We start from the raw sequence: 144,179 nt of genomic DNA on the forward strand, positions 1-144,179 counted from the left end.
TGAATTAGAGTCCTTTTCCAGGACATACTTGAATCGCTGATATAAGTAATCTTCTGGTTGTAATTTTAACTTCATTACATGTGAGTTACAGTCCTAAAGTAGGGGTAGTCAAAGAAATTTGCCATGGTATCATTATATAAAATCATATCTATTTGTTAACTTACATTTAAATTTTGGAACCATCTTCCTCTTAAGGAATTTATGTCCTATCCCCAGACTCTTTCATGAAAAACCAATTTCAGAATACAAATTTTTCCTTTAATGACCATTCTGGTTTAATCCAGGTGTAATAGAGAGAACCCAATTTTTATAATTACATTATTATATGGGATAGGTTAATTTAATAAATGACATGTGAGAAATCCATTTTAGTTAAAAAGAATAACAGACCATGTGATTATCTGGCAATTTTTATATTATTTGTATTCTAGGTCTTCATATTTCTCCCATTCCCCATCCAGTCTAACAGACACTCTATTGAACCAACTAAGACTTCTTCCTTGAATTGTACAAATGAAAATTAGTTATTAACTTGTGTGTCTTCTTTAGAATGCAAGCTACATGAAAGTAGGGACCTGCATATGGCAACTTGCTTAAAACTGTTTCAGTGCTTTGCTCAAAGTTTGAAATGTAGTCATCTCTTTAACAAATATTCATTAAAGAAACAAATGTAAATATTGAATGCTCAGTAAACATATTGGGCTCTCCTGGTGTTTCAGCAGTAAAGAATCTGCCTGCAAGGCAGGAGACAGAGGAGATACAGGTTCCATAACTTGGTGGGGAAGATCCCCTGGAGGAACACATGGCATCCCACGGCGGTATTCTTGCCAGCAAAATCCCATGGACAGAGGAGCCTGGCAGGCTATAGTCCATGAGGTTGCAAAGAGCTGGATACAATGAAGGGCCTGAGCATGCACACAATATACATATTCATTTTTTCATTTTTAAATATACTCAACACAAAATTTTTCCATAACGGATGTGTGGATACTTAGTTTAATAAAAACATGTAAAAGTAACCAGTGCTAACCTCTCAAACACTCTTTTAAATTTTCCTACAGAAGGATGTACTGAGTACTTATTATTTGTTAAGAACAATGTTTATAGTAAAGACTGGGCCAAACTGGAGATATTTCTGCAATCACCATAAGCAGGTACTTGTGGATCTATAATCAGTTTTGCAGAACAGGAAGATTTCCAAAGTTTATTTTGTGACAAAGTATCTGCTACTCCCAAGTACTGACACAGTTTTTAGAATGCAGACACATGAAACTCTACCTAATAAGTATGCAAATGTGGGTGCTTATAAATCTCCTTTGTGTGAGGGCACATGGATATCTGGCATAAAATAAGATAAAACATTTATACCCACAACATTGCCAGGAAGGGAAGATTAGGTTCTTGTGTCCTAAGAGAAGGGTTTTTTAGTAGACAATGAGGTCTGAAGACAGAGAGAGAGCAAGAAAAGAGAGAAAGAAGGAGAGAGACAGAGAGAGACTGTTTTGATCTCAGTAACTAATTATTTCCTAGATCAATGGAATTTCTATTGGAATATTGATAAATAGGCAATATTCCCATTAGGTTAAAAAAAAAGATGGTAGGATGGTGAAGTGACATTCAACACGAAGAAAGAGCATTATATTTCTCATTGAAGAGCACTGAGGTTCTACTCACTTTTGAAAACACAGTGATAATGCTTTTAACAAAATAAGAAATACCTGCTCCAATTCTGTCATCTAAATCAGGGAAGAATTTTATTCTGGAAGAGCAAACTTTTGATAATGTCTGCAAATGAATACTTTTTTTTTCTTTTTGGAGGATGTGTTCAAGTGCAAATCTAGTCTAGTGATTGATAAGTAGTGATGTGGGGAATGAGTTGTTTTTTTTTTTTTTTTAAGTCGCTAAGACAAGTTTGACTATTTGTGACCCTATGCACTGTAGCCCACCCAGGGAACAGGTAAGAGCAAGAAAAACCAGTAATATATGTTGCTCTGTTGCTTTTCACTGATATTATCAAACTTAATAGCTTTTCTCTAGTGCATTTTGAAATCTAAAAAAGTACCTACATTAGAGGCAGCTTATTAATAGAAAATTAAGTGGGGAAGTTAGAGTGTAGTTCAACAAGAGAGTGAAAATGGGGACTATTTTTTCCTTGTTTACAAAGGCATGCTGTTCACATTTTTCTGATATGAAATAATAATGATACAGTTAACATTTTGACTGCTTACTCTCTACATATGATCCTTATACATTATCTATTTAATATTCATAGTAACCCTAAGAAGTTGGTTATATTATACTTGTGATTTTTTGAGTGAAAACGTTGAGAGAGAGAATGGTTAAATACTCAGTCTCTGGTCACACAGCTAATAAACATTCCTCAGATTTGAACTCTAGTCTGACTGACTCAAGAGCCTCTATTGTTGGCTTTGTTATTGCCACCACATCAGAGAAGGAGGGTAGCATAAATGTTATCCCCGGGTGTGCTGAGTGACAAGATCTCAGGGAAGTGGTGTGAAGAGGGTGAGAAAGAGCTGAGGGAGCTAAGTGAAGTGACCCAGGGAGAGATGTGCTTGGGCTCCATGTGAGATCTAAAACCTATTATTTGGTGAAAGTATTCTAATGATAGAAGCGGAGTTTACTTACATGAAATCTGGAGTCCCATTTTCCTAAAAAGAAGGTTATAAAGGGATAATTGAATGCACCATACCTTGAAGGCCCAGCCTACATGACATACGATACACCTTAACATTTCTTCCGTAACATCTTTGAAGCTGATATTTAAACCCTGCGCTAAAACCACTTAATCCATCACTATATCCATGCTACATTTTGGATGGAACTCAGAAATTATTTTAAGTCACTTAATAATTCAATTTAAAGAGAGAGAAATTAAAATTAATACTTACAAAAAAGATTCAAAAGTATTAACATACCCCTCTCCAAATACTGTTTACATTGTATTCACCCAGATATAGTGGGAAGTCCTGGGTAGTTTCTTAATATTTAAAGTGACCACTGAAATAAAAACATAAATTTAGTGCAAGTCTTTATAAATTTTTAAAGAAAATTTGGTCTTGGAGAAGTTTTTGTTACTGGAGGAGGTATCCATTATGTTGATCTAAGGACATGAAAACTATATCTAGATTTTTCTCTATGTCATGGAAAGTTCTTAGCTAACTCATGGGAATTCTCTGGCAGTCCAGTGGTTAGGATTCCATGCTTTCACTGCTGAGGACTTGGGTTCCATCACTGGTTGGGAAACTAAGTTTCCACTCACCACGGTGTGACCAAAATAATAATAATAATAGTAATAGTAATAATAAAATAGTTAACTCATGTGTACTAGAAGTAGACCCACAGTTATAACTTAAACACATGGTGATACTGTAGCACATTTATGTAAATTCAAAATCCATGAAATTCCTTAGGAGTTATCAGAAATTCATTTACCGTTTCACAAAGCCGATGCATTTGGATCACTGGTTTACCACGTGTTGTCTCTGTAGTTATCTAGTATATGTTCAATAGCTTAGAGAGTGTGAGATGAGGTGGTATATTATGGTGGCTGGAAGTGAAGACTCTGAGTTCTTACATACCTTGAAACACACATGACTTACTTCTTGTTAGCTATGTGACTCTGAGCAAGTTCTTTATTCTGTACCTTAGTTCCTCCGTATGTTGAAAGTGAATGGTTCTAGGACCTGATTATTTGGTTGTAAGGATAAAATAAAATATCAGCAGCCACACTTGATGCTGAATGTAACTAACTGCTCTGAACTTGAACGATAATCACCATTCAAGGAGTATCATGGCTAGCATTGCCAGAATAAGCAAATAAAAATAAAGGATCCCCAGTTAAGTTTGAATTTCAAATAAAAAATACACAGATAAATTTAATGTAATTCTGCCCTATGTGATGTTGGAAACAACACTAAAATATTATTTACGGTTGAAACTTTATCTGGCAATCCTAATCATAATGCTGATGATGGCATTCAATGATTTAATTTAAACAGTTTTGTTTGAATATATAAATAAAATTATGGACTGGAAATTTTAAAGTGACTAATATTCATGCATTTAAATACGTTAATTTTGCTACATAGGCTAACCTTCAATCTACGTATGAGTGTGCTAAGTTGCTTCACTTGTGTCTGACTCTTTGCGACCTTATAGACTGTAGCCCGCCAGGCTCCTCTCTCCATAGGGATTCTTCGGACAAGAATATTGGAGTGGGTTGTCATGCCTTCCTCCAGGGGATCTTCCCAACACAGGGATTAAACCTGCATCTCTTATGTATCCTGCACTGGCAAGAGGGTTCTTTACCACTATCACCATCTGGGAAGCCCAACCTTCAATTTAAATGTATTCTTATTCAACAATAGCTAGAGATCATTTAATCAACAGCTAGTATAGAAGCTACTAGGTTACTTCCACTTGTTGATAAATGATGAGACATCAAACAAGAAGAAATGACTGCACAATAGCGATCCAAATTCAAATCAGTCAAGGCTTTTACTCAGTATGGTGCAGATACAGAGAGACCATGGGCTAGAGGTCTTTGAGAAACATCCTGCAAATAATGTACCAGATATTATTGCTGCATGGGTAGGATGAGTCCACAATGCTGAAGACCAGACAGGAAGATGATGTGATAATAACCAGATAAATAAAAAATTACAACTGTGGTAAGTACACCAGAGGAGGTATCAATATGTGGTGCCATAAAAGAACAAAGGAAGAAGTTTGGATGTGCTCAGAAAAGTCAGGGAAGGCCTCTCTGGGAAGCAATAATAGGATTGAGATCTAAAGGATAAGAAGGAGTTAAGTAGGAAAGAGAGACACAAGAATATAATTTTAAGTAGAGAGAATAGCAAGCACAAAGATCCCAAAGGGGGAGGGAGCATGATGTTCGAAGAAACAAAAAGAGGACCACTGCGGTCAGAATGCTAGAGAGGAATGTGAAGAGTCTGAAAGGTAAATAGGGGCCAACCCACTTATGGCATCACAGACTCAATGGACATGAGTTTGAGTAAACTCCAGGAATTGGTGGTAGACAGGGAGGCCTGGCGTGCTGCAGTCCATGGGGTCGCAGAGTCCTACATGACTGAGCAACTGAACTGAAATTTGGGCTTCAAGTTGTTAGTATTTATCCTAAGTGCCAGGGAAATAATTTGAGTAGAGTGAAGGGATGATGAATATGTGTTTTTAAAGTTTGTTCAGGCCGCTTTGGGGAGAGTGGCTAGGAGGAGCCAGTGGGAACTCTGAATGGAATCAGTGGAAAGTTTTTCCTAAAAATTACAATTTAAGATAAGTCTTGGAGGACTTAAAATGAAGGTGAAAAATAAGGTGCAAAGGAAAAAGAAATATCTGCTGCAAATTCTGGATCCAGGAGTACACTTGTGTGATTGGAAGAGGGTCCATTCAGTGCTGGAAGAGAGTGTCCATTTAATGGAACATGGGTTACACGTATTCCCCATCCCGTCTACTCTGGGTCCTCCCAGTGCACCAGGCCCGAGCACTGGTCTCATGCATCCCACCTGGGCTGGTGGTCTGTTTCACCACAGATAATATACATGCTGTTCTTTCGAAACATCCCATCCTCACCTTCTCCCACAGAGTTCAAAAGTCTGTTCTGTACCTCTGTGTCTCTTTTTGGCTGATTCATGTCAATGTATGACAAAACCCACTGAAATGTTGTGAAGTAATTAGCCTCCAACTAATAAAAAAAATTAAAAAAAAAAAAAAAGGAACATGGGTAATGTTTGTATTGGTGGAGGTGGAGTAGGAGGAAATTCAAAACCAGTAGAAGTTACCTTGTAAATAAAGGTAAATTGTTTATAGTAACCCTATAAGTAATAAGTAGTTACTGAAAGTTTTTCGTAGAAACATAATTATGAGGAGTGCGTTGATTTATTTTAAAGTGCATACAGTATCAAGAATAAATAATTTAGGCTAGGGAATATAAACTGGAAACTATGGGACTAGCTGGGCTTCCCTGGTGACTCAGATGGTAAATAATCTGCCTGCAGTGAGGGAGACCTGGGTTCAATCCCTGGGTTGGGAAGATCCCCTGGAGAAGGGCGTGGCAATCCACTCCAGTGTTCTTGCTTGGAGAAACCCCAAGGGTAGAGGACCCTGGTGGGCTACAATCCATGGGGTCTCAAAGAGTCGGACATGACTGAGCGACTAAGCACTTAGTTACATATCTGCTGCTGCTGTTTTCTCGCTAAGTTGTGTCAACTCTGTGTGACCCCATGGACTGTAGCCCACCAGGCTCTACTGTCCATGAGATTTCCCAGGCAAGAGTATTGGAGTGGGTTGCCATTTCCTCCTGCAGGGGATCTTCCTGACCCAGGGATCGAACTCATGTCTCCTGCATTGGCAAGTGGATTCTCTGCTGCTGAGCCGCCGGGGAAGCCCCTCCACATCTCCTGTAGTAGAATCACTGTGAAGAGGAAGAAGTGTGATTTAAAGACTGGGTTTGGAGAGAATGGAAGCAGAAAGATAAAAATAAAGATGAAGGAGCAACGAAGAGGTTGGGAATTAAAGGCGGTCGTATATCAAGCCCAAGGGAGTAAAGAAAGAAATTCAAGGAAGGGAATTTCCAATGTAACCTGAGTTTAAGTAGTTAGTTTCCAAGGTTTATCAATCAGTTTTGCTATTATCGTTTATGCTGAGGCCACAAGCTCAAAGCCTTCATTTTATACAACAGCACGTGTTCATTACTTAGGCTCTGTGCGGACTGTGGAGTGACTGTGACTGTGTACCAAGCATCTTCTTCCCTAGATTCTGGCAGAAGGAGCAGCCCTGTTAAGGACCCCTGGTGCTCCTGGTAGAGGAGAAAGCGTGAGGAAGAGTCATGAATTGTTCCTTAGAACTTATACTCAGAAGCTGCATAGGTGCTTTTATTGACTAAAGAAGTCATACAGAGAATCCTGATATCAAAGGACAAAGAGTATAATCTACTTATAGGGAGGGGCAGTAAAAAAATGTTTAAATGAAATTTAACAATCATTAGCATTCTGACTCATCAGTCCACTTCTGATTACTTACCCAAGGGAAATGCAGACATAAAGCCACACAAATCTGTATGCTAATGTTTGTAGAAGCTTTATTCCTGATCATCAAGAATGGAAACAATCCTAATAGTTATCAACTAGTGAAGGAGAAATATGTGGTGCCTCCATGCAACAGAGTAATATTCAGCAATAAAAAATCAGCAGACTACTAATGATACATGTAACACCATGGATGCATGTCAAAGACATTATGCTAAGTGAAAGAAGCCAGATTTAAATGGTTACATACCATATTACTTCACATATATGACATTCTGAAAAGGATAAAACTGGAAAAAGAAAACAGACCAGTGGTTGGCAGAGACTGGTGTGGAGGAAGCCACTGACTACAAGTGGAAACAAGGAAATTTTTGGAAGGATGATGGGAGTATTCTATATTTTAACTGTGATGGTGGTTAGACTACTGTATGTTTATCAGAACTCATAAAACTATACTCCTAAAGGGAGAAATTTTATTTAATGCAAATTATGCCTCTATATTGAGTAACATGTGTTTGTTAGTAGGAAATCACTTTTACTTCCATGAGTGACTTCATACATAATTAAAAAACAAATAGATGCCTAAAAATAAGTAATTGATTAACAGAGACAAAGCAAACAAATGAGTATGCAAATGCTCATTTATCTACACTTTTTTTTAGAGGGGGACAGTAATTCACGAATTTTGATATAGTTTCCAAAAAATGAAACTTAAATACTAAATTTTACAATAAAGAAATTTAGGTTTTTAAATACCTTTTAAGGAAATAACCCTCAGCATGTAATGTATATCATAGAGTTTATGGCCTGTGAGTTTTACAAGAGAAGTGGGCCTCAGTAAATAATTATGAAATGCTTTTGAGTCATTTCAATTCCCAAAGAAATACTGCATAATCTAAATAAGGAATGCTGCATTTTAATGGACATAATATTTTAATTTGGTAGTTACACAAAACTGTGTTCTGGCAGTTTATAAATTGTATGAACATGTGCAAATTCAACTGACATGCATTATTCAAGAATGAATAATTGTCCAGAAAGATGAACAGAGAGAGAAGAATGAAATATAATTTCTTTCCCTCTCTCTCACTCTCACTTTCTTTCTCATTTCAAGATAACACAGCAAATAAAGAAAAAGAGGGAAAGATTGCTTGGTTACTTTTACTAGTGATCCAGTAGACAGTAAAAAATAAACTATAATAGTATTGGAGAAAAATAGTTCAAATTATTGTTGTTGTCCAAAATAGTCTTATATAATTTAAGTAATTCAGTCAAATAACTGGTGAATTAAGATGAATATCAGATTAATTTTTTAACTAAGTGTTTTGAAACAAAACAAAATCAAATCACATTGATTGCTTAAGGGTATTTTCAGGGAGGGAAGGAGGTTAAATTTATCAGTACTGACGTATGAGACACTTATACAACGATGTACTGAACTCTTTTTGTGAGCCCCAAGATAGCAAAGTGATGCTACAGTTCAGCATCTTTTGATTGATGTGGACCAGAGACAATAAGAGGATGCTCTCATTTCTATCTTGATTCTAGAATCCTGTGTAGAATTTTGGTGGGAAGCGTCTTGTTCTGTTTGAAATTAGAATCTAAATTAGGTTCCCTGTTGGGGCAGCATTATGACCCTTCCTGTCTAACCATTCAGCATTCCCTAGGCATCTTTAATAAGGAGCCCTACGGAACTGTTTCATGCCTAATGGTGTGTGCATTACAAAGGCACTCCTGCTTTTTGATCCCCTCACTGTCACTTCTTTAATCACAGACCCTTTGAGAACCAAAGTGGTTGATTAGGAAGATATTTAGAGTAGTCAAAAATCTACTTTCATCCAAGTACTCAGCTATCTTTAGAAAAATTGATAACATAACACAAGGTCAATTGTTTATACTCTTTTTCATATTCTTTCCCATTACAGCTTATTATAAGATTGGTGGCTCAGATGGCAAAGTGTCTGACTGCAATGTGGGAGACCCGGGTTCAGTCCCTGGGTCGGGAAGATCCCCTGGAGAGGAAAATGGCAACCCACTCCAGTACTCTTGCCTGGAAAAATTAAATGGACAGAGGAGCCTGGTGGGCTGTAGTTCATGGGGTTGTAAAGAATCGGATATGGCTGAGCAACTTCACTTTCACTTTTTCATAAGAGATTGAGTATAGTTCTCTGTGCTATGCAGTTGCTTGTCTGTTTTATATATGGTAGTTTGTTTATGTTAATCCCAAACTGCTAATTTATCCCCCTCTCCCTCTGCTGTTTATTTTGGTAACTATAAATTTGCTTTCTATATCTCTGAGTCTTTTTATTTTGTAAATAAGTTCATTTGTATCAATTTAAAATTTTACATATAAGTAATATAATATTTATCTTTCTCTGACTTACTTCACTTAGTATGATAATCTCTAGGTCCATCCATATTCTGCAATTGGAGTTACCTCATTCGTTTTTATGGCTGAGTAATATTCCATTATATAGATATTCAATATACCACATCTTCACTATCTATTTGTCTGTTAATGGACACTTAGTTGTGTGCATGGGTGCTAAGTCGCTTCAGTCATGTCCAACTCTTTGTCACCCTATGGCCTGCAGCCCAGCAGGCTCCTCTGTCCATGGGATTCTCCTGGCAAGAATACTGGAGTGGGTTGCCATGTCTTCCTCCAGGGGATTTTCCTGACCCGGGGATTGAACCCACATCTCTTATGTCTCCTTCATTGGCAGATGGGTTCTTCACAGTTAATGCCACCTGGGGAGCCCTTCTATGTCTTGGCTATTCTATATAATGCTGCTTTAGACCCTGCAGTGCATTTAAGAAAGATCACATTTAACAAAAAGTGGGCAATGTTGCATATTTAGATATCTCCACTCCTGTTTAGTATATTTTGTATATGTATGTTTCATCCTGCTCCCAATGATAGAGTCACAATTCTTCCCAATAATAAGTGATTTGTAATCCATCAGTAGGCAAATGTTCTGGGTATTGTGGGCAATCCATGTCATGGAACGGCCAAGTAATGTTCCCTGGGAAGACTAGAATGAGGTGTGCAGGTCATTACTTTCAGTCACCCCAAAGTCGGCAGTAGACAGGAAGAGATTTCCATTATGTAGAGACGAGGCAGTTGACTGAAACTGAGTTTCTTGCCCAGCACAGCTCCTGGGCGTTAGAATTGTGCTTCTCATAAGATCTTTGTTCCCACATCCTTGCCCCAAGAGTTTCTAAAAGCAGATCCATAGTAAGACCATGCTTAGAGACATTTGGCTTTTGGCTTCTTCAGGGCTCTAACTTTTCCCAACTTCCCCAAGAATTTTCACCCACACCCCTTCACTGTCTCATAAATAAATACACAATTTTTTTTTTTTTTTTTTGCCTCCTCTTCCCTTATAATAGGACTATCAGACTCTTGGAGAGGAACACAGTCATCTGTTAGAACAGACCCTTAAATCCATTAGCAATTTAAAAAATTATTTAGCCTTCCTTAAGGATAGAAAGAACTTTGTTTTAAGAAACAAAGTGTTCTTGCCTGGCTCAAATTACAACAAGGAAAAGAAGAGGCTTCATTTTGTCCTGGGAAGGAGGACCCCTTAAGGAAGAAATTGAATGGCTTCTTCTAGTGTAATGCAAAGGAAACTTGGATTTTCATATCAAAAACACAAGTTGAATGTATATATATTTTTTAAATAAAAGAAAAAAGTCTTAATTCATTCAATTTCCTTTAAAATTGCTGTTTCATTCTCCTATTTTCTTTTTCTCACCTTCTTTTCCCTCTCCTGTTCCACATTTATATAAGGTATACTCCATAAAGCAGTCCAGAAAAATTATTAGGATCCTAGGTCAAAGAGAAAAAATGAAATTAAAGAAAAGCATCTATTGATTTCCTCTTTCCTCCAAAAAGATGAAAGACTTTTAGTTTTTCAAAGGCTGCTGTAAAATATCCAAATACCCACCAAGGCACAAAGGCAGTAAAGTATAGCTGAAAGAATATTTGAATGGAAGTACACTGTTTTAATGACTTGGTCAAGTTTTTCAACTTTTTTTTATTTCTCAGCTTCTTTATCTGAAAATGAACTAACTCTGCTAAATCCTATAATTATAGAAGTCTATGAATCTTCCCCATCCCCAACTTTTTATTACCCTTAAGCATTAAAACAGTTTGATAATGTGATATATAAAATCACTCCTATTTATTGACTTTAGACAGCTAAAATGTTGTATTAAGGAGATTCAAATCTCCCCCCTTTACCTACCTAACTACACACATGCTTGCACTTGGACAGAATTCTTAAATGTCATATAATCTCATACCAGGTATTTCACAATAATGATAAAACAAGGAATAATACACAGAAACACACACACACACACACACACACACACACACACACACACACAGGGTACAGTGGTCGCCACTGGCCTCCTTTCTTCTCTTTCTCCTATCAAATCTGCTCTTTTCTTATTTGTTCCTATCAAGATGTATTTGATTATAGATCAAGATGTAAGATATTAGTATTGCAGTAGGTGCATTTAGAAAGAGAACAGAGATGGAACTCTAACCTCGATATTTCAGTTATGGACAAAGGAGAGGGCAGGAGCATCCCTCTTTGGCACCCCTGAAATCATTCAGTGATGATTCTGCTGGCAGAAAATTCAATGTCTTAAATGAGACTTTTGGACACAACAAGAAGAGAATGTGTCCAAAAGTGGCACAAGATCTAGGGAAATATAAGCTGAAAGAATATTTGTATAAAATATAGAGGAAAAACCAATCTGTCAAGATGTTCATTATGGAATTATTTGCCAAACAACAGTCATGAAAACAACAATATACCAACCATAGGAAAGTAATTTAAATCATAAGCGATTCAGGTAAGAGAATTCATGATGGTTATAAAAACCAGAGAGTAACATGAGAAATGTTTACATATATTTAAAAAGTAGTTTTAAAAATTTGATATATACCACCTAAAAAGGTACAGCAAGAATATTAATCTGCTTCATTTTGTGTACCCTTATATCCCAGGATCTATGAATCATTCCATGAAGACCTATAAGACCTTCTAGAACTAACATCAGAAAAACGTGTTCTTTTCCTCAAAGGGGACTGGAAGGCAAAAGTAGGAATTCAGGAGATACCTGGAGTAACAGGCAAGTTTGGCCTTGGAACACAAAATGAAGCAGGGCAAAGGCTAATAAAGTTTTGCTGAGAACTGACTGGTCATAGCAAACAACAACACAAGAGACACAAGAGGCAACTCTACCCATGGACATCATTAAATGGTCAAAATCGAAATAATTGATTATATTCTTTGCAGCCAAAGATGGAGAAGCTCTATACAGTCAGCAAAAACAAGACCATGAGCTGGCAGTGGCTCAGATCATGAACTCCTCATTGAAAAATTCAGACTTATATTGAAGAAAGTAGGAAAAACCACTAGAGCATTCAGGTATGACCTAAATCAAATCCCTTATGATTATACAGTGGAAGTGACAAATAGATTCAAGGGATTAGATCTGATAGACAGAGTGCCTGAAGAACTATGGACGGAGATTCATAACACTGTACAGTAGGCAGTAATCAAAACCATCTCCAAGAAAAAGAAATGCAAAAAGTCAAAATGGTTGTATGAGGAGACCTTACAAATAGCTGAGAAGAGAAGAGAAGCCAAAGGCAAAGGAGAAAAGGAAAGATATACCCATTTGAATACAGAGATCCAAAAAATAGCAAGGAGAGAAAAAAAGTCCTCCTTAGTGACCAAGCAAGGACATAGGGGAAAGCAATAGAATGGGAAAGACGGAGAAGGCAATGGCACCCCACTCCAGTGTTCTTGCCTGGAAAATTCCATGGACGGAGGAGCCTGCTAGGCTGCAGACCATGGGGTCACTAAGAGTCCGACACGACTGAGCGACTTCACTTTCACTTTTCACTTTCATGCATTGGAGAAGGAAATGGCAACCCACTCCAGTATTCTTGCCTCGAGAATCCCAAGGACAGAGGAAACTGGGTCTATGGGATCGCACAGAGTTGGACATGACTGAAGTGACTTAGCAGCAGCAGCAGCAGAGATCTCTTCAGGAAATTAGAGATACCAAGGGAATATTTCATGCAAAGATGGGCACAATAAAGGACAGAAACCATATAGACCTAACAGAAACAAAAGGTATTAAGAAGTGGTGGCAAGAATACACCAGAAAAACTATACGAAAATGATCTTCATGGCCCAGATAACCACAATGGTGTAATCGCTCACCTAGAGTCAGACATCCTGGAATGAGAAGTCAGTGGACCTTAGGAAGCATCACTATGAACAAAGCTAGTGGAGGTGATGGAATTCCAGCTGAGCTATTTCAATCTGTAAAAGATGATGCTGAGAAAGTGCTGTGCTCAATAGGCCAGCAAATTTGGAAAACCCAGCAGTGCCACAGGGCTGGAAAAGGTCAGTTTTTATTCCAATCTCAAAGAAGGGAAATGCCGAAAAATGTTCAAAATACCACACATTTGCACTCATCTCACATACTAGCAAAGTAGTGCTCAAAATTCTCCAAGCTAGTCTTCAACAGTACATGAACCGAGAAATTCCAGATGTTCAAGCTGGATTTAGAAAAGACAAAGGAACCAGAGGTTGAATTGCCAACATCCTTTGGATCATAGAAAAAAGCAAGAGAATTCCAGAAAAAAGTCTGCTTCGTTGATACACTAAAACCTTTGACTGTGTAGATGACAACAAACTGTGGAAAATCCTCAAGATTTGGGAATACCAGACCAACTGACCTGCCTCCTGAGAAATCTGTATGCAGGTCAAGAAGCAACAGTTAGAACCCAACATGGAACAATGGACTGGTTCCAAATTGGGAAAGGAGTACGTCAAGGCTGTACATTGTCACACTGTTTATTTAACGTATATGCAGAGTATATCAGGCAAAATGCCTGGCTGGATGAAGCACAAGCTGTAATCAAGCCTGCTTAGAAAATTATCAACAACCTCAGATATGCAGATGACCCCACCCTTGTGGCAGAAAGTGAAGAGGAACTAATGAGCCTCTTGATGAAAGTAAAAGAGGAGGGTGAAAAAGCTAGCTTAAAACTCAACATTCAAAATACCAAGATCATGGCATCGGGTCCCATCACTTCATGCAAACAGATGGGAAAACAATGGAAACAGTGAGGGACTTTATTTTCTTGGGCTCCCAAATCACTGCCGATGGTGACTGCAGTCATGAAATTAAAAGATGCTTGCTCCTTGGGAGAAAAGTTATGGCAAACCTAGACAGCATATTAAAAAGCAGAGACATTGCTTTATCGACCAAGGTCTGTATAGTTAAAGCTATGGTTTTTCCAGTGGTCATGTATGGATGTGAGAGTTGGACTATAAAGAAAGCTGAGCACCAGAGAATTGATGCTTTTGAACTGTGGTGTTGGAAGAGACTCTTGAGAGTCCCTTGGACTGCAAGGAGGTCACACCAATCAATCGTAAAGGAAATCAGTCCTGAATATTCATTGTAAGGATTGATGCTGAAGCTGAAGCTCCAATACTTTGCCCACTTGATGTGAAGAACTGACTCATTTGTAAAGACCCTGATGCTGGGAAACATTGAAGGCAGATAGAGAAGAGGACAACAGAGGGTGAGATGGTTGGATGGCATCACTGACTCGATGGACATGAGTTTGAGCAAGCTCCGGGATTTGGTGATGGACAGGGATGCCTGGCGTTCTGCAGTTCATGGGGTGGCAAAGAGTCAGACATGACTGAACGACTGAACTGAATTGATATCCTAGGCATCTTAAACAGTATCTGGCACATAGTAGGTGTTCAATAAATATGTGTTGCGTGATTTTATTGATGAGTCATTTAGAGTAGATATTGAATGATAATACACAAATACATGCAATGATAGATCTACATTAGGGCATGGAATTATGGTACATACTTTTTCCTGATTTTTCCTAACTTCTTGCTTTTTTACCCCACTTTGCTCTCCATATATATCCTGTTGATATGCAGTCGTGCGGATTTTTCAGTCTCCCTCCACCTCAGTATATGTCCATTTATGTTTGCAAGCTGAGCATAAAAGATAATTCAATGAAGAGGGAAATTAGGAATTTTTTAAAAGATGATCTTTCTTTGAAAAACAAAAATCAAGATATAATGTGTTATGTACTTTTTGTAGCTACAGTCCTGTCTCCAGCCAGGGACAACTACATAGCACAGAAATGACTTCTTTCTGTTTCAGTCATGAGCTAGTTTTTCCATTGTACATTTATTCCACAGTTAATAAAACAGAGCAATTCTACTTGTTTTTAATGTTCTGCCAGTGAACATACTGCTAAGAACAATAAGTATGAAATAAATTCTTGTGTTTTTTTCAGAGAGAATTAGTTTCTTACCATGAAGTTTAGCCAAGTCAGGCAAATTAAACCTAAACAATGAAGCTTCAATTAGACATGTTATAGCGCAGACTTTTGCATAGAGTTTCTGAGCAGATTGTAGTTATAGAAATCAACAGATATATAACAATACACATTAACCCCTGATTTTAGGTATATTTTAGTAGCATGCAAAGTCTGGGACAAACTGCACTATTTTCAAACTCAAAATTGCAACCTGGTACATAGCTTGATGCACATCCATTGTGGATGCTTCCTTTCTGTTTCAGTGTTATTTTTCCATCCATTCACTGTTTGCTTCTTCAGGAAATTCATTTGCTAGCTGTATAATCTTAGATGAGTTGGTGAATAATTTTGGCTTCAGTTTCCTCATAAAAGGCAGGCAGTGTTTGTCACTGTCCTATACTAGTTGCTGGGGTTGAGTTACACATGCAGCATTTTAAAAGTCCTGGCATACCTCAAAAGTGTTAGCTCCTTTTACTGTGCCCCAGGCTCTCTGCTAGGAATTGCAGGTATGGTGATGAAAAGGATGGGCTTAGTTGTGGTTCATGGCAGCTTGTATCAAAGTGGGCATCTTCATCAAAAGACAATTCTCTATGCCCCTCTAGAGTTTCTGCATGGCTTATGAGCAGAAGCACTGACAGTTTTTTTGTCCTGATTGTCTTTTCAGGGATGTTTATATGGAGAACAACCTTGGAAGATAGAGATAGTGTCTTCCCCCAGAGAAGAGAGCTGTTGGCTTGTTTTCCACCATTAAAAAAAATAATAATGCCTCTCTCTCTGGGACAAAATTTGCTTGGGCAGATTTGCTTGAAGCCAGTTCTGAAAGACTGACACTTCCTAAATTTGAGATTCCTTTACTGCAACCCATCGTATGTACACATGTCACCTAGATCCTGTCGTTCTTCCATGTAGTAACTGGGGTCTCAGGCAGTCAGGGCAAATGTTGATATTTAGATATAGCCATTAATGTGAATAATCTTTTATTTCTGATCCAGGACCTGTTTGCCTTCTCCTAGCATCCAAGTTAACTTGTTAACTTGCAAGTTGAATAAAATTTCAGATTTTTCACAATTGCTGAAAATCATTAGGTAAATTATCAGAAGTGTATAACATGTCTGAATAAACACAAAAATGTACATACACATACATTCTTGTGAGTGTAGAAAAATTGAGGATAGCTAGATGGTATAGGAATGTACAGTAGATGAAGTTAGTATTAATCTATTAATTTATTGAATTGACACTAAAAACCTTAGAAACATGAGAATTATCTAATCAAAACTACTAGCTAATGTTGGGAGTTTACGCCAGTCTTGCCTGCTTCTTTTTCTTCACTGTATAGAGTTTACGCCAGTCTTGCCTGCTACTTTTTCTTCACTGCATATAAGAATAACTGGCATATAGTATAGTATATTGGATATATTGTTAATAAATAAATATGTAACTTATGAATATATTTATTAATAAATGTGTTCTTTTTACATCTTCCCAATTTCCATAATAGGATAGGCGCTTCTGCACGGGAAATCCACTCCTTTGTTGAATGTCATTTTTGGAAGTTCTTCCTTACTATAATAGTCAAGCTTCCTTACTGTATTACATTGTGATAATATAAAAAGCATAACATAGTATTGAAAGGCATTGCATAACAAAAAGTTTATTTCTCTTCTAATACCATCATTCAATATAAATTAGGAAGCTCACCTTCCTAGAGGCTTTCTCTTTCATGAGATAAGTCAGAAATTGGGGCTATTCTGTAATGTTGTTCCAACCAGGGATAAAATGAAAATGACCATGTGACCAGTGTACTTAATTTGAACTAAACTTTCATTTCTTAAACTTAATTCATTGATTCTAGTTTCTTCCTTGGAACAAACAGAACAACAACAGCAATGAAAATGTATTCTTTTTACATGATATGACAGATATTATCATATTTATTTCCTTTGGTCTCTACTTTTTCTAGCCTCAATTTTCACAGTTTCCATAATCAGGCCTTACATGAAATCATTCTCAACTACTTTGACATTTTGATTGCTTTCCTATGGACATCTGTTAGGTTGTCCATAGCATCAAAGAATATCATTGAAAATGGAATACATCTGAATATATTCAGATTTTGTCAGAGAGATTAGAAAGGCCAGTGCCTCTAGTCTTTCCTATTATCTTGTGAGAATTATGGGATGCCAGGAGGGATAAGATTTTTCAGTATTAGCAGATGCTGACCTATCTCATTTCATTTTACCGGTCACCTCTCCTCCCTTTAGGTCACTAGACTTCAGATGGGCATTGCCTCAGGAGGAGTGGTAGCTATGGAAACTGGACAACAAATATGTCAAATTCTTAACTTCTAAACTTTGATAAAAACCATGCAAAAATACTTGACGATCAAGTTTTTCCTGACTTTGATGAGATAAGAATTCTCCAGGCTAGAAGAAATGGGGAAATGTTGTAGAAGAAGCTAGAACATTAGACACTGGTGAAGGCATAGGAGAGCAGGTTTCAGGTGCCCTGTCCACTCCCCTCCACCCTCACCGTTAAAGTCAGTTCTAGAAAAGGGAGGAGGAAAAACAGAAGTCAGTCATAAGTAAATTTGGAAAAGACAGAATACCCAGGCCTCTGCCCTCTCTCCAGCATGCTGAGAGGCAGCATCCTTTAGCTGGCTAGGTGGGGTGTCAGGCTTGAGAACCCCAGGCAACTGTGGGCTCCCGTGCATGGGCTAGTGCCAGAGAATCACCGCTGTCCTGCCCCTGCCACACCCCACCTTCAATAGCCTCATATTTCAGGCAGCAGTAGACAGGGAAGATCTGAAATGACCAGTTTAACTTGAAATCATTGAATACATCCATAAAAAGTTGAAAAAATTCTGAAGTAACTTGAGTTCACTTATACCTAAGTGAACTTATACCTAGGATTAACTTATCTACTTTTAGGAAGGCTGAGAGTTATAATAGGAAATATATCATATCTTAGAAAAATACGGCCAACTCTTTTGCCTTTCTAAGGACACAACTTAAAATATTTTAACAACTATAGATGGTTTGTTGTGAATGGACAGGTACTGGATTTGGCTTTAGGAGATCTAGGTCGAAGTCACCTTCTCTATCTATTTGGCCCCATGAGAATTTCTCTCTTAGCAACAGTTTTATCATAAAAAACATGTATGTATTATGACTTTCTCATGGGCAGAATGAGCGTATGAAATGAGGTAAGTGCCTAGAATATGATTTTATAGTGTGTAAACTGTCATGAATTTATCACCATTAGCCTATTTCTACCAGGTGGCTGTTGTCTTAAAATTAAGCTAAATTTAACATATGTGATTTGATATTACACTTTGATCTTGAATATAGAAGAACACTCCAGTTTAGTGCTTCTTGAATTTAACATGCATAGAAACCACCTGGAAGGTCTCATCACAGTACAGTTTCAGATTCAGCAGGTTTGGGCTGCAGCCTGAGGTTTTCTACGTCTAACAAGCTTCCAGATGACAATGAACCTGTTGAACCATAGACCACACTTGAAGGAGCAATGCTGAAGTTAATGACGAGGTTTTGCATAGTTCCTGAGCTGAAAGTGACAATTAATATGCAATATTGTGTCTCACACTGCCCTAGAACAGCTTTCTCTCTCCCATCTGTTCATATCGAGCTCCTCATATTTGTAGCATATCTGAAGCTGATTATGTCATGACCTGATTATCAAATGCTCTGAAATTACTTTTAGATTTTTAAAAACATTTATTATCCATAAAGAACATGGTGTACTTCCAGGGAAAGTATAAACAAATAGTTCAGTCCTTGAGAATTTATGAGATTTAATCCCACAAAGTTGGCAGCTGATATGCCATTATTTCAGTTATCCACTTTTAATAAAGAATAAAATTTATATTTGGATACTGTAAATAAAAAATAAACTGGACTAGCAGAGGTACTATTTTGGTTTAGATGGTTTGTGTGCATCCATATCCCCTCAAGATTCCAGAAAGGTGGTATACATAGAGGACAGGTTATCATTCATGTTTTTGTCCCTCTGGTGAATAATACCACTACTGTCCAGAACACAGAACATCACTGCAGACATCAGAGGTGAAAGTTATCTGTTCAAGCACAAGGAAAAGTTGTAGACTAGAGAATGTGGTTTCCTATGATAGAATGGGTAAATTTATTCAGAACTGCCAAAGTTACACATCAACTTTCTACAAAACCCTCTTTGAGACAGATTGTTTGGGTGATAATTTAACCACATGATATTTGATTTCCTTATCTATTGTGAGGATTAGATGAGTTGCTAATAGTAAATGTAAAGCATTTAAAACCTGCCAGACACATAGCAGGCACTATGTGAAGGTTAACGATGATTATTACTGGTGTTATTACTATTGCTATTATCATTGTTTCTTTTTTTCTTTTTTATTATTTTTTATTTTTTATCATTATTTCTTAATTCCCTTTTCTTGATCCAGTTTCTGTTATGATTAGATAATTTCAGGAAGTCCACCCATAGCTATACCACCAGGATGGACTTGACTGCAATCTCTCTGGATACTAATATATAAAAGATGAGCTACTATAATTTATAATAACTGCAGATGATATGTATCTCCTGAAATCTCAGTGGACTCTGTATTTTTCAGTTGTAACATAGTTGTACTATATTAAAGAGATTGCTTATATTAAAATCCTTAGAAAATGAAAAAAAAGTATTTTCAAAAGTATTACTCATCAACCAAACATTTTGATATTATTATAAAGAAAGTATGAAAATTAGGCTAAAAATAATTAAAGGTATATTTTCTGTCTAATATTCATACAAAAAGTTATCTGCATTTTTGTTCTTCCTGTTTGATATTTAAAGAGACCAAAGCAAGACCATTTATAGATCAACAATCTACAATATTCACTGATGACAGACAGAGTCATTCAATTCAAATTTATCTAAGCAGGGTCACAGTGTACCCACTTTTGGAGCTGTGGAAAGCACCAAAGAAATATCTAACTCTACCTCCTCCCTCATAGAATTTGTCTTTTGAATCTTTTCAAGATGGAGGCAATTATGATAACTGAAATGATCAGATCAAAATAAAGAATAATAAAAATAATAATACCTGTATACAATCAAGTCACCAAATATAAGGTGCAGGCAATACAAATTATAATGGTACAAAGAAAATTAATTTTCAAATGTTAAGATATACTACCTAGAAGAAGGGATGCCTATATTGCATGTGGAAGTAGGTGGGATTTTGAATATATTCCTGGCATCTATAGCCAGAAGGATAACAATGTTAAAACATCCTTTCCAGTGACCTATTTATACAATAAGAGCAAAGTGGGCTGCTGAGATGCAGCTAAATTACTCTAAGGACTTTAAATGTGTGCATACGTTTGTAGGTGTGGAATAAACACAACATACGAAAATCTGGCAGAAAACTAGCAGCCAAAAGAGGAGTAATTTTTGTTTGTTTGTTTCATAAAAGCTATTGGTCTTCAACATGGTCCAAAATGTTTGTCTTAAATACAAAGCCTCTTTTGTGCTTATTAAACATAAATTACCTATAAAAATCATGATTTGCCCTCATGTTCCAGGCTGACACCTCTTGTGTCAGTGACAGTACAGCTCATAGCGTCTCTTCCTGCCAAGCAGTTGTGGGGAGGCGTGAGGCATCGTGTTTCCTCTCTGCCTTCTCTCCTCTGAGTGACAGCAACATGGGCCTTTGGCTTCATTTATCCTAAAATATTTAAATCAAATTATAAAACTAATGTATTAAAAATGAGAAATAAATTCAAACCAGATTATGCTGGCTGCTGTGATTTATTAGTCCAATTGGTCTTTGTCTGTGGCTTGTTAGCCTGGTGGGTTAGAACACAGTGTTAATGACGCCAAGATCAAGGCTTTAGTCCCTCCTGGCCTATTTAGCTTCGTTCCATTCCAAAGACAGAACTGCACCCACACCAGGCCAAACTTCATGTGAATATATTCCACTTGTCACAAGCTGACAGAGAGAATGTAGTTAGATTAGTCCGCATCAGCCATTACTACCAGCAAAACTAGCAAAATAACAACCAACCAACTCAAGGTACACATTGAACTAATGGTCTTTCGTTAGCTTCTATGAGGACAAATGGTCCTTTCATGGTGAAGTACATACTCTTTGCTGACTTGTTACTGCAGGCTAAGAAGTGTCTTGGTATCTGTTTATCTTATCTCACTGTTCCCAACTTGGATTCCTTTATTATTAAATCTCTATTAAGTAGATAAATAAGTAGTACTATAAAATCTTACAATTCCAGCCAAAGTTACTAGAGGAAAAATAATCTCAACAAACTTTACACGGGGAGCCTGCTGTTTCAAAATTGTATTCTAGTAGTAAATGGAGGTACAAAGAGTTTCAATGAACCTCCAGTGAGTGAGAAATTGGTGAAGCAGGTGATGATACCATTTGCTGTATGTCCCTGCTGGATTCACTGGAGATAAAGTCTCATTTTTATTAAACAAACAAAACCAGAAGGATTGAAGACAGACTCATTATTAAATTAAAAGTAGATGAAACTTCATCCTTGGAGTCTTTACATGAGAGCTTCAACTTGTAACGAGCACTATGTGCTCTGACCTAAACACTTCATAAGAGAAGCAAATAAGACAGAGAAGTGGCCCTTTATTGTTGTTGAAAGTCATCAGGAAAAAAAGAAATACCATCTTGAATCAGAGTACAAATAATATCTCTGTAAGAAACCCTGCCTAAGAAATTCTTGCATGGTTGTTTTTAAATCAATCTGCAGGGAGAACATGCTGACTCTTATAAGCTTAGCCATTAAATCTCACCAGGCTGGAGAGAATAGAATAATGCAAAACACAGCACCCATGTGCCATGCACAACTCTTGCACATTCTGTGCCCTAGATTGCCCATGGATTCACAGGCCTGCCTGGTTGGCTCGGGCATTTGTAGAACTCTTAAAAGGACCCACAATTTTGTTTTTTTTAAGTATTTAGTTGTTCTGTATAGTTTGTCTGTTTCACAGTTTGCTGAGGAAGGTTTGTGACAGGGAAATAACATTTTGCAGTTCAGCATGAGTTGATCTCTCCCCTATGAGCTTTATATATATTATTTATTAATCCTCACACAACTCCGATCAATATAACTGTCTCCATTTAGACATAAGAAAACAAATTCAGACTTTTGTCTGGAGCGAAGGCTTGTGCTCTTTTCACTCTTCATGTAAGTATCCGAAGGCTCTTTGCGACACTGATTTTACTAGTCGCTCCGCAGCACAGCCAGCCCCTGCTCACTTGGTAAGGCGCTCAGCCAGCCGCTGACTTCCCTGACCACAGTCCCCTCCAAGACTTGCTGTCCTGTCCTCCTGCCTACTCTGGCCACTCTGCTGTATTCCCTTCAAGGTCTCTGTTTCCTACAACTAAGGTCACATTTCTGGTAATATCAAAGGTTATTCGATTTTCTTCTCTAGTCTCATTGAAATAAAATTGACATAAATCTGTTAAAGCTTTTAGAAAAAGGAATCCATCTACATTGCTGGTGGGAATGTAAATTAGTGCAGCCACCATGGAAAACAGTTATGAAGTTTCCTTAAAAGAACAAAAACAGAGTTACCATATGATTCTGAAGTCCCATTCCTGGGTGTATATCCAGAGGAAACTCTAATTTGAAAAGGAATATGTACTCCAATGTTCATCGCAGCACGTTTTGCAATAGCCAATATATGGAAGCTACCTAAGTATCTATTGACAGATAAACCAATAAAGGAGATGCTGTGCATATGCATAATGGAATATCACTCAGCTGTAAAAAAAAAAAAAACAAAAAGAATGAAATAATGCCATTTGCAGCAACATGAGTAGACTGAGAGATGCTCATACTGAGTGAAGTAAGTCAAACAAAGGCCATAGTTATATGATGTCACTTATACATGAAAAATAGGCTCACAGACATAGGAAAAAACTTATGGCTACCAAAGGGGAGGTGTCAATTGCTAGGACTGTGTCTGAATTTTTGCAACCCCACGGACTGTGGACTGCCAGGCTCCTCTGTCCACGGGATACTCCAGGAAAGAATACTGGAGTGGATTGCCATTTCTTCCTTGAGGGGATCTTCCTGACCCAGAGATCGAACCCTCCTCTCTCATGTCTCCTGCATTGGGAGGCTAGTTCTTTCCCACTGGTGCCGCCTGGGAATAACTGAATCACCTTGCTATACAACTGAAACTAACACAACATTGTAAATGAACGGTACTTCAATTTAAAAAATGCTTGAAAACTGTGTAAGTTTAAAGTGTAATATGTAATATGACTTATGTACATCGTGAAATGATTACCATGGTAGGTTTAGTGAACATTCATCATCTCATATAAATACATTAAAGAAATTGAAAAAAAAAGTTTTCCTTGTGATGAGAACTCTTAGGATATACTCTCTTAACAGCTTTCAGAGATAATGTCAATTATCTCTACATTGTTGCACATTACATCACTAGTACTTACTTATAACTGGAAGTTTATATTTTTTGACTACCTTTATCTAATCCCACCTAGCCCCACCCCCACCTCTGGTAACCACAGATCTGATACTGCTTTTAATAGATTATGGAAAGAACCAAATAGAAGTGAAAAATTAAATATAAAAGTACCTTTAAGAAAAAAAACAAACAAAAAACTTAATTCTACCCAAGGAGGAAATTTTGAAGCTACTTCTGTAATCCCTAGCAATTAATTATTTTAATGCACTTCAGAACTTTCAGGAGCTCCCTACCCACTTCCTTCCAAACCAGTTCTTAAAGCCAGAAACTCAAGTTCAGCAGGAAATTTTACTTAAATTGACCGATTAGACAAATAATTGATGAAGGAAATTTTTGTGAGCCTTATCAATTCTTTTATCTTTTTATCTGTTTCACAACACAAATACACGAAGTTATATATATATATATATAGACCATTTTGTTAGACTTAGTGCTCATTAATTTTTATGTAATGTATGGTATGATAAAAATTTTTTAAAAACACAGTTTGGAATCAGACTGGGGGTCAAATCCTGACTCAGGCACTCACCTGCTAGGTGATCTTTAAGATATTTAATATTTCTGACCTTTAGCTTTTTCATATATAAAATGATAACACCATCTAATTCATGGGATTTTTATGAAAATTAAATGAGTGAGAGAAAAAGAATCTTAGCATAAATGCCTGGTTCATTGCAGGTGCTCATAAAATGTGAGTTCCCTTTTTCATCATCTTCCCCAAGAAGACGCAAAAATCTTGATCCATATAAACCTCCGACATTATTCATCCTCTCATAAAGCACACGCTTTAAATCATCTAACAAGTCTATAACCTACATCTTGGGTGGTGAAACATCTACTGCTAAACAAAGCCTATCCCTATAACTGTGACAATATTGAACCCCAGACGAAATTATCCTTTCATAAAGCATACAATCATGATTTCATTAAGTATGATATAGTAGTGAATATGAATAAAACATGGGCTTCCCAGGTGGTGTTAGTAGTAAAGAACAGGACAGCAGGTATGCTTCCAGGACAGCAGAGGTATGAGACGTGGGTTCGATCCCTCAGTCAGGAAGATCCCCGGGAGGAGGGCATGCAAACCCACTCCACTACTCTTGCCTGGAGAATCCCCATGGACAGAGGAGCCTGGCAGGCTATAGTCCATAGGTTGCACAGAGTCAGACACAACTGAAGTGACTTAGCATGCATGCATGAACAAAACATATATATTTTATTCCTTCATGGATCATAGTGAGGAGACAGGAAAAAAAAGAGGGGGTTAAAAAAGCCTATATATCAAAATAGGATAAATACTAGGAAGGGGGTGTGAGCAGGCTATTATTGGAGAGAATAGTGGGGGCAGAATGCGGGTGCACTTTAAATTGAAAAATGTCTTTGAGGAAGCATGTTTAATCTAAGCTCTAGATGGTAAGTAGGCCAAGCAGGGGGGTATTTTTTCCAAGGAAAGGGTGCATGCAAAGACTTAGGGAGAAGGCTCATTGGACTGAAGCTAGTGGTTGGATGACATGTGCTACAACAAAATTGCAGAGTGGATAGGAGGAAATGGGCAGAAATGCCCAGGTTAGTTGGCAGAGGCAGAGAGAAAGAAACAGAGCAAGAGAAAGAGGGAAGAGGGAATTTATGACCAAAAAAAGCATTATATTCACCGGTGAGTTAAAACTTAGTAGAGCTAGGTGGATTAAGAGTCTGATGGGAGACATGAATCCTTTATTATAATTCTTTGAGTTGGTCTAAATTCCTACTTGGCTTCCCTGATGTCTGTAAAGAATCTGCCTGCAAAGCGGGAGACCCAGGTTCAACCCTTGGGTCGGGAAGATCCCCTGGAGGAGGAAATGGCAACCCACTCCAGTGTTCTTGCCTGGAAAATCCCATGGACAAGCTACATTCTGTGGGGTTGCAAAGAGTGGGAAATGACTGAGCGACTAACACATTCACTTTCTCTTATATATATATAGTCTCCCAATCTGAATATGATTTTACCATTTAATGATTGGTTTCTGTGTTTTTTAAAAAGGCGTGGTTCCTAAACATGGATCAATTTTTCACCTGGTGGTCAATTCAAGAAAATGCAAACTTTTCAATGCTGTAGGTTAAATTGTCTGTGTTGAACTTTCTGAGACACAGTATATGTGATTTTGTTCACTGCAGGGGTTTGAAGAAATTTTCAATAATAATTTGGGCCATGCATGGTTTCACTTGCTTTATTTATTGACTTTCAGTTCGGTTCAGTCACTCAGTCATGTCTGACTCTCTGCGACCCCATGGACTGCAGCATGCCAGATCTCCCTGTCCATCACCAACTCCCGAAGTTTACCCAGACTCATGTCCATTGAGTCAGTGATGCCATGCAACCATCTCATCCTCTGTCATCCCCTTCTCCTCCTATCTTCAATCTTTCCCAGCATCAGGGCCTTTTCAAATGAGTCAGTTCTTCTTATCAGAAGGTCAAAGTGTTGGAGTTTCAGCTTCAACATCAGTCCTTCCAATGAACACCCAGGACTGATCTCCTTTAGGATGGACTGGTTGGATCTCCTTGCAGTCCAAGGGACTCTCAAAAGTCTTTTCCAACATCACAGTTCAAAAGCATCAATTCTTCAGTGCTCATCTTTCTTTATAGTCCAACTCTCACATCACACATGACTACTGGAAAAACCATAGCCTTAACTAGATGGAACTTTGTTGGCAAAGTAATGTCTCTGCTTTTTCATATGCTATCTAGGTTGGTCATAACTTTCCTTCCAAGGAGTAACTGTCTTTTAATTTCATGGCTGCAGTCATCATCTGTAGTGATTTTGGAGCCCAAAAATGTAAAGTCAGCCACTGTTTCCACTGTTTCCCCATGCATTTGCCATGAAGTGATGGGACTGGATGCCATGATCTTGGTTTTCTGTGAATGTTTAACCACATATAAGATATATTTCCATTCCACAAGTCTTGGACTCTGGGCTAGATGCTAATTTTTGTAAGTAACTTGCATATAGAGGTGATTGGAAGATGGATGAGATCTCAGGATGAGGGGATATAGTAAGATGAGGAAAAAAAAAGCCCAGAAAGAGACTAAAAACCTCAATATTTAGAGTTTAGGTAGAGGGACATTTGGTGAAGGACATTGAGAAAGAATAGCCAAAGCATAAGAAGGCAGATTAACAAAGAGGGGCATAGTGATAGGATGTCAAGAGAAGGGGTAAATTTAAGGAGGGATTAATCCACAATGTCAAAGTCTACAAAGCATCAATCTGGATGAAGTTAAAGACATAAAGTTAGAATTGTTAACATGATCATTACTGGTGACATTAATAAATTTTGGTGGGGTGATGAGGCAGAAATATGATTGTATATGGATGGAAGAGTGAATAGAAAAGGAGAAAGTGGATTTTTGAGGGTTGGTAATGATGGATAAGATAGGAGACAGTAGTTATAAGAAGATGTGGGTCAGCATGCCAGAGGAACACAGTGAAGTTGGTGGGAAGGGAAGAGAGTACCCTGAAGGCAGGTGATCCTAAATGACAGCTGCGTACGTGGTTTAACTGTTTTACATGTGACTTTTGATCTTCGGTTTTTATGTCTATTCTACTAGTATTTATCAGCCATCACCTTTTGATCCAGACAACTAGAGTCCCTCCTTGGCCCCTGAGATTTAGAGAGCAACTCACTGGTTCCTCTCCTCTCATGCCTCTCCTTGGAGGCAACTGTAGGGCAAAGGGGACATGCGCACCGAAGTCCTCTCTTCTAGCCTCCCCTGCCTCCCATTAAACTGGTGATTTGTTTGCTACTGCTGCTGGAACAGATCACCACAAACTCAGGGACTTAGAGCAATGCAAATTTATTGTCTTATAATTCTGGGGGTCTGAAATTCAAACTGGTGTGGTTGGCAGGATTGCATTTCTTCTAGAGACCCCAGGGGAGCCTACTTCATGCCTTTTCCAGCTTTTAGAGGCTGTGTACTTCTTGGTTCATGTTTCTTTTCCATCTTCCAAGTCAAAGATGGTCTGGCGAGTCTTTCTCACTTCCTGTCAATACGACACTGACTCTTCTGCCTCCTGCCTACCCTCTTAAAAAGACCCTTGTGATTACTTACACTGGGCTCACCCAGATAACCTGGGATCATTTTTTTATCTTAAAATCTACTCATTAGTAGCCTAAATTCCACTGCAATCTTAACTCTTTTGCTGTATAAGATAATCATATCCATAGGAATTATTCTGCCTAGAACACCTATGTTTTGTACTCAAGGGTTAACAGCTTCCTGAGTAGATGAACCAAGTGTACTTCCTCAGAGCCATATTTTCTAGAGCAGGCTGCATTATCAGTGGGCTCAGCTGAGGCCAGAGGGCTGGCCGAGAATCAACTCTTTATACCCCAGGAAGAATGTTTGGATACACATGCTGAGTCATCCAACACGTGCACTGCAGATCTCATTTGTTTTTCCACTCTAAGACTCTAAGCTAAAGACAAGCCTAGTTGTCATCCTTCTAAAAGAAAAGGCAGCCCCCACTTTGCTCTATCTTACCCCAAGAGATATTGGGGAAATCCATTTCAGGTTACCCCTCCAAATGAAACTGGTTTGCGGAGTTCACCTCATTAAATTCCAGCTGGAAAATTTGGAAATATTCTGGGAAATTTGGTGGGTGGTTTCAAAAATATAGTGACTGTAAATCTCTGACTCAGAGAGTTGGAAACACTGAAGGTCATCTAAGTATTCTATAGGTTGTTTCCCAGGTGGTACAGTGGTAAAGAACGTGCCTGCCAATGCAGGAGATATAAGAGATGTGGGTTCGTTTGCTGGGTTGGGAGGAGCCTCTGGAGTAGGAAATGGCAATCTGCTCCAACATTCTTGCTTGGAAAGTTCCATAGCCAGAGGAGCCTGGTGGGCTATGTCCATGGGGTTGTCAAGAGTCACATACAGCTGAGCACACACACATACAAGTATTCTATTAGAACCACAGTGGCTGGGATATAAAACAGTAGGAGGATAAACACCAGGTAGGCTTGAGTTTCACATCACCTTACCAGAAGAGGAGTGGAGCAGACTGAAAGAAGAAAGTAAAGATAAATGAGTAATTTTTGAGGAACTTGAACTCAGAAATGCAAATCATCAAATTCCATCCCATTACTATGTTATTCCAAATAATTGTGACACCTCTGCATGACAGATATGAAAATGAGTACATCATTGGTCAGATTGAAATCTCTGGTCTGGATGACTCACTACTGTCAAATCCGGTCAGCCTACATTCCCCCCAACCCACTCCTTTTTCACAACTCGAGGTTCACCAAAAGATGATTTCATCTAAAACCTCTGCTTATATGCATAAATGAATATGCATGAACAGGTACATGTATGCACACCCACATATATATGTGTGCATGTAAATATATATGTGCATGTAAATGTATATATATATATGTGCGCGCGCATGTGTGTGTGTGTGTGCATGTGTTTGTTTGTATATATTATTGTGGGTGGTAGAAAACTGAACTAAGAGTCCAGAGACCAGGAGGCTTTGAATTTAGTTCTGCCTCCATTTCCTTTGTTGTTGTTTGGTCGCTCAGTCACGTCTGACTCTTTGTGACCCTATGGACTGTAGCACATCAGGCTTCCCTGTCCTTCACCATCTCCCAGAGCTTGCTCAAACTCATGTCCATTGAGTCAGTGATGCCATCCAGCCATCCCATCCTCTGTCCCTCTCTTCTATCTGCCTTCAGTCTTTCCCAGCATCAGGGTCTTTTCTAATGAGGAGGCTCTTCCCATCAGGTGGCCAAAGAATTGGAATTTCAGATGAGCATCAGTCCTTCTGATGAATATTCAAGATGTATTTCCTTTAGGATTGACTGGTTTGATCTCTTTGCAGTCCAAGGAACTCTCAATAGTCTTTTCCAACACCACAGTTCAGAAACATCAACTCTTCAGCATTCAGCCTTCTTTGTGGTCCAACTCTCACATCCATACATGCCTACTGGAAAAACCATAACTTTGGCCAGACGGACCTTTGTTGGCAAAGTAATGTCTCTGCTTTTTAATATGCTGTCTAGCTTTTTAATATGCTGTCTAGCTTTTTAATATGGTCATAGCTTTTCTTCCAAGAAGCAAGTGTCTTTTAATTTCATGGCTGCAGTTACCATCTGCAGTGATTTGGGAGCCCAAGGAAATAAAGTCTCTCACTGTTTCCATTGTTTCCCCATCTATTTGCCATGAAGTGAAGTGACTGGATGACAGGATCTTTTTTTGAATGTTGGGTTTTAAACCAGTTTTCTCACTCTCCTCTTTAACTTTCATCAAGAGGCTCTTTAGTTCTTCTTCACTTTCTGCCATAAGGGTGGTGTCCTCTGCATATCTGAGATTATTGATATTTCTCCCAGCAATCTTGATTCCAGTTTGTGCTTCATCTAGTCCAGCATTTTGCATGATGTACTCTGCATATAAGTTAAATAAACAGGGTGACAATATACAGTCTTGATTACTCCTTTCCCAATTTTGAACCAGTCCATTGTTCCATGTCTGGTTCTAACTGTTGCTTCTTGCCCTGCATACAGGTTTCTCAAGAGGCAGGTAAGGTGATCTGGTATTTCCATCTCTTGAAGAATTTTCCACAGTTTGTTGTAATCCACAAAAAGGCTTTAGCATAGTCAATGAAGCAGAAGTAGAAGCTTTTCTGGAATTCTCTTGCTTTAGATCACTTGTTTGCTTATCTTTGAAAGAATATGTTGTAGACTAGGTGATCTTTCTTATTATTTTGTATTCTAAAACCCTAAACTTCTACCTAGGGAAAGTCAGACATATCTCCTATCCTATGAGAACACCAACTTAGCTTTCCTTAATAGGAATTATCCTACTTCTCTCTCTGGGCATAATTTATCTTCATTTTCTCCTATCAGTGCAGGATAGGGAGGAAGAAAGACACCAAAACATATATTTTGCATTATAGAAACTTTTGCCAAATACCTCCAGACTTTTGAGTCTATGACATTAGTGTCCGAGAACTGCATCTTTGTCATACATTAAATATTTGCAACATACTAACGAGAGGCTCTATGGGGCACAAGGAAGATGCAGAAATTGGAGCATGAACATGTTTGAGCTAGTTCTGCCTTTATTTTCTAAGTCAACAAATAGAACCTGAAAACCTTCTAAATGTTAGATATACGGGATATATATGATTCAGCAGTAGTCTAGTGGAGGAGACATATCGCATACATAATTGTACAAAAATAATCAGTTATAGACATATTATCTGAAGATAAAGTTAGAAGTGTTAAGTGACTACACTTCTTCCTAGAAAGGGAGGTCTCAATTCAGATGACTGAATGGACAGTTGCAGGAGATGTTGACATAGGTAAGAGCCAAAATTTGAATGTTAAAGAGTTGGGACTGCAGACTGTCGAGAGCTCCTGGGGAAATTTTTCTAAAAAGAGGGGTAAGCATCATTACTTTGTTGGATTTGCAGTGACTGAAATGGAATAGAATAGGACAAATGGATCAGAAGAGGTTTGAACTTGGAGTCTGGAAATCAGTTAGGTGCCTCTTGCAGGATTCTGGGTGAGAGATCTCCTAGTGAACTAAGGATCATAGCAGCAGAGATAAAGAGATTAGGGGAGAGAGTCAGTAGAAAGGTATAAGTGGGGATGAAACGGGCTCCAAGCCATATGTGGAGGCTGTGATGTTAGATGAGTCCCAGATTTCCAGCTCAGTAACTGGTGATGGACAGGGAGGCCTGGCGTGCTGCTATTCATGGGGTCTCAAAGAGTCGGACACGACTGAGCGATTGAACTGAACTGAACTGAACTAGGATGGGAGTTTCAATACCTGAAATGGATATCAAAAGAGGAAGATCATGTCGGGGCTATGGGGACAATATTAGTGCTATTATGACTGAGGTCCTATAGAACATCTGTGTGGAGGCACCTGGACAGAAGCTGAAAAGATGAAATCTGGAACAGAGAAGATGGGCATGACCAGTGGTTTTCAACTTGAGAAAAAGCAGTAATAAGTATTTTAAATAAATTTGTATATGTCTTACTTACTTACTTAAATATGTCACCCTAATTATTTAACTTATAGACAGACCACATCATGAGAAAGGCCCGGCTAGATGAGTTACAAGCTAGAATCAAGATTGCCAAGAGAAATATTGCCAACAGCCACAGATATGCGGATTACACCACTCTAATGGTAGAAGGCAAAGAGTAACTAAAGGACCTGTTGATGAGGGTGAAGAAGGAGAGTGAAACTAAGTATTAAAAAAAACTAAGATCATGGCATCCAGCCCCATTATTTCGTGGCAAATTGTTGCTGTTTTTCAGTCACTCAGTCATGTCTAACTCTTTGTGACCCCCATGGACTGCACAACCCCTCAGACTTCCGTCCTTCACTGTCTCCCAGAGATTGTCCAAATTCATGTCATTGAGTCAGTGATGCCATCCAACCATCTTGTCCTCTGTCATCCCCTTCTCCTCCTGCCTTCAATCTTTCCCAGCATCAGGGTCTTTTCCAGTGAGTTGGCTCTTTGCATCAGGTGGCTGCATCAGGAGCTTCAGCTTCAGCATCAGTCCTTCCAGTGAATATTCAACATAGATTTCCTTTGGGATTGACTGGTTTGATCTCCTTGCAGGCCAAGGAACTCTCAAGAGTCTTCTCCAACAACACAGTTCAAAAGGATCAACTCTTTAGCGTTCAGCCTTCTTTATGATCCAACTCTCACATCCATATATGACTACTGCAAAGACCATAGTGTTGACTATAGGGACATTATATTTCATGGCAAATAGAAAGAGGAAAAGTGGAAACAGTGACAGATTTCCTCTTCTTGGACTCTGAAATCACCGCAGATAGTGACAGCAGCCATGATACAAGAAGATGATTGCTTGTCGGCAGGAAAGCTAAGAGAAACCTAGACAGTATGTTAAAAAGGAAAGGCATCACTTTGCTGATCAAGGTCCATATAGTCAAGACTATGGTCTTTCCAGTAGTCACATATATTGTGAAAGGTAGACCATAAAGAAGGCAGAGCACCAAAGAGCTGGTGCTTTTGAACTGTGGTGCTGGAGAAGACTCTTGAGAGTCCCTTGGACAGCAGGCAGATCACACCAGATAGTCTTAAAGGAAATCAGCCCTGAATACTCACTGGATGGACTGATGCTCAAGCTCCAATCTTTTGGTCACCTGATGTGAACAGCTGATTCACTGAGAAAGACCCTGATGCTGGAAAAGACTGAAGGCAGAAGAAGAACTTCTGAGAGGATGAGATGGTTGGCTGGTATCACCGATGTGATGGACATGAACTTGAGCAAACTCCCGGAGATGGTGAAGGACAGGGAGACCTGGCGTGCTGCAATCCATGGGGTTGCAAAGAGTCAGACATGAGTAGGTGACTGAAGAACAACAATTCATAGGAACATATCCTCTGTTACAGAGAGGACAAAGTCTAAGCGGTGATAGCCCTTAATAAACACATTTTTAATATTCAATTAGAGAATGAGCAAGTGAATAGGAGCTGCTATGAGTAGCTACCAATTCCTATCCAGTTACTACAGTTTGTATATTTGAGTGTATGAGGGAGGGCATGTGTGAGGGTGTATGTATTGATATATTTGTGTGTCTGGCTAGTTATACATAACCATACACACATTTATATTTATAATTTTATAAAAACTAATCATCTAAACAGTATGTTAGTACTATACATCTGTATTAGTCTGCTAGGGCCTCCATAACAAAACATCACAGACTGTGTGGCTTAAACATAGAAATTATTTTGTCACAGTTATGGAGGCTAAAAATTCAAAGTACCCACAGAGTTAGTTTCTGGTGAGGCTTCTCTTCCTGACTTGCTTCTCACTAGGTGTTACAAGCCTGCCAAAGCAGACAGACCCCTGGCATCTCTTCCTCTTCTTATAAACACATTGATCCTAGATTAGGACCCTGTCTTCATGACCTTTATTAACCTTAATAACCTCCTGATAGACTGTGTCTCCAAGTACAGTTTCATTGGGCATTAGGCTTCAGCATGTGAATTTTAGGAGGCCACGTCTGTCCAGAACATCAGTACATTTGACATCCAGATTAACTTCTCAAAAGCTAGTTCCTGCAAACAAAAAGAGATCGTTCTGTGTTACATATAGAGGGGTGGATATACTTGGTCAGAGACTTTCCTTATTTACAAAATACGTATAATTCTTTTCTACTAAACTTGATTATATTGAAATACAATTATATTGGAGAAGATTGTAAATCACTTGCAATTAAATCTTTAAACAACAGCTGGATGGGTTTAATCGCGTGTCACTGTTTGTTATTTTATGGAAACCAGACTGAAAAGGCCAGAAGAGGCTGACATCCCACAGGAGGTCATACCATGAAGGTGTAAACTTAAAGCGGAGATTGTAGAGAACGGGGCTTCTTGGCATGTGCGCTCTTGCAACGAAGTTAGCACTCATGGTTATATTTAATGTAGGAGCTAATCCCACTTCATTTTGCGCCTGCTTTGCTTTACCTCTTAGTACACTTGGCCTCCATTTAGCCTCGGCCTCTACGTTGGTGTTCCTGTAAAATCTCGGGGCTGGGAAGCCCTCGCCCCGGCGGCCAGGTGACAGGAGAAGGGCTGGAAGCCGCGGAGCTTTCCAAGGGCGTGGAGCCTCTCGCATACCATTCCCTCCCACCGCCACCCCACGCCGGGAGGCGGAGAGGGCTTCCAACTTCGCTCCAATCCGCGCCCGGTCCTCCCCGGGGTCCCCCTGCTGGGCGACCGGCCCGCCGCCGGCCGAGTTGGAGGAACTTCGCCGAGCTCCGCGTCAGCCCCGGAGAGGGGAGCGCTCGCGCTCCTCCCGGGCCAGCCCCCTCCGTGCGCCCCCGCCTCCCGGTCCTCGCCCAGCCGGCAGCGCCGGTGATAGGACGAGCCCCGGGCGTGCATTGTGTATATGCAAAGCAGAGCCCGGCTCCCCAGGTCTGCCCACCCCGGGCCGGCGCTCCTCAGCGGCTGGCGCGGCCGTGGGCGCCCGAAGCCCGCGCTGGCATGTCCCCGCCGCGCGGCGGGCCATCGCGTCCCCGAGTCGCTGTATAAGCGCAGGCCAGGGGACACCCGGAGGGGCTGAAGATGAGGGTGCCCGCGCATGGGCCCCCGCTGACTGCCAACGCCTCCCGAGCCGGCGCGGCGCGCGGAGCCCGCGGCCGCCGAGGACCCGCCTCGGCCGCAGTAGCAGCTGGAGCGGCGACAGAGGCGGCGGCGGCGCCCGTCGCCCCAGCGCGTAGAGCCGCGGCCGCAGCCCCGGGGCCGCCGCTGGCGCGGCTGCCATGAGCTGTGCGGAGGTGATGTATCACCCCCAGCCGTATGGAGCGCCCCAGTATCTGCCCAACCCCGTGGCAGCTGCGACCTGCCCCACAGCCTGTTACCACCCGGCGCCCCAACCTGGCCAGCAGGTGAGTCACCGGCCGGGCAGCCTGCCGGGGGCGGGGGCGAGGGGCGCGGGGAGTATCGGTCCGGGGCTCCCGCGACGACGGCCCTCTGGGATGGGTGGCGCGGAGGATGCTCCGAGAGGTGCGGGAGCGCCCTTGAGCCATCGGAAGAGCAGAGCAGAGCAGAGTTTCGGGGAGGACGAGCAGCCAGGTGGAGGGTGGGGATTCCGAGTGAGACGGTACCTGGCTGGGGGCATCAGCGAGCTGTGGTCATAGCGACCCTAGCTCTTAGGGCTCAGTTCTTTGAAGCTCTCCAAGGGCACCTGTTTTAAGAATATGTGAGTAAACTTCCTTTAAACCAAATATTTTGTTTCCTTTGAAGAGGTGGAGTGTACTAGGGTTTTCTTGATTAAGAGGATGAAATATGTCATTGGCATAGGGGAGGCTGTCTGGATAGTGAGCCCAAGGAATCTCTCTTCTGGGACTTTTCTGGTGGAACATGGGTCTAGTATGATATTCGTCAAATGTTATTAGAAGTTCTTGTAAAGTCTGTCTCCTTCCATACTGTGACTTAGGGGGCAAGGATTGATCCCCAAATCCCTCATCTATTTTTAATTCCATCAAAGCACAGAGGTGCTAGGGTTCAGTCTATTGGACAGAACCCTCTCCTTTCCCAGCCAAGAAGTAACCTTGGATCACTGGATGCTGGATCTCCTCCATGCCAAGAGTGACTGAATGTTGTTAGATAAGAAGGGTTCAGGAACTAGGGAGTTGATAGCGTTCCTTTAGAAGGGAGAATAGGGTTCTGGGGAATTTAGCACTCGGTATCCCTGGATGTTCCTTTCTGGATGCCAACAGAGTGTTAGTCAGCCTACATAAAGCACATATGTGAGCGCATGGCCAGGGGGTACCAAAATGGGGTCCTCAGACTCTGGGAGTTAGGGTGGGTTGATTTGGTGAGACTTAAAAAAATGTGATTTATATACTCTGAGGTGGAGATACCTATCAGGGATCTAGGTACATTTCTAATAATAACATCCACAGTATTTATTGATTTTTTAAAAAAATTTCTTAAAAACCCTGTGTTTTATTGTGGTCTTCAGGGTTTGGCTCTTTAATTAATCTGGTCATTTAATTTATTTCCTCTACTTCTGTCTCTTTACTAGATTTATTGTGCTACTCTTTGGAAAGAAATGATAACTTCTGTGTATAATTTAGGGACTGAAATTCAGCTGATTCTGGAAGGGTACATGCTCTAGATTCATCTGCTGAACAGTATGAGCTTAACCAGGACAACTAGGGCAAAAGAGGAAGGAGCCTTACTCTGTGGCTTCTTATTTATTTATTTTTTTAATATTCATCAGCCTCAGCATTTAAAAGCAAGATTACTTTTAGGGAGGGGAATGGGAAAGCTTTGTAATTTGTGGTCAAGGGTAATAGGTTAAAACATTTTGCTTAGGCTCTTTGTTTACATTCTTTGGTTTTAATATAAAAGATACAAGTAATGGAGAAAACCATTTAAATCCAAGTCAGGCAAGTGATGCAAAGAGACATTGGATATGTTTTGTGTGTTTTATGAACACTCTGTTCCAGATGAACCACTCTCTTCTTCTTTCCTTTCTTCCATCTCAGACACTGTAGAGGCCTTCAGTTATCAACTGTAACATAGATGAGCAATAAACTCAAACTTTACTAAGCATTCATAAAGGTATTTTTCCCCATCAAAAATAACTTTAGCAGAGTACTTTTGAATGAGATTTTATTTTCTAGGATTGTGGAAATAGTTGCATATGAATATCTAGTGGGGATTAGAATTGGAATAATTTTTTGAGCTAGAAAAATAAAGTTTGGTACCAGAAAAACTGTAAATAACTAATCATGAAATATAGTTTTTAATAAAAAATGACTCCAATGCCTTATCTAACTTTTGCAGTAGCCACGAAACTCAGTTCCTAAATTGCATCCTTTTGCTAAGACCATCAACAAATCAAAAAATGAGCTTTCTTTTTCACTTGAAATGTCTACCTTGAAGAGTATCACATATTAGTAAATAGTAATTTCTGCTACCCTTTGGGCTTCTGTAGATATTGTTTAAGTAGGTGTTAGGCTGAGTTGAGCTTAAGAACTTAGTTAAGAAGTGTGCTTGAAGTTTTCATGTTGCTTTTACTACATTGGCTTGTTTGAGATTATTTTGTTTTGTGGAGTAAAGAAACTATTTGACTATAACTGGCTAGCAAAATAAAAGACAGTAGTGCAGCTACTGTTCTTTTACTGTCAAGAGTTTATTTTGATGACCTATATTTTCTGTTGGAAAAAAGATTAAATCAGGAAATTGTTATCAAGCTGACAACATTTTTAGACTATGTGGTGCGTGGGTGAAGTGGGACTAATATTGACTTGGCCTCAACCTAGTCATCTGAGAATACATATTTTGGTTGTTTTTGCATTCCATAAGGTTTTATCATTATTATCCATGAAGATTGTTTTCTCTGTACATGGGAAGTGACCCCTAGTAGCATCTTGCCTGAGAGACAAAAATAAGAGCTACAAGCCCTACTACATTTAAAAAATTGATTTGTTGAGGACAAGAAGCAGAAAAAGTGATAGAGTGACAAAATTTAATTATCATTTAGAAAATGTTAGAAAAGATAGCATTAAAGTTTTTCTGTCACTTCTGTATATTCAATTATTGTAGCGTATCTTTGAACTGATTTTTTTGTCCTCAAAGCCATATAGCTCTGAAGTCCTTGTAAATTATTATGTCATAATGGTTTATTACACTGGATTTTAAACTTAAGCATATTTTCCTTTTAATGTGTGATTATATAGCAGAAAATTCATTTTGAAATAGTAGAACTTCATACTCCAGGCACATGTACTCTCAACTTTTCCCCTAAAAGCACAGTATGTTTGAAATTTTAAGTTTTATTTTTTTTATTTGCACATACTATACATTGTTGGTGGGTAATAGGTTAGCACCTTATGTAAATATACCTGTAGAGTCAATTTTATAGTCTTTGACGTTACTTCCTAGAAACTGCATGGGCTGTGCATAAGTTTTACAGTGTGGTTTCTAGAGCCAGGATTTGTTGAGGGCTGCTAAGCTCTCTGGTCTCCGTGCCCACCATTTCTTCCTAGCTCGAAAGCATCAGCCCCTACCATCTCCTCAGGAGACCTCCTCTATCTCCTCAGTCTCTCAGGATATGCTCCAAAGGCATGATGACACTGTAGAACATGTACAGAAAGGAATGTATTTGTATCCTAAGAGTGAGAGTAGGAGAAAAGAAAAAAAAAAAAAATCAAGATATGTGTCGGGAAAAACTAGGGAAATAATGTGAAATCATAAATTCCCTTCATACTCTGTGAATTCCTCATCTAAATGCGGGCAATCTGCGGTTGTCTAAAATCTCCCGCCCCCTCCCCCCATACTTCCATAATGTTAACATTAGGGAGATACTTAAACAGAGCTTTCAGAACTGGGTAGTTCATAGAGGAGGCAGTAAAAACAGAGGAGAATAACCCTTGTTCACTAATTGTGCATAGGGGTTTTTAACAGTCACACTTTGGGCTTCATATATGAGTATATTTAATCTCCCCTCTTCCAGGGTGACAGCTGGGTGACTGTACATGCATGCTTCCACTTAAGAGAATTAGAAGTCTTGGGAGACAGAACTCCAGTTAAAAGTTTGTAAGGGATTTTTCAAGCTCTTTCTCTGGCCTCTGCCACCTTGGTTAGGTCATAAAATCTCTCCGAGATTCTGTTTATTAGGGAAAAACCCCTGGAAAAACACACTTCAACCCCTCCTTTTCCAGATAGAGAGATGCATGTTTATAGGGCTGAAATGCCTGAGTAAAGATTTCAGAGCTAAAGGGTGACAAAATTAGGACCACTGGATCCCCTGCTGCCTAGTATAGCATCTTTCCACCATACCATGTGGTCCCCTAAGATTTTTTTTTTTTTTTTGCTATTGCACAATAGGCTTATTTTTGTCTTTAGTGCTCCAAATCAACTTTTTGATAAAGAAGATTAATATGCAGTAGATTCTTTGGCCTTGGGGCTTGAAATTCTTTCCAAGTCCTTGATAGTGTACGTTTTTAGTTTAGGCATTCTAAAGTCCTTTGCAAGCATTTGTAATATGCTAATGACTTTTGCTATCCATGTTACATCCTTTGTTGATGAAGCAGAATATCAGTTAGCAAATGAACATGTATTTGTTTGAAAATAATATTCAAGAAGTGGTATTAACAGTCAACTTTAAGTGCCTTATATATCATTGCTATTCTAACATAAGCTTAGATTCATTAAGAGGAAAGCATACAATTACATTCTAAATAGTTTCAATACACAGGCCACTTATTTAAGTGGGAGGATCTAATTTTCTTACAAGTGTAAGCAAGGACTTAAGTGGATTTGTAAGAGTCCATACAGGACTTCTTTGAGACAGAACAGCCTCTCTGATTCCATACTACACAAAATAACTTGACTGTAGAGACTGAGAAACTTCAAGTGCCTCAGAGCTTTATGCTCCCAATAACTTTCCAGCCAGAAAATTCAAAGCCAGAAGGAAAATTAAACTTTAAACTAACTAAACTGAACTGTTGTCTCTGGCAATCAACCAAAATGGAGATTACAATGCCGATAGTACGGGCAGGCTGGAAATCCATAAAATCACATGCAGTAAGGCTTCATTCACCAGAAAACCGAATGCCAGGACAAGGAAGCATTCTGTGGAAATTTAAGTTGAGGATATTTTCTCTCAATGCATGGAAGTCCTTCTTTACCTAGTGCTTCGTAGAGGCTCGCATCTCAGGGGGTGGAATGACCCTTCATGGTACCTCTTTGGGCAACTACAGAAGAGATGCTGTGCTGACCCAGTTGGACAGATATGTACATTTGTCTTGTATCTTTCTGTGCAAAGGGGATTTTCAGTAAGACGAAAAATATTATGCTCGGCTATTATACAGAGTGAAGTCAGAAAGAGAAGAACAAATATTGTATATTAAAGCATATACATGGAATCTAGAAAGATAGTACTGATGAACCCATTTGCAGGGCAACAATGGAGATGCAGACATAGAGAACAGGCTTGTGGTCACAGGGAGTGGGGAAGGAGGGGGTGGAATGAATGGAGATGGCATGGAAATGCATACACTACCATATGTAAAGCAGCCAGTGGGAATCTGCTGATGACGCAGGGAACTCAGACCCAGGCTCTGCGATGGGGTGGGAGGTGGAAGGGAGGTTCTAGGCGAGGGGACCAATGTATACCTATGGGCCGATTCACACTGATGTATGGAAGAAACCAACACAATGTGATAAAGCCATTATCCCTCAATTAAAAATAAATACGTTAAAAAACAAAAACAAAACAAAAAACTATTATACTTGGAATGCTTAAGTCAGATTCTAAAGCGAATTTGAGAAGTTAAGTGACTGCTATTCTAAAACCTGGACACCTAACTTGAGTCTGATTCTCATAGGCCCTATTTCCAGCTGGCTTTAAAAAGAAATCTCAAGACTGATAAATCTAGTAATATATAACAATTTATGGTGTTATCTCTAGGAAAAACATTTTCATTCAAGAAACAAAGCTCTCTAATACTTAAGTTTCCCGACTCTGGCAGAGACCAGTGAAGGAAACAATTTTGGTCAAAACTTTGCACTGAATTTTTCAAAAAGCACCTCTTTCAACATCTGGTTTTCTACTTTAACTATTCATTTAGGAAGACCCTAAGAATGCCTTGAACCATTAGATACAAACATTTGCTGCTAGAAGTAAGTCACAAATGCCATATTTATAGATATTTCAGTGGATATCAGATTTATGCCAGTAATTTACAAGTATGACCTGAACTAGGGTAACTGAACTATTTTTCACTTTTTTCCTACTTTAGTAAAGAAAAAAAAAAAAAAAAAGAAAGAAAGAAAGGAGAGAAAGAAGGGCCTGAAGTGAACAGGTGTCCTTTTCTCTTAAAACTGTATTATTTTAGTATGCCAAAACACTTGTCCTTAGTGGATGGGGTGAGAGGATTCGAAGGATGCCTCCTTTCCGGTTCCTGTGAAGGTAGCTAAAAGAATTACCCAAACTAATTCCTAGGAATTGAGCTAGATGATCTACGTCTGCAAAAGAATTAGTCTTCACTGATCTGTTGGGTTTTTTGGCCAGAGTCCTAAAAAATCAGAAGAGCTAGCCAATGTAAGAAACAAAATTAAGTGTGAGTTTGTCTAGAGCTCCAGCATGTTGCTTGCTAGGACACAGAATTGTACAAGACCTCTGAGATAATCAAGTCAAAATTCCTCATTTTCAGAAGAGGAAGTTCAGGGCCTGAGGTTTCAGTTCTTCACCTAGATTTATGGACTAGTTTTGGTCAAATCTCCTTAACCATCCTTGTTCTTCTTTCTACTGTGTTCCCTCCCCATCTGGGCTTCTTTAGAAGCAAGAAAAGCAATTAGTAATTTACCCAGTGTTACTTTGTCTTATTTTCTCATATAAAATTTTTTGAATATTAGCTACTTGGAGAAATTAGACAATTAGCCAGGGAGATAAACCCTCAAGTTCTCTTTATCATTTTCCTTACAACCCTCTCTCAAATGCTGTGACTATCATTTCTGTGGCTCCAAGTCTTTGCACAATAACTGACACAAAGTAGGAATTCACTGACAATTCCATGAATAATAGATAAATTTTTAAAAGTGAAATCATGCCCTAAATCTAGTAATAGGATTATACAAACATACCAGAAATTTATACATCAGAAATGTTTCATTCAAAGCAGTCAGTTTGAGAGAGAACACATACCCTCATGATGTGATCATTGCTTAAAACATTTTGGGAATGCAAATTTTGAAATTCTCTCTCAGCCTGTGGCACATTTTTTTGGACATCTTCAAAACTGGAAAATTTTCGTCCTTTAAGGGGGTGGGTTTGATTTTTTGATAATGACCAGAATCATTGAGCAGCAAGTGTGCTCAGAAAGAACCAGTGTTATTTTTGGTTTCCTTCTCCTACTGTTAAGAAAAATTAAAACAAACACACAAAGCTAGCAAACAAGTCTTGAGGTATGAATGTATCTTGTAAATTGACTCTGCTCATATTTCCAAAATAGTATTTTCAGAAAAACTTTGTTTCTGACTTGCTAAGGGGACAACACATTTCTAGGTATAGAAGGGCAGGTTCCTCTAGGTGTACATATATTTTGAAAAACAATGCTTTATTTAATAACCATATTTTTATATGTTCACATTCCTAATTTTTAAATATTATAACTAACTTTTGACTTTTCTTAGCATATGATACCATGCTGCCTGTGGGCTTCTATTTGTTTATTCAATTAAATATTATATAGAGGCTCATTTTCTTTAATCTGTTTTCTTGGCAGATGCTTTCTAGTCAGACAGGAATAAGTTCTAATCCCATCCCTGCCATTTACTAGTTAGATGCTGGTCAAATAAATCAGCTTTTGCGTATGTAAATTGAGAATAATTATTTAGACTGAATATTTGTGCACCAGTGAGAGTTACTGAAACAAAATACATCAAAGTTCTCTGAACTATCTTCCTTATCCTGATCCTCATCCTGACCTCCCTCCACCTGATTCCCCCTCCTCCAAGTAGACTAAGGGCCAAAACTTCAAGTCTCTCTGAGATAGATTTAAAAATCTGTTATTCAAATACATTCAGAAAAATATGATCAAAGAGCAATGCACTGCTTTATGGGATTTAGAGTTTTGAAGCGTTGACTAGGGGTTCGTGGTCCTTTCTTACAGGCCCTAACCATGTCTGTCAGGATGAAACAACCATTGCCTTAGAGAAGATAGTCAGTAGAAATTTTTTTTTAAGTTATTTCCAAATATTCAGTGATTCATTAAAATATTTTTGTTTCCTTAGGAAAAAGTTTCCACATATGCACAGTAATCATTTGGCACTTTGCAGGCTTAAGCCTTGGGGAGCTAGTGGTATTTGGCTCCCGACATGGACGCCTTTCTCTTGTCAGACAAATCCTTTCCCCGGCGCATTCCTGTGAGTTTGTTTCTCTTGTTTCTGATGGCAGCGTGTGAGGTGGTTTGCTATGGCTTGCGCTGCCTCGCCAGGCTTCCTTCACACTGCTGCCTTCCAGTCTTTCCGAGTTAATTTTAACTTTGGGGCTGTTAGCTCAGTCATTGTTTCATCTAACTGAGGCTTATTTTACCTGAAGAAAGCTTTAGTTATTATTCTGCCATGAGGGGTACTTTCAATAAGCCAACTTGCAGTCTTTGAAATCCCTCCTGATGACTTCTTTTTGTTAACAATTCTTAAGTGTCTAGTAAGAAAAGCATGAATACTTCTGACAGACTGGGCTATTTTTAGGGAGTGATAGTGCATTTTAAGAAAAATGTGAACCACATTGCCTTTCAGCTTTGATTCAGGATATCTAGGTTCTGATGATTTGAGATTTATTTTCAACTTTTTGAATTTTGTATATTCTTTTCAAGAACAAAGATAATGCTAGGGAAGTTTCATTCCAAGGAGCATACACCAAGTAAATACAGAATATGGCAACAGTGTACATAGTTTTTTGGGGTTTTTTTTTTTTTTTTTTTTTTTAAGGCAAAAGATTGATTTACAGTCACAGAACAGATAACAGAAGGTAGTCGGGGCTTAAGAATCAATGGGGTGGAAGATTAGGATGGTGTGAATGTCAGCATTTGAATCAACTGCTGTTTTAATTTTGTGTTCCCGTTTTCTTCCTGCTCACACTTAATGTTTAAGAAATGTGTGTAAGTTCAGTGTTGGCCTTTTAGGAAGCTATCTGGCTAATCAGATACTTTAGAATTCTTATTTTAACCAGTGATGTTGATAGTGAGGTCATAAATGTGCTTGTGTTGTAAATGTAAATATTTAATTGGTTCACTAAAATTTGTGAAAATTGATGCAACTTCATCTCAAAAAAAGTGCAAGAGGTGACAATAAATATGTTCTATGTCTTGTCCATTGGTTGATATGTCATAGGCTCCTTTTCTATTTTATTTGTTTGATAGTCTCTAGTAAATTCATTTAATTAGTAGAAGATATGCTCCAAAAAGCTAGGAGAGAGAAAAAAAAATTATTTTATAATAATCCCCCAAGTGTATTTAAATAAAGACATATAATATAGATATTTATGTAGTATTGTGTGTATTTGAAAGGGATATTTCAATATATATTTATATAAAACCATATGTATATATATAGATGTACATCATATATAGGAAATATAAAGATTATAGAGAATCAATGCATCCATTGACAGAGAACTGAATTTTAGAAAATAGACAAATAAAAGGTATTTTGATACAATGGAAGATTTTGCTTATCTTTCCCTATTTCATAGTGAAAAATGTGTAAATTTTAGATTAATTTATTTGTATTCAATCACTTAACAATTTGTCAAAAAAGAATAACATGAAATTATATAGCAGTTAGAAAATTGTGTAATCTTTAATAGACTGAAAATGTATACCTTAAATTCAACTGCCATCAATGTAAAAATTAAGATATTTTATTATCATCATTATTGATCATAATACTATGCTATATCTGGATACAAATGGAAACTACATTTGTATTTGATTTGCAGTTCTCAAGTCTTTTACATATAATTTATTTTATTTAAGTATCAATTGCTAATTGGGATAAAATAAACAATTGCCTTTCTTTGGATAATTAACATAGCCAGGGTTCTTTCATTTAAGCAATAAATGTTAAAATTAAACAAATGAAACAAATAGATGCAAAGCCTGACTCTCACAAACTGATTCTGTGCTGAACATTAACAGGGAAGAAGAAATCGATTTAACAGATAATATTGAACACTTGTGGCAGTGAAGCCACTCTGTAGTAGTTTTAATTTTTTCCCCTATATAAAAACAGTGCTTCTTTCTAACACGCCTGAGAATTCGGCAGAGTGTGTGCATTTGCTTAAAATCGTGTAACTTCGGTAAATGCACATGTGAATAGAGAAACAGTGCCATCAAGAAATTATACTATTTGTTTAACTTCACAATGGAGTTTGTAGTCAGGAGTAACTTTAGAGGTCAGTTAGTTCGATATTCTCATTTTATATATAACCTATGTTACTATGGTGTTTTTATTATTGAAGTTAAACATAAACATGTTCAAATCTGTGCAAAACAGATTGTAAGAATTTTGTAACCATTCAGTCATTACAATCACTTATTCATCAGCAAGGCATGTTCACTCACAGGGAATGAACTATCTGTTCATCATGAATTGATAACCCTACTGAAACAAACTAAATAAAAAGGAATATATATATATATATATGTATGTATTTATGTATGTATATGTAGGTACACGCACACACATGCACACACACATATACATAATAGCCCTAAATAATAACCCACAGCTTGTAATGTGCCTGAACATTTCAGAGCCTACCTCACATAAGAACAACATATTCATTGCTGGGGAAAAGGGTTCAGTTTTTTGAATGATGCATTTATAATTTGTGGCTATAGATTTTGAAGCTAGTAGTTACCATTAGAAACATTAAGAGTCTGGGTTAGGTGTTTTGATAACATTTGACAGTCTATGCTTACTGATATTCTAGAATGATCCACTTCTTATCTACTCACATTCACTTTCCGGCATGCATTTTTCTCTGAAATAAGAACAAAGGCATAACAAATGGTCAGGTTTTGTAGGTATACAGATGATAGGATGCTCATTTTGTCATTAAAATAATGAATTTTATAATATTTTAGCAATACCTTTTAATATATAATTTATAGTGAAATTGTTGATTATATTTAGCCTCCAATTAATAAAATAAATGGAAAAAAAGTGATATGTGCTCAATGGAAAATATTTGGAAATATTGGAAAGCAGGAATATGAAAATAATAACTGTAAGCTTACCACCCAGAGAAAGAATACAAAGCATAATATTTTAGTGATTTTTTTCCACACTCCATATCCTTGCCTGCCCTCCTCTGACACGCATGCACATGCATATGTACGTCTGTATATTTTTTGTATTCATTCTGGGCCTACCGCTTGTACGTTCTGTGACCTTTTGCAAGTTACTTCACTTCTCTGTGCCTCAGTTTCTTCACCTTTAAAATATGAAGAGCAATAATAGCAATGTTTGTTATAGGATTGTAAAGATTAAATGGGGTAATAAATATGAGTATCAGTCATAATATAAACTATTTCTATAACTATGATTATGTATTTTGAAAATATTTTAAAATTATCAAGCGTTTTTCATTTTGATTTGAAAGCCATAGTAGCCATTGCTAGTACTTGTATTATTTTCAGTAAGTCATCATAATACCTTTTTTCCCTCCTTTTATGATAATGGTGGTAAGTGGAACATCTAAAAAATATGTTCCATGCAAAATGGATCTTCACACAGGCTTATTTTGTCATTTTAGTTTGATTTTTGAGAAATGAGTTGAGCACATCTGCCAAATCCTTTATAAGATGCTACATTCCTGTTTTTATTTTAGTGTATTTCCTTTATGAAAAGCTCTTTTCTTCTTCACCCCTCCCCCAGGCAGTGAGGCCTCCTTCTCTATTCCTCCCCATCCTCATAATGTTGCTGTACATTAAATCTTTAAAATAGAAAATGGGAACAAAAGTGGAAGGGATCTGTCACTTTCTTTTTTAAAAATTCCTTCTCCTTTTGGTATACCTAGGTTAAGAAAAACAACAACAACAACTACCTTTCACAGTCTGAGAATATACCATGGGGTAAAGGACACCTTTTTCCCACCAAATCTGAAATAACAGTCTTTTCTTTCAGGGTGGGAAGCAGAAAGCGGGTTTGGGGAGAGGGGTGGGGGAGATGGAGTAAAGCAAATGAAGAAGAATCAGTTTGCAAACATATGTTAATATTTTGATTCTTTTTTTTAAAAGTGAACAGTTAACTAGTTAATGCTTTCTTTTTTTACAAACTGTCTTTGATACCGTGTTTTGTTTATTCCATCCCAGAAGAAGTTAGCGGTATACAGCAAGATGCAGGACTCTCTGGAAGTCACCCTTCCCAGCAAACAAGAGGAGGAGGAGGAGGAGGAGGAGGATGAGGAGGAGGAGGAGAAAGACCAGCCTGCCGAGATGGAGTACCTTAACTCTCGCTGTGTCCTTTTCACTTATTTCCAGGGAGACATTGGGTCAGTAGTGGATGAACACTTCTCAAGAGCTTTGGGCCAAGCCAGCACCCTTCATCCAGAATCTGCCATTTCAAAAAGCAAGATGGGGCTAACCCCCTTATGGCGAGGTAAGAATTCCAGAGCAGATGCTGTCCAGGCCACTGGCTGTGTTTCGCAACCGTCTGTACCAGGTTCCAGCTGGAGACCTGCCCCTGGAGGACGGATATCCACTCACTTTTTAATTTTTAAGGACAGCAAGGAATTTCTTTCAGACAAACAGCTGGATCAGTTTTGTCACATGTGGAATGCAGGGTTGGAAAGGATGCAGTCACACCCCTTAAATTCCTCATGGAAAGTAGTGATGCAACCGGCCTGAGTTTATAGTGGCAGGACTGAGCTGCGAAGCACCATTCCTTAAGCCCCGATGGCCCAATTTGGATCTCTAAATAATGGGCGTGCCTGGATCAGCATTTAAAAATTAGCCCTTGCTCATTCCACTAGGTGCTATGTGGTGACATAGCAGAGATCTGAGTCTGCCCCAGGAATACAGACTTTGAAAGCCTTCTGTGTTTGCTTGATGGCTTACTCTGTCCCACTCTGTTGTGATGTTAACTCTTTGCAGTGTACAACCCAGATATCAGTGACTGTATCTGCCTGGTTTCTGCGATTTTTTTTTTTTTTTAACCTCTGTAAAGCAAAGCAGTAGATTGGGCTTCTTCTCCTTTATTTCCCTCTCCATAGAGGTCACAGAAGTGTGTTCAAATCTGATTTCTGACTCACAGAAAATGATCAGGTGACAACTTAATTGGGATAATTACAACATTAGAGAAAAAACAATCCATCATTCCAATGATCGTTTTAGAGAAATGCATTATGAACATTTCTTCTGAACTCACCTGGTTCCAAGAAGAATCTATCTAGTGAAATGGTCCTCAAAGTGTGGTTTCCAGGACTGGGAACATGAGCATCCTAAGGGAACTTGATAGATATGCAAATTCTTGGGCTAAGCCCCAGACCCACTGAATCAGAAACTCAGAGGTAGAGTAACCTGTGTTTTAACCAGCCTTCCCAGGGATTCAGGTGCAGGCTCAGGTTTGATAGTTGTAGATCTAGTGATGTGAAAATCACAGATTGCCGCCTCCTAACTCAGACCTTTGGATCAGATAGAGGGTCCAGAAGGAGGCTCTGGGAGTTCCTGTAGCAAGTGCCCCAGGCGATCCTGTGATGAGGAAAGGCTGGACACCTGTGTTAGGGGCAGGTGAGAGGTGATGAGTGGCCGCTTCCTTCGCAGCATCATTAGAAGGGTTTTTTAAAACTGTGGAGGGTGAAATTAGGAAAAGTTCAGTGACCTAGCTGGCTTTAACAAGTGCTTGATATATCAATAATAAATCCTATCATGACAGCCAGTCCTGGGAGAGTGAGTGAAACTATCAGTCACTCAGTTGTGTCCAACTCTATGCAACCCCGTGGACTATAGTCTGCCAGGTTCCTCTGTCCATGGAATTCTCCAGGCAAGAATACTGGATTGGGATGCCATTCCCCTCTCCAGGGGAAAATGCAATGCCTAATTCTTTTAGCATACTGACATATGCAGCCCAGTGACCGCTGAACTTGGAATATAGGAATGAAAGTTCCAAATTACAAATAGATGTTAAGCGTGATTGTCTCAAGCTTCATAACCAGAATAGTTTTAAGTGAAGTGTTGTGTAAATGTAACAACTCTACAATTCAGTGTTTTCCCATAATCTGCATGACTTAATGGAGAGGACCTTTAGAAAGATGTCAAATTTTAGCATCAAAAGGGTGGATAATGGTAGTGTTTTAGTATTATTAGAATTTTCTTGGCATTATCTTGAATTTGGTCTACAAATCTATCTCCTGTTTCATTCATTGACATTGACTTATGCAGCAGATATTTATTAAAGTACTGCTATGTTCTAGGTAGTGGAAATATATCAGTGGACAGGAGAGTCTAAGCTTGTACACTCATGAAGCTTTCTCAGAAGAGACAGTAAATATATCAGTATATTGAGATGCAAGGTATTGTTTTACCTTATTTTATTTAGGGTGACAATAGATGGTCTAAGGTTTTTATTTCAGTACACACCCAAAGGAAATAAGAGTGCTTCTCATCACACAAATATCTAGAGGAAGATTACTGAAGACAGATGAAACAGCCAGTGCAAAGGACCTGAGGAAGGATTGAACTTGAATGTTCAATGAGAAGCCAAAATGCTGGTGTAAGTGAAGTGAAAGAAAAAGGTGTAGGTAGAGACCAGAATTTTTAGAGCTTTGTAAGTTAGTTTATCAGAGTAGCACAGGCAAATGCAGCATGCTGTTCAATCTTCATCTCTTCCTCTTCAGCTAAGACTACATGTGTCCTATTTAGTTATCTCACATCATTTCCCCAATACTCAGGATAATGCATTTCTATATGAAAAATATGGAATATAAATTGAATGAGCAATTGATTAAATTAAATGAACCAAATCCATGCCATGAACCCAGGATAAGAAAACAAAAAAAGTCCTTAATACAGAATTTATAATAATAGGTTGTATGAAATCTTTGGGTACACTTTTACCTATAAAATAAGGGACTTGAATTAAGGGATTGTTGAAATCTTTTCTCCATGAAGTTGTGATTTCAAATGTATTATTTACTATCCAATTGTAAATAAATCTTTGCCATAGTTGTGAATTGGTGTTTTTAGTTAAGTGTACATAAGTTGAATAAGATTCATAGGAAATCCACAACACAAAATTAAGGATTTAGTAACTATGTTATAGAAAAGTGTAATAGGGGTTCCCATGTCTAGTGAAGAGAGTTGCTTAAAATATATTAACTGCCAAAGCAACACCAGTTTGCATAATGCTGTCTTTGGTTGGATTATGTTTGCTTGGAATTCAAGATTGGACCTTATTATTGCCTAGTGGCAATGCTATCCTCGATGCTCGAAGTATCTCTGAGAGTAACTTCAGCTATAATATGTATTTATTAATACGCATCTCCTAGTGTTGTTGTAAAGATTTTTTGATTATATATATGAATAATTTAGCATAGGGTTGATGCAATGCATTAACTGAAGGTCAGATGACTTTTCTCTCTTAAGTAAGTTTTCACTCATTTGGCACACAGAAAACCAACCTTGTATCTTTATTCAGAAACATTGTTTTCTGGAAGTTTGTATTCCAGACAAAAAGCACAGTGTCTTGAACATACTAGATACTGAAGGCTATTGACAATTTTGATGGCCATGGCAGTAATATTTTATGAGGAGCTGGTGACCAGCTGTATTAAATTAAAGGGTCTAATTTATGGCACGAGGTTTTTTACAGTTCTGCACAAGTGCTGCAGTGCTTCAAAGGAATTTAAAATTGAATTATGTTTGATTGCAGAATATATTTCCACAGAGAATCTTCAGGGAAATGATAGAGTGTCAGCTAATGATGGAATCGTGGTCATACTTTGAGCTTGTATCTTGATGGACTTAGGAAAGTCCTCTTTAGGTGTTTTGTGGCTTTTCCTGTCAAAAAATTGACAGGAAATATTTCTTCTTTATTAGGCACAACATCACATGAACCACCTCGTCTCCCACTATATCTTCTAATGGGTTATATAGGGATTCTCAGTTAGGAAAACCTAATGGATCAGATTGTCTCATCCCATCCAAGTAGAAACATCAGCTTCAAATATGTCTATTCACTGATTTCAGTGCTTAAGTTTTATTACAGAACGTGTGTATGTGTGTGTTTGTGTGTGCTGGAAAAGGCAGTAGTTAAGACATAGCCAAATAGATCACTGACTTAAAACCTATGATGGATGGTAAACTTGATTTTTTTTTCTTTTTATAGTTGCAAAACAAATATATTCTGCATAATTGATCTACACAGTGTCTTCTTGGAGCAACATTCTCATAGGAAAGATCTCTCAAAATGAGCGTTAAACTTAGCAAAAAGGAAGAAGGGGAAAGGAGGGCCTGTCTCTTGGGTCAGGTGACAGAGGGAAGGAGAGAGCTGCGCGGCCTCTCCAGGAGGCCCTTGGCAGTGATCACTGTGGGGAAGTTGAAAATAAACACTTTGGAGAAAACTGAGGCATGGTTTATCTCAGATACCTGCCTTCAAGGATTATGGGCATCTGATAGCACCCCATGAAATTCTCATTTTACAGTCACAAGGACTATTTGGAGCAACTCTAGAACAAAAGAAGTGGAGGGCCATCTTTGTACGTAATGGTAATGCTCAGTTACTGAGTGATAGGTAACCCTGGAACATGTATCATTTCACCTCTGACCCCCAAATTTATTTTTATAGAAAGTAGAACACGAGGAAGAGAGTTGTAGGCTGAGGATGGAGGAACATTGTTTTCGCTAAGGTTAATTTAACATGTAAATATTATCTTTTAGCATGGATGTTTTCAGTCGGTATTAATTCTAAGAATATGTTTTCTGGAAATTTTTAAGATCTTAAGAACCCATTTTTCATTGTAATATAGTCTTCATGTTTGGTGGCTCAGACAATAAAGAATCTGCCTGCAATGCCAGAGACCTGGGTTCGATCCCTCGCTTGCGTAGATCCCCTGGAGAAGGGAATGGCTCCTCACTCCAGTAATCTTGCCTGGAGAATTCTATGGACAAAGGAGTCTGGCAGTCCCCATCCATGGGGTCACAAAGAGCCAGACGTGACTGAGGGGCTAATACTTTACCTTCATTTTTTTTCAAAATTAATAAAATATTTTTAAGAATTACATGTTTAATTTTCTCTTGCATACAATGTTTACCTTTAGATCTTTTTCAGAGAAACTGAATGTTAATGTAAAATGTATCCCAGCTACTGTTAAATTGAAAAGAACCTCTTGATGTACCATGTTAAGCTCTTTTATGTCTCTAAGCCATATTTCTGCTAAAAATCACACCAGTGAGATTACTGGCTTTGCACTGGGTGGGTTGTATTAGACAGTTTTTTTCCCTTTTTGTTGTTGTTTAGAAATAGGGTATGTATGTTTGTAATATTTTTTAATCCCAAATGCAAACTGAACCAACGAATATCTAGACATTTTGTACGTGTTAGACTCAGTGTGAACGTCATCCAAATATCGTGTCATTGAGCCCAAAGTCACCATAGGGTGTTAATATCACATAGCTCTGAATTGCTGGAAAGTAATATTGCGTGGAAATACTGTGTGCAGTTTTTCATAAGCTTTTTCATCCAAAAAAATGTGGCTGTGATTAAATACTTGTAAGCAAAGAGTCATGTAATGAAAAAAATTTACATATATATGAAATAAGCATACTGATTCCCAGGCATGAAACAAAGAATATCATCTGTTTCTTTGTATCAAGAATTTCTTTTTTAACAATCAAGATACCAGATAGTGATTTTGAAATGTAGACTTGCTCATAAACATATTTTCTGTTCAATATCTTTTCATTTATTTGTAGAATGCAACATTGTTTTCTCAAAACACTGCGTTGATCTCTGCAAACTTTATGTTAATCTCAGGAGACACACTGACTGGGAAAATACTAAGTTACCTCTAATTTGATTTTTCCCTGGCACATTTTAAAGCTTTGCTCAGCCTTTATGGGGTGCGTTTTTTAGAACAGATTTCTACTTTCAATGATAACATGTTCACTAATCACAATATAATATGTAATAAATAGGATAATATTTTTGTAAGGAATTTTTTCATTATTCATATTTCCTCATGCATATCCAAAATGTGTAAACATCTGCAAAATAAAATTAGGTCCATGGACATGAAGGAAAAGAAACAAAAGGAAAGCATCCAGGAAAATGACATATACTCTCTGTACTTTTGACATTTTAATGGGAGATATTAATAAGGAGAACTCTATCTCTGGCACACACCTGTGGCTTGAGTTCAGCTGTTTTTATAATGGGATTCTGGTCCCCCAAGAGATAAAACTTATGAGCAGAATGAAGGGTTTGGTACCAAAGATTGGATCTCTGAGAGCAAAGGAGCAGATCGGTGGTGGCAAAGCTGCACTATGTAATATAAGCAGCCTCTATAAACTCTTTTATGAGTTTTAAACTTTAAATGTTGACAGCTTTCACTGTGAGTATGATAGAAATATTCTACAAATGTCCGTCATTTATAGGCTTCCTGGGTGGCGCTAGTAGTAAAGAACCTGCCTGCCAATGCAAGAGACACAAGAGACATGGGTTCAATCCCTGGGTCAGGAAGATCCCCTGGAGGAGGGCATGGCAACCTACTCTGGATATTCTTGCCTGGAGAATTCCATGGATAGAGAAGCCTGGCAGGCTACAGTCCATGGGGTCGCAAACAGTCGGAAATGACTGAAGCGACTTAGCACTGCCATCATCTAAGGCAAATTGAATTTTCTTCCTACACCTTACACAATTTTCCTTCTTGTCATTAGCAGCCAGGTTTCATATGTCAGAGGAGGACAATGCTTAAGTAGATCACATTTGCCCAGTGCCAGTAGGCTTGACTTTAAGTGCTATTTTCTAACAGATTATCATTGTGACAAAACTAAGTCATTCAAGTAAAACTTTGCCAGGTCTGCTGGAAAGTTTGAAGACTAGTTTGCTTTTCATCCTTTGCCTCTACAAGGTCATCATTAAGGTTTTCTCAAGGGTTTGAGATCCAGGGAGATGATGGGCAGAGGCTAGGGGGAGACTGAATTGAGACATTGAAAATCTGTCTGTCAGTGGATGGGACGGATGATAGCTCTGCCGTGAGGCTGATGGGGAGAAAGAGGAAAAGCTTACAATGTAGTGACTTAGCCTTTAGTGACGCTAAAGAAAGAAAATATTTGAAACAACACAGTGATATCCTAATTATGTTCATCAAAGTACATATATGGAGGTTGAGTCAAGTTACTTAAAATTTCCCTGAGGTTAAAAAAAAAAAAAAACTATGTCCTGAAAGTTTTATGAAGTAAGAACATGGACATGTCAGATTTCTGAATACTTTTATTTCACAATACTTCTTGGGATATCCTTCATTCCATGGAGATATCTAGCAAGGTTCTTTTATGTGGAACCCAGTATAAAAAATACGATTGTACTGTACATGCATAACTAATATACTAACAAGTTTATCTTTATAGATAGAAATAATCCATAGGACATTTCCCAGAATGGTTAGAAGCATGGGGCCAGAAGATATTTGGAATTAAATAAGCTCAAGTGCCTATTTGATTGGAAGACACTAAACCACAGACAAGCCAATAGATCACTTGGGGTCCTAAAATAAGAGAGGATGATTGCTGGATGCCAGCTCTCAACCTGGGCTCTCCAGACTCCCAGGCCAGTGTTTGCTCAGTTACCTATGAGCTAGAACAGGCTATGGCTGGAATAGCTATCTCTCTAAACACAGATCTGACCATAACCCTTCCTAGGAACTATACTACATAAAAATTAATTTAAAAAGTAAAAATAAAACTTTTTAAGCTCACTGGACCCCTCAGAATAGTACCCACATTTAGTGCATGGCTTGTAAGGCTATGAAAAGCCAACCTAGACAGCATATTAAAAAGCAGAGACATTACTTTGCCAACAATGGTCCATCTAGTCAAAGCTATGATATTTCCAGTAGTCGTGTATGGATGTGAGAGTTGGACTATAAAGGAAACTGAGCACTGAAGAATTGATGCTTTTGAACTGTGCTGTTGGAGAAGACTCTTGAGAGTCCCTTGGACTGCAAGGAGATCCAACCAGTCCATCCTAAAGGAAATCAGTCCTGAATATTCATTGAAAGGACTGATGCTGAAGCTGAAGCTCCAATACTTTGGCCATCTGATGCGAAGAACTGACTGACTGGAAAAGACCCTGATGCTGGGAAAGATTGAAGGCAGAAGATGAAGAAGAGGACAGAGGATGAGATGGCTGGATGGCATCACCAACTCAACGGACAGGAGTTTGAGTAAACTCTGGGAGTTGGTGATGGACAGGAAGGCCTGGCATGCTGGACTCCATGGGGTCACAAAGAGTCGGACACGACTGAGCGACTGAACTGAACTGTAAGGCCATACCTATGTGGGTCCTTCTTGGACCATAGTATGTTTGCCACCATCTGCCCACTGAGTCCTTTTTTGATCCCTCAAATGCTGCTTTGTGCAAGTACGTGTACTTTTGGCCTTTCTCCATATACTTTTTCATTAGCCTAAAATACCCTTCCCTAACTCTTCATATGGCTAGCCCTCCTGACCCTTTTGATTTTGCTATTACTTTCTAGACCAGCTTCAATGCCCTGTCTGTGTATTTCCCCTCCTGAGAGCACAATCTAAGTTACATTGCTCATGTCTGTTTACTTCTCTGTTCCCTGCCAGATGTGGCTGAAGAGGACATCTGTCCAATCATCTCTAGTCGCCCCATGTTTCACACATAGTAGGCCATCTTTAAATATGTCATGAACATTGAGTGGAGAAATTGAAGCAAAGCTGGGAATTGTTCTCGCTCTTGCTTATTTACCTCCAAGTGCTATTCTTTGATATCATTACCCCCTTCTCAATATCTCCTCCAATCCATAACCCACCTGAATCTCCTCCACCCATGATTTCCACAGAATTTTCACCAAATTCTGGGTTTTCAGGTTATAGTTACAAGTGTGCTGACCTGTGGCACAGTTGCAACGAGTGACAGCTATTCCTTGCCTCAACTTCCACATCTCTAAAGGCGGATAACAGTAACTACCTCATAAGTTTGGAGTGTGTATCCAATGAGATCAATCCATGAAAAGCTCCTGGCCTTGTATCTGGTACTGGGTCACTGACATTAAATGTGAGCTATTATTATTTTCAGTCCAGAAACTCCCAGACCTCTACAGAAAACTAAGCTGGGAACACATCCTTCTTAATGTAAAGTGAGTGTTGGCAAGCATCCTTAAGTATGATCTTACTTCCATTTGTTAGTTTTGGCATTAAAATGGTTAGTTTGAGTGAAAATTGTATTTGCCTTTAAAACAAGTTGGTAAACATTTGCAATCTACCTGAATCATGTCTATGACATAAGCTTTTCCTTTTTTTTTTAACCTGTGACGTATGTACCCGTGACCTCTGCTCAGACCTAACGGCATTAGGACACACAGGAGAAAGCTTAAGTTTTCCAGTCCTAGACTTGTCCACCTCAGCCTAGACAGTGACCTCCTAAACTAAGCCAGCAACGCTAGGGACTCGTTCATCATCTGGGCCACCGTGCATTGGCTTGGCGTGAAACCTCAGTATCTGGTATCATTCACCTCTGTGTCAGGGAGGAAAAAGAGTGCATACTCATTAGCTTGCTTGAAATACTGGACAAGTAGAGGCAAGTCCATCCCAGAACTGAATCTTATGTAAATAATGCTATTTTTCTGTCTTCTCAGACAGCTCAGCTCTGTCAAGCCAGCGGACTAGTTTCCCGACTTCCTTTTGGACCAGCTCTTACCAGCCCCCACCCGCACCCTGTCTGGGGGGCGTTCATCCTGACTTCCAGGTCACGGCACCCCCGGGCAGCTTCGCGGCCGCCGACCCCAGCCCCTGGCCGGGCCACGGGCTGCACCAGACTGGCTCCGCCCCCGCACCGCCCGCCTCGGAGTCCTGGGCCTACCCGCTGGCTTCTCAGGTGAGCCCGTCCTACGGCCACGTGCACGACGTGTACCTGCGGCCCCACCCCCCGCACGTGCACCGCCGCCATCACCACCACCACCACCACCACCACCTCCCTCCGGCGGGCTCCGCGCTGGAGCCGCCCTACGGGCCCCTGCTGATGCCCTCCGTGCGCGCCGCCCGCATCGCCGCGCCCCCGTGTGACGTCACGAAGGCGGATCCCGCGACAGTCACCTCCGCTACCTCAGCGTGGGCCGGAGCCTTCCACGGAGCCCTGGACGTGGTGCCGAGCGTGGGCTTTGACGCAGGTGAGCCCGGCGGGTTCCTCCTTTCCATAAAGAAGGAAAATGCCTGAAACGAATCATTGAAAACGGAGGATGTTTTAAACATTTTGAAAAAAAAAAAATTTTTTTTTTCTCTTACATGGGAAGTTAAACTTTGTCCATAGGGTTTTCAATTCACCGTCTTGCAACAATTCCTGCGTTCCTGCAGAAACGAGTGTGACTACCCGAGAGAGGTCTCAGAGCTTTTCTCCCATTTCTTAAGCTAGTAATCTGTTTATCTGAATTGGAATCTCTGGTACCTTATGTTCACAAAGATTTAAGCACCTTGGTTAAATCTCCCATGCCTCTGTACTCTCTAAGCGGGATGTGTAATGCCTGACCATTCAGAAATAGTATGTTTCAATACTTTTCCCTTCTCCCTTTTTGTCAGACCTTATTTATGATTTATAAACCAAACTGCTTTCTGAAATGCAATTCATGGAATATAATCACGGTCTTTGAAAAGAATTAGGAAATGAATTTTAAAGGAATGGATTTCTCTTCTCTTCCTACCCCTTTCCTTCCTCTTCATTTGTCTTTTGTTATTTCCCTCCTTCCTTCCTCCTCCTCTTTCCTTTCTCTCTCTCTCTCTTATTTTAAAGCATCAAACTTAAGAGGCTACTCCAAAGTTTATATTCAATAGATTTGGGGAAAAAATAACAGTAAGGGAAATATTTCTTCAAAGTACATTCAGCTCCTCTCTGGAATTCACTAGTTCTGAAAGCCATGCTGTCAAATGCTTGAGCTTGGTTTTTTGACCGGACTACTCATATTAATAGTGTCATTAGTTCCAAGTTCACAAAAGTCACAAACATCAGAGGCTAAAAAAGCAAATCAAGTCAGTGATTATATCCCCAGAAACTACATTCTAAAGTCAGCCACCACCACTTCCAATCCCAGGTTCTTTTCTGAGAATCCCTTGTGAAACATTAGGACTTTCTTTCCAGAGTTGTAAGGAAACACACTTTTATTTTTTATAAATTTTAATTATTTTCCTTATTTTCCCCTCGCAATGAGAGAACTCACTTTTTTCATAGTGTTCCTTAGTTTCCCTCTTAGTGTAGGTGTTCAGTCACTGAGTCACGTCTGACTCTGTGACACTGTGGACTGCAGTGTGCTAAGTTCCTCTGTCCTGCACCACACCACCTCCCTGAGTTTGCTCAAATTCTTGTCCATTGAGTCAGTTATGCTAACCATCTCATCCTCTGCCACCCCCTACTCCTTTTGCCTTCTGTCTTCCCATCATTAGGATCTTTTCCAGTGAGTCAGCTCTTCCCACCTAAGTGGCCAAAGTATTGGAGCTTCTGCTTCAGCATCAGCCCTTCCTTATTTGTGTGTTGTTCAGTCGCTCAGTCATGTCCAGCTCTTTGTGACCCCATGAACTGCAGCACGCCAAGCTTTCCTGTCCTTTAGTATCTCTCAGAGTTTGCTCAAACTCATATCCATTGAGTCAGTGATGCTATCTAACCATCTCAACCTCTTCTGCCTCCTCCTCTTGTGCTCCATCTTTCAGATCATCAGAGTCTTTTCCAATGGGTTGACTCTTTGCATCAGGTTGCAAAAAGTATTGGAATTTCACCTTCAGCATCGGTCCTTCCAATGAACATTCAGGGTTGATTTCCTTTAGGTTTGACTGGTTTGAACTCCTTGCTGTCCAAGGGACCCTCAAGTCTTCTCCAGCACAACAATTTGAAAGGATCAATTCTTTGGTACCTGGTCTTCGTTATGGTCTGGGCTCCCCAGGTAGTGCTAATCGTAAAGAACCTGCCTGCCAATGCTGGAGACATAAAAGACAGATTTGATCCCGGGATTGGGAAGATACCCTGGAGGAGGAAATGGCAATCTACTCCAGTATTCTTGCCTTGAGGATTCCATGGACGGAGGATCCTGGCAGGCTGTAGTCTATAGGGTCACAAAGAGTCTTTAACACAGCACACACTTCTTTATGGTTCAATGCTCACATCTCATCTGTACATGACTACTGGAAAAACCATAGCTTTGGTATATGGACCTTTGTTGACAAAGTGATATCTCTGCCTAGATTTTTAATATGTTGTCTAGATTTGTCATAGCTTTTCTTACAAGGAGCAAGTGTTTTTGAATTTCATCATTGCAGTAACTCTCCACAGTGATTTTGGAGCCCAAGAAAAATAATCTGTCTTTATTTCCATAGATGTTTCCCCATCTATTTGCCATGAAGTGATGGGACGAGATGCCAAGATCGTAGTTTTTCGAATGTTGAATTTTAAGCCAGCTTTTTCACTCTCCTCTTTTACATTCGTCAAGAGACTATTTAGCTCCTCTTTACTTTCTGCCTTTAGAGTGGGATCATCTGCACATCTGAGGCTGTTGATTTTCTCTCAGCAATCTTGATTCCAGCTTGTGATTTATCCGGTCAGGCATTTCACATAATATACCCTGCATAATATACTCTGCATATAATGTACAGCCTTGATGCACTCCTTTCCCAATTTTGAACCAATTCATTGTTCCATGTCTGCTTCTATTACTTCTTGTCCTGCGTACAGGTTTCTTAGGAGGCAGGAAAGGTGATCTGGTATTCCTGTCTCTTTAAGTATATTCTTGGTGTTCAGGATTTGAAATCTGAATGCCGATCACCGCAGAGAACTGCACAGAGTAACAAATGCTCAGCATCCATTTGTGTTCATCCTAACCCAAGCAGAACATCCTTAGCTTGATTAACTGGTTCTCCGCTAAGCTTTTCAATGTTGGGTCATTGCCTCATGTCGCCAATTTCTGCTTCCTGTTTAGTCTTTGGGTTTAAGCTGCTTTTCTAAACTATCAGGCAAGAACTTGGTACTTCCTTTCTGTAAGAAGAGAATGTGATGGAACTAACCACCACAGGTTTGCCTCCATCCTTTGCCACATACGAGTAGTATGAAATCTTGAGTCGTTTGATGCCTTGGGTCAGATTGAATGAGAGCCCCAGTGAGTAGGCTGCCATCATTGGCAGCCAGTCTCTGGAGGCTCTGAATTTCCCAGTACCTGTGTGGCCAGGGTTAATAATGCTTTTAGAAGCAAAGGGAACTTTCTCTTCTTTCTTAGTTTGGGCCGCTTCAGCAGAATACTATATACTGGGTATGGTAAACAACACATATTTAGTTCTCACAGTTAGTTCTCTGGGAAATCCAAGACCACGGTGCCAACACATTCAGTGTCTGGTGAGGCTTGCTTCCTGATTCAAACAGACTTTCTTTTCAATGTGTCCTCATTTGAGGTGGAAGGGACAAAACAAGTTCTTTGCACTCTTATTTATAAGGGCATTAATCATATTTGTGAAGACTCCACCCTCATGACTTAATTTCCTTCTGAAGGCCTCACCTCTAAATACCATTACATTGAGGGTTAAGATCTAATATGTGAACTTTTCAGGGATATAAGCATTCTGGAAGTGGATGTGATTGCCTTTGCTGTCCGTTTCTGTCACTGATTACCTACTTTTTTACTTGTTAATTTTGATGTGAGCCTGATTCACTGACTCGTTGTTCAGAATTTTGGCTTGAAATAATCTCTTTGAAATGAAGTCATCCTCCTACCTTCAGGAAGTAGGAGATTTTCATTTTCCATGAAGAATCTAGAGAGAACCCATGTGGCTATATTATATAATAGTTCTTAATGCTGAGCTATGAATTAATATGTATTGAGTACCCACTATATATGATAGTGCCAGAGATATTATATATATTATATATATTAATATTTATATTATAAATACATATACCATATTAAGTTATATATTATAATAAATATAAATATATAAATAACACATGTATTATTATATATTATATAATAATATATATTAAAATATATTTATATAATGTGTGTATATATATATATCATTGCTTTTAATTCTTAAACTAAATCTGAAATGGATCTTCTCCAGTTCAGTTACTAATAAGGATATGGCTTGGTTTTCCTATTTGAAAACATCTTCCTAAATCTCAAATGCCCAAGCTATATTTGACCCAAAATCTGCCCCAAACTAAGGCATTGCTAGGGTAGCATCTGCCTTTATTTGTAGGTGAATGAAACTATTGATTAAAACTGTTATATTACATTGTAAATGATTAACATTAAGGAATGAAGATTTACCTACAAGACATATGTAGGGCTCCTCTTTGTCATTGTGGGTTTAGGATGATGATCATGATTCATTCCTGTCCATAAGTTTAACCCAGTTGAACAAAGACAGACAAGGGAATCAAGAAGATAAAGGTAAAATCATAGCATGATTATCACCTGTGTGTGTTGAGTCACACAGTCGTGTCCGACTCTTTGTGACCCCATGGATTGTAGCTCACCTGGCTCCTCTGTCCATGAGATTTTCCAGGCAAGACTATTCCCGTTGGTTGCCTTTTCCTCCTTCAGCGGTTCTCCTGACCCGGGGATCAAACCCACTGAGCCATCGCATCAGTACAAGCTTAGGCCAAATTAGAGATCTTAAATTAGGCTTACTACCACAATTGAGCTTCCTAGAATCTTCATCTAAATTTGGATTCTGGTAGGTCCAATCCTACTGAAATATTCTCTTCAGAGAAGATTCCCATAGACATCTGCCTTTTTGCAGCCGTGAAATTAAAAGACGCTTACTCCTTGGAAGGAAAGTTATGACCAACCTAGACAGCATATTAAAAAGTGGAGACATTACTTTGCCAACAAAGGTCCGTCTAGTCAAGGCTATGGTTTTTCCAGTGGTCATGTATGGATGTGAGAGTTGGACTGTGAAGAAAAATTGAGCTGAGCGCCGAAAAATTGATGCTTTTGAACTGTGGTGTTGGAGAAGACTCTTGAGAGTCCCTTGGACTGCAAGGAGATCCAACCAGTCCATCCTAAAGGAGATCAGTCCTGGGTGTTCACTGGAATGACTGATGTTGAAGCTGAAACTCCAGTACTTTGGCCACCTCATGTGAAGAGTTGACTCAATGAGTCAACTGATGCTGGGAGGAATTGGGGGCAGGAGGAGAAGGGGACGAAAGAGGATGAGATGGCTGGGTGGCATCACCAACTCCATGGACATGAGTTTGAGTAAACTCCAGGAGTTGGTGATGGACAGGGAGGCCTGGCGTGCTGCGATTCATGGGGTCACAAAGAGTTGGACACAACTGAGCGACTAAACTGAACTGAACTGAGGAGTGTTGTAAGTCAGTTTCCCCAAGAAACAGACTGTAAGACACAATTTTGCTTGTAGAAAATTTGTGTAGTAGTGTTCTCAGGACAAAATTTTTGTACAATAAGAGAAGAATTAACCAGGAGAAATATCACAATGAATAAGTTCAGCTGAAACCTAGTGGATGAAACAGGGAGTTCTGGAGCTGGGATGGCCTTTTAAAATGATCCTGTCTTAAGTCAAGGTGGATGGGCTTTTACATTCTCACTTTGATCAGTTACTGTGTGTATTTGCCCTTGGAAAAATAGTCATTACATTAGGCAAGGTGGCCTTGTTCAGCTGAAGGCAGTTCCCAGAGAGAGACAACTGAAGGCTGTATGCTGCGAACATCAGGAAAATGAGTATCTGAACACAGAATGCAGAGGGATCTGACAGCCCCCAGTGTCCACAAAGAGGACAACGGAAGAGCAGTAGCTACTCTTCCACCTCTCTAACTACTTGTTAAAGAACAGAAGTTTTTATATCATAAGCCCAAGTTGGAAAGGTGAGATGTTTGAGAAGAATGAGAGTCCCTGTATATAATCTGTGCAATGTTGACCTAACCACGCCACCCACAACAGCTCAGAACTCAACATCTATGTTGCTATTGGGCAGCTGTGAAAAGAGCCTGCCTTCAGGTGATACAGGCATGGAACTTTCCAAAGTCTAGGTTCTTAGGCCGCCAAAGTGTAGGTCATTTTCACGTTAGGAGGCAAATAAACTAATCCAACCATTTTGAAAGGTATTTGGTAAAGGATATACTTGTTTCCTCAGGAGGGAAGAGGTTTAATAATTATAGGTGCATTTTTATTTTGCAGTCATTTAATGAAGTTAAGAAATCTAGGAGGTTGAATATTATGTAATGCTTAGTGACCTAAGAAAGTTTTAGAGTACCTTGTATGGTATAATCCAAGGGTCAGTAAAATTTTTCTGTAAATGGCCTGATAGGAATATTTAATACATTGTGGGGATCACACTGTTTTTGTTGCCACTTCTCAACTCTACTTTCATAATATAGAATCTACCACAGACAAAAATGAATAAATGATGTACCTATGCACAGTTAAACTTCGATGGACACTGAAATTTGAATTTTGTCTGCTTTTTGTGTGTCAATGAATATGATACTTATTTTTTTCATTCCTTCTTTCTCAACCATTTAAAAATATAAAATCCAGTCTTCCATTCTTAGCTCATGGATTATGTATAAACAGATGGTGGGCCTAATTTGATCTATGGGCTATAGTTTGCTGACCTCTAGTATATATAGTTCCATGTAAATACTTTTTAATCTATCTATATGCATACATATGCATGTATGTGCCTGAAAGTGTATACCCCGACTTAAAATGGTCATTACTACTAGTAATTTGTGTGCAACACGAACTTTGAAGTTAAACTTCCTGGTTTTATAAGCCTGGCTCTGTTCCTTGCTAGCTACAGAATTTGGGGCAAATTTTTAAACTGCTTGCTGCCTTTAATTCTTTATCTTTATGTCTCACTGGATGGTGTTGAGGATTAAGTAAGTTAATGAAGTTAGACATTTAAAGATGTGCCCTGCACATCATAGATAAAATATAAATTCTGGCTACATAAGAGAAAGTGATCAGACCCTCACTCGTTTTAGCTTTAAAAAGTTTATTATTGAACAGTATTTCACCTATCATATACTTCAGCATGTTAAAGCCTACAATTCAGTGGGTTTTAGTATGTTGATGATGTTCTACAAGTATCTCTATATCTAATTATAAAACATGTCTTTCACCTCCACAAGAAACCCATATCTGTAAGGAATCACTCCCAATTTCCTCCTTTCACTATCCCCTGGCAATCACTCATCTACTTTCTGCTTCTATGGGTTTTCTTACTGTGGCTGTTTCATATATAGAGAGTCATACAGTATGTGGTCATTTGTGTCTGTCTTCTTTCCTTTCGCCTGGGTTTTCAGAATTCATCCATGTAGCATGTATCAGAACATCATTCCTTTTTGGGGTGGACATTAGTCCATTGTGTGGATATCCCACGTTTCGCGGGCTTCCCAGGTGGTGCTAACAGTGAAGAACGCACCTGCCAGTGTAGGAGACATAAGAGAGGTGGGTTTGATCCTTCCCGTGGTTGAGAATATCCCATGGAGTAAGGCATGACAGCATACTCCAGTATTTTTGCCTGGAGAATCCCATGGACAGAGGAGCTTGGTGGGCTATTTTCCATAGGGTCACAAAGAGTCAAACTTGACTGAAGTGACTTAGCATGCACGTATGCCCCACATCTTGTGTATTCATTTATCAGTAGTTTTTTTTTTTTTTTTCTACTTTTTGGCTAATAAGGATGATGCTGTAATGGATACTCATGTATAAGTTTGTGGGTGAACATATATTTTTAGTTTTCTTGGGTATGTACATACATAGTAGAACTATGGGGTTGAGAGAACCTCACTTTATTTTGATACCTATTTCTTAAAGATATAAAGAGAATTTACTTTAACTGTAATTAATTTTTAATTAAAATTATTTTTTAAAAGATTTATTACAGAATATTGTAATATAGTAATAAAATAGAGTTCTGCAGTTTGGTAGACAAAATTCTTCTCTAAGAAGAAGGAGAGATAGTCCATCTTTTCTAAAGGGCCCAAGGTAAGGTGAGGAGAGTGAGGTGCCGCAAAAGAAAATTTAAAGAGATATTCACTTTCTGGGGCATGCAAGCACATAAATCCTTAAATTTTGCCTCACCTTCCCTGGTTCTACTTTCGCTATCACTTATTGCTCCCTCTGTTGAATGGATATTACATATAGATCTCTTGGAATGATCAGTGTGTTGATATAATCATAGAGCATCTCTGTCTGCCCTCCTTGTGCAAAATATCCATCTTTACCAAAAGGCTGTTATCAAAATCTCACATAAAACTCTCCTCTATTCTTTAGCAGTCACAGAACTGGGTTCTGTTCCTTGAGAATGGTAGTTCCTAAATGTGACGAGAGACTTAACTGAAAAACAGAAAGATTTTTGGTGAGATGAATTTGTTAACATTGCCTTCTCTGTACATCCCATTGAGATCAGAACTCAGTTTATTATATAAAAGGCTATTATGCATTCTTTAGTAAATAAACATCTTAAATTTTGCTTAATAGATTTTTCCACCTGACTTTCTTTTGGGCACATTTAGGTTTTAGCATACATATTAACTTCTCATGGAATGCTCTTTGGGAAATGCTATTACTGTTTTTTTCATCATAAAAGCCATGTGCTTTTCAACTTCTACTAGTAACTTTCACCTAACATGTAGCTACTGTGAAGAGGTATAGTTTAGAAAGGGTAGATTGGTCTGAAGAAAATACCTAGAAGGGCAAACTAACTGAAGAAGAGAGAACTCAGGATATGGAGCATTAAATTCAGTAATCTCAGAGTATTGTATGGTACCCTTTGTATGTCAGGAAGAAGAGAGTTAAATGTGGAAATATTTGTGATTTTGACGCAATGCATTATTAGATATATATATCTGAATGCAATAATATCATGCTCAGATTTTTTAATGATGACATTAGGTAAATTCTGACTTACAGTTCATCTTTTAGTGGCCATAACCAAAAAATGCATCTTATAGAAATGCTGTCATATTTTCTGTTATTAACAACAATTTCTCTGATGTAGGACATAAAATGTTGCATATTCCAGCCAGCTTGAATTAATTTTTCAAGTAAGATTTGTTAATGAGGTCTTTTTTTTACTGAAATACAAAGTTGACTTTATTTGTAAGTTCCATTTCATCCACTGTATTTAAATTTACAGAAAGGAAAAAGAGTCATGCTTTGTGACTCTTTTCCTGTAAACACAAGCTGCTCAGGGCTTGAGATGGCTTTCATCTCTAGATTCACAGATTTATTTTTCTTAGCATCCCTCATGTTATTTTAGCTTCAATTTTGTTATAATTTTTTTTACTTTGAGGAATGTCACAATAATTCTATATAAAATATACATGAACAACTTAGAGTTGAGGTATACATGTTCTTGTTGCTAATACATGTTCTTGTTGCTAATGTATATTTAGGTAGCCTAAAATTTAATAAACCAAAGAATAGTCAGTAATGTTCTGTAGTATATCACAGGTTCAAGAAATCTGAAGCTAAAAGAGAATTAACATATTTATGTTCTTTCTGGTTTCTCAGACATTTTGTCATGTAAGCATTAACTGTTTGTGTGTAGCTCTTTCCAGATGGCATTAGTGGTAAAGAACCCATTTGCCAATGCAGGAGGCACAAATGTGACGTGCGTTCAATCCCTGGGTTGGGAAGATCCCCTGGAGGAGGGATGGCAACCCACTCCAGTATTCCTGCCTTGAGAATCCCAGGGACAGAGGAGCCTGGAGGGCTGTAGTCCATGGGGTCACAAAGAGTCCGACACAACTGAAGCGACTAAGCATATGTGTGTGTCTGTGCATGTGCATGCAGTTGTTTCTGGCTCTCTGTGACCCAGTGGACTATAGACTGCCAGGCCCCTATGTCCTTTCAATTTTCCAGAATTTTCCAGGCAAGAATACTGGAGTGAGTTGCCATTTCCTACTCCAGGGGATCTTCCCAATCCAGGGATTGAACCCATGTCACATTTGTGTCTCCTGCTTTGGCAGGAAGATTCTTTACCACCGGTACCACCTGGGAAGCTAAGCATTAACCATATGTTGGCTTACGTAGTAGATTCAATGAGTGAGTCACTATATGAATCTGCCCCAAAGTATGATTGTGGCCAGATATCAAGCAGTCAGCTCTCATTAATGAATATAACTTCAGATACTGAAATCAAGATTACTCATCATAGAATGGGACAGAGTTCCTCCTAGACAGAGAAAAACTGTAACTACAACAGTTAATAGATATGAAAATTTCTTGCTAAGTGGAGGCTATGAATTCTGAAGAGAGTTTTATACTGATGGGCTTGATTAACCTGGGTATAGATATACTCTGTTAAGAAATCTGGAAAAAATATTTTTGAACTCCTAAATTGTGATAGTGGATAGGGAGCATTGGGCAACAATAGGGAAGTGAGAAGTTCACAAATGACCTTACCTTTTTTTTATTCTTCATAGACACTTTGTGTCTGAAAATATTATGAGTAAAATCACCTTAAAAAGTTCTCTGAATTTTTTATGGTATAAGACCTGTAAACTACATATATATGTATGCATAACTATACTTTATAGTTATACATATATATTTATACATATGTATATATACATAAATACAGAGGAGCCTGGTGGACTGCAGTCCATGGGGTTGCTGAGTCGAACATGACTGGGTGACTTCACTTTCACTTTTCACTTTCATGCATTGGTGAAGGAAATGGCAACCCACTCCAGTGTTCTTGCCTGGAGAATCCCAGGGATGACGGAACCTGATGGGCTGCCGTCTGTGGGGTCGCACAGACTTGGACACGGCTGAGGCGACTTAGCAGCAGCAGCAGCAGCATATACATAAACATATATGTGCTATCCTTAATCACTCAGTTGTATCCGACTCTTGAGACCCCATGGACTTAGCCCACCATGCTCTTCTGTCCATGGGGATTTTCCAGGCAAGAATACCAGAACAGGTTGCCATGCCCTGCTCCAGGCGATCTTCCCACCCCAGGGATCAAACCCAGATCTCCCGCATTGCAGGCGGATTCTTTACTGTCTGAGCCACCAGGGAAGCCCATACATATCAAGTTTAATCTGAATCTTCTTATCTGAATATTTTGTGAAAAAGACATCTTTCATAAATGACAAAATGTATTTTAATGCAATCTAAATTGTAATTATTGCTCACAGTTATTATATAGTGTTCCCTTAGAAATAGGCTAATTAAATTACTTCTTTGCTTAGGATCATGGTAGTCAATCTTGCTTAATACTATATGGATGCTTTACATTGAAATCCATTAGAAATATAAATATCTTTGTTTTATCAGATGCAGGAAATAAAAGACCAGAGTACAAATAGTTCACTTACTAGAGCAGCAAATGGACAAGCAGTTTCTGTCTATGAAAGAGAAATGGATATCAAGTTACAACTTGCTCTTTCATCCAGTCTGTAAGTTACCATCTCTCTAGGTCACATCTCAAAACCATGCTATCTTGGAGGTGGTCTGGTGCTGACAAGCCTGGGCAAAACTTACGCATGAAAGTTCTCAGAATAAACTTGCCAAGCTATTTTAACATCTCATTTTAAAATGTCACATATTTTGGTATTTGGATTACTAAGGATATCAAAATCATGGAGCTTTGCATAAAATAACTTCTTTGAGTTTATTTCTCTCTATAATAGATATATACATTTACAAAAAAAGACTAGAGGAAACCTAGAGTTACCAACCTAAGACATTTGAATATTTACCTGATAACCTACTGCTCCAATTCCAGGCTTTACAGTGAAAGAGAGATGTACCAAATTTGGAGAGAAATCATCTCATTTCAGTTCAGTGCAGTACAGTTGCTCAGTCGTGTCTGACTCTTTGTGACCCCATGAACCGCAACACGCCAGGCCTCCCTGTCCATCACCAACTCCTGGAGTCTACCCAAACCCTTGTCTATTGAGTCAGTGATGACATCCAACCATCTCATCCTCTGTCGTTCCCTTCTCCTGCCCTCAGTCTTTCCCAGCATCAGGGCCTTTTCAAATGAGTCAGCTCTTTGCATCAGGTGGCCAAACTATTGGAGTTTCAGCTTCAACATCAGTCCTTCCAATGAACACCCAGGACTGATCTCCTTTAGGATGGACTGGTTGGATCTCCTTGCAGTCCAAGGAGTCTCAAGAGTCTTCTCCAACACCACAGTTCAAAAGCATCAATTCTGTGGCACTCAACTTTCTTTATAGTCCAACTCTCACATCCATACATGACTACTGGAAAAACCATAGCCTTGACTAGACGGACCTTTGTTGGCAAAGTGATGTCTCTGCTTTTTAATATGCTGTCTAGGTTGGTCATAACTTTCCTTCCAAGGAGTGTCTTTTAATTTCATGGCTGCAGTCACCATCTGCAGTGATTTTAGAGCCCAGATAAACAAAGTCAGCCACTGTTTCCACTCTTTCCGCATCTATTTGCTATGAAGTGATGGGAATCATCTAGAACCACAGTAATCATTAACAGGATAGTATGAATTATATGAAAATATTAAAACACTAAGACATTTTTCAGTATAAAGAAGAGAGTGAATTAAAGCAACATATATAATAAAGGCTTAACTACAATCCATGTCACTCCTTCCTACTTTACCACTTCTTTTTAGCTTAGTTATTACTCATTTAATACGGTTATGAGGACTGTGGGGTTGGTGATTCATTGTAGTCTTTCCTAACATTATTAATGATTTTTACAAATAAGGGAATTAAGGAATTTTATTTAATAGTGTCATAGAATAGACAGAGAAGCTTACTTCTAATCATTTGATTTCAGCAGGGAGACACATTAAATGGCTTTTTAATATAGAAGCCAGCCCTAGGACTATGTGATTTTTCAGTGACAGCTGTGCTGGTCGATAGAGATTTACAGATTTCTGGATACTTACCTTGAAGGCATTATCTTAATTAGGATAACTAAAATGCCACAGAGAAATAGTTGTGTATTAAAAAAAAATACTAGGAAGAATATTTGTAAACTAATACTTCCTGTGGACTTTTACTGTTGTTTTGACAGTTTACTATGACTTGATAACATAAAGACTCTAGTAATTAACAGCTGATTGCTCCACTCTTTCTGCAAACCTTTGTTTTGCTTTTGGCCTGTGGCATAAGCCTATTTTCCACTGAAAGAAAAAAAAGTACTGAAAGTATGTTACAGTATTTACACACTCTTGAATAGTGTTAGTTGTGTAAGGCACATGTCCAGAATGACAGTTCTGTGACCAGAAGGGTAATGGAAACCGTCTTTGAGATGCATGTAGAATGCCAGTAGATCCCAGCCAGAGAGTGAGATCTGCGTTAAAAGTAGCAGGATGGTGAATCAGAGGCAGAAATACATTCCAGAGCACGGCTGTCAGTTTCCAGCATCCAGGGCTAGATTCTGCAGGACCTTGATGAAACTCCCCTGCTCCCAGAGTGCTGTAGATCTTCCCCATTCTCTGTCCTGGCCCTTCATCCAGAGGGGTGTGTGTGTGTGTGTGTGCACGCATGCGTGTGTGTGCTTAGTCATGTCCTACTCTCTGCACCCCCATGGAGGCTCCTCTGTCTATAGGATTTCCCAGGCAAGAATATTGGAGTGGCATTGCCATTTCCTACTCCAGGGGATCTCCCAGACCCAGGGATCAACCCACGTCTCTTGAACTTCCTGCGTTGGCAGGTTGATGGTTACCTGGGAGCCACCTGGGAAGCCCATCCTTAGGATGGTGCCATAATGTTACAATGCCCAAAGCATGGAGGTTTCCTCTCAGAGGTTCTCTTCCAGTCTTACAGGACAAATACAGATGCCTTCTGAGAGAATTGTGAATGTTTTAAGATGCATTTGTATAATAATACAAATAAATGCCTCTGTGTGTGTGTGTGTGTGTGTGTGTATAAATCCTTGTAAAACACATCTTGGTTAAGGGAAAATGCTATTTTTCATATATTGCTGTTACAAAATTAGAGAAGTGTAAGCTTTTTTTTTTTTTTTAAGTAAACTGAAATATATACTACAGTTAAAAATTCTCCTAAATTTTGACTCCTCTTGTGAGTCTGTACCACACAAATACAAGCAGCAGCATGTGAGAACAGGTACAAAAATGTTTACTGTGACAATGTTCATAGTATCTCAGAAGTGGAATCAAGTGATTGCCATTAACAGGGTATCTATGAGTGACGTATGTTTTGTGTGATGCTGCTGACCAAAAAAAAAAAAAAAAAAAAAGATGAAGCAGCACATTTAGATGCCCTTTTCTTAAAAAGACTTATATGGACCGTTTTTAAAGTCTTTATTGAATTTGTTACAATACTGCTTCTGTTTTATGTTTTGGCTTTTTGGCCCCAAGGAATGTGGGATCAGGGACCCAACCTGCAAACCCTTCATTGAGAGGCAAAGTTTTAACCACTGGACCATCAGGGAAGACCCTGTATGTCTTTTTTTGGGAAAAAAACAGATGGCAAGAAGTCCTGTATATGTATTTATGAATTTCAGTGAAAGCGGAGAAGACTAGCTTGTTAATTTGTGTTTCCTTTTGGGACTGAAGGTATTGTGGTCACTAATGTGGTTTAAGGAGGAGAGAAGGAGGAATTTATAAGAGAAAAATATGTTGGAGTGTGTGTGTGCATATGTGTATTCCTGTGTATGTATGAGAAAGAGACAAGGAAAAAGAGGAGAAATATTGATTTTTATCAATAATTTACTCTTCCTTCCAAACTTAGGGAGCTAAGGTGAAGAATTGATGGTAAAATGATGGTAAATATACAGGGAGCATTAATCTTTGCAGTGTTTATGGAAAAAGCAGAGGGCTGGATGGTAGATTCCTGGACCTGTATTTTCTCTTAGCTATTTTGTGCTGAGCAGATCTCATAATCTCTCCACTCCTCTTTCTTAGATGCAGAATAGAGATGATGCTTCCTACTCTGACATGACCAGGAGATTCCAATGAGCTAATGCACATGGCCATGTTTTCTAGATGGTGACACATAGTGCAGAACTAAAGTTCTCATTATTCTTCATACGTATGGTACTTTTCAAACAGAAAACAAAGTCACACTGGAGATGTGAGGCATCATGCATGATAGAGATGCAAACTTTAAATTTTTCCATCACTTCCTGTTTCTAGTTTAATTTATTTCTGTTCCTGAAGAATAGCTGTAGTATTTCTCAGAGCCAAATTTTCCAGTAGTGGTGTCAGCTGGTGTTGGCCGTACAATGAAAACCGGGTACTTTTACATTATTGAGCAGGTTATGAGAAAAGGGATGATAAAGAATCAAGCAGATAAGGATTTGAAGGGTCATCAGAATATTCTCACATTTTGAAATATAGTTTTCTCCATCTGGAACTCTCTACTATGTGGTTCAGTTCAGTTCAGTTCAGTGGCTCGGTAATGTCTGACTCTTTGTGATCCCACAGACTGCAGCACACCAGGCCTCCCTGTCCATCACCAATTCCCGGAGTTTACTCAAACTCATGTCCATTGAGTCTGTGATACCATCCAACCATCTCATTCTCTGTCGTCCCCTTCTCCTCCTGCCTCCAATCTTTCCAAGCATCAAGGTCTTTTCAAATGAGTCAGCTCTTCGCATCAGGTGGCCAAACTATTGGAGTTTCAGCTTCAGCATCAGTCCTTCCAATGAACACCCAGGATTGATCTTTAGGATGGACTGGTTGGATCTCCTTGCAGTCCAAGGGACTCTCAAGAGTCTTCTCCAACACCACAGTTCAAAAGCATCAATTCTGTGGCACTCAGCTTTCTTTATAGTCCAACTCTCACATCCATACATGACCACTGGAAAAACCATAGCCTTGACTAGATGGACCTTTGTTGGCAAAGTGATGTCTCTGCTTTTTAATATGCTGTCTAGGTTGGTCATAACTTTCCTTCCAAGGAGTAAGCGTCTTTTAACTTCATGGCTGCAATCACCATCTGCAGTGATGTTGGAGCCCTCAAAAATAAAGTCAGCCTCTGTTTCCTGATCTATTTGCTATGAAGTGATGGGACTGGATGCCATGATCTTAGTTTCTTGAATGTTGAGCTTTAAACCAACTTTTTCACTCTCCTCTTTCACTTTCATCAAGAGGCTCTGTAGTTCTTCTTCACTTTCTGCCATAAGGGTGGTGTCATCAGAGATTACTAAAAAATACATCCTATCTCATTATGATTATGGGTTATTGGAATATTTGTTCTTGTCATTCATAGATTGAAAGGAAATTTTATGTGCAGAACAAGGAAGTTAGATTATGCATGTAGTTAAATGCACCAAAACCCCATTAATAAAGTATTTGCTATCTTCAAAAGTTGTGAACTAAAATGTGTTCTTTTCCATTCTAGTATTAATTTTATGAACAAGTTTCTATGGGTAGCTATATAAATTGGGTGGCATCTCTTGCTTTATGAAATGTTTTCTTAAAAATTGCAAGCAAAGTTGGGCTACAAAGTTTTCTTTTGTTTTCATGAAGGAGTTGTCATCAATTGGCGATTTTGTCAAAGTACACAATGTCTTCCCGAGAGAAGTTTATTTGCTTGCCTGGGAGAGGAGCTATAGAGATTGGAAAACTCCTATTTAATTATTACATGATTCCAAATAAATAACCACTCAAAGCATTAAAAGGCTTGTTTCAGGGGTTAGAATATTTTGTATCCACAAATTATATTTTCAGTTCAGTTCAGTTCAGTTCAGTCGCTCAGTCGTGTCCGACTCTTTGCGACCCCATGAGTCACAGCATGCCAGGCCTCCCTGTCCATCAGCAACTCCCGGAGTTTACTCAAACTCATGCCATTGTATCACAGATAGTGGTACATCTAAAAGAAACAGTGCGAATGACAAAATCTGTTTCATAACTTGTATCCAGGCAATTTTATATTAACTTTCAAATAGCCTATAAAGATTCTACACAAAATTTTATGTGGCCTGTGGAATTGACAGGTTCTTTTTATTCACTTTCTGGCTAACTCTTCTCTTATTCTGTTTATCAACAATATAATGTTTCACAAACAGTTGTCTGTGGCCAACATGTTCTGAATTCCTTGGCAAAAAGATGACCAAAAAAATTCTTGCAGGAGACCAATGAGAGGCCAAAATATGCCATTTTTTTGTTTGTTTGTTTGTTTGGTTACAGCCTGATATAGTAGGGATTTAATTTTGTCAACCACAAGCATGTGTTACAATGCTTATTTTCATAGCCGCCTTGTTTGAGCACTATCAGATGATACTTAGCATCTTCACAGTCACTGAAGCCCTATTTATGTTTGCTTTGATTGGACAGAGGTTTCTGGAATATGTCAGAGAGGACCCTTGTGTTCATGTCACAGAGAAGTGAGATGAAAAATTACTGATGTCAGTGAAGAATTGATCTATATGCAACATGTCTCATTCTTACTGAATATTTTCCAATATGGTTTGATTTAATGGGGAGAATGATTACTTAAACTAAGTAGCCTTAAAAAATACATTGTACTTCTGCAGTTAAAATTTGAGAGTCCTTAACTAACTCATAGTTTCAGGTAGAATACTTGCTGTGCTGATGTTGTGTCCCTAATTAAGGTTTTATGGATAAGCAGTGGATCCAGATTACCTCTTCCTCTGGTTGGATTATCTATTTTCTGGATCGTAAAGCTGTCACTGCATAACCTAGAAACCTTTTTAAAGATGCATGTTTGGCTGCATTTGTTATCCAGCAGATGTCTGGATAGTTAGAATCTCTTGAGAGTATTATAACTTGTGGTTTCAGTTACAATAAATGATCCAGGCGTTTCTTTCTTTTTTTTTTTTTTGGTCTTGTTCCTCTCCAGTTCTGGGGGAAAGTCTGTAGAAGAAATTACAGGAGGTATTTTATTTCACTCTTCCCCATTCCTTTTTCCCTTTATTCTTTGTTTCTGTCTTCAAAGTTACTTTTTATCTGCTTTTGAAATTGAGGTCGCTGACTTGCTGAGCAGTGTCTCCACACCATATTGCACCTCCTGGGCCCCTGCTTCTCTCAGCCAAGAGGTTATCACACTGACATTCATGTTTTGAGCATGGTAAATTGCTGCTATGATCAAAAACTCTACTCAATGCTCTGTGGTGACCTAAGTGGGAGGGAAATTCAAAAAAGAGTAGATAATGTGTACGTATACCTGATTCACTTGCTGAAACAGCAGAAGCTAACACAGCATTGTAAAGCAACTATACTCCAGTGAAAACTTAAAAAACAAAGAACAACAGCAACAAAAAACTATCAACTCTGTGATTTGTATTTTATATTTTTCCAAAAGGTCAGTTGTAGAATGACTGGTTCAGATTTGTAATTACATATCCTGATGCTTAAAGTACTTGCCAGCTCCCTCCCAGCTGAGCATTTAAAGTGCAGGAATCTGAGGAAATGGATATCGGTAAGGGCAAAAGCTGGAGAGTCGGTGGAGAGTTTGTGGTTCTGGGGGGAGGAGGGTTCTGAGAAGGCAGACTAAGTGTGCTTGCCGCTTGGGCCAGGAGCAGAGGGAGACACCTGGCCCTGAACTGCTAGTCACCTGCACTCTTGGCCTCAGGTGTATGGGTCCCGTGCTGCTTCCACTAATGTAGTAAATTACGGTCTACCAGTAACATCAAGTTCAATGGGCTTTGAATTTCTCCTTCTCTTTTGAATATGAATTAAAGATATTTTGACAGGTTTAGACAGCTTTCACCTCATTGATTCTGACAAGACTACTACATGGAAATTTTAAGACAATTCTAAATATACCCAGGAAAATACCTCTACTCACTGAGGATGCGCCCTCTGCTAATAAATGATTATGCTCTCATAGTTAGGTATATTTTGTCATTGTTTTAGTATGTAAGAGTTGTAATGATACATGGATAATTGTAATTCAGTTTAACAATAATTTAATCTTTGGTCTGGTTCAAGAATAAATTCTTGTTTGTGATGACTTTTAAAATAATTATTGTTCAAAGGTTAGGTAGTAAGTATGGAGATAATTAGTGCTCACTAAATTGGCCAAAAATGTGTGTGATACATGAAAAAAAATACTAATATACCTAATATACAAAAAGCATTTAGAAATCAATGAGAAAATTATTTTTTTATTAATCAAAGCATAGAAAGTCAGTCAAAAGATAAAACAGAGAGGAAGAAATACTAAATCATGTAATGTTCAGCTTCAGGAGAACTGAAGGAAATGCAAATTGAAACAATTAGATACATTGAATCAATAATAATTATAATAGCAAAAATATGAATGTTGATGCAAACTTCCTGAAACATTTACCACTCACCATGAAATATGTAAGTATAAATATATTTATACGCTTGGGTTCAGCGATTATACAAATGTATTTTCAGGAAGTTATCTTATTATCTACTAAAATATTCACATAAGCAGCAAATATATTTTTATATGCACACACACACTGTGTATATATTCAAATGATGCCTATCTATATGGAATTGAGTAATTTATGTTATAGGGAAGAATGAATATTATGCATATTGAAGAATCAATATTCTGGCATGAAATGATTTTGCAAGTCAATATTGCCTGTGAAATAAGCATTGTCACATTGGATAAACAGTGGTGTATGTATGTACATCTGAAGTATACTCAGCAAGTTGTGTGATGACAGGGTACATTATATAGAACTTTTACTTTCTAAATACTTCATAACTTGATCCTTAAACAACAAATCTATGATATTTTTAGGGTTTTTTTTGAAGTTTTAAGAACAAATGAAGGGAATTCTTCCTGATGCTTAAACATGATCTATCTTGATATTTACCTGCAATGAAATCAGTTCCCAAATTGAATAGCCCTCCACTCTTATTTTTATCCCTTCATTGGTGTTAAAGTACTAGCCCCGTCTAGATCTTATTTAAACATTCTTCATTAGCATTTAAACTGGTTGCCCAGGTGTTCAAACAAATGCAGTTGTATGATAATTATCAGTGATAATTTTATAAAGTAGAAGAAGATAATGTGACTGTCCCTCATATCACGTAGCTTGTTATCATTTGACAATGTGTCAGTGTCAGATGTTAGGCTATTGGTGAAGGCTGGGTATTTTGATATAGCATCCAATACAGCATCGTGTATATTTATATTTGTGATAATTATGACTTTTCTCTATTAAAGCAAGGATGAAGCAGGTATTCATGTTTTAAATGTAGAAATAAACCACCAGCGTCTTTTAATATAGTATCAAGCAGTCTGATCCACAGGGGTTTTCTAGACTCTTAATATCTATGAAACTAAGTTTTCATTTAAGTATTTTCTTTACTTTTCAGTCATAAAATATTCCACCTGCACATCCAGGTTTTATGTTCCTATTTTTCTTCTCTTTTTTTCAACAGCATATTCACCAGTGCATGGTTACCACATTACCTCTTTTATCTCCAGCAATAAAATTAATTGGAATCATATTAAAGTTACTTAAGAGTGATAGTCAGTGATGTTGTCAAGGAATTATTCTTCTTTAGAAGTAGGATATGCTTTTCTAGTGGATATGACTGATGATCATATGGTCCTAAAACTCAGGTGTGCTGGCGTATAACATTTTCCGTAAGCCAGTTTATTATTTACTTCTACCCAGTAGCAGAAAATTTAGCTTTTCAATTCATTTTCTCTAAATTTATTTTATTCAAGTATAGTTGATTTACAGTGTTGTTAATTTCTGCTACACAGCAAAGTGACTAAGTTGTATATACATTCTTTTTTATATTCATTTCCTTTAGAGGATATTGATTATAGTTCCCTGTGCTATACTTCATCAATTACTTCATCAATTCTGAGTATTTGTAGTCCAGTCCAATGATTTCTTCATTGCTCAGTTTAAAACCCTGTCCTACTTCTAGTTGAACCCTCTTCTCAGATGCTTCTCTCACTCTCCCTAGGGATTGCCTCTGTTTCCCCAGTTAGTCATATCATGAACATTGTCGATTAAGTGGTTGCTGTCTGCTTCTTAGCTTTGTTATTTTGCTCCCGTCTTGCTTTTGTTTGGAGACATATCCTCTCTCCCGCCATTTCACTATGCGTTCTCCATACGGTGCTGCAGTGATGACTATTGACTCTGTTTGACTTCCTAAAGTCTGTGATGCCTCTGAGGTGCTCAGCTGGGGTAGCTCATATCCCTTTTTATGCCATGGGGTACCCACATCACAGCTATGGGATAAAGAGGCAGGCCTGCAGAAATCTCTCTGAAGCAGCTTGTTTGAGGAGCTCATGGGAACTTTAAGATCTTTTCATCAGACACCTAGGAGCTGAAGAAAACAAGGGTGGGGGAAGTTTCTAGGCTTTCTCTGCTTAGGCACACCCTGCTGCCAAGTCCACTTCCTTATTCCCAGAGGTTTATTTGCAAGAGGAGAAATCCGTGAAGCAATAGGCTCCCAAAAATTTCAGCTAGAAAATGAGTTACAATGCCTTGTTATATAGTCAGATTCTTCAAATTTTAAAGGGAAATCCTAATATGATCTCTTTTAACCAAAGCGTCTTTCCTACTCCTAAGTATTCAGTGTATCTTTCCTGTGTTTGTACTTCAGTTGTTCTATCCCTGGATTTGGTTTTTCTTTTCTCTTTTGATGGTCAGGTGGTGGTGGTATTGGAACTGAAGGGAGAAACTGGGTCTGTGGGCTTGTGTTTTCTTTCAGGGTTTTCTCCTGACTTGATTTCAGACTCTCAAACTCTGAATCCAGCAGGGTGATGTCTTTGTTCTTTGGTCCCATTTCTGACAAACACGTCGTGGGTCAGACGGCCACCCTATGTCTTCAGATTTCATGCTGTGGCAGTTTATTTGGGTGGGGGCAGGGAGGATTGGTTACACATCTCTTCATAAAACATGTCCTGTTACACGATCTGAAGGATAACAAACTACTGTGTAATCATCTTCTGTGACTTAGAAAAGCTTTGCAAATGTATAGTTTAAAAAAAACACAGAGCTATTTTATTAACACTGGTATCAGTGCTGATAAATCAGGGTGTTTCTAAATAGTGCAAAAATCAATAGTTAAAATGTATTGACTTTTCTTTGAATTGATTTAATGAAAGGATTTTGACTCAGGGAATTGCAAGAATACAGGCTGGTGTCACAGCCTGCAGACAATATAATGCACAAAAGGGGAGCCATATACATTGTGGTTGAAACCATTGACTCTGATATCAGGCCACCAACTTTCAGTCCTGGTTCTACCACATAATAGTTGGCATAACCTCTCTTCTCTCAGTTTTCTCATTTGTAAAATGAATATATATATCCATAAAATATAAGTATATATATAGCATGATTGGAAGCATTAAATGAGATATTTTACATTAAATAGCACAATGTCTAGTGTGTTCAACCCTAAGAAAGTATTTGCTAACACTGTCATTGTGATGTTTATTTTACTTTCTCTGAACATATCACAAAGTAAACAATAAACCTAAAACTGAGTTACTAATATCAAGAGATAAACATGGGTGATTTCAGCAAGCCAGTAAGTAGATTTCAAAATGTGTTATAAACTAATTTCATATAGGTTTGAGTTAGAGGAGTGAGAAGCAAAGAAAAAAAAATCCTGAGTAGTAGCAAAATAATAGCAGAGTGAATTTTATGTTCTTGTAAGAAAATGTGGGGAACCCCCAAGTATCTGTAGATTGTGTAAGGATCATGGATTAAAGATACATGCACCCAGTTCCCTCACTTCATGGCAAATGGAAGGGGAAAAAGTGGACAGATTTTCTTTTCTTGGACTCTAAAATCACTGTGGGAGCTTCCCTGGTGGCTCAGCAGTAAGAAATTACCTGCAATGCAGGAGACACAGGAGACTTAAGTTTGATCCCTGGGTTGGGAATATCCCCTGGAGGAGGGCATGACAACTCCTTCCAGTGTTCTTGCCTGGAGAATCCCATGGACAGAGGAGCTTGGCAGGCTATAGCCCATACGGTCGCAAAGAGTTGGACAGGACTAAAGCAACTGGAGCACAAAATCACTGTGGACGGTGACTACAGCCGTGAAATCAAAAGACTGTTGCTCCTTAGAAGGAAAGCTATGAAAAAACCTAGACAGCATATTAAAAAGAAAAGACACCACTTTGCCAGCAAAGGTCTGTACAGTCAAAAGTATGACTTTTACAGAAGTTGTGTATGAGTGTGCAAGCTGGACCACAAAGAAGGCTGAGCACTGAAATTGATGCTTTCAAACTGCGGTGTTGGAGATGACTCTTGAGAGTCCCTTGGACAGCACGGAGATCAAACCAGTCAATCCTAAAGGAAATCAACTCTGAATATTGGTTGAAAGGACTGGTGCTAAAGCTGAAGCTCTAGTAGTTTGGCCAGCTGATGTGAAGAGCTGACTCATTGAACTAGACTCTGATGTTGGGAAAGACTGAAGGCAAAGGAGAATGGGGGTGGCAGAGGATCATATGGTTAGATAGCATCACTGACTCAATGAACAGGAATTTGAGCAAACTCTAGGAGATTGTGGAGGACAGAGGATTCTGGCATGCTACAGTTCATGGGGTTAAAAAGGGTGGGGCATGTCTTAGTGACTGAACAAGACCACATTAAGACTCATGGGTTAATGATTTCGTCTCCTTTCACCACTGGGAAAACTAAGTGTGCTGACTGATTCTTAAATATTTTGATCTTCCTTCAACAAGTGTTTAACAAGAAAAATCATAGCCCTGTTACAACTTACTAGTAGTAGAGTCTTTTGTCTGTGGTTGTTCCTTTTCTTTATACTTATTTTGAAATTTACAGGTATGGATACTTGGTAATCAAAGGAAAAGTTATATTTATGTCCCATCACTGAGAAGAAATAAAGCCAAAAGGACAACCTTAGCCATTTAATATGTTGTAGGCCATAGGTGAATTGATTTTTTAAGGTTTGCTTTAGATAATGCAGACTTGGAAACAAAACAGTTGAAGAGCGAGAGTTATCCAGCCACTAACTCTGATTAGAATATTTAGGACTATGTTAAGTAGCATAATCCTTGTCCACAGAAAAAGGCTAACATGATTTTGGTGGAGTCATCTCTCTTTGCAAGGCAAACTAGGGATTGCTTTTGTTTAAGAAGAAAAAAAGACACTTAAACCACTTGATTATTCCAACACTATTCATGACTTGCAGTGCTGACATTCTATAGATTGATGGGGTCTTCAAGTGTGGAAAATACTGAGTCATACAGAAGATGAGACGTTCTAATAATGAAAAAAATATTTATGCAGTCAGCAGATTGTCGGTTAAGGTGGTTTAGATTATAAAAGTCACCCAACGGAGACTTTGTCAGGTTGCAAATTATTCTGGCCACAAAATTATTTGAAAATGAATAAAGCAAACTTAGAGTGAGTGGATATGACCCAGATCCTCTTTGTTTTTTTTCTTCCTCCTCCTCTTCTTTTGAAATGGGAAAGGGAAACTGTGGACTCTCTGTCTAAACATAATGGTAGTACATGAGATAAAACTTAAGATGGAACTAATCATTTGGCATTCAGAAAGAGTTGCTTTTTCCCAGTATACAAATGCTATAAAACCAAAGATCATGCCCTGTGGTTCTGTGAGGTGCTTCTTTGACTCCCTTTTGTTCTTTTTCATTTTATGTAATTTGTTTAGTGTCTTAATGACCCCCATAATGACTGCCTAATTGTATCTGTTTTGTAATGACATCCATTGCTTTACACAATTATTTGACAAGTTGAAAGACAAGAAATAAAATCACTACAGATGCTTTAGTGGGCTTCCCTGGTGGCTCAAATGGTAAAGAATCTGCTCACAATGTGAGAGACCTGGGTTCAGTCCCTGTGTTGGGAAGATCCCCCGGAGAAGGGAATGGCTACCCACTCCAGTATTCTTGCCTGGAGAATTCCACGGACAGAGGAGCCTGGCGGGCTACAGTCGATGGGGTCACAAAGAGTTGGACATGACTGAATGCACACACACAAAATATTTTCTGGAAGACAGAAAAATAAAAATAAGTAAATTTAGTTCACTACCTTAGTCCAAAACTACCATCTGATGTTTGCTGAAAAGTGTTAACTGAAGCGCTGCCTAAATACGCCCCAGAGCTCACTTGTATCATTTTTTTTCCCATATCAGTTCCTTTTGAGATTAGAAATAAGAAAGCCTCATTTCTATTATTTTATTATTATGCACACCTACTGTAGTAAGGTGAAAGCCACAGTGGAGAATGTGCCCTGTGCTAACAGCGCCGCTCCAGTCCAGCGTTTTTGTGGTCACTTAGTATTGGTTGGCTTTTGGAAACTTGTGAGCTCAGCTGTCACTGTGGTTTCTGTATCTAGGGCGTTGTAGAAAATGCCCATTCTCAAGTGCTCCACATGTTGATGCTTTTCTATTTCTCGCACCTTTTCTAGGTCTACAGCATCAGGACAAGGGCAAGGAATCACCGTGGTACTGAAGCACACAGTGTTATCAAGTTCAATTGGAGCATGAGTCCATGGGCCCACTGGGAGAAGATGCTGCCAGGGACTGTCATTCTGCAGCGGGACATATAGACGCGGACGGAAAAGAGGAAGTGCTATCCAGCTGACTTTGGTTTGGAGCCTTTTCTTGAGAAAGCAGAATGAGTCCTAGACATTGAAGAAAAGCATTTTTGTTTATTTCTTTCCCTCATCTGAGCCTTTGCCAACTGTGCAACTCTCTCTCTCTCTCTCTTTTTTTTTTTTTGTCTTGCTTTTATCAATACATGTTTTAATTTTTGGTTTGACTTTTTTTTTCCTTCTTTTTGAACCAGTTACCTTGTCAGGAAACAATGAACCACAAAGAAAATGTTCATTCTTTCAGGAATACAATTTTGTATTTCTATGTTCTTCTATTTTTGTAAAAATATGGGAAGTTTGATTTAGCATTGATGGGCTATTTTTGAGGGATTTTTTTTTTTAATATTGTAAAAATTGTTAAGTTCTGTTTAAAGAACTTGCTCTCAGAGAAGCACTGGCTAAAGTGTTTAAAATGCTTGTCTCTAAGATATCTGTGATATGCTCTGTGCTCTAAGTTACCTCAAATGTTTGATAGTTTCTCCTTTTTACAAAAGTAGCACCATAGCCAAGCCAATATAGTATTGTTTTACATTAAGTCTCAGTGAAGATTTAATTCCATGATAGCTTACTTAGCTCTGAGTTACATGGGTAGTTTGAAAAGGAAGTTTTTTAATGATCACACTAAAGAAAAGCTATTCATTGCTTTGATTTCTCCCAAAGACTGCTTGGAGGTTGACTAAGAAAGTTTTCATAAACTTTCAGTCAGATGGAGAGTTTGCCTGAAGTATATAATTATCTTTGTAGTCCATCCAACTTTGATAAAATGGAACCAGAATTTACAGCCAGCTACTGGGGGGGAAAAAAAAAACATTTAACCATGCTATCTTTGAGTGCCAGTGACTTATTTTTGTTGTTTATAATTATTCATTAAGTGAGTTTTTCCTGAAGATAGTTTGAAAGGATTCTATTTGGGAAAGTACTAGACATATGACAAAACCTTTCACTCAGTGGCTGTTTCTGAGAGTTTTATCCATCATTATAAGTTGAAGGTTAATGTATTTCATATGTACTGTTTTAAAAAGGTTTTTGCAAGTCTTATTTGTTTAATTCTGGTTTTAATTGATCTGATTCTTTTTAAGAAAAAAATTGGGGGCAAGATATATTTAAATTGGGATTTATACTATAATTACTGAAATTAAGTTAATAAATTAGCAATTTATTATTTGAAATTTATTACTGGGGACTCAGGATTCAACTTGACATGGCCCTCAGGATCTAAATAAGAAAAAGTTAGGATTATCATTAAAATACTATTAGGAAAAGATTAGGATTATCAAATAGCAGTTATTGATATTTTAAAAACTTTCAATATAAAGTCCATTCTTTCAGATGCTTCCAGAGTTGGGTCATGTTAAAAAAGTTGTGTTACATAGATGTTTTAGTTTGTTAAAAATGTTTCTCAAATTTTTTCCATCCCTGTCCTCATCCATGTGAAATTAAATATTTAGTGAAATTTCATTTTCTATCTTAAATAGTGTAACTTATATGTGTGAACATTTTAGGTATAAGAACAACACAGTCTGCTTAGCTAGGCAAAATTCTCACAGATCATTTTCAAATATTTCCCTGTTGTTCCATAGTTTTCTTTCCTGGTGCATCTTATTAGTTATAAATTTATGCCCTCTCTTATATTTTCACCACTATATTTCTTCTTAACCAGACTCCCTTTAACATGGTATACACGTTTACCTAATGTGAGGTCTAAACTTAAGGAATCGTCCACTTACTAATGATATGAACTTAGATTTCTAGGGAGTGGCTTGATTAAATTATCTACATTTTGATCTGCGATTTAATCTGATATAGTTATTTGTACTCTGCCTTTATCTGTGTAGCACAAGGTTTAATGAATCTTTAAAATGGGTTTATTTTGTATCCTCCTGAATTCTCAAAGGCCAGTGTTCAGCAGCTTCCATGGGATGGTTCAGTGGGGATTATTTATTTTTCTCTTCTTCCCTTGGAACCTGTTAACTTTGCAGTTTCTCTTAGAATTGTGTGGTATTCCAGTTCATTCAGATCACTCAATTGGATTTTCCCAATTTTGAGAAGAAATATTTCAACTCTCTGCTTCTTTCCTTATTCTCTAGTGAATTGAGTTGAAGGAGAGAGAGCTGACAGGTAGCTTCACCCTAAATTTAGGGTGGCACTGGTCCCTGTGTCACTCCTGGTAGCTATCTAGTAAAATATTCCTCGGCTCTGAGGACCCAAGAAAAGTTAGGGACCTAAATTCTGCTGTTATGCAGGAGAGATTTGTGAATAAGATCTCCCACTGAAAACAGGCCTGGGTGGTGTTGGCACTTTGCAAAGATTGGATCCTTGCATATACAAAGAGTGGATCCAAATCTAAGTCACAGAAGAATGGGTGTGTCTCTGTGATTGTCTGACATGCCTTTGTTATCATTATATTACCAAAATCACCAGATGTCATACAAGGGATGAGTTGTAATTTAGTATGATAATCTGAGTTTAAGTTTAAAATGCTATCATTCTCTGGATGGATTTTCTCCCACCAAAATGATACTGTTAATCTTGGAGGTTTCCAGACTGCATTATTGAGGACTACCATTTCCCTCTCCAGTTTCATTTGGAAGCCTTTTGCTTTTGGTTATTTTACAAATTAGTCTTTATTCAAGCTTTCTAAAGATCTGTGAACTAGACCCTAGGAAATTATCTCATTGATTTTCCATCTAATCTATGCTTTGACCACTAAGCTATCTTGATCTGAGGAACAATAAAATAGTGACTAGTTAGATCCTAACAAGTTATTTGGTTCCTCACTGTTTATTTGAAAAGCACCTCTAAATTTAAAAATCAATGTTTCTTCTTAATAAGGCTAACAATCCCTTCTTAACTTTCCCCTTTAATTTTTCTCCCCTCTTTCATCTTATGTGCATTATTATTTTAAGCAAAAAGTAACAGGAATTGCTCTACATTTCGCCATGAGAACAAGTGGATTGGAAGTAACTGAGAAATTAATTTCTTTCATGTTGTAACAACCTTTAAAAAAAACTTCCAGGCATTGGCATAAAATGTGCCCTTATGAAGCTCCTTATTTATTATGCAAATAGCAGTCAGATACTATATTTTAAGAAACTGCATTCTGTCCCTACTGAGTAGCCCTTGGTTACATAATATATGCCAAATTAAGAAAATGGGTCAGTGACACTAAACTGTAGAAAAGGACAGTATTTATGTTACAATTCTGACTGGACGGTGAATAGAGAAGCAATGAATCAATGAAAAAAAATTGACTTGGACATTGATCATTTTCTGAATTCTGGCTTAGCCACAATTAGATGTGTGTTTTGGGGCTTCATTTATTTATCTCATGAGTAAAGTAGGATAATAATACCTAACTGGCAGGCTAGGAAGGTTGGAAATTATATTACACACACACACACACACACACACACACACACACTCAATAACATGGCTCATAGTAGACATTCAGTTAATGACAGATTCCTCAAGTATCTGTCAGCTGAGTAAGTAAATAATCAAATTGCGCTCCCAAGTGTCCCTTTTCTTTACACACCCATATCTATAGAAAGTTGATATACAGCTGTGCTTTTATGTAAGAAATCGTTGCAAGAGAATCTTTGTCTTCTACTAGATGTTGAAGATAAAATGTAAATTTCTTAATTATTTTTGATATTTTAGTGTGCTGTTTATGAAGGAAAATAAATTAACTTCGTAGTGGTATATAGGTCCAACTCTGAGTTTTCTTAGATTTCAGACTTATATTCATCCAGAACCCTGTGATTATTGTCTCCAAAATGAAAGTGACAGTTTCATGAAATCACCAAAGTTTTTATTATTTTTTTTTATTATAGTTTGGGCTTTCTTAGCACCTAGAATAAAAACATCTCCTTTGAAGTTATCCATTTTTTTTTAACTTGGAGGAAAAATTGCAAAATATGGTGGAAAAAAATTTTTCCGCATGAAAAGAGGAGGGAAAAAAAAAAAGCAACTCTTTACAATCTCAGTCAGCAGATTTATTTGACTTGAGAAAAAAGAAACAACTTCATTGGAAGCAGATGTTGACACTGTGTCAGTTTTGAAGATGGAAGGGGTTCTCTTGAGCCATCGTGGTTACAAGGGAGGTATTGATGGCCATTAGAATTCTTGTGATTGAGCATCTTAACAGCAGATAGGACACTGGAAAAGCCAAAACTATGATACCAACACTGAAATCAGCCTGCCAATTGTAATTTACTGGACCCTAAAGACTCAGTTGTTTTATTTTTTCCTCCTCCAGAATAAAAGACCTATCTTTCAAAAGATTTAAGGTGGCTTTTGAGAGAGAAATTAAAATATATTCTCTAAAAACATAGCCCAAGAGCCCCTTATTATTAAAGATTAAAACTAATATTTAAGTCATTTTAGAAGAATCAGGGTAAAATTTTGGTTTAATAGTATATGTTGAAGAAATAGTCTCACAGACATAGAGAGCAGACTTCTGGTTGCCAAGGGGTAGGTGAGGTGAGGGAAGTAAGGATTGGGAGTTTAGGATTAGCAGATGGAAACTAGTATATTTAGGATTGATAAACAACAAGATCCTACTGTGTAGCACAGGGAACTGTATCCAATATCCTGTGAAGAATCATAATGGAAAACAACATGAAAAGGACATATACATATATATGTGTGTGTGTGTATATGTATATGTATATAAATATATGAACTAAGTCACTTTGCTATACCATTGTATTGAAAAAATTAACACAACATTGTAAATCAACTATAGTTCAATACAATTAGAAAAATAATGTATATTGAAGAAGGATATGTAAACTGTACACAAATGGAAGGCTCTAGAAGGTGGGGGAAAGGTGAGGTCCACAGAGAAACCTCACATCCTAATAGCTTCACAATGTTAATTAATTGGTGACTTGATCTTAGAGATTGGGCATAGAGCAGACTTCAGAATTTGTCAGTAGGTTTTTTACTTTTTAGTGCTCTCTTGGAATTTCCCTCTGTACACTTTTCCAAAGTATAGAAATAGTCGTAATTAAAATATCTTAATTCTGTTATTTCTTTTATTGTCCATTGTGTGTGCTTGTTTGAAAAATATTTTTATGGTTTCAAATAATTGATCAAACTAGTGTTCTCTTGAAATTGCAAATTAATTTGATCCAATTCAATTATCCAAATCTTCTTTTAAAAGTTTAAGAAATGGTAAGTAAAATTTACCAATTCTCTTGTGTAAATAAACAGTCACACCTTCTAGAAAATGACAGGTCATCATCAGTTAGCTTCCTTGTTAACAATTTCTGGACTACTAAATTTTGACCTAAGAATAACTCTTTTAGAATACAAGGTTCTTTAATTAGTTGTTTGGTATATGTGTAAGATGTGAACTCTTCTATGATGTCTTTTTATATTGATAGAGCTGTACATTTTTTTCTTTGCTATGACTAGGGCAAAATTTAATGATTATTTACACACTTGATTTAATTTTTTAGACTGTTTACAATCTTGGATGCGGTATCTGATTTAAAATCACTATCCCATACATGTTTCTGGATATGCAGTTAAGGGAAGGGTTTTCATGTGAAGTCTTTGTATCATTTTAAAATGAGTATATTGAAAGGGAAAACATAAACTCTGTTTTCATCACATAAATTTAGATCAGGTGAAAGCTTTTGTAAAAATACATAGTACAATGAGCTTTATATTTGTCACTTGATTAGTGAACTGAAAACATAATAGAAATGTTATCTTACAACCCTTAAATAAAAAAAAAATCCAGATTTATTAGTTTGATGAGCAATTTTATGCTATCTTCATTTTACATGCCAAGAAAGAGAAATTAATCTTAGCTCTATTGTCATTCTTAATTTAGAAAATATATGTAACTCATAAAATTTTAGCTTTACAAGCTAACTATAAAATCATATATATATATGTATAAATATATATATATATATATATAATTTGTTGTTTTTCATCAGGTTGGAGGAAGAGACATTTTTGTATTTCTATTCACTCTTCAAATAGGTCTCATAACTATGTGTTGGTGATATAAAATGATGGAGGACTTTGTAGTTAAAAGAAATGTCATCTTCAGTTTGTTCAATAAATAATGTGAACTCAATGCTTATATTTTAATGTAGCAATTTGGTTTTGTCCACATTTCTTGACAGTTAACTAAAGCTCTCTGTTTTCTTCTTATTCATTTAAGCAACTGACAAGTATCTTTAGAAATTAAAACACTTTAGGTGTTTTTTTTTTTTTTTTAATGAGGTTAATTTTACAGCCAAGGGATTTATGTGTTATAGTAAGAATTGTATGGTTACAAAACAAGGGTTATAATAGAACAGCAAGTGAAATGGACTATATCAATTACATAATAACAGTCTTGGGAACTTTGTAATACAATGCTTCTGAAGTTATCAATTAACTCTTCAGCAGAGGTGTACTTGGTTGTTTTGCTTTTGCATTTGTTAATGTGGAACTTGCTGTTAAGTCCTGTGGAAAACTTTCTTGACAATTCATTGACATTGAAGAAATACCCCTGGAAAGGAGAAGTCGAAGACCATATATTTTTAAAGGAAGCTGGAGGTTCCCTACATGGGCTCTCTATTTTCTTGTTAAATAAATTTCTGATGTGTAAATGCAAAGCCTGGAAATCAGCATTTCAGTTAGTAGACATTCATCATCACTGGTGAAAATAACGTGACACGGCCTTCTTAACTATTTGCCATATTCAGACTAGACAAGTGTAATGAGTTTCTGTGGTTACTGTGAAAAGTTACCAATCTTAATGGCTAAAAGCAACACAGATTTATCCGGTGGCTCTGTAAGTCCAATATCCAGTACTGATCTCATTGGGCTAGAAGCAAGTTGTCAGCTGCGTTCTTTCTGGGAGAACTGTTTCTTTGATGTTTCGAGTCCTTAGCTCATGGCCTCTTCCTCCATCTTCAATGCCAAGAGCCACTGGTCAAGTCCTTCTCATATGGTGTCACTCTGACCCTCTCTTTTGCTTCCCGCATTGCCCCTGCCTGGATAATCTAGAATAATCTCTCCATCTCAAGTTCTTCATTTTAAGATCAGTCCTTAGATGTGTGGTAACATATTCACAGGTTCTGAGGGTTAGGAAGTGAACATTTAGAGGGCGTTATTCAACCAACCACAGTTATTATTAGATTTCAGTTAATTGTCATCAGCCTTTTCATCTAAGAGGGTTTAATGTGTCGCTGTAACTAGCAAGGCACGTTCCGTGTTTACAGTGGTCATCTGTGTGAGGATTCATCTACATTCACTTAAATAATTGCATATAAAGGAAATTCTTGTTATTTCAAACATTTATGTGGTTCTTATAGCGCCTTGGAATTCAAAGGGTTATATTGTGTTTATGTCAGAGAGGCGCTCAAGGGGGTGGAGACCAGGACATCTGGTGCAGATTCTTCCTAGCTGAAGTGTGTTTTCTCTGGGGACAATCATCTACCATTTAATTGTTTTGCTTCCTTTTTTGGGAATATATGCCCATCCTGTGATGTCCTAAGTCTCCAAGCATCTTATTTGACCTGTTTATACGCATTTGACTGACTATCCATATATGACTACGTTGACGTGGTGAAGCTTTTACATTCCTGTCCAGATTGAACCCTTCCATCTGTTATCAGTTAAGCAGTGGAAAAACTGCTATGGAAAGCAAATATGTTTTGATACATTTAATGTGTAAAGTAGGAACCTAGATTCTGGAATGCTGTTGATCAATAAATGAACTAGAATCTCTTCAAAACAACACTTAAGCCCCACTGTTTTACTTTCCATACCAAGTTTGGCTGTGGCTGAATGAAGAACACCAGCATTGATCTTTGCTTTGCACTTGTGCAAGAGACTATTTGCAGGGAGCCAAATATAGCCACAGAGGATTTAATATCTTGCCAAAAAATACAAAATCTGTTTCCCTTTAAGCACGACATTCTATCCTTTTCTTGTGGATCTTGCTAAAAGGAAAATATAACTTTCAACTAGCCCATTTCTTCTGCTGGAAGTTCCTTAATCTTTTTCAAATGGGCTATGTGTGGTTTTCAGGAGATTTATGTTGCCAAAAGAAAAGGAGGGGGGTTGCTATATGAGAAATCCATTTAGTGTTATCATTTTTCTTACAAAAAAACAACCCCTAAATCAAGAATGAGAGTAAACATTAAGGAGGAAAATCACACTTTCGTGGTTTCAGGACTAATCAAGGATCACTGGGTGATCTTTGTGTTTCATATTGTATTGAAACAAAAGTAATAATAAAAAATTGGCTTCAACCAAACAGGTGCTTTCTCTGCCTTAGAATAACGGATGTTTCACACTGAATGTTATCTGATGGGTAGATGGACAAGTCGAACTTTTCTATAATATGGGTAATGATAGTGCCTGTTTGGTCTCTTATGTTGTATATACAGAAATTTGAAAGCAGTTTTGCAAATATCACCAAGGAAATAAGTTTTGCACAGTGACAGCTTTCCCAGACATCTCTGTGTGGGATTTTAAAACAAACACAAGGCTGTTTGGAAATACTTGTATATGTAAATATGCAAAATATACTGATGAGTGACAACAGCTGTATGGTGTACTATCTTAGCCTTGAGCAGAATGTTTTGGTGGCAGTAGTTATTTTTTTCCATCTTTACTTGTCATTTCCCCCTTTTGTCTCCACCCACTCACCCATCCACTACCTCCTCTTAAAATACACTTAACACCCTTCCCCCCATTCCTCCACACTGCATCCAAGAGAGTCATTTCAGTAGATTCCCACTGGAAAAGGCGGGTGGTGCCTTGAAGGAATGTTTGGCTTGTACTATGTTGTAAAGGTTGAGCTTCAGGGAACTTGCTTGCACTTGCTCTGACACCAGCCCCGCACACAGCCCAGACACTCTGCAGGCCAGATTCCATTAAGGCTCGTCATTGCCCAGGGAGGGAAAGTCCTGTTGAGAGTGGCCTTCCTGCCGTGAAGATTCCAAAGATCAGTGTAATCACTTTAAGTGTGCGTTATCAAGTTCTGTAACATCAAGGCACTCATCCATTTATGAAAATAAGCAAATGCCTTTCAGTCCAAAGCCTTAAAAGGGAGGGAGTGAAGACTCAACAGAAGTTAAAAACGAAAGTCACTTCTTACAGGATTTTGAAAGGTCTGGAGAGGAGAAAAGGTGACATGTAAAAGGAGAAACTCTGGGTTCCTAGGACCAGTTCCATGAGAAATGTGTTGATTATGCTGAGTCCCAAGTTTCTAGTTTTTCTGTCAGTTGAAGATCAAATGAAATAAAAGACACAAACTGCTTTGAGAAAACTGAAAGTAGATACAAAGAGACAGGAAGTGATATTTACTAAAAGTCCTTTATATCCGTTGACCATTACATGAATTTATCCCAAGGAATTTTCACAAATAGCAACATGTAGATAGCATTATTTGTGAGGCTGTTAGCAATATTTTAAAAATGGGGATTTGAGTTTTAGTGATGCTGGTTAGGATCTCTATGTCCTTGAACAATTTCCTCAGCCTTTTTAAGTCTCTGTGTTCACCCTTAAGATGAAGATATTTAAAGTAACTACTTCAAAGAGTCATGAAGATTAATAAAGTATGTAAATAGTTTAATACCAGGTAAACACTATGAATTTCTTATTAATCTTATTTTTCTCTATTCTGAGTACTTTAGGAAATCACTAGGGAAGGCTTTGCCCAAGGGCACTTAGCCACAAGTAAAAGTCAGGATTCAACTCCCTCAAATAGAATCTTAGAACACCACACTGCCCCAATGTCTTTGCTATTGTCACATCTAAATGTATTTGTTGTGAACATATTTTAATCATCTCTTAGCCAACTGGAATAAAAGAGACAATAAGAGGAACTAAAAATGTCCAGAAATAGCTAGGTTCTTTAAAAGAGTGAGAGTAATGTGGCTTTCAGGAGCCAAATAGAGTTCCGACAGATGTTGCAGTTGTGGAGCATTATTTGTAACTTGGGAATACAGAATCAGTTCACTCAACATATTCTTCTGGACTGAGGACACTGATTATTTTTCTACTTAGGTCAATCTCAAGTCTCAGTAAAATAGTGAATAATGGGTTGGAAGAATTATAACTTCTTTCTGCTGACATCTTGTCATAGTTTTCATCTGAAGATGTCAACTCCCTAATCTCTTTAGGGATGAACTCTCACTGTGCTGAAAGAATCAATGTTACATTTTAATCCTGATTTTTTAAAATAATTCAGGTAATGTTTATGAAGTACTCTCATTTCTCATAACCTGAGTGTGCCTTGGGTCAGGAGTAATGGTGGTGAAATAAATCATTTAAAAATACACAGTATCTTAACTTGCACATTCTTTGTTAGAAAGCTAAGAAATTATAAGATTTGGTTTTGACCTTTTTTACTCTCTAATTGTTAGTTGTTTGATATGTGGAAAGTACTCTTCCTCATCATTAAAAAAATGCTAATCCCTACTTTGTAAAGTAGACATGTGGATTAAATGAGATAATGTATAAATGAGTAATACAGACTTCTCAGAGGGGTATAATTTCCTGTATCAGTTACAAATGGCAGCAATTTACTAGGCATTTGTAACAAAGACATTTACAACAGTCACCCCGCTAAATCCTCACACAACTTTCCAAGGTGGGTTTTTAATTCCCACATAGGAAAAAACTGAGTTGTAGAGATTTTAGATCACTTTCCAAAGCAAAATTCGGATTGTATCCTCTGTCTGTATATTTAAAAAACTCACATCTTTCCCCCCGCACTGGTTTGCTTCTCAATCTACCTAAAGATTAAAACTGAGTGCTTGCTGTTTCCTCAAGTTCACATGCAAAATATAAGAATGAGTATAAACACCTTACTCTGGGTGATGGGATGCATGGCTTCTAAACAGCTTGTATTGCAAACTAGCTGTGCTCCCTGAAGTAAATTACTGCACAGCTAATTTCATGACTGGGACACTATGATGAATAATCGAAAGTCTAGTCAAATTTTGCATCAGAAATCAGATTATCATAAACTTGTGCAAGAGGGAATTAATTCTCATTTTCTCCCTTCTCCAAATCCCATAAAAACAGAACAGAAGAAATATCCCTCTCCCAGAGCCCAAGAACTTGTGTGTGTATATGTGTACAACATATTTTTCAACTATATATACTAAAAATATGAATACAAGTAAAACAAAGTACTGATTTCAATCCCTAGGGACTGTGGCCTTGAAGTATGTATGTGTTAAATCTTTTTCCTTTGACAATTGTCAGTGAACATAGCGTGTGTATTGACTATTTGAAATAAGCCAAAATACTCTCCTATTAGGCAGTGCACATTCATAAAAACAAGTCTTAGAAATGTCAGCTTTTTCATGGAAATGTTCTTTGGTGCAAACACTGCTCATTACTCTCTGCAGTACAACTGGGCCTATGAAACTTCTGAACCTCTATTTCCTGGCACCATGATGATCCCCTTAGACTTGTCAACAGTCTCTGATGTTGATCTTTTTATTGCACTTCTCAGAAGAGGTTTTTACCTGTTTTGATTTCTTTGGTTGCTCATAATCGCTCCTTCCTGCCTCCACCTAGGCTCAGTTCTGGCTCCTGGAACGAGCCAGGATCAGGCTGTGCTGAAACCCAAAAGAATTATCTTGGAAAGTTATTCACCTGAGGGCTGATTTATGATCTGTGGGGCCTGAAACATAAAAGTGGGGGGCTAGAGGGGCTCTTTAAAGAAAATACAAAATGATGCTAAATTATGTATGAAAGTGAATACTTAGAATGAGAAAATACAATTAGTAGATTTTGAAAAACTGATAAATACCATAAACAAAAAACTTAGAAAAATGATGGAAATTTGTTTTAATACCTGCTTAAGACTCAAGAAACTGTGGAAAATTCTGAAAGAGATGGGAGTATCAGACCACCTGACCTGCCTCTTGAGAAACCAGTATGCAGGTCAGGAAGCAACAGTTAGAACTGGACATGGAACAACAGACTGGATCCAAATAGGAAAAGGAGTACGTCAAGGCTGTATATTGTCACTCTGCTTATTTAACTTATATGCAGAGTACATCATGAGAAACTCTGGGCTGGATGAAGCACAAGCTGGAATAAAGGTTGCCGGGAGAAAGAGCAATAACCTCAAATATGCAGATGACACCACCCTTATGGCAGAAAGTGAAGAAGAACTAAAGAGCCTCTTGATGAAAGTAAAAGAGGAGAGAGAAAAATCTGGCCTAAAGCTCAACATTCAGAAAACTAAGATCATGGCATCTGGTCCCATCACTTCATGGCAAATAGATGGGGAAACAGTGGAAACAGTGAAAGACTTTATTTTGGGGGGCTCCAAAATCACTGCAGATGGTGATTGCAGCCATGAAATTAAAAGACACTTACTCCTTGGAAGGAAAGTTATGACCAACCTAGACAGCATATTAAAAAGCAGAGACATCACTTTGTCAACAAAAGTCCATCTAGTCAAGGCTATGGTTTTTCAAATAGTCATGTATGAATGTGAGAGTTGGACTGTGAAGAAAGCTGAGCACTGAATTGATGCTTTTGAACTGTGGTGTTGGAGAGTCCCTTGGACAGTAAGGAGATCCAACCAGTCCATCCTAAAGGAGATCAGTCCTGGGTGTTCATTGGAAGGACTGATGCTGAAGCTGAAACTCCAATGCTTTGGCCACCTAATGCGAAGAGCTGACTCATTGGAAAAGACCCTGATTTGAGGGCAGGAGGAGAAGGGGACGACAGAGAATGAGATGGTTGGATGGCATCACCGACTCAATGGGTATGAGTTTGGGTAGTCTCTGGCGGTTGGTGTTGGACAGGGAGGCTGGCGTGCTGCTGCTCATGGGGTTGCAAAGAGTCGGACACGACTGAGAGATTGAACTGAACTGAAGACTCAAGTGGCTTTCCTGGTAGCTCAGACAGTAAAGAGTCTGCCTGCAATGCAGGAGACCTGGACTGGATATTTCACTTTCACTTAAGACACAAGCCTGGTATAGCATGCTACTCTTCAAACAGCTAGTCTTTATTGCCACATTTCAAAAATGTTCCTTTTCCAGTACCTTATTATACTTGGTAGTAGAGACCTCATAGGCCCTGTTCATAAAGTGATAAGCTCTCAGCACCTAGATATAGCACAGTGAGAGGCTGAAGTATTCCTAGGAACACTGATACATTCTCTCTCTCTCTCTCTAGTCGCTAAGTCATGTCTGACTCTTGCGACCCCATGGACTGTAGCCTCCCCCCATGGACAGCTCCTTTGTCCATGGGATTTTTGAGGCAAGAATACTGATACATTAGAGCATGGTTATTTATCTCTCCCTGGAAGTGTTTGAGAATACTATGAATATATGCCATTCAGTCCAAATCCAAACTGTGTGTATCTACCAGCTCAATTTTCACTTAGCTGAATTCCCACTACCCCACTCAAGGAAAGTGTAATATGGACATCTGAATTTAGAGAAAAGAAAGTATTCTTAAACAATTGTGGTTAAAATAGCTTATTTTTGGAAAAATTGCAAAACCATATGTCAACATGAATGCTGGGGTCCATTCCAAGTCATTGGAGTGGGCCCTGAAGCTTTAGCTTCTTTAGCTTCAGGGCACATCTGTCTGTGTACATGCCACTTCAACAAGTCCCCCACATGTCATCCTTAAAAGACTGTTGGTGTGTGGCTTTGCATTTTTTTCAGTTACTGTGATCTTCTTTATTACTTAGCATGCATCTCAGCTTCCTTTGTATATCATTAAATAATTCATGGCCTCCTTTGCAAAGACTTTTCTTTCCATTCCCATCACAAGATGCCATCCTCAACTGCTGTCTCTGACTTATTTTGAGGTAAAGCTGTGAAGGAAACATCTTCATGCCTTGGAGAGGAGGTCCTGCTCACTTGTGGACAGGTGTTCACACAGTGGATCGTGTCTCAGAGACCAGGTACTAAAGGACTCGAGCACAAAGTGTAGCTTTGAGTAGAATTCTGAGGGGGCCCTTTACACCACTCTGAAGCCACCACCTGATTCCCTCTATGGCTGTGGCATGTGTTCCAGGCAGTGTAGCACTGCCAATTCCAGGATGAGCTCTGACACTGGGAATTGGCCCAGTGGCACCTGAGGTTCTGGATGTTTCCTTCCCCAACCTTCATACGACAGAGGACTCAGGTGTGCTGTGTGGGGCATCCCAAGCTCAGTGCTGCTGAGAATGAGCCTGCAGGAGCAGCAGCAGCAGCAACCACACACTTGTTAAAGATGCCATTTCATGGGCCCTGCCGCAGACTTGCAGAATCATAACTTCTTAGAGTGGGGCCCTGATCCTCAAGAGATTTTCACACACTTTAAAGTGGCTTCAGAAGAAATAGTTACGTGGTTCCCATTAGTTTTCCTCTAGGATCACAGTTTTGAGAAATACCATCACTTGTGCCCTCCCCCTCAGAGTCCGTCAGTTGATCTGGGTGGAAGCATCAATGCTATTTTAATTACATGCTCGGGGTGATTCTAGAGCGAGGCCAGGATTGAGCCCAGAGGCTACTGGGTAGATCTGTGAGAGTTGCATCCAGCCTTTGGTCTAAGTTAGGGGTGAGAGTATCTGCTCTGCATGCATTTGGAAGGGGCAGGTCAGTGCAGCCCACATACTTCATGTTGGAGCTGAAATGTTAGGTGTCTTTGGGAGGGGAGAGGATGTGCAAACAGGAAAGAAAGCAAATCACGGTTTGGTTTTCCTGTAGGAGTTCCTTGTTCCTGAATTTCTCCTGAGACAATAAGCTGGAGAAATTGGCATCTTCAGCGTTTCAGGGTCCTCCCATTTCTGGATGCAGTGGGAGCAGGTGAAGGTGTTGTGCTGATGCCTTTGAAGGTAGGTTCTCAAGATGTAGATGTAACTCCTCAACACAGCCTTGCCTGAGACCACAAACCCATGGAGGGGGAGAAGCAGGGATAAATGTGAGGCTCACAGGTAAATGCCCTGTCCCGGGTCAGAGGCTGTCTGCTTTTCCTCCTGAAATGCCATAGATTGAGGATCTGCAAACATTTAATTCTCTGCCTCTCCTGTTCCTGCCTATCAAGGTGGTTTTCAATTACTTTTTATAAATTGAAGTATAGTTGATGTAAAATATTATGTTCAGATGTAGAATATAGTAATATACAGTTTTAAAGGTTATATTCCATTTATAGCTGTTACAAAATATTGGCTATATTCCCCATGTTGTATAATATATCCTTGTAGCTTATTTTATACATAATCATTTTTACTTCTTAATCACCTAGTCCTATATAGCCCTACTCACTTTTCCACACTGGTAGCCACTAGTTTGTTCTCTGTGACTCTTTCTTTTTGTTATATTCACTATTTTTTTTTTTTTGATTCCACATATAAGTGATACCATACAGTATTTTTCTATGTCTGACTAATTTCATTTAGCATAATACCCTACAAGTCCATCCTTATTGTTGCAGAGAGCAACATTTCATTTTTTTATTTTTTATGACTGTAGTACTGTATGTATTTGCCACATATTCTTTAACCAATCATCTGTTAATGGGCACTTTGGTTACTTCCACAACTTAACAATCATATATAATGTTGCAATGTTCAGATGTATACCCAGGAGTGGAATTGCTGGGTCAAATGGTAGTTGCCTTTTCAGTTTTTGAGAATCATCCATTCTGTTTTCCACAGTGTCTGTACTAATTTCCATTCCCACCAACAGTGTCCAAGGGATCCTTTTCTCCACATCCTCACTAACATTTATTTGATATTTGATGACAGCCATTCTGACAGGTGTGAGGTGACATCCCATTGTGATTTTGATTTGCATTTCCCCGATGATTAGGAATATTGAGCTTTTTCATGTGCCTGTTGGCCATCCGCATCTCCTCTTTGGAAAGTGTTTATTCGGGTATTCTGCCCATTTTGAAATTGTATTGTTTGGAGTTTTGATGTTGAGCTATTTGAGCTGTTTGCATATGTTGGATATAAACCACTTATTAGTCATATCATTCACAAATAGTTTCTCCCCATTCAGTAGATTGTCTTTTTATTTCATTGCTGGTTTCCTTTGCTGTGCAAAAGCTTTTAAGTTTAATTAGGCCCAATTTAGTCATTTGTGGTTCTATTTCCCTTGCTTTAAAGAGACAGACCCCAAAAATACTGCTAAAATTTGTATTAAAGAGTGTTCTGCATAAGTTTTTCTCTAGGAGTTTTATGCTTTCTGTTTTTACATTTAGGTATTTAATCCATTTTGAGTTTACTTTTGTATATGGTATTAGAGAATGTTCTAATTTTATTTTACCTATAGTAGTCCAGTTTTTCCAATACTGATTATTGAAGAGACTGTCTTTTCTCCATTGTATATTCATTCACGTGTCCTTTGTTGTAGATTAATTGACCATATATACCTGGGTTTATTTCTGGGCTGATTTGGATTTGTGTTTTTAATGTTCAAGTTCCTATTTGTTGTAGTACACTAAACTATAAAGTAAAAAGGTGATAAGAGAGTTCCATCTTGAATAGCCAAGATTAAAAAAGGCTTCAGTTTGAGAGAGGGAGGCGGAAGCAAAAGCTAAAAATTTTTGGAATTAATTCAGCATAGGCAAACAAGGGGAAAACAATTTATAAGATGACTCTGAACTGAAAGGTTTATCTGCAAATAACCTGAAGCTGATAGCAGTAAGGAATGAGTTATCTCCTGGATAAGCCAGTTTTGTTTACCTTCAAAAATAAAAAATAAGTGTTTGTAATGTTTGTACCGACTCATAATTATGAAGAACTATATCACATGCTCCACCCTCGCCAGTGAAGTCTTATCATCAGTTCAGTTCAGTCACTCAGTCGGGTTTGACTCTTTGCAACCCCATGGACTGCAGCATGCCAGGCTTCCCTGCCATTACCAATGCCCGAAGCTTACTCAAACTCATGTCCGTTGAGTCAGTGATACCATCCAACCATCTCATCCTCTGTCGTCCCCTTCTTCTCCCACCTTCAATCTTTCCCAGCATCAGGGTCTTTTCTAAGTGAGTCAGTTCTTTGCATCAGGTGGAGTACTGGAGTTTTAGCTTCAGCATCAATCCTTCCAATGAATATTCAGGACTGATTTGCTTTATGATTTACTGGTTGGATCTGCTTGCTGTCCAAGGGACTCTCAAGAGTCTTCTCCAACACCACAGTTCAAAAGCATCAATTCTTCAGTGATCAGCTTTCTTTATAGTCCAACTCTCACATCCATACGTGACTACTGGAAAAACCATAGCTTTGACTAGATGGACCTTTGTTAGCAAAGTAATGTCTCTGCTTTTTAATATGCTGTCTAGGTTGGTCATAGCTTTTCTTCCAAGGAGCAGGTGTCTTTTAATTTCATGGCTGCAGTCACCTTCTGCAGTGATTTTGCTGCTGCTGCTGCCAGGTCTCTTCAGGCGTGTCCGACTCTGTGCGACCCTATAGATAGCAACCCACCAGGCTCTGCCATCCCTGGGATTCTCCAGGCAAGAACACTGGAGTTCTTGAACACTCCAATGCATGAAAGTGAAAAGTGAAAGTGAAGTCGCTTAGTCGTGTCCGACTCTTCGAAACCCCATGGACTGCAGCCTACCAGGCTCCTCTGTCCATGGGATTTTCTAGGCAAGAGTACAGTGATTTTGGAGCCCCCAAAATAAAGTCTGTTACTGTTTCCATTGCTTCCCCATCTATTTGCCATGAAGTGATGGGGCCAGAACCCATCTTAGTTTTCTGAAAGTTGAGCTTTAAGCCAACTTTTTCACTCTCCTCTTTCATTTTCATCAAGAAGCTCTTTAAATCTTCGCTTACTGACATAAGGGTGGTGTCATCTGTGTATCTGAGGTTATTAATATTTCTCCTGGCAACCTTGGTTCCAGCTTGTGTTTTATCCAGCCCAATATTTCTCACAATGTACTCTGCATATAAGTAAAATAAGCAAGATTACAATATACAGCATTGATGTACTCCTTTCCGTATTTGGAACCAGTCTATTGTTCTACGTCCAATTCTAACTGTTGCTACTTGATTTGCCTACAGATTTCTCAGAAGACATTCAGGTGGTCTGGTATTCCCATCTCTTGAAAATCTTTCCACAGTTTGTTGTAATCCACACAGTCAAAGGCTTTGGCATAGTCAATAGGGTAGGAGTAGATGTTTTTCTGGAACTCTCTTGCTTTTTTGATGATCCAGCAGATGTTGGCAATTTGATCTCTGGTTCCTCTGGCTTTTCTAAAACCAATTTGAACATCTGGAAGTTCACAGTTCATGTACTATTGAAGCCTGGCTTGGAGAACTTTCAGCATTACTTTTCTAGCATGTGAGATGAATGCAGTTGTGCAGTAGTTTGAGCATTTTTGGCATTGCCTTTCTTTGGGATTGGAATGAAAACCAACCTTTTCCAGTACTGTGGCCACTGCTGAGTTTTCCAAATTTGCTGGCATATTCAGTGCAGCACTTTCACAGCATCATCTTTTAGGATTTGAAATAGCTCAACTGGAATTCCATCATATCCACTAGCTTTGTTCGTAGTGATGCTCCCTAAGGCCCACTTGACTTCACATTCCAGGATGTTAGGCTCTAGGTGAGTGATCATACCATCATGATTATCTGGGCCATGAAGATCTTTTTTGTATAGTTCTTATCTGTATTCTTGCCACCTCTTAATATCTTCTGCTTTAGTTAGGTCCATACCATTTCTGTCCTTTGTTGTGCCCATCTTTGCATGAGATGTTCACTTGATAGCTCTAATTTTTTTGAAGAGATCTCTAGTCTTTCCCATCCTATTGTTTTCCTCTATTTCTTTGCACTGATCACTGAGGAAGGCTTTCTTGTCTCTCCTTGCTATTCTTTGGAACTCTGCATTCAAATGAGTATATATCTTTCCTTTTTGCTTTCCTTTTCACTTCTTTCCTTTTCACAGCTATTTGCAAGGCCTCCTCAGACAGCCATTTTGCTTTTTGAATTTTTTTTTTTTTGAATTTCTTTTTCTTGGGGATGGTCTTGATCCCTGTCTCCTGTACAAGGTCCTGAACCTCCATCCTTAGTTCTTCAGGCACTCTGTCTATCAGATCTAATCACTGGAATCTATTTCTCACTTCCACTGTAAGTGATTTGTCTTAGGTCATACTTGAATGGTTTTTCCCACTTTCTTCAATTTCAGCCTGAATTTGACAATAAGGAGTTCATGATCCGAGCCACAGTTAGCTCCTTGTCTTGTTTTTGCTGACTGTATAGAGCTTCTCCATCTTTGGCTGCAAAGAATATAATCAATCTGATTTCAGTGTTGACCATCTGGTGATGCCCATGTGTAGAGTCTTCTCTTGTGTTGTTGGAAGAGGGTATTTGCTATGACCAATGCATTCTCTTGGCAGAACTCTATTAGCCTTTGCCCTGCTTCATTCTGTACTCCAAGGCCATATTTGCCTGTTACTCCAGGTGTTTCTTGACTTTTTACTTTTGCATTCCATTCCAGTTTTATAAAGAAAAGGACATCTTTTTTGGGTGTTAGTTCTGGGATGCTTGTTTCCCCTCAATTTCTTACTCCTGGTAAATGGCCTGCTGCAATATTAGTTGGTTTTCTTTCTTGCTTTTTCTTTCTTTCTTTCCAATTCTAGGTAGATTATCTGCAGGGTGCTGATGCCCTTCTCACTATGCAGTGGTAGTTGCTCTCTGTAACCAGAGCAGTTCGCTCCAAGGTGGAGGGGGAAATATTTTCTCCTCCTAAGTAAACTGCTCTGTTCTAGAAAGGACATCAGCATTTGTTTATTTGTAGAGGTTGTTTGCTTTCAGTTCTCTTTCTAAACTCTCCAGTATTTCACTCAGTATAATAGGAGGAGTGACCCCCAGCAATACCAGGAGAATGAGGAATGAAACCAGGAGTTTGGGAGAAGTTGGGATATTTCTCCTTTTCCTGGTCTGCTTTAAATAAGATCTCTGGCAGCAGCTATGTCTCCAGAGATGACTATGGCTTCTCTGTGGCCTCCATTCCTGCCATACTTCCAGGTAATGCTGGGTACCCTTGCCTCAGGCTCCCTTAATACTGATCCTCACAGAGGAAAGAGGCTTCCTAACCTCTGGTTTGTTTCACCATCTCCTTAGCTCTGTCATCACTAGGAAACCAATATCTTGCATTGAATTTGCTTTGAGGACCCAGAGTGATTTCTGTTTACCTGGTTGAAATGTGGCAGAGACAATTTTACCTGTAAGGAATAGTCCTAGGAAACAAACCCTCAAGAAAGGATGTGGCATAGAGTTGCTCACATGTTAGAGCATGAATGTAAGAATGACATTTTTGCAGGCAAAAAGGGGAATTTTAGTAGTCCATGGTATGCGATAGCATCAAAACCATTTGAAGTATCAGGGCTGTAAGAACTAAATAAACTGTTGAACTTGTCCACCATGGCAATAATGGTTATAAATATTGTAATCAAAATTGTATTGTTGTATTTGAAACAGCATTGAAGGCCTACCAAAAAAAAAAGAAAAAAGTTAACTCAAAATTTTGAACTGTTAGCTCAAAATTCTGATAAAAACCAGAGAACAGTGCTGCGATGAATATTGGGGTGCACGTGTCTCTTTCAGATCTGGTTTCCTCGGTGTGTATGCCCAGAAGTGGTATTTCTGAGTCATATGGCAGTTCTATTTCCAGTTTTTAAAGAAATCATCCACATCAGCAGACGAATGGATAAGGAAGCTGTGGTACATATACACCATGGAATATTACTCAGCCATTAAAAAGAATTCATTTGAATCAGTTCTAATGAGATGGGTGAAAGTGGAGCCCATTATACAGAGTGAAGTAAGCCAGAAAGATAAAGAACATTACAGTATATTAACACATATATATGGAATTTAGAAAGATGGTAACGATGGCCCTATATGCAAGACAGAAAAAGAGACACAGATGTACAGAACAGACTTTTGGACTCTGTGGGAGAAGGCGAGGGTGGGATGTTTCGAGAGAACAGCATTGAAACGTGTATATTATCTATGGTGAAACAGATCACCAGCCCAGGTTGGATGCATGAGACAAGTGCTCGGGCCTGGTGCACTGGGAAGACCCAGAGGAATTGGGTGGCGAGGGAGATGGGAGGGGGGATTGGGATGGGGAATACATGTAACTCCATGGCTGATTCATGTCAGTGTATGACAAAACCCACTACAATATTGTAAAGTAATTAGCCTCCAACTAATAAAAATAAATGAAAAAAAAAAAACACACATTGAAGTACTTGAGATATTAATGACTCTCTCTAATTATTAATTTGACAATTCAATTTTGTAATAAAGCTAAGAAGTCAGTAATAAAAAAAAGCAGAGAACATCATAACAGTATTAAATGGGTTTTTAAATTTGTAGACATGGTTGACGATCAGGGTTAAAGTCTTATGGTATAGTTTCGAGGAATTTAAAGCAAGTTGGAGAGGAAAATTTACCAGTTTTCTTAATGAGGAAGGAATGATTTCCTCAGACATGGACAGACATAATTGTGTGTTCTCAGAGCAAGCTGGAAACCCTGGGCCCCCAAAATTTAATAAATCCCATAATTGAGTCCCCAAATTCATTTGCCAGTTGAAACAACTCCCTTCTTCTTTTGGAGGAAATTAGCCTTCTTTCATAAAATACCCACATCATACTTCTAAAACTAGAGTCATTTATTGGGTTTCCAATAAAACCCAGGGGAGAATCATAATTATTTTGGGAGAGGGAGGCTCACAGAGCACACAGATTAAAAGGAGTTGCTCATATTTACTATGTGAAAGCTAAGAATCATGTACGTGAATTAATGCTGAGCATGATGGGCTAAAGAGGTGGAATAGAATATTAAATAGGCTGTATCTATCAGATACAGTATTTAATGGACTAACTTGGCTGGAAATGACGAACCGTTTGCTTGGTTGACTGACTAAAGCGTGGATTCCACAAAGGGCTATGTTTTAGGAGGTCAAGATGCCAGAGTTTCCCTGTAATTATTTAGAGGAAGAAATCCAACAGGCTTAATCTAGTGATGTTACTATAAAATTATCATATGTAATTTGCTTTCTCTCCTTTTGACAACGTTGCCAGAAAGTTACAGAAAACATTCCCATCCCTGGGGCATTAGGAAATGCATTATGAGGGGAGAAGCAGAATCCTTTCAAACTTGGTGTTAGCTGTCATGAATAGACTGGGCATGATGGTAGAATCTGCCACTGAATTAGTCTACATGATTTTAATGGGAATGGTAAAATCCCAGAGTGACAGAAGCCAGCTGACAGTACTTAACCACTAGAGATAAGAACAACTGCCATTCAAAGTGTTTTAATGTCTAGGGATCTGGGGCATGACTGATTGATTACAGGGTCCTAGGAAAAAATATAAAATACAAATATGGGGAACAAAATCTTTCATCATTGCCATAAGATGTCCTCCCACCCAATTCCTCTACACTAGCTCATCTATAAACCAGAACCCCTTGACTGAAGAAGTGACCAGGCCCTCTTAATAAGGGTCTTGCAACAGTTATGTGTACAGACTGTAAGGCATCCTCTAGACACCAGCTGAGAGGGTAAATAGTCATTTTATCGGTAACTCTGTGCTGGAGAAAGAGAAAAACCCCAGACTCTGACTGTGAGTTGGCCTTAATCCCTGTGAAGCTAAAATGCCACGATGGTTCACTGAAGCTGATGGTGACCAGTAAACAGAGGTTTGGCCCAAGTCTAATTCAAAGTGAGCCTATTGAATCCATCCTTTGGTTATATTCCCAGTTTCTGAAAACTACATAGTTCAGTAAAGTAGATGAAGAAAATAACAGACTTCAGTTCAGTTCAGTCACTCAGTTGTGTCCAACTCTTTGCAATCCCATGGACTGCAGCATGCCAGGCCTCCCTGTCCATCCAAAATGACAAATTTGGAAGACCTTGAACTAGCCCGTTCCATGGACACGCTGAATCTATACCTATATATAGAGCAATTCATCCTGAAGACCTGAGGGGTGGTTGAGTATCTTCTGCACATTCAATTATAGACCACATAAAGAAGGAAAGACCAGTCAGTGACACATTATCCATGGGAATCCCACCCCTCATGGGGCACCATGCAATAGGGAGGGCTATCGCCGAGGGACCTGAGTGCAGAATTGCAGGGCCTGGGGCGCAGCATAAAACCCCAAATTTGTTTTCATAAAAATAGATACATACTTTGTAAGTGGATTTGCCTTAGCGTCCACATTGGTTCCTCCTCCAGCACCATCATCCATACAATTTCAGAGCACCTTACTCTCGATCATACACCCATACCTCATTACTTCTAACTGAGAAACCTATTTCAGTGTGAGAGAGGAGAGTAATCCACATCCACCAAATGTACTTAACTCACGTACTGGCTGATCCAGCAGAATAGTGGAATGACCGAAGATTCAATCTGGAGGCCACCTGGGAGATAACACCACTGAAGTTGGTTGTGCTATTTTACAGACTTTGCTGAACTTAACTCTGAAATAGTGACATGGTGCTATTATTCTCATAGAGTTCACTGGTCTGGGAACTAAGAGAAGTTGGAGAGATCCTTCACATTATACTTGATAAGATAAGAATAAATGTGATAAATTCAGTTAGAGTCAAGTCTAGATTTTCTCTCCCCCTTTTTTCAGAGATTTGACTCCTAGTGCTAAGAGCCAGTAGAGAGACAAGAAGGCCTTTAACTTATATACACATTTCTGGCATGCAAGACTTTCCCCAGGGCACTCAGTGCCCTGATTTTTATGCATCCCCTATGACATTCTACTTGAACCCAGAGGTATCTTGATGTATTTTTTGTTTCTCAGTGAAACTAGACTTTTCCCATCTTTTCTAAGGCTCACCTGTGAGTCTGCAATACAATTTGGTCTTGGGCTTGTTTGCCGTCTTGGAAGCTCTCAGTCATTCTTCCATTCTCCTCATCCTGCAGGTCCTCTTTAGTTGAACAGTGACCAGCATGCATTCAGACCATCTCCACCCTGCCTAAGTTCTGAAATAGTGATAGTTCAGGAGATGCTGTGTGCTGTGCTACTTCTCCTTTGTGAATTATTCTCCAACAAATGCTATGTATACTTCTCTAGTAAATAATACATGTGTACTGTAAGTACATGGGTTCCTCATGATATGTGTTTAGATTCCCTTGCAACAAACAGGATACTTGTAAGGTTTTGCTTTTCCTTCATGCAAACTTGTGGATGCTGTTTTGCTAGTTATCTTAGTCCCTAATAAAGGAATATTTTGATCCAAGGGATATAATTAGTTGCTTATACTGGAAGTAGAGACTAACACCGGGCTATTTTGAGCTCCTCATTCTGCTGAACCATCAGAGATAAAGAAGGACGATTACAAAACCTAGGGGAAAATAGATTGCTAACAATTTGTTACAAGAATAAATATGTATGGAATCGAGGGGATTTCTAGGGTGCATCTTATTACTTCTACATTTCATAGTAAACATCAATAGAAGATAACATAAAACCTATAAAAGGCAGGGCTCAGGAAATCAGGCCCTTCAGAAAAATAGGTTTGATAACCCCAGTAAGTAATGAACTTGATCATCCAAGGTATAGGCTGAGGGCAAGAGTAATACAGTTATAAGAGTTAAATAACATAGCTCTCTAATTGTAGTACTCCAAAGACATGGTACCGTTAATGCAAGTTATATTCAGAGTGTTTGGAGATATGGCTACTCCAACAATTTTCTTGATCCTTGAACTTAGGTCTCAGGAGAGAGACATGAATCAAACATGGATTCATTTCATAGAAGCTCAGGATATATAAAATAGGAAAGTGTACCAAATTCTCTTTCTTTCTTATCCCTTAGACTTGTAAGGAAAGGTCAGTATGATTATGTCAGCTTCATATTGCTTTTTACCCTACATGATATAAGAAGTCTTAAGATCTTAGTCCTTTTGTTAAGACCACCCTGAATGAACTGTGTGTATGTTAGTCACTTAATCATGTTTGACTCTTTGCGATCCCATGGACTAGGGCATTCCAGGTTCCTCTATCTGTGGAACTCTCCAGGCAAGAATACTGGAGTGGGTTGCCATTTCCTTCTCCAGAGGACCTTCCTAATCCAGGGATAGGACCCAGGTCTCTCACATTGCAGGCCGATTCTTTACCATTTGAGCCACATCCTAGGGCTTAAATGAACTGAATGAACTAGCCACATATTAAAAAAATCTCATTACTTCTTCTGATTTTCTAGACACCAAATAATTAGCTTTATATACTCTTACTCTGACTATATTTCATGATTTTGATAGCACAATTGATTTTCCCAAACTTGATTTTTTTTTTTTTAATTATGAGAAAAAACTATTCTTCCCTAAATTAGGGAAAATCTTCCTGGGACAGAATAACCTGTCAGCCCTCATCTCATGGGGGGGACTTGGACATGAGTGAAATTCTCATTTTATTCCCTCTAATAATTTCACATTTCTTTTAAAGCAACAGTTAAGTTCTAATATCATAGTTCTTTAGTCTATAAGCACACAGTTTAAAGTAGTTATATTCTTATTGTCATGTATAGTTTATCTTAACATTTTATGATTAGCTATTAAGAATCTGCCTACAGTGTAGGAGCTCCAGGTTTGATGATTGGGTAGAGAAGATCCCCTGGAGGAGGGAATGACTACTGACTCCAGTGTTTTTAACTGGAGAATTCCATGGACAGAGGAGCAAGGTGGGCCACAGTCCATGGGGTCACCAAGAGTTGGGCACAACTGAATGACTAACACCTTTACTCTCACTATTTTATGTGCTGAGCCATATATAATTGTATTGTAGAATCTTTATAAAAACTCACTTTTGTGACTTAGTGGCTGTGTATATTAATATATTTCTCCTGATCAATAAGTAATTCATAGCCCATATTTTGGAGAACATAAAATACTATTCACATATAAAATATTACTGTTTCTGCAAGCAGCATCTTTAAATTGTCACCAAATGAATGAATGCACCCTACTTAGAGCTAACCACACTCAATGCCTCTGCAAGTCAGCCTGCTTTTGATTTCTGTCTTTAAAACTTGACTTTTTGCTAGTTTCTTCCCAATGTGTTGAATCTAACTTGTCAGATATTTCATTAATAGAACTTCTTTATAGGTCTTATTTTGAAAATAATTTTGGCATTTTTTATCTTAAAAGATATTTTTTGGTATTAATCTTTGTTACTTTACTTGCTGCATTACATTTGTAGAGTGAGTTGAGATTATATGAAAAAATTTATGAAAAGAATATTTCATCTTTTTAACTGAACATTTCTTGACTGTAAATGATGTTTTAGGTCTCCATTTCCAGTGTTATTATTAATGTAGGTAACTTTTGTTGAAAATAACTAGCTGTGACTAACTAGATTATTGCAAACCAAAGTAAGTTCCTTGAAATGCATTTTTCAACTAACATCTAGAATGACTATTGTCAGGAATACAGTTCAACATTATAATCTCAAGAAAGTATAGGGAGTTAATATATTTCTGAGTATTTTTCCTTAGGTCTAAATGTACTTTCCTCTAAACTTTAAAGGAAATTTACTTTTGGGAATTTAAACATGATTTATTCTTTAAATGAGAAAATATGTGACAGACTTAGTTCATGATATTAAATATGATAAAGCTTATTGACAACGGTCTAGCATTCCATTGTGTTCCAGTCACAGTTCTATGTATCACTAGTATTATAATTATGTAAGTTGTTTTACTGGTACTTGAACTATTCTTCTAACTATTATCAGAGCTATTGAAACTGATTTTTAAAAACCTCATTCTATTACCATTTCATTATCTAAACATTCTGATAATTGAAGAATAATGCTCTTCAAATACTGACAGAATCCCGATATGCAGTCACATTTGAGTGACAGTGGAAATGGTATTACAACTTTCTGAATCTAAATTTATAAATTTGTTCAGATAAAAGGATTTATCTTGAATATTAAAATGTGCTCTCTAACTGAAAATGCCAAGCCCTTTTCATACATGTTAGTCTCCCTAAAATTAATTAAGCCTACTGTAAAGAGTTTTAAAATAAATTTTATCTGAAGTAAAAAGTATATAAATTCCCTGAAAGTCAAACTTCAAAAACAAATGTATAAACAAACAAAACATTAAAAAGAAAATACTCTTTTCAATGTGAATCATCTCATTATTTTGTCTTGGTACAAGTTATGTAGATCATTCAGTATATTTTACTTAATGGTTTTTTGGAGTCTGGTTTCTGGGAATGTCACTGATTATTCTTATTGTAAGGTAAGCTTGGTGCAGCATTCTTTTAAACCAAATAGGATAGTGAGGCTAAGATCATCCAACCTTGGAGGCTTCATCCAAGAAACATTTATTTCACACTAACTGTAGATGTTGACAAGGGATCTCTATTCCACTTAGCTGCTCTAGAACCCAGAATAAGGAAGACTGTTTACATCTTGAAGTTGCAACCTCTGGGACACTTAGTCTTTTCAACTTCTTCCTTCTTTTTGGTGGATTCCTTTGGAAATGAAACATGTTCCTCCTTCTTATATCTAATTGGCTCAAACTATTTACATGGTTCTAACTTCAAGAACATGGAGAAATGTGGGAAGAAATTTTTGGTGAACATTTTCTCTGCCTCAGCCGTGAACAATAATAATTTATTGCTTACCTTGACTTATGTTAATCACTGAGCAAATAGCTGAACACATATTAAGAGATTAATTCTCACTTGACCCCAGGAAGCCTATAAACTAACCAAGGAAGTATTTCTTCAGTAAAACAATCATCCAATTGAAATGATACAACTTTTCCAAAGGATTCCAAGAATCCCTTCACATTTGGAAGAAAGAAAATATCCAGTAAAAATTAACTAAAACACTGTATTTTCGTATGGATAGGAACATAGCTGATTATTTTTTATTATTATGTGTAATTTTAAAGTCAATTGCACTTTTTAATTGATGAGCCTGTGATGCAGAGAGTTTATATGCCTTATTTAACGCATGAAACCAATAAATACTGAGACGAGGTTTAATTCATTTCTGAGTCTACAGCCCAGACAACTTGCCTTTATGGGATTCAGTAGCTTTCCTCTCTGCAAAAGAATATTCCAAGCACCACAGTTCAAGATAATAATCATATGGTCACAGTGATAGTTCTCTATTGATCTCCACATCACTTCTGTGATTTCTGTCAAAGCTTTGAGATGAATTTTCCTTTTAACAGTCAATTTTTATGATAATTTATTAGATTTGTAAAATGATATAAGTTGTGGTTTACCAGAGAAACAAAAGCAATAAGATCTGTGTGTGTATGTGTTTGTATTTTATTCATAGTGCAAGTCCAAAGTCAGCAGAGTAGGCTGACCGGTGGGAGACCTAATGTTGTAGGGAAGACCTAACATGGTTAGCGAAGAACTAATGTTGGAGATTAAAGGCAGAATTTTCTCTTCTTTGGGGGATGTCATTCTTTTTCACTTAGGACCTGTTTTAGACAGGAGAGGAGTGTTAGGCTGTGATTGCAGTTTTTGCTGTGATTGCATTAAACTGGTAGTTTAATGTAAGAACCATTTATTTCAACTGACTGTATGAGGCTATACTATGAGGCTACTCTGCTTTATTCACAGGCTTCTGATTCGAATGTTAAACTTATCTAGAAACTAACTTCACAGCAATATCAGACTGATGCTTGACCAAATATATTTGAGCATCATGTCCTACCCAGGTTGATGCATATAGTCACTATTACAAATGAGAAAACCCCTGATAAAATACTTAGAAAATCATTGTGCTATGTGCTAAGTCACTTCAGCGTGTCCAACTCTTTGTGACCCCATGGACTGTAACCCTCCAGGCTCCTCTGTCCATGGAATTCTCCAGGCAAGAATACTGCAGTGGGTTCCCATACCTTTCTTCAGGGGATCTTTCCATTCCAGGGATCGAACCCATGTCTCTTGTGTCTCCTGCATTGGCAGGTGGGTTCTTTACCAGTAGTGCCGCCTGGGAAGCTACCTAGAAAATTATTAAAGGTAGAAGTTTTTCTTGCATATTAATATAATATGTAGTTTTAACATAAAGTTTTTAGAATAAATGCGTACCATCCAAATGTCTTTCCAGACTCATTTTATGTTTAAGTATTTTTAAAAATATCCACAATTAGGTCCAAGTCTGCAGAATATGTCCTGACAATGTTGACTTATCTTTTCCCAGAGAAGAAGCTGCTATCCAAGTGAAAACACTCAATGCAACTCAACAAACATTCACAGAGCATCTGTTGAAAGTCAAGGATAAGACCTATTCTCTTCTGTATCTATTGTGCCATTCATTTTCCCTGATATGTAGCCTTACAGTCTTAACTATAGTTTCACTTCCTTAGACCTTGATTTCCTAAAATAATTTCGCTCCAAAATGATATGCTTCTTTACATAAGGGACCATGTCTTTTCTTGGTCCATTACAGCACTACAACACAGCTCTACAACACTGTTCACAAAGCCAGTACCATAAAATATGGCTTCAGTATGTTAAAAATGAAATTCCTTCTATTTTAGAGATTTTTGTTTGGAGAGTAATGAGATAAAACAAAACTGACAATTTACAGTGTTATGCCAATCTCTGTTATAAAGCAAAATGACACAAACGCATCTATACATTCTTTTTTATCTTCTTTTCCATTATAGTTTATCACAGGATATTGAAAACAGTTTGCTACATATTAGGACTTTATGGTTTATCCATTTTAATGTAACGGTTTCCATCTACCAACCCCGAACTTCCAGTCCATTCCTCTCCCTCTCCCATCTCCCTTGGCAATCACAAGTCTTTCTATGAATCAGTTTCTGTTTTGTAGGTAAATTCACTTGTGCCATATTTTTGATCCCACGTATGAGTGACATCATGTGGTATTTGTCTTTCTGACTTAACTTAGTATGATAATCTCTAGTTGCATCCACGTTGCTGCACATGGAATTATTTTGTTCTGTACATGGCTGGGTAGTATTCCTTTGCATATATGAACCACATCTTCTTTATCAGTTCTTCTGAAAAATGGACTTATTTTAAAGGAATGACTTACATGTGACTTATTTGTCAAAAATATATCTCAGGAGCAATTTGGTAGAAGAAGTACAGAACTGAGTACCATGAGAGCTGGCATCTCTTTCTAGCTCAGTAGCAAACCGAAAGAATGACTCAGGGCAGGTCAATGCTTCCTGCACGTGAGTTCCCCTCTTGGCAAAGGAGAAGCTTATACCAGAGAACTTTAAGGCTGTAGAGATTCTACAATTCTTTGAAAGAGTCTAGGAATTTATTTACATTTTTATTTCTCCTAAATTATCTTGGTTATATTATACAGGCTTAAAGATAATTTCCATAAAATATAGTAAATATTAAAATAATACCTTTAAATTGTTTTGCAATTTTTAGGAGAGAAATCTTGTAGAAAGAATTCTATAATTAACAAAGAAAATCCAGATGGCACATTATAAACAGAAACATTCTGGTGTTGTATCGTCCTGTTGCAGTTGAAAGATATTTTGAAAAAGAAAAATAAAAGCTAATAGCTTTGAAAGGACTGGACTTCCTTCAACATTCTGGCTGACATTTTTGATTATTTTCTACATTGTTCTGATTGACAGTTTGAATAAATCTACATGAAATATTAGCAATCTATCCCCAAACAGTGTCAGAAACTCCATGCTCAGAATGAGTGTCAAACTCCCAACATAATCCACAATTACAAGGCTCCTGCAAATCACAGTCTTGTCATTTGTTTTTTAAAAGAGAAATCTACAAGCATAATAATTGCTTCTTGGTAGGATACTTTTTTCTCCCCCCTGAGGGGTCAAATTTAAACCATCTGCAGACAGATGGAAAGGAAAGTGGAATTAGGACTGCTACCAAAATCTTCTGCAGCTGTCAGGATGTGTTTGAGGCAGCCCCAGTGGTCCTAACAGGCAGTACTATATCCTGGGAGAAAGAATCAGGGCCTCCGGGGAGAGGGACATTCTTCTGGCTGATTGTTTGCGCAGACATGAGTAAGTGATGACTGGACTCATCTTTGCAGAGTACTGTTTCTCCGCGCCTGGCCTGTAGGTTTTACTCAAAATCTTCGGTGTACTTTCTGGTCATCCGGACACACTGTGGTTTCCAGTCCTTCAAGGGAGGGCCATCTCAAGCCCCAGCCCTATTTCTCACACCTCCCACACCCACGTTTTTCTTGTTGTGATCATCATTTGATCTCTCCTGTTTGTTTTAATCTTCAAAGAGAGCAAGAAAAAGAATAAGGAGTCTCGGATACTACAGAGTGTAGCCAATTAATGAGATAAAAGGAAGCTAGACATGAGCAACAAAGCAAGGGTCTTCTGGAGACACCCACACTCATTTCATGTTGGGTTCACCACCCAGGGGCTTCTCAGTTTCTGGATTCTTCAGGTGACAATCATTCTAGCTTGCTGTATTTTTTTTTTTTTAATTTCCTATTTAATTGTTTCATGTAAGCAAATTAAACATGTTCCTGCTTGGTGTCTCACATAACTTGCCAAAGTCAAATGGATTCTTGGAACATTAGGTCTCCATTAAAAAGAAAGGGTAAATGAGAAAGGCATACAAAAGAAATACTAGTTTATGGCAAGAAGACTGTTTTCGTAATAGCCATCATCAATACTGTATTTTTGTTGATGTTTGGGTTCTTTTTCCTCTTCTTTTACGAACTCTGTGGTTTGTACTAGATGGAAAAGTGATTCCGTATTAAAATTTCTCAGTGGCCAAATCATTCTACTGTTATTTCTCAGACATGTTTCATGCCTTCTAGATTTTGCAGTGTGTGCTGCCTACATACCTCCTTTTGAGGGTGCTCTGATACCTCACTTTCCTTGTCTCAGTCTTGCTCATCATTTAAGATTCTTCAAAGCCATTCTTCATTCTGCATGAGTCCTTATTTCCTGCTATAGTTACAAGCCACACAGTAAATTTTACCTGGGTCTGTGATCTCTCAGCACTTGTATTAATACTATTTTCCTGAATAGACTCTCAATCTCTCTGTGTCCAAGATCCTGTGACACCCTTCTCAGTGTTAATATCCTTGAAGCACCTTACTCAGTAGGAATTCATGAAAAGATGATGACGGTAATAACTTGTCCCATTTGGAACAGATACATTTAGGATGGAAAAACAGTTGAAAAACACTAATGGAGATAAATCCATCATATACTATTGTCAAGATGTCAGAGTAAAAATATGTTGCACGGTAAAAATCCTCTGGGCTTAAGTTTCACCATTTATCATGACTCAGTAGTATTCAAGTTTGCCTTTTCATTAAGAGCAGAGCTGTTTTCCAGAAAAAAGGGTGGAATGCAATGCAGTTCTCAGTGCAAGAATGAGAAAGTAGCTTAACACTTTAAAAATTATTTTTTTAAATGTTTTGTATTTACATAAATTTTATTATGTTTATACTGCTTTGTTCAATTGAATGCTGATACTAATTGTAATGACAATGTAATTCAGAAGAAAGTTTTAATACTCTGAGCTTTCAGAGCTATGAGAGGATAAGTTTATTTTGTTTTAAGCCAACAAAGCTATGATCATTTGTTACAGCAGCCACAGGATATTGTTCATTGTTATTGTTTAGTTGCTAAACTCAAAATGGATTAAAGATCTAAAAGTAAGACCAGAAACTATAAAACTCCTAGAGGAGAACATAGGCAAAACACTCTCTGACATAAATCACAGCAAGATCCTCTATGACCCACCTCCCAGAATATTGGAAATAAAAGCAAAAATAAACAAATGGGACCTAATGAAACTTAAAAGCTTTTGCACAACAAAGGAAACTGTAAGTAAGGTGAAAAGACAGCCCTCAGATTGGGAGAAAATAATAGCAAATGAAGAAACAGACAAAGGATTAATCTCAAAAATATACAAGCAACTCCTGAAGCTCAATTCCAGAAAAATAAATGACCCAATCAAAAAATGGGCCAAAGAACTAAACAGACATTTCTCCGAAGAAGACATACAGATGGCTAACAAACCCATGAAAAGATGCTCAGCATCACTCATTATCAGAGAAATGCAAATCAAAACCACCATGAGGTACCATTACACGCCAGTCAGGATGGCTGCTATCCAAAAGTCTACAAGCAATAAATGCTGGAGAGGGTGTGGAGAAAAGGGAACACTTTGAAAATTAAAACAAAGGCCATTACTGGAAATGTAGGTAGAAAGAAGACTGGAACCCAAAGATGAACGAGCTTGTGGGAAGAAAATTTGTGGTTGGCCTCAAATATACTGATAGTCCAGAACAACATCTGTACTAAAGAAGCTATAGTAGAAGGGGCTAAGTATGGTTCGACTTTCTCCGTGGGGTCATTACAGGATGAGTTTGCAATGTTGTCTGTTCAATATCATGGAAGTGCTTCAAGTGTCAGCCAGACCTATGATTACTAAAATTTTTAAAAAGTAATTATTAATGTGAGAGTTACATCAATATATTGATTCACTGATCTATTAGCCCATCATTTATCCCTGGAAGGAAAGGAGACAGGATACAGCAGATAATCAAATTTGCATTCTTTTAGTGCCTTTTGTCTTGATGCTATTTTGAGGGCTTTGTGTATATTGACCGTCTTAATTATTATAATAACTTGAAGAGGTATTTGCTGTTCTCCTGGTTGTTCAGAGGGAAAAAGAGAGGCATAGAGAGGTTAAACAATAGGTTCAAGCTCACACATGGCTGGTGAGTGGAGGAAATGAAATTCAAAAAAATTCAAACGGAAAGATCCATAACCATTGCACTAAACCACCTCAAATGTCTTTGGATATTTCAAGTAGTTTTGAGACAAGAATTGAGCAAGAATGGGACAGATTCTAAGTTTATAGTTGGTAATCTGAATAGATAATTGGAATTTGAGAGCAATTGTGAAGGCAGGCAACTAGTACATTTGTTATTGAATGGTTTTTTTCTGGTCCTGAATGAGGGTACCTCTGCAAGAATATATTTTAATGCATTGGTAGGGTTCTTGCTTGGTAACATGTCAGGTCCCTGGCCATCAGCAGGCTGGGTGCTGGTGGGGATGCTAGTCAAAGAGCAGTCCAGGAAGCCACAGCTTCCTCCGTACCTCTGGCTTTAGCACAGTTGTGATTCTGATGAGGATAGAAGGTCCCGTTCTGTTGTGGCTTCCCTCTGCAAAGCAGAGTTACTATACATTGTCAGTAAAGATTTCCTGGAGGAGGGCATGGCAACCCACTCCAGTATTCTTCTGGGGAGAATCCCCATGGACAGGAGAGCCTGACGGGCTACAGTCCATGGGGTCACAAAGTGTTGGACACGACTGAAGGGACTGAGAATGCATGTCAGGAAAGATGCCCTGCCCTGGAGTTTACTGCACTTACAGCTGCTCGATGGAATGGTGCAGGTCGAGTCACACTCCCAGTCTAACAAATTTCATTCCTACGTTGCTTGTAGAAACACCACATTTAACACTTATCAGATAGTGAAAATGACCATATATTCATGCATCACATCCTGGTATTTAATACAGAACCTGAACCATTGTGTAACTGAAGCCAATATACTTGGATTAAAATTTGTATCCTTAAATGTTTTTCAACATTTGAAAACATTAAAAGCCCAAACAGTGATCAGTGAATCTCCCACATAATCTCATGTTCTAAATTCATCCTCTCATTCAGCAGTTAGATGAAGAGAGTCTCATTTGTCTAATGTATGGTCAGGCCACTCAAGATGATTGCTCTCTTATTCTCTGCATATCCTCTCTGGGACCAGTGCCGGGCTCAACTTTATTCTACTCACAAGACTGACCTTCCTGTATACTTGCTCTGGGTCCCAGTTAGTGATTGTACTTATGAAAGGGGCAGTGAAGGGCTTGTCCTTTTGGTTTCCTGGTAACTAATGAATCCACATGATGTTGGGCATGTGTGCTAAGTCACTTCAGTCAGGTTCAACTTTTTGCAACCCTAGGGACTGTAGCCCGCATGTCTTCTCTGATTGTGGTATTCTCTAGGCAAGAATACTGCAGTGGGCTGCCATGCCCTCCTCCAGGGGATCTTCCCAACCCAGGGATGGAATCAAAGCCTCCTGCATCTCCTGATCCAAGGATCGAACCCTTGTCTCCAGCATCTCCCGCATTGGCAGGTGAGTTCTTTACCACTAATACCTCCTCGGAAGCTCCCATATAACGTCAACTCTCCTTTAACTAGAAACCTCCCCGTCCTCACTGGGAGAAAAGATTGCCCCCACAACCTACCTGCCATGTACCACATATGGTGGGCTGTTGCTCCAAGACTTGGCTTCAGAAGTGTAAGCTCCCCGATCCATTAAACCATCGATGTCTCTGTTGCCTACTCCGGGCTCTTTCTTTGGTCTTGACGCTAGGCAAACACAGGCCTTGCAGCCCAGCACTTAATGTGTTACTTTGGATTTGTTTGGTGAATTTATTTCTCAATCCACCATCCTTGTGTAGGAAGGAGGTCAGTTAACTTTCACCTGAAGTGTAATTATTTTCTTGCAAATATTTCAGATTTCAGTCCACTGACTACTAGGATGCCTCTCACAACTTTTTGTTGTTGCTGCTGCATTTGTTGACCATTCCTGCTACTCATCTGTCTTTCCAGTTGCCACTATTTCTTTTCCTAGAGATGAAATGCTTTTCTTTAGGTTTTCTTATCATTTCCACATCCATCACAGAAGATCTTGTACTATTTGTAAAGCAATGTTAAACTAAAATCCAAGCTTATAGAATTTCCAGTTCAAGTTGTAACAGAGAGCACATATATTTGTTTCACTTCCTTCCTGAAAATTCAGTGAAGTAACAATACAAATGACAAAAAAAGGAGCTGAGTAAAGTGAAGCTATCATCAGAACAAATATTCATTCCTAAATAATGAAATTCAGATGGAATTATTTAAAAGATAAATCAGATGGAGGGCACCCAAGTTTAAAGCCGAGAAAGAAAAAAATTTCATAACAAAATAAAAATAAACTGCTATGTATATTTAAAAAAATGCACAATCACCAACATAAAATGTTAAAAATAGACTTGAAGGGAAAAAAATCCATGAAATTACTGGAATATACACAAAAAAAGAAAGGAATGAAAAAGTAACAGCTCAGCATTAGAGATATAGACAGTCATTCTGGGAAGGACATTTATGAAATAGGAATTCCAAAAATGCAGAATGAAGAAAATGGAGGGTGTGGTAGATAAAATAGTGGTTCCAAAAATGCCTGTGTCTTAATTCTCAGAACTGTGAATATGTTTCCTTATAAAGCTAAAAGGAATTTGCAAACATGATTAAATTGAAGATCTTAAAATGGGAAGAGTCACCTGAATTATTCAGGTGGGCCCAGTGTAGTCACAAGGGTCTTTATAAGAGGATGGCGGAGAGGTCAGAGTCAGAGAAAATGGTGATGGTAGCAGTAGTTTGATTTGAGGAAGGAGCCCTGAGCCAAGGAAGGCACGTAGCCTCTGGAGGCCAGGAAAAAAAAGGAAATGGGTTTGGTTTTAGAGCATCCAGAACAAACACCACTCTGTTGACAACCTGATTTTAGAACATATGATCTCCAGAACTACACATAATAACTGTGTGTTGTTTTAAGCCACTAAGTTTGTGGTAATTTGTTACAAAACTAGTGGGAAATTAATAGAGAATTAAATGATCAAAGGGAAAATAGAGTGAAAGTTCCTAAAGGCAAATAATAAAAAAAAAAAGAACAGTGCATTCAAAATTGAATGAATCTCTCTAGTACAAAATAACATTCAGTGAAAATAAAAAACACAGCCTGATATATCACAAAATTTAGAACAAGAGAAACTTAAAAGTTATTTTCAGGAGGATTTAAAACAAAAATTAAAGCTAAACAGCCACATGGTTTTGTTGCATAGTTGCTAAATTGTGCCCGACTCTTTTGAGACCCCCTGGACTGTAGGCCACCAGGCTCCTCTGTCCATGGGATTTCCCAGGCAAGAATACTGAAAGCGTTGCCATTTTCTTCTCTAGGGGATCTTCCCAACCCAGGATCAAACCAACATCTCCCGCATTGGCAGGCAGATTCTTTACTACTGACCCACCAGGGAAGCCCAAACAGTGATGTACGATAGATTGATTTAAAGATGGGCATCATATTTCTTGCAAGCATCATTGGCTAGAAGATGATGGAACATCCCTTTGAATGGATGTCTAGGGCAAATGGTTTTAAAAATTAATATCTGTCTACATGAAAACAATTAGTCAGGGTGAGAAACAAAGGTTTTTTGAACATGTAAAACTCAGTTTTCTAGCTATAAGTGAAAGTGTTAATCACTCAGTCATCTCCGACTCTTTGCAACCCCGTGACTGTAGCCTACCAGGCTCCTCTTGCCATGGAATTCTCCAGACAAGAATACTGGAGTGGGTAGCTATTCCCTTCTCCAGGGGATCTTCCCAACCCAGGGATCGAACCTGGCTGTCCTACATAGAAGGCAGATTCTTTATCATCTGAGCCACCAGGGAAGCCCTTACTAGCTGTAAATCCTTCCATAAAGAAATACATAAAAGCATGCTCTGGCAAAGTAAAGCCCGAATCTGAGAGAAAGGAAAATAAGGAATTTAAGAATACATGTACTAGATTTAGGAAAATAAAGGATAGAAATTTCTGGATAACAGGTAAGTAGCAGTATAGAAGCCAAGCAAAAAAATAGGAAGTCAATGAGTTCTGAGATAAACTTGTTTTAGAAGAAAATGAATGTCCTGGGACACAGGCTGTATTGAGGAACTTGGATGGTCTTGGAGACAACATAAATGCATATTAAAATATAAAATCCTGTAAAAAGTACATGATATCCTCACAATTATAACAGTTTTCAATATTTCTTTGTTAATTGAAGCTAAATTATATATTTGAAGAATTCATAGAAATATGTGTTTGGTCACATCAGGAAGTATAGATTACTTGAAAAATCTTTTTAAGGCAGAGATGGCTTTGAACAAAGGCTCTGATTTTTAGTGAATATTGAATTTGCTGTTCTCCTTACTGAATTTTTTTTTATCATCTCAAAGCTGGACAATAAATTTCAGTTCAGATATACATAAAAAATTACTTTAAATAAGATACCACATAAAAGGCTCTGTCATAATATAGGCATTTATCATGCATTTTTTGCCTTCTTATTCTACCCTTGGAAGTGTAAATTTGAACTCTCTTACTATTCACTATTCTGCATAAGATCTTAGAGTCTCACAATTTATAAGAACATCCTCACTTTAAGTGTTGAAATTCTTTTTAGAATCTCTTTAGAAGTAATTCCTTTTCTAGGTGTCTACTTATAGCCAAAGTCTAAATATCAAAAGCAAGCACTGATGAGAAGATTCTTCACATTTTCAAGTAAGAATATTTTTCATTATTGTAGTTCAATACATGCTTGTTTAGGGAATAGGGAGGAGAATCTTAAAATGTTTGAAAAGCATGTTGTTCCTTTTTACACCTACTCATATTACTCATTGCCCAGAGAGTTTGAAAGAACACCCTGGGATTCCTGACAGTGTAGTTGCAAAATCTGTAGTGGTTGAAATGGTCCAAACATTTTTATAAACATTTGGTTTTCAGTTGAGATTTTTAATTTTTGACATTATTTACAAATCCAGGAATTATTTTTAAGGACAAAAGGAAAGAACCTGAATTCCCACTAAACAATAATTCTTTAGTCTACTCTGGTTTAGCTATTTGTAGCCTCCCATTATCTGACTCCCTAAAAAATATACACATTCGTTTGACATTTTCTCCATACTCAGTTCAGTTCTGTTTAATTGCTCAGTCACGTCCCTCTCTTTGCGACCCAATGGACGGCAGCATGCCGGGCCTCCCTGTCATTCACCAACTTCCAACTTTACCCAAATTCATTTTCATTGAGTCAATGACGCCATCCAACCGTCTCATCCTCTGTCCTCCCTTCTCCTCTTGCCTTCATCCTTTGCTAGCATCAGGGTCTTTTCATATGAGTCAGCTTTTTGCATCAGGTGGCCAAAGTATTGGAGATTCAGCTTCAAAATCAGTCCTTCCAATGACATTGGAAGGCAATGACAATGACTGGTTGCATCTCCTGGCAGTCCAAGGGACTCTCAAGGGTCTTCTCCAACACCACAGTTCAAAAATATCAATTCTTCAGCTCTCAGCTTTCTTTATAGTCCAACTCACATCCATACATGATGACCAGAAAAACCATACCCTTGACTAGATGGACCTTTGTTGGCAAAGTAATGTCTCTGCTTTTTAATATGCTGTCTAGGTGGGTCGTAACTTTCCTTCCAAGGAGTAAGTGTCTTTTAATTTCATGGCTGCAGTCACCATCTTCAGTGATTTTGGAGCCCCCCAAAATAAAGTCAACCACTGTTTCCAACTGTTTCCCCATCTACTTGCCATGAGGAGATGGGACCGGATGCCATGATCTTAGTTTTCTCAATGTTGAGCTTTAAGCCAACTTTTTCTCTCTCCTCTTTCATTTTCATCAAGAGGCTCTTTAGTTCTTCTTCACTTTCTGCCATAAGGGTGGTGTCATCTACATATCCGAGGTTATTGATATTTCTCCCGGCAATCTTGTTTCCACCTTGTGCTTCCTCCAGCCTAGCATTTCTCAAGATGTACTCTGCATATAAGTTAAATAAGCAGGGTAACAATATACAGCCTTGATGTACTCTTTTCCCTATTTGGAACCAATCTGTTGTTCCATGTCCAGTTCTAACTGTTGTTTCCTGACCTGCATACAGATTTCTCAAGAGGCAGGTCAGATGGTCTGGTATTCCCATTTCTTTCAGAATTTTCAAGTTTATTGTGATCCACACAAACACATATGTCTTTGGCATAGTCAATAAAGCAGAAATAGATGGTTTTGTGGAGCTCTCTTGCTATTTCAGTGATCCAGAGGATGCTGGCAATTTGACCTCTGGTTTCTCCATATTAAATGCCCAATATAGATTTTTGCAATGTATTTAAACCATAGATAGTATATATAAAGTGGTTTGAGTCATAACCATAACAAAGGGATTTTTTTGCAATCATATTTTATCAGCTGTTATTAGTCTATGTATTTTAAATGGACATTTCTCTTCAAACAAATCCTGGGATATCTTTTTCTCTACTCTCAGCACTTTAATTTGGTATTAAGTCTGTGGAAGCTTCTGAGTGGCCAATGAGGACCGCATAGACTCTCCTGCATGTCTCTAGGGCTACTGCCTTGGGGTTTCTTTCTCCTTATGCTCATCAATGGCCAGAGATCTGCAGCAAAGGGAGGGATTCCAAGTCCTAGCCCTCCCTTGCTATAATACATTCAAATTGCCTTCTCATTTTGAAGAGCCCAGATAATGCTCCGCAGTTGTGATGCTTTTTGTTCTCCCATCCACAAACATGCATGCACAAAAATAACAAATCCTCTCTCTTTGACGCCTGCTAGCACACTGCAAAAGATCATGGGTGGACTTCTGGTTTCCAGTTCTGCATGGAAGAAGATTGGAAGTCAATACTCAGTCCTAGGGCTTCCCAGGGGGCACTAGGGGTAAAGCATCTGCCTGCCAATGCAGGAGGTGCAGGAGGCTTGGTTTCCATCCCTGCTTTAGGAGGATCCCCTGGAGGAGGGCATGGCAATCCACTCCAGTATTCTTGCCTTCAAAATCCCATGGAGGAGGAGCTTGGCGGGTTACAGTCCATAGGGTCGCAAAGAGTTGGACACAGCTGAGAGAGTAAGGGCCTCCAGTGTTCAGTTCAGGACTAACATCAAGGAAAAAGCTGAGCTGACTGAAAAATCAACGACTCGAAAGAGGGAAGTCCACAGAGCGAACTGCTGCCGCACAGCTGGAGAGACAGTAAGGCAGGTGTAGGGAGTCGTGGTTTATAGGAGCAGAGGCTTACTGCGGGGTAGAAAAGCCTGGACTGCGGCTGGTACATTTCTGGAGGCTTTGTGTGGACAACGCTGAGAATTAACAGTTATAGGGGCCTCAGCCATGGGGTGTCCTTACAATGTTGTGAGATTTACCTTTAGAAACTTGACTAGATTCTCACAATAAATGCCTGAGAAAAATCCTCTCAGACTTCCCACAATAGGAGAGGAAAAAGAACCATTAGGAAATGCCCAAGAGTACAGCTTTCCCTCACATTTTCAAAGTAGGGAGTTCATGAAACCTTTCATAAACTGAAATGGGGTGAATCGGAGACGCAATCACCTTCAAATACATTTTGACAATGGATGCACAAGATGCAGTGAGATAAAGCCCAGACGCCCTGAGACATAGTTCAAAGCCTTAGTGGTAGATGCTTCAATGTAGTTTCTGGGGAAGAAGTTTGGTGGGGCCACCCTCACTGTTCCGAGTATACACGGCCTTTGTGCTGTCCACTGCAAGACAAACACTGAAGGTTAATTTTGTTTTTTACCTTTTTTTTCATAAATGTCAAAATCCTCTTCAGATTTCTTTTGGTTAGTGAAAACAAGTACTAATGTAGGTACTTCATAGAATTGAAATGGTGTAAAGTGAGATTTCAGAAAGGAAAAGATTCCCATACTCTGTTCTCTTTTTCTTTTTCATTTTTAATCTCATACTGGAGCATAGTTGATTAACAATATTGTATTTTTAATAGTTTTAGGTGTACAACAAGGTGACTCTGTTATACATATACATCTATCTACTCTTTCTCAAATCCTTTTCCCACTTAAGTTATTATAGAATACTGAGTAGTGTTTCCTATGTTGTACAGAGGCCCCTGTTTGGTTATCTGTTTTAAATATAGCAGTTCAAACATGTCAATCCCAAACTTACTCTGTTCTTTTTAATAAGACTTATTTTCAGGGGAAACTAGATAACCAGAGCCTAACCCGCTGGGATTTTATCAGAGTCTAAATGCCGTGAAGAAAGGAAATATCCAACTCTAACCTACTCTAGCCTTCCATGTGATAGAAGGAAATACAAATGACTCTGAACATCTTGAGTTTGACTCTTGAACAACCTGGGCTCTTGTATAGATGAATTTATTGAATAAATACTACAGTACTACACAATCCCTCACTGGTTGAATCTGCAGATGAAGAACTGTGGATAACTGAGGACTGACTGTGGGACTTGAGAATCTTCAAATCTGGTATCTGCGGTAGGTACTGGGACCAAGCCCTAGAGATACCAAGGGGTGACTGTAGTTAACTCAAGCCCACTCTAGACATCTTTTCTCAGCTAAGAGGGGAGAAAGAAACCTGTGAATCACCTGTGAAGTGTTTCACAGTCCAGAGACATAGGGCCACTGAAAGATAGATCCTATCATGAGACTATAGAAAGCTTCCTTTCCCCATATACTTCACCACAACATCACTAACGGCTTATTTACAACAGTTCATTTTACTCAATATTGTCATTGTTCAGCTCTGGAGAAAAATTTGAAGGCATATCAAAGGCAAAACAAAACAATTTGAAGAGCTAGAGCAAGTATCAGAACCAGGCATGGCAGGGATGTTGGAATTATCAGACTGGGAATTTAAGACAATTGTGACTGATATGCCAAAGCTCTAATGGGTAGACAGCCTGCAAGAACAGGCTATGTAAACCGAGATGGAAATCCTAAGAAAGAATGAAAAGTAAATGCTAAAGATCAAAAATGCTGCAATACAAATAGAAAAGATCTTTGATGAGCTTATTGGTAGAATGGATACGACTGAGGAAAGAATTTCTGATGTAAAAGATGCATCAATAGAATCCCCAAAAACTAAAAAAGAAAGAGAACAAAGACCAAGAAAAATAGAACGAGATATCCAAGGACTGTGAGAAAACTAAAAAAGGTGTGGCATACATACATTGGAAATACCAGAAGGAGGAAAAAAGAAAGGAACCGAAGAAACATTTGAAGCAATAATGACCAAGAATTTCCCCAAATTAATGCCAGACATCAAACCAGTTTAAAGAATCTCAGAAAACACCATGCAGGATAAATGCAAAAACACAGTGCACCTTGGGATAATGCTCTTAAAATACAAAAAAAAAAAAAAAAAAAAAAATCAAAGACGAAGAAAAAATTCTGGAAGAAGTCAGAAGTGGGGAAAATCCACCATATCTATAGAGGTGTAAAGTAAGAATTACATCCAGCTTCTCTTTAGGGGCTTCCCTGGTGGCTCAGAGGGTAAAGTGTCTGACTAAAATGCGGGAGACTGGGGTTCGATCCCTGGGTTGGGAAGAGTCTCCTGGAGAAGGAAATGGCAACTCACTCCAGTACCCTTGCTTGGAAAATCCATGGATGGAGAAGCCTGTAGGCTAAAGTCTATGGTAGGCTACAGTCTATGGGGTTTTAAAGAGTGGGACACAACTGAGTGACTTCACTTTCACTTTCTCTTTAGAAACCGTTCAAGTAAGAAGAAAGTGGCATGACATATTTCAAGTTGTTGAGAGAAAAAAAATAATTATGTACCCTGTAAAATTATCCTTCAAGAGTGAAGGAGAAATAGAAACTTTTAGACAAAGATTGAAAAAAGTTTTATGCTTGCTTATATATGTATCTTATGTATGTTTGCTATACAAGCTTATATTTAAGTGAAATGAATAGTAATACAAAGGATAAGGGGAAGGAATTAGGATTATTTCATTTTTTAAGGTACTAACACTACCCATGAAGTGTTAACTGTAAAGTGATCTTGGATAGAAATACAACACAAGGAATATACCCTGCATTTTATTAAAACTTTAAATGGAGTATAATCCATAAAATAGTAAATCACTATGTTGTATGGCAGAAACTACTATAACACAGTAAATCAAATGTATTTCAATTTAAGATTGCAAAATTGAAAAAAAAAGTGGTGTTGGAAGTAAAACTGATGTGCAAAGTACAAAGAGGGAATGGAATCATATAAAACACTCAATTAAAGCTGCAAAAGGCAGAAAAAAATAGTTGAACACAAAAATTGGAGCAAAGAACAAGCCCAGAAGATAGAAACTTGGTTCAGGTTTTTTTTTGTTTTTTTTTTTTCTTTTCACTTGCTAAGAAGTTGAATTTTCAGGACAGACTAAGGGGTATGTCATTCACATATTTTCATGGTGGCTGTTAGTTTTGTCTTATTTTGGTTCAATTTCCCTGTTTATTGCACTTACACTAGCTGGTACCTTTTCCACCAACCTTGTCCACTTTGTAGTTGGGCCTCCTATACGCCTCTGAAACTAAAGTTTGAGGTTTTGAACCTAGGGGTGTGACTGTGCTTCTAGGAGTATAGCCATCTCCCACCTGGTTAATCCAGCTCACATTCAGTGTCAGTTAGCAGAGACATGCAGTTCTGCTCCACACATCTGCCTGGTCTTGGCCCAACATGATTCATCCCACCACAGAAAGGATACTTACAGACCTGGTGACTTTCAGCGTGGTCCCTCTCAGTTCAGATCAGTTCGGTCGCTCAGTCGTGTCCAACTCTTTGAGACACCATGGACTGCAGCACACCAGGCTTCCCCGTCCATCACCAACTCCTGGAGCCTACTCAAACTCATGCCCACTGAGTCAGGACCAAGAGAGTGTCAATCATGTCTCTAACCATGCTGTTCCGCCTTCTTTATCAGACTTGGCTACCTCCCCTTAGCACATTTTGTAGAGTGTCCTGGGCCCGCTCAAATAATCTCAATGGAAGGAGTGAGTCACAAATCCCTGGATATGGTATTCTTCTCACATTGTCTAATAGACTTTCCTCACCCCCAGGTCAAACCCAGAGAATTTTAAGTCACAGGGTTATCTTCTCTCCCCTACCTCCATTTTCTGACTAATCTTTAAGGTCAAGGCAAAGTGTTATTTCACTTGTCACATTGTCACCTTTCTTTCTATATTAACCTTGGGGGAACATGGCTGCTTTCTCTAACTACTGGGAAAACCTAGAGTATTGGACTGGGTTGCCATTGCCGTCTCCAAAACCTAGCTGAGTCCTTCATATATTAAATGAAAACTAAGGAAGTTAAACTAATCTTTATTTTTCTCTACAATGTTGAGATTCAAGATCACAGTCTTATTGTAAAATATCATTAATACTCTGTCATCAATTTTTTCTTTGCATTTCTTCTGAAATACAGTTTAATTTTCTCATCTCCCAATGACTGATGCCCCTAGCCCTGGACCTTGGTCAATTAACGTGATGGTTATATTCACAGAAAAGTAAAAGAATAAAGTTCGTTAATACTTTTCAAATCATTAACCTTCATTGCCATTTTTATCTATCTCCTTTTGAATTTTGGTGTATATTTCAACCATCTATCTGAAAACTTCTATTATTAGGAAGTCCGATAATCAGTGCAAAGTCTTTGTGCAAAATCTGAATTCCTTATATTCTACTTTACCTCTCACACCCCCCTGTAAATCTCATTTAATAGTACCATTTCTAGCTCAGTGCCCTACTCCAGAAACCAGAATCAGACTTGACTTCATCATTTCTTTCCTCTTATCCTTCTTGCCAATTAAGATGTGACAAATTGCACTGCTTCCAGAGTTGCCTTTCTGAAATCGTTAGGAGAATAATTGACCTTTCTAAGTGTATGCTTTCTTTCTTTTTTTTTTTTTTTAAAGGATGCTATTGCATAGACCTTATATTGTTGAAAGAGTTAAGTGAGATAATGGATGGATATAAATTTCTTGGTAAATGGAAGCATTACTCTTGTTTTTTTTTTTCCTTATAAACTTCCACAAATGTCTCCTTTCCTACTGAGTCCTTCTGTATTACATTCAAGCTTTTAGCAAAATATTCAAGATCCTTCCTATTTGCTACCATCTGTAGGCTACAGTCTATGGGGTCGCAAAGAGTCAGACACGACTGAGCGACTTCACTTTCACTTTTAACAACTTGAAAACTCAGTTCTTAAACCATTATGAGTTCTTTCTCCTTCAGCATCAATCCTTGCTTTTTCATACTTAAGAATGCTCCCCACTGTTTGTCTGACTGCTTAAAATGCATTTCTGCCCCTACTCGTTTCGCAGCTCTGCCTTTAACTCTCCCAGTGACCTTGGGAAAATTTCAGAATCTCTCTGGGCCTCAGATTCCTAAATTCAAGGCTAGAGATATACATGAAACTATTTCTGTTTAAATAATTTCACTTGCTTCTTTATTTTGTTAGATTCCATATATAAGTGATATCATATATCGTATGATATTTGTCTTTCTCTGCCTGATTTACTTCCCTAAGTATGATAATCTCTAGATCCATCACAGAAAGCGAATTTATGGTTACCAGCGGGGAAGAGGGAGGGTCAATGAGCTTGAGACTAACAGATACACACTGCAACAAATAAAATCAACAAGTTCTTACTCTATAGCACAGGGAACTATAGTCAATACCTTTGTCATAATGTAAAATGGAAAAGGACCTAAATAAGGATATAAATGTATATATCCTTTGTTGTACACCTGGAACTAACACAACATAGTAAATCAACTAGACTTCAACAAAGAAACATAAAAAATGAAACCAAAAGCATGAAGACTCAGCAAAATAACCCAAACTGATATTGCAAATTGCCTGGCTATCATGAGGACCCAGTAAATGTTACACAGTAACTGCAGATTGTGTTATTAATTACTGTTTATTATCATCATTAGCAGCAGCAGCAGCAGCAACCATTCCCCAGAATACTTTCATTTAACCTTCAAGAGCTAGTTAAAATATCATCTCATCTGAAAAGACTGCTCCAGAAAAATATGTTCATTTATCCTATTGTGGTGCCATCTTGTATTCATTTCTTCCCAGTTTCTTAGCATCCTGAAAGCAGAGACAGTCATCTTTACATACCTAGTACCTGGCCAGTGACTGCATATAGGAAATGCTCCATAAACAATCGCTGAAGGAAGGAAAACAAACAAACAAACATAATAAAAACTTATTGTGTAGTCAATGTGTGACAAATTGTTCTAAAATATCCTAGGTATTAAGTCACTCAGTTCCCCAATAGCCCTATAATTAGCTACTCCTATTATCACCCTATTGCACAGGTAAAAAATTAAGAGATGAAAAAATTACAGTAACTTTGTCATAACCAGGACTGGAACCAAGCTTATTTGGCTCCAGATTCTGTGTTTAACCCTAATGGTACATTGCTTTTCCTGGGATAGCAGAAAGACAGAGTACAGAACTGGAAGTTCTCTAAGGTCTTTCCTGTTTCATATGCTATAATCCTGGCATTTTTCTTAAAATTCTGACTAATATATGCAGAAATAATATATAAACACTATTTCTTCAGGAGTTTTATAAAAGGTTCTAACTATTCATATTTATTCACTGGGCATTTCTAGCCTGATAAAATGACTATGTCTCCTATCAGTTAGCTACAGCATGCCTACTCATACTGTCACCTACTTATCATTTGATTCAAGCTCATTTTTATTTTTTTTTTGAGATAAGTGGTTCTGTTTTAAATGGCATCAATTAGGAGTCACCTTGAATCTGGAATTTTATAATTCCTGAAGTTTAAACTCTGTCTTCATCTTAAGTAAAAGTTTTACTCAAATTCGACTATGCTAGATTCATACATTTAAAAATAAATTGATTGAGTGCTGCTGGGAAGATAATGAGATATTGCAAGGCAAGCGTTTCTTGTAGGGTTTTAATCAGCTTCCCTGAGCAGAAAAGACCTAGGGACACCATATCTGTTTATATAACTCTTGTAAAGGAATGACAGTAAAAAGACTGTATTATAGAGTCAGCTGAATAAGGCATGGAAGGACTAGATGAGTAGATTAACGCTGAAGGCAACTGGGGTTCAGTCCTGCTAGGGGCCCTTAGAATTGTTTCTCTGCAGGAGAGAAAGCTGGGTCCTTCTCCATTAGGTCTGTCCGTCATTGCTGAGGCTTATTCCCTGTGGGAATGAGTTATCTCACACTACCAAGCCGCCCTATGTGCAGGGTGAGCGAGCTTCCTATAACTTCCACAAAAACTATCCAGCAGAAAGGCAGAGCAGCAGGCATATGAACGGATATGCTGCCGGAGCGCATGTAGCAGAGTCCACAATTGAAGCTGGCTTTGTAGACTTGCTTAGGGAACCTTAACACTGAACCTCTTTCCTATCCCGAAATCATCATCTTCTACTGCATTCTTTTTTGCTGCTCAGAAATTTCACTGCCTCACTTGAAGTGCAACTTTTTAATAACTCTTCAAAAGTGTATTCGGCTGGCAAAAACAGATTGAGTATAGCAGGTTCTAGTTCCTGCTATAGCTGTGGGGCCCAAGGTTACAATTGCTCTTCATGGTCTCCCTCCCCTACCACTAGAGTCTCCTCACACCTGGCCAGCTCTCCACTTGGCGTATAAGCTGCTTGTCTGAAAGGAGAACACGGACCTTCATCCCTTAGTCATCTGAGCCTTTGTTTACTTTGCCCCTTTGCAGGCAGTTATTGCTGACAATGCCTTTTTCTGATATTATTGAGCATGGAAGCACCGACGGATGGCCCAGTGATCCACCTCGGTGTCCCAAAGACTCCTCTTCCATGCCTCCGTGACGTTGCAGCGACCACAGAAATTGTTGATAATCACAGTCAGCAACACTGCCACTTTACTAACTCCTTCATTTAGCTGCTGGTCCACAGGTATAAGGAGCCCAGAACAGCTAGGCACAAGTTGAGACTTTTGGACCGGAGGAATTTTTAGTATTAATATATCCTTTAGAAGAACATTTCCCTGCCAGGGTTAAAGATCTCAAATCCTGCAGAATTTAAAGTTGCAGGAATGAGAGGCACAAAGTCCGTTGTGGCTTATTGAGAGGTATGGTGACCATGGCTAATCCTTCTTTCAACATTTGATTCCTGCTCCTGTGTATTCTAGTACTAGGACAGACATCATATAATACCTGTTGATTAAATATGAACACTGCATCAGAGAAGGCAGAGTCCTAACCACAGAAGGTGTCTTTCCCATGTTGGCATTTTGACTGAGCTTTTATGAAACCATTCTTACATTCTGTCAGATTTTCTGTGATCCTGCGATCACATGCTTCCAACTTGAATGTAGAGTTACAACTGATTCACTACCGTGGGTGGGAGGAGTAGGATAATCTCAAGTTTGCTCTTGATATTTTACACTTATTATCTTATTACCTCTGATTCTCTAATCAGAGATCTAATGTAAGGTTTTCAACAGCTTCTAAACATTTATGACCTGAATAAAAACTCAGGGTTTTAGAAAATAATACAGGGTAAGTCTGCAAAACAGTTGGATCCATTGCAGGACAGGTTTAGGCCAGAAATCTATTTGCTGCATTGCAATAATATATTATGGATTAGGGTCACTTTAATTTTAGTATTAAGTAAGGCTCAGTTTTCAATACCTCATGATAGACCTTGGGCATTCTTCCTCCTCACTATGCAGTTATTTTAAGGCTATAGGTTCTTTCAAGGAGATATTGGTTAGATGTTTGTTACAGATGCTTCTGGTGATATGACAGAGTGTTTCCTCAAGAGAATTTGTCTCTCTTTGGATTATCAAGCCCTAGGTGTGAGGTTAGCTCAGATCTGGAAACTGGGCAAGAAATAGTGATGTTTCATTGCAAAGGGTAATAGAAATCTTGGCCTTTTATCTCCTGCGGGTTTTTTTTTTTTTTTTCCATATAAAAGATAACCCTTTTGGCTTTTCATTTATTTCACTCCAAGATGTATCACTGTGTCTTATAATCATCATGGGACCCTGTAAGTTAAGAACCCCTTATGTATCATACTGAGCTTCCCTTGTGGCTCAGCTGTAGAGAATCAACCTGCAATGCGGGAGACCTGGGTTTGATCCCTGGGTTGGGAAGATCCCCTGGAGAAGGAAAGGCTACCCACTCTAGTATTCTGGCCTGGAGAATTCCATGGACTGTATAGCCCATGGGGTCGCAAAGAGTCGGACACGACTGAGCGACTTTCACCTTCACTATGTATCATGTTAGCATTGCTATGCTTTGTAGTAGTTAAACTGACTTTGCTCCTGAGGGCTACGGACCACCATCTGGTCTTGGCTATTCTGGAACACGTCATCTTCATTGATATCAGGAGTCTTTCTCTCATGATATCATCTCTTCCTACTAATTCTGTCCTACAGAGGCCAGGCACACTGCGCTAGTGTTCTTCACTAGTGCATGTCTTCTTAAGTACTCCAAGTATCACCATTGCACACCTCAGACTCCTTCCTATTTATTCTATATCTTCACCATAATTTTATCTTAGAAGACCTACTAAGGCTGAACATTAAGTCTCTTTTGCACTTTCTCTACATTAACTACTAAATTCCAGTGTGTGAATTTCACCAAAGTTTCCCCCTAGATGTGGCAAATGAAAGTTTGGAACAATTTTCATGAAGGCATTTGGCTTTCCCACCATCCCCTGAGTTAATAGGTGGATGTCTTCATAACTGTCATTCTCTTTCTTCTTGGTTTCCAATATGAATGAATAAATAAGCAAACATTAAAAAGTTGGCTAATTTCCATGGTTTTCAAAATTTACCACTGTCCCTATTCAGTTCAATATCACAGTTACTCCATAAACCAGTTTTCTCTCTCCTGCTTCTCATTCTATTCTAAAACACGTGAAACTATGAGTGATCAATGAAACTAAGCCCTGCCATGTGGGGCCACCCAAGACGGTCAGGTCATGGTGGAGAGGTCTGACAAAATGTGGTCCACTGGAGAAGGGAATGGCAAACCACTTCAGTATTCTTGCCTTGAGAACCCCATGAACAGTATGAAAAGGCAAAAAGTAGGACACTGAAAGATGAACTCGCCAGGTTGGTAGGGGCCCAATATGCTACTGGAGATCAGTGGAGAAATAACTCCAGAAAGAATGAAGGGACGGAGCCAAAACAAAAACAATACCCAATTATGGATGGGACTGATGATAGAAGCAAGGTTTGATGCTGTAAAGAGCTATATATCATAGGAACCTGGAATGTTAGGTCCATGAATCAAGGCAAATTGAAAGTGGTCAGACAGGAGATGACAAGAGTGAACATTGACATTCTAGGAATCAGTGAACTAAAATGGACTGGAATGGGTGAATTTAACTCAGATGACCATTATATCTACTAATGTGGGCAGGAATCCCTTAGAAGAGATGAAGTAGCCATCATAATCACCAGAAGAATCCGAAATGCAGTATTTGGATGCAATCTCAAAAACAACAGAATGATCACTGTTCATTTCCAAATCAAATCATTCAATATCACGGTAATCCAAGTCTATGCCTCGACCTGTAATGCTGAAGAAGCTGAAGTTGAATGGTTCTATGAAGACCTACAAGACCTCCTAGAACTAACACCCCCAAAAGATGTCCTTTTCATTATAGGAGACCGGAATGCAAAAGTAGGAGGTCAAGAAACACCTGGAGTAACAGGCAAATTTGGCCTTGGAGTAGAGACTGAAGCACGGCAAAGGCTAATAGAGTTTTGCCAGGAGAACGCACTGTTCATAGCAAACACCCTCTTCCAACAACACAAGAGAAGACTCTACACATGGACATCACCAGATGGTTGACACTGAAATCAGATTGATTATATTCTTTGCAGCCAAAGATGGAGAAGCTCTATACAGTCAGCAAAAACAAGACCAGGAGCTGAATGTGGCTTGGATCATGAACTCCTTATTGCCAAAAACAAACAGAAATTGAAGAAAGTGGAGAAAACCACTAGACCACTGAGGTATGAGCTAAAAAATCCCTTATGACTATACAGTGGAAGTGAGAAATAGATTTAAGGGACTAGATTTGATAGACAGAGTGCCTGATGAACTATGGATGGAGGTTCATGACATTGTACAGGAGACAGGAATCAAGGACATCCCCAAGAAAAAGAAATGCAAAAAAGCACAATGGCTGTCTGAGGAGGCCTTACAAATAGCTGTGAAAAGAAGTGAAAAGCACAGGGGAAAAGGAAAGATATACCCATTTGAAGGCAGAGTTCTGAAGAATAGCAAGGAGAGATAAGAAAGCCTTCCTCAGCAATCAATGCAAAGAAATAGAGGGAAACAATAGAATGGGAAAGACTAGAGGTCTCTTCAAGAAAATTAGAGATACCGAGGCAACATTTCATGCAAAATGAGCTCAATAAAAGACAGAAATGGTAGGGACCTAAATAGAAGATATTAAGAAGAGGTGGCAAGAATACACAGAACTATACAAAAAAGATCTTTATGACCCAGATAATCATGATGGTATGATCACTCACCTAGAGCCAGACATCCTGGAATGTGAAGTCAAGTGGGCCTTAGGAAGCATCACTACGAACAAACCTAGTGGAAGTGATGGAATTCTAGTTGAGTGATTTCAAATCCTGAAAGATGATGCTGTGAAAGTGCTGCACTCAATATGTCAGCAAATTTGGAAAACTCAGCAGTGGCCACAGGACTGGAAAAGGTCAGTTTTCATTCCAATCCCAAGGAAAGGAAATCCCAAAGAATGCTCAAACTACCACACAATTGCACTCATCTCACTGGCTAGTAAAGTAATGCTTAAAATTCTTCAAGCCAGGCTTCAGCAATACATGAACCGTGAACTTCCAGATGTTCAAACTGGTTTTAAAAAAGGCAGAAAAACCAGATATCAAATTGCCAACATCTGCTGGATCATAAAAAAGCAAGAGAGTTCCAGACAAGCATCTATTTCTGCTTTATTGACTATGCTAAAGCCTTTGACTATGTGTATCACAATAAACTTTGGAAAATTCTGAAAGAGATGGGAATGCCAGACCACCTGACCTGCCTCTTGAGAAACCTGTATGCAGGTCAGGAAGCAACAGTTACAACTGGACTTTGAACAACAGACTGGTTCCAAATAGGAAAAGTTGTACGTCAAGGCTGTATATTGTCACCCTGCTTATTTAACTTGTATGCAGAGTACATTATGAGAAATGCTAGGCTGGAGGAAGCACAAACTGGAATCAAGATTGCCGGGAGAGATATCAATAACCTCAGCTATGCAGATGACACCACCCTTATGGCAGAAAGTGAAGAAGAACTAAAGAGTCTCTTGATGAAAGTGAAAGAGGAGAGGGAAAAAGTTGACTTAAAGCTCAACATTGAGAAAACTAAGGTCATGGCATCTGGTCCCATCTCTTCATGGCAGGTAGATGAGGAAACGGGGGAAACAGTGACTGGCTTTATTTTTCTCGGCTCCAAAATCACTGCAGATGGTGACTGCAGCCATGAAATTAAAAGATGCTTACTCCTTGGAAGGAAAGTTATGACCAACCTAGACAGCATATTTTAAAAAGCAGAGGAAATGCTTTCAATTTTTCACCATTGAGGAAAAAAGACAACCTCTTCAATAAGTGGTGCTGGGAAAACTGGTCAACCACTTGTAAAAGAATGAAACTAGAACACTTTCTAACACCATACACAAAAATAAACTCAAAATGGATTAAAGATCTAAATGTAAGACCAGAAACTATAAAACTGCTAGAGGAGAACATAGGCAAAACACTCTCCGACATAAATCACAGCAAGAACCTCTATGATCCACCTCCCAGAATATTGGAAATAAAAGCAAAACTAAACAAATGGGACCTAATGAAACTTAAAAGCTTTTTCACAACAAAGGAAACTATAAGTAAGGTGAAAAGACAGCCCTCAGATTGGGAGAAAATAATAGCAAATGAAGAAACAGACAAAGGATTAACCTCAAAAATATACAAGCAACTCCTGAAGCTCAATTCCAGAAAAATAAATGACCCAATCAAAAAATGGGCCAAAGAACTAAACAGACATTTCTCCAAAGAAGACATACAGATGGCTAACACATGAAAAGATGCTCAACATCACTCATTATTAGAGAAATGCAAATCAAAACCACAATGAGGTACCATTACACGCCAGTCAGGATGACTGCTATCCAAAAGTCTACAAGCAATAAATGCTGGAGAGGGTGTGGAGAAAAGGGAACCCTCTTACACTGTTGGTGGGAATGCAAACTAGTACAGCCACTATGGAGAACAGTGTGGAGATTCCTTAAAAAACTGGAAATAGAACTGCCATATGACCCAGCAATCCCATTTCTGGGCATACACACCGAGGAAACCAGATCTGAAAGAGACACGTGCACCCCAATGTTCATCGCAGCACTGTTTATAATAGCCAGGACATGGAAGCAACCTAGATGCCCATCAGCAGACGAATGGATAAGGAAGCTGTGGTACATATACACCATGGAATATTACTCAGCCATTAAAAAGAATTCATTTGAATCAGTTCTAATGAGATGGATGAAACTGGAGCCCATTATACAGAGTGAAGTAAGCCAGAAAGATAAAGAACATTACAGCATACTAACACATATATATGGAATTTAGAAAGATGGTAACGATAACCTTATATGCAAAACAGAAAAAGAGACACAGAAGTACAGAACAGACTTTTGAACTCTGTGGGAGAAGGTGAGGGTGGGATGTTTCGAAAGAGCAGTATGTATGTTATCTATGGTGAAACAGATCACCAGCCCAGGTGGGATGCATGAGACAAGTGCTCGGGCCTGGTGCACTGGGAGGACCCAGAGGAGTCGGGTGGAGAGGGAGGTGGGAGGGGGGATCGGGATGGGGAATACGTGTAACTCTATGGCTGATTCATATCAATGTATGACAAAACCCACTGAAATTTTGTGAAGTAATTAGCCTCCAACTAATCAAAAAAAAAAAAGCAAAAACATCACTTTGTCAACGAAGGTCCGTCTAGTCAAGGCTATGATTTTTCCAGTAGTCATGTATGGATGTGAGATTTGGACTATAAAGAAAGCTGAGCATCAAAGAATTGATGCTTTTGAACTGTGGTGTTGGAGAAGACTCTTGAGAGTCCCTTGGACTGCCAGGAGATCCAACCAGTGCATCCTAAAGGAGATCAGTCCTGGGTGTTCATTGGAAGGACTGATGTTGAAACTGAAACTCCAAGACTTTGGCCACCTGATGTGAAGATCTGACTCATTTGAAAAGACCCTGATGCTGGGAAAGATTGAGGGCAGGAGGACAAGGGGACGACAGAGGATGAGATGGTTGGATGGTATAACTGACTTGATGGACATGGGTTTTGGTGGACTCCGGGAGTTGGTGATGGACAGGAAGGCCTGGCATACTGTAGTTCATGGGGTCACAAAGAGTCGGACATGACTGAGCCACTGAACTGAACTGAACTGAATGAGTGATCCTGCTGCCCAAAGCAAAACTTAAGATAAGGACATATTAAAATGAAGCTTGTTTGGAAGGTGATACCCAGAAGCAGAAATAAAGAGATAAGTATCAGCGACACAGGAAAGGAAACTATTTGTTCTCACTGAGAGCAATTGGCACTTAATCCCTCTGTGGGCTTCAGTCTCTCTAAGAATCTGTATTGAATGTACTTGTTGAATGACGTGCCAGAGGCTGAGACCTTGTCACTACCCCCTAGCTCCACTGATTGATGGATTCACTGACTCTGCATTTCTGGACTGCTTTGAGGATAGTGCCTGAATTGCTATAACAGAATAGCAGAGAAATATGGCTGGTGTTTCATATTGGATGTTTTAAGTGTGATGAACTCTACGAAAAAAGCAACTTAGTTTACAGTGGTCTGAGGGGATGTGTCACGGGACACAAAAAGAAGCATTTCACTTATATTCATGATCACATTTTTACTCAATATATCCATTTTATAGATGAGAACATTTAGGTTCCTATCCTGAAATAATGTACACAAGATCACACAAAAAGTGACAGAATATGACTAAAGCTCATAAGAAATGAAGAATCTCCAGCCCCACCCCACCTACTGAATCAGAATCTGCATTTAACAGGATCTCTAGTTGCGATATATGCATATTTAGGTTTGCTAGGCTCTGGCTTAATATTTTTCCCCTGTTAAATGATTATAGCCATAAATCAAATGAGAAAGTCATATATAATATCAAGTGATCCAAAAGGAATATTTTTCTTTTAATTAAACCAAACAGATCTTCCTAAGCATTTTATTTTACAAACCTTAACTAATTAAAATATTTTGCTGTGAGGAACCCAGCACAGTTTTGGTTTGAAGTTTCTGTGGGTTACAGTTTGTTTGGGAATTTATATGAAAGGTGTGTTATTATCATAAGTAAGCAGTGTGCCAATCAGAGGTGGAAGCAATGGCACACATGAGTATAACTTATGGACAACTTATTTGAGAGTGTATTCATTTTCTGTTGCTTCTATAACAAATTACAAAAACTTAGCTTAAGACCAGGCAACTCTATTATCTTACAGTCCTGTTGCTTGGCTAGTTTCTCTGCTCTGAAATAAATATGCTGTTCAACTAGGCCTCTTTATTAAGAGGCCCTTGAAGAAACTGCTTCCAAACTCATTCACATTTTTGGAAGAATCTAGTTCCTTGTAGTTGTAGGACTGAGGCTCTGTATTTCATTGCTAGCTGTATGCTGGTGTCTGTCATTAGCTCCTAGTCGCTCCTAGGTCCTTCCGTATGGGTTCCTGCATCTCAGAATCAGCAAGGGCACATCAGATTGGCTCACGTTTGGAATCTCTTTGATTTTCCCTTCTGTCACATATATCTTGTTTTCCCTTCTTCCGCATTTTTTTTTCTGCCTCCATTCAGAAAATATTCTCTGCTTGCAAGTGCTCATGTGATTATATTGAGCACACCTGGATAATCCATATTACACTCCCTATTGTAAAGTCTGTAACCTTAATTTAAATTTACACAATTTATTTTGTTGTGTAGCATAACATATGCATATTTTCAAATGATCAAGGGATGGATATCTTTGGAGAGCCATTCTGCCTATCACAGAGGTTGGGTGCTGCAAAAAGTAGTAGAGGTAGTTTGGAGATAGATTTTTGACAGCTAAAAATGAGAAGAGTACTTGAATTCTTTCAACATATATGCGTTGACTAAATGTTTTCTAGTATTCTGGACTAAAATTTTAATTTTCAAGCAACAGGATGTTTTCAAAGATTATTAAGTAGAAAGGCAGTAGAATCAACAGTATTATCAAAGCAGCCCAGAAATGTAGAGGTAGTGCCCATCCCCTATGTTGCAGCCAGCAGGCTGTGAGTTCATACTTGAAATGGAAGAGATACGGATGATTTCTTCCTTTTGGTAACTGTGGGTTAGTGATAGATAAGGGCCTCCTTTGGGAAGCTGGCAGTGGAAAGAAAAAAGAAAGGGTGAGTTTGAGGAAAGGTGCAAATAAATAACTGACAAAACTCTGTGTTTGGCATAAAAGAGATAAAATTGATGAAAGCAATACATGATGCTTGGGAGAACTTGAAGAATGACAAAATGTTCATTATAAAACCAATAATGCAAGAAAAAAGTAATGACCCCAAATCGCTGAAATGCCATGAATGCTTGAATAGAAACACCAGGTAAGAGAGCAGCAACAACAAAAATGAAAACATCATTTTTTTCATTGTTTTTGTTTAATTGTTCTTTCTGCTTGTTGCAGGCCATGAAGATGGTCATCGCCTGTCATAACACATGTTCTATAATCTTGACCTAAGTGTAAGTAAGTAAGTGTTAGTCGCTCAGTCGTGCCTGACTCTTTGCGACCCCATGGACTGCAGCCCACCAGGCTCCTCTGTCCATAAGATTTTCCAGGCAAGGATACTGGAGTGGGTTGCCATTTCTTTTTCCAGGGTATCTTCCCAACCCAGGGATCGAACACGGGTCTCCTGCACTGCAGGCAGATTCTTTACCGACTGAGCTACAAGGGAACTTATCCACCAGTAAATCTCGAAATAACCTAGCTCTTCAAGTTTCTTAACAGCTCTGCCTATTTACAGGAACAAAGTGTCATCTTAGGAAATGTCTTTCCAACAAATATACAGGCAGTGATTGGAATAAATAATAGGCCACATTATTAAAAAATGACTCAAATTGAGAATACATTTGAGTTGTTTGACGAGTACAAGAAAGATTCAGTTAACCCTACCACTAGGGGAAGGTTGACAATTTTAAAAAACACATATTCTGATGTTGTCTCCTCTAATAAGTGACCCAGAAACATCATGAAGAAATAATGGAATAAACACAGTGTATGACACATATGGTGGACATTTGCTTGAACATCTCTGGATGGGAGATTATTGAAAGAAAACTCAGTAAAATCTTTAAGAAAGTATTCATTCTTATTCATACCTTGGTGTATATTTTATGGCTTCATTTCTCCTACTGAAAAAGAGTGTTCATTTTTAGGCTAATAAACAAACACAACAGTGTTGAAGGTCATACTACAATCTAAAACTATTTCAAGTGTTTTTGGTTTGGCTTTATGAAAAATACATTTTGCCAAACAGTTTTTCTCCTTAATTTTTAAACCCTTGTGTATTTTTAAAGAAAATGTAATCCACATGTTTCTTATGCATTTACACTTAACTCATCAAATTCCTTTTGTGTAGGAGTGACTTGGAGACCAAAAGACTTTGGAAATTATTTGTTTTGCCTCTGAAGCTTTTTATTTTTATTTGGAAAGTAGCAGCATATTCTTTAGTATAGTTCATGTTAGATACCCAGGTATTCAGCTTTTCATGTATGTAGATAACATAATTTAGAATATCTATATTTGTCCTTATATCTTATCTTCCCTAATGTACCATTATATTAATTACCATTAGTATAATGGTAATTTTCATCTTCATCATTATCATCTGTTGTAGTACTATTACTTTGTTAATTACTATTATTAAAATTGTTGTTATAAATTTCATAATAACATTAATGGTATTACAGAATATCTGTATGTTCACAACACCTTCATTTACAAAATGCCTTTATCTCACCTTTTCTCAAAGACATGTGTGGAAAGAAACTCCCAAGCTTTGTAGTATACTCACCCATTTCATCTCCTGATGAAATATCAGGCAGAGAGAATCTGCCAATTGCTTTACATCCTCCAAAAATCTTCTCAGTTTATCTGTCTTGTTTTTACTTTCTTGACTGAGTGCGCTATTCGTCTCTCATAGCTATTTTTAACCTCTTCAAATCCTTGCACAATTGTCTGCCTCTATAATCTGAATTAAAAGTCATATCTGACATATCTTATTGCTGAGTTGAAAGATTCTGTCCTACTTATTCCATTTATGTATTCTTTGCATCTATGGACACTGCATTGTTCTAATTTGCTTGTTCTCTGAATTTTATCCATTACAGATCTTTAAGTATGCTTCAATAATCTTGTGGATGTATGCTCTGAAAATCAAGAGCATTCTAAGTTACTTTAAAAGTAAGGCCTATGTCCTTTTCTTTCTTTCATATCTTCTTCCCATGCCTAGTTCTGATTGCTACAACTTTTAATCTTAGTAAATATGACTGGTAGTTTGTTAATTTTTAAAGTATTATGGCATGTACTACTTGTTTTCTCCATGAAAATAATATAGTAACTTACCAAATAAAAGTAGATTCTGACTCAGTCTCTTTTTAAAATTAGATTGCATGCTTATAATCTATTGTAAGAATTGATCCTTAAAATATATTTTTTTATTTAGCTAGAGTCTTGAAAACATAGTGTATATGGAAAGAACAAGTAGTGAATAAGATCTTCATCAAAATTGCCAGTTCATTTGAAAAACTTGTGATGGACCACAAGTAGTAGAGCCTTGCTTAGGCTTTGTGCTAGAGTCTGACAATGAAGAAAGACAACCTCTTCTCTCAGACAACTATTTTGGGAATCAAGAATGCATATAATTTTAATACTGTGTGCAGAGAGATAGGACAAAGGTCAAAGAGTAGAGGCAGGCATCTCTGTGTAGTTTCAGAAAAACACTTTTGGAGTAAACTCAAAGTTAAATAGGCTGTGCAAGCTAAACATTATAACAGGCAATATGAAAGCCTCAATTTAACAGACATTTTACACAACACTTTTGTGGGTTACTGTTCCAAGCATCTTACAATTATGAACTCGTTTCATCCTCGTCACTATCCCATGAGTAAGCAATGTTACTAGACTACTTTTACAAGTGAGAAACTTGAAATACATAACAGTTAAGTGAATTGCCCAAGGTCAACAGCAGGCACAGATAGGACTTAAAGTATAGCTAGAGTGTGTCTCCAGAGTCCTTACAAGAGGCTTTTAGTAGGAAATTTACAAACTCATGGAGAGCAATGCACAGCCAGGGAAGAAAAAGTGGGTTGGCATTTCATGAGGGCAAGTTACACCTGGGATAATGTCCAGAGATGGAGGAAACTAAAGTAGTGAAAGCGAACAGTGTTACAGTGAAAAATGAGGGTTTTATCTTAAACGGATCGTTGTAATCTTTGGAATAACAGGGCTTTGTCTCAATGTTAGAATGTTCTCTAGGATCATGGAGACTGGGATACAAGATGACTGGGGTGGAGGTGAAAAGACCTGGCAAAGGGAGTACCTGCAATAACTCAAGTGAGAGAAACAGTGGAAATGTGGTTGGAGGGAAGCTGAACCTCATGTGAGTTATTATTTAGGGGAGGGCATGTGAGGGATTGGTAATCTGTTGATGTTGGACAAAAGAGAGAAACTTGTGTCTGGACTGGTTCCTCTGAATTTTTGATTAAGGCAACAGTGTATACAGAGGTGACTATTGAGATAGGGAAGAAAAGAAGAGAATTGAACATTAGAAAATGCTTCTGATACAATGAAAAAGGAAGTAGAGCTCAAAATTGTATATTATCTATTGTCCTTTAAAAATATGTGTAATATGCACAGAAAAGCTCTGATGAAAACAAGAGCAAATATTATTGTGAATGGTAAAATTTTTCAGTAGAACTTTTGATTTTCCCCTGTATTTTCTACCTTTTCTTCAACGAACATGAACTAAGTATATTCCATTAAACTAAAAATAAGTATTACTGGAAAGGTTTTGTATGGTTATCTCATTTAAAGTTAACTTCTACGATCTTCTTGAAAAGCAAATTAAAGCACTTAGTAAAAGTAGAAGATTTATTAACTTTGGATCAAGAATTCCCTTCTTGGGAAGCTACTTTAAAGTAATACATAAATTCTCACTGTTTATTTATAAATATATTGTTATGTGGAAAAATTAGCATCAACAATGGAGTTGTTGAAAACAATTATAGCACAGACATGTGATGAATGCTACACATTCACTAGAACAGTTGCTTATAAAAACACTTAACTTCAGGGAAAATACTACTGATATATGGAAATAGCAGGGTATGAGTTCTTTGATCCTATTTACAAAGGATATATCTGAGCAAAAGATCATACTTAACTTTTTTGATTTGCATTTTTCAAGATCTGTAAAATATACATATGTATTTACTTATAAAATGTGATAATAAAACATAGAATTAAAGGCATTTAGTTCATAGTGTGAGCTGTATCACTGCTGTTTAATCATTTCAAATGGGCTTACATTGCATTATAAGTACCCAAAGAGGAGTGGAAAAGTCACCTGTATTGTGAGGCTGTCTGTGTCAGGGGAAGCAGCTAGTCAAAACCATAACTGTAGACAAGAATAAGTATGAGAGGCCAATGATTACATTGAAAGTATGTTTTTCAGGAGTATTTGAATAAGATCAGAGGGAGAATATGATAGGAGGGATAAAATTTTAGAATTTCAGATACTAAGAAGATAAAGATATTTGAAGAGATGTTATCATATTCTTGGGA

General features: G+C 38.3%; 1 protein-coding gene across 5 annotated transcripts; it reads left to right on the top strand.

The window, feature by feature from the left end:
- Positions 1-34,960: 34,960 nt before the first annotated feature.
- VGLL3 (vestigial like family member 3) lies at positions 34,961-88,805 on the top strand. Of its 5 annotated transcripts, none has more exons than XM_065913701.1 (4): positions 34,961-35,401; positions 47,357-47,639; positions 56,860-57,390; positions 82,515-88,805. In XM_065913701.1, exons 1-4 carry the CDS (start codon positions 35,276-35,278, stop codon positions 82,556-82,558), a joined length of 984 nt encoding a protein of 327 aa, XP_065769773.1. In that variant the 5' UTR covers positions 34,961-35,275; the 3' UTR covers positions 82,559-88,805. The 5 variants fall into 5 exon arrangements, with proteins under 5 accessions (XP_065769773.1, XP_065769772.1, XP_065769775.1 ...); XM_065913700.1 differs by having other exon boundaries at positions 34,962-35,401; positions 47,354-47,639; XM_065913703.1 differs by having other exon boundaries at positions 34,963-35,401; positions 47,522-47,639.
- Positions 88,806-144,179: the final 55,374 nt, after the last annotated feature.

This window comes from Muntiacus reevesi, chromosome 21 (assembly GCF_963930625.1).
Source record: "Muntiacus reevesi chromosome 21, mMunRee1.1, whole genome shotgun sequence".
Classification (NCBI taxonomy): domain Eukaryota; kingdom Metazoa; phylum Chordata; class Mammalia; order Artiodactyla; family Cervidae; genus Muntiacus; species Muntiacus reevesi.

What these genes read in the sequence shown, in the direction of transcription:
- VGLL3 (XM_065913700.1), top strand. Translation starts at nt 35,276, where the DNA reads ATGAGCTGTGCGGAGGTGATGTATCACCCCCAGCCGTATGGAGCGCCC. An exon ending in CGCCCCAACCTGGCCAGCAG is followed by an intron (nt 35,402 to 47,353) that starts GTGAGTCACCGG and finishes ATTCCATCCCAG; the next exon opens with AAGAAGTTAGCGGTATACAG. An exon ending in GAGCGTGGGCTTTGACGCAG is followed by an intron (nt 57,391 to 82,514) that starts GTGAGCCCGGCG and finishes CACCTTTTCTAG; the next exon opens with GTCTACAGCATCAGGACAAG.